At 41.4% G+C, this 144179-nt stretch overlaps 3 protein-coding genes and 1 pseudogene across 3 annotated transcripts; 2 read left to right on the top strand and 2 right to left on the bottom strand.

The window, feature by feature from the left end:
- Positions 1-13167: 13167 nt before the first annotated feature.
- On the bottom strand, positions 13168-26090 carry PDIA4 (protein disulfide isomerase family A member 4). Its single transcript, XM_058825637.1, has 10 exons — positions 25874-26090; positions 20377-20554; positions 18458-18663; positions 17690-17828; positions 17067-17272; positions 16202-16360; positions 15156-15307; positions 14619-14775; positions 14291-14524; positions 13168-13848 (listed from the first exon to the last, which is right to left on the bottom strand). Exons 1-10 carry the CDS (start codon positions 25974-25976, stop codon positions 13433-13435), a joined length of 1950 nt encoding a protein of 649 aa, XP_058681620.1. The 5' UTR covers positions 25977-26090; the 3' UTR covers positions 13168-13432.
- Positions 26091-35029: 8939 nt separating this feature from the next.
- LOC131555726 (serine/threonine-protein kinase PAK 3-like) lies at positions 35030-45737 on the top strand (annotated as a pseudogene).
- Positions 45738-55543: 9806 nt separating this feature from the next.
- On the top strand, positions 55544-78684 carry CRTAP (cartilage associated protein). Its single transcript, XM_058811812.1, has 7 exons — positions 55544-56022; positions 59400-59549; positions 60141-60312; positions 62768-62896; positions 63830-63975; positions 65960-66043; positions 78005-78684. Exons 1-7 carry the CDS (start codon positions 55576-55578, stop codon positions 78062-78064), a joined length of 1188 nt encoding a protein of 395 aa, XP_058667795.1. The 5' UTR covers positions 55544-55575; the 3' UTR covers positions 78065-78684.
- An 8151-nt stretch (positions 78685-86835) lies between these two features.
- On the bottom strand, positions 86836-125343 carry SUSD5 (sushi domain containing 5). Its single transcript, XM_058819303.1, has 5 exons — positions 125244-125343; positions 116936-117113; positions 104765-104883; positions 96355-96543; positions 86836-88106 (listed from the first exon to the last, which is right to left on the bottom strand). Exons 1-5 carry the CDS (start codon positions 125341-125343, stop codon positions 86836-86838), a joined length of 1857 nt encoding a protein of 618 aa, XP_058675286.1.
- Positions 125344-144179: the final 18836 nt, after the last annotated feature.

Raw genomic sequence — 144179 nt, 5'->3', positions numbered from 1 at the left:
GTACCTTTTTCTGGGCATCACAAGCCCGAAAAAGGACAGACGTTAACAAAGGATTAACCCTTAAAAAGAATAGCCCGTTGCATATTCACACACTTCATATACGATGTATAAATTCCATTCAAATACAGGATTCTGTCTGGTCATCATCAACTTCTTCCTTTGAATCCTAACAGCGCCTTCGAGGTAGGAAGATGTTTGTTTCTTCTGATAAGAGGGCAACAAATTCTTTTTCTCTGAAAGATTTAGGTGTCCTGTGGCTGTTATTTCACTGTGAGTCCTTTCTTTAAAAAAGGTATCCTACATAGCATAGTTTCTATTTTAACATTTTTTATAACCTAAAACTATATTTAACACACTACTTAAGAGAATTAATACTTTATAACACAACACATATAATATTCATTTTAATATTTGCAAAAAGCCAATCATAAAACACATGCATTTTTCACATGCAGGAAAGGCACCTCTATTGCTCACCACTGCATCCACACACATTTCTATTTTTCTATTATTTTACATTATATGATCCTATGTGCTCTGCTTTCATGAGTTTTCTTTCAGTTTTCCTACTTTGGAAACCCAATCCTGATTCTCTTTTTTAAACACTTCTTCCTGCCACTTGCTGCATTCTTCAGGCAAGCACAGTAATTTTTAAAGAAATCTTTTAGACAAACAAGACTCAGCAGACTTTCTAACTTGAAGTATTTGGGAGCCCAATAAGAATGTGTCAGCCAGCCCTGCTCATTACGTCTCCTGGTTGGCTTTGCAGTCATTAGGTCAGTAGATAAATTCCTACTAAATACAACTCCATCTCAAGACATTTTAGAACATTGTACCTAACATGAGGAAGTAAAAATGACACCAAGTGCTTTTGTATATATGTAATGACTTTTTTTTCTAGAAAATTCCTTGCCTTCGTATCACCTTGAACCTACAAAGTTTGTGTCTGGGTGCTAGGTTTCAAATAAAATTTTATAGGCTGGTTTCATTAATCATCCAGGGTATCAATTAATAGAATACTAGCTACCAGAACATTGTAAAGCCAATTCTAGTGAGCTTTTTATTACTGTGATATAAACTGCAGCAGCCAAGTCTCACATAAAAGAATGTGATCGAAAGGTCAGTGACAGTGATAGCAATCATCTGCTCTTAGTTTGATCACCCAAGAAGAGTTTTCATTAAGGATTTTTAACCACAGACTCATGGTTCTTTTTATGATCAGAGCAGGTTATTTATGGAGCCATTGTTTTTCTACATCTCAGGCTCACTGAGTTCAGCAGACCAAGAAAGAAAGAAAGGTTAAGGTAACTTAATTAAGACCAATGAAATTTCCACTGGGAAGACAAAATCCAGTTAACAGCAATCAGTCCCAGTGGTGCAAGTTAGAGAGCCCCTTCCCTCTGGAGGAGAGGATATATCCTGCCTCCTGCAGCACCAGAGAGTCTCACCACACTGCAGCAGAGCCCCTGCCCGATGGGACAGTCACTCACTGGGGGAAGCCCTTGTGTGGGGTGATGGGCTCCTCAGACCTACAGATGATGCTTTCCATGCATCCCTGTCCCCCCACACAGGTGTGGCACCTGCTGCACCTGGCACAGGACCTCTACCTTTCTGTGACAGAAACAGTGCTATGTTTCTGCCAAAAGTTTAGTTTACACCCATGCAGGAGGGAAGAGGATTGTCCCCAAGACAAGCTGCAAAAGGAAAACTCTTGCCTTCCCAGCTCCCACATCAGTCTTTAGGCACCAAACACCATTTTGGCCACATCTATGCCATAAACCTGCAAGAGGCGAAAGTGATAAATGAAATTACATAAAAATAATCTTTCTAGCAACATGACCAAGTTTCTTGTGAAATTTGCTCAATTTCTTTTAGTGGAGTTTTATAAAAGGCTAGCAGATTTCAACATTCTCTCATTAAAGCAAAACAAACATTTTGAAGAGAACACAGTTCAAAGTACAGTTAGAGAAAGTATCTCTTCTCTCTAGGCAGAGTTATACTTTCACTAGAAGTTTATTTTGTCGTTTAAACTGAATTCTGGAAGTGTTAACTTAGATGCTTAGTGTAAGAAACAATAATTGCAAATATGCAACATTGTTACCTCTGCTGAAAAAGCTGAGCTGTTTCTTTAGCAAGCGTTCCCTAGGGAGAGATGTTAGAAGGCTGAATATACAAATACCTATAGTCTGCAGAGATTAAATAAAGTCATTTTAATTAATTCCCAAGGGGGAGAGAGTCTTTCCAATCTCTAAATTGTATGGAAGCTCTGCAAGAAAAAAAAGAGACATGGTGTGTAATTTCAGACACTTCACAGGTTTCCTTCCACCCCAGAAAACACAAAATGTTTCCCAGTGATACAGGTTATCTTTCTTAGGACTGATACCCTGAGAAGGGGAAACCATGTCTCACTTGGCCTCAGAAGGAAGTGCTGCTAACAGTGTCACATGAAACAATTTTCTCTGTTGTCTTGAAAAACACAGATCTATAATTTAAGAAGTTGTTCTTCACCAATTTAAAATAACGTCAGGTTACACACCTAAAAGAGCTGTGCTTTCAGAATGTGCTGCAGTAAGTGTGCATCATTCCCTGTCACTATCCTAGCCCTGGGAATACTCCAAGGACTGGAGCTGCTGTAAATCAGAATGCATTAATTCTGTGCCTTAAGGAGCTTGCAGGGAAATGTCTCTTGCCTGCTGTTGGTACTGTCATCTGTCAGAGGGGGAGCTGGTTTTGCTGAGGCATGTGGGTGCTCTTTCCATGCCAATAGGAGCTAACAGTAATTGATGTTAATAAAGCAATACTCTCTTACACTTACTAAAGGCATGGACCTGATTATCAGCAAGGATAAAAATAAAACTAAATGGAAACTCATCATACGTGTTAGCTAAGATAGAACAGCTACAGTACATTAGAACATCCCCTTGAAAAAAAATCCCCAAGTTTCAGAGAAGCCAGACTATGGAAATAATAGATAATTTTGCAAACAATTATTTTTTCATGGAAATTTCTATAGCCACAATGAATGGCACCGTGGCCCCCAAATAAATTTCAATACTTCCTGCTGTTCTAGAATTCTCACCCTAAGCAGGAGGACTAGGCCACAAGTCTGATTGTATTTGTGTGTCTTTAATTGATTCCAAAACAGAAAGCTGGTCAGGTAAAAATCTGAGCCCATGACCTTCTAATGGAAAAGTAGAAAGAATAAAGAAGAAAAAGAAGAAAAAAATAAATTGATATCAACATGCAGGAACCTAACATCTCAGTGATTATCTGTGACCATATGTAATTGCCATCCATGCTCTGAAAATACAAGGCAAAGATCAGTCAGATAAGAGTTTTAAGTTTTGGAAGACTAATAATGCTGCTGTTAGTGTGTCCAAAAAAAAAAAAAGTTCAAAACCTTGCTACCAGCAATCCACCCAAACATTTAAACACCTATCCTTTGTTAATCCCCACCCTCAATCCACCCAAACATTTAAACACCTATCCTTTGTTAATCCCCACCCCATCACTACCTCTTCTCTTTACAGATGGGTATCTTCAGCATTTAAAAAATGAAAATTCAGGAGAAAATGCAGGGAATATCATATGATTCCGTGCAAAACACAGCAAGTCAAGCCCTTGGTGGATTTCTCTCTGCTTTTATATATTCTGTATTTCAGGTTTTAGTGCTACTGAGATAGTTCATATAGCTGATAATTCTTTATGTGACACAGACCCATTCTGCAAGATGTCTGTGTGACAGAGCAATGAATTTCCTTCTTGTTACAGCCAGTTTTACCTATCTCAGGTTTCATAATCACGTCATTATAGATCCAAGGGAGCCACCAGTTTTTTTCACAACCTATTTCACCACTCTCACTGGGCTCCTCCCCATGGGTCACACTGTAGCAATTTCAGTGGCAGTTTGCAAAAAAAAGGAAGGAAAGGCACAGAAGGAAAAAAGCACATGTTTCCATGCCTCTGGGAAGGGTTAAGGAGGAGACAAGATGGAAACAGCAGTGGGTGAGAGACAGATATCTCCTCCTGCACGTGTATTGGAAACTCAAGAACCAAATACTCCTGTCTTTTCTTGGTGAGCATTAAAATCCCACACAGCTTTGGGCATGTTACATTTCACTATACACTCACCAGAGCAGGACTATGGGAATATAACTCTGTGCTCTCCTGCTAATTATTTGACCAGAACAGATTTTCCCCAGCATGTATGTTGGCACAAAGGAAACTTTCAAGAGTTTGAAGAGAGACTGAACTGCAAAAAATTCCTTGAAGTCAGTTATGGAAACAGTTCCATTGAAGAATTACACCAACAGCCATGGAGACAAATGCTCACAGGCCTTGAGAGAAAACCCAGGAATTCCTCCAAGGACAGGAAAAACTAGCTTCATTCAGTAATGACAAGACTTTGGGGAAGGAAAAATGTAGCAATCAGAGAGATTAACTACCAGCTCCTTCTGCTTACTACCTAAGGAGAGAATGCCACTGTGCCTGGGTCAGGGTTCAGCTAGGCAGAAGAGACTAAGAATGCCATAATAAAAGCAGCTCTCTTGAGGAAGGAGAGAGAAGCACAAAAAGGAAAATACATCAGATGAATCAGTGCTTATTGATATCTGCATTCACTACATGCAGAAGCTGAAAAATAGGCTGAAGGGAAACTCTCAGACACGAAGTTCCTCTCCACAGCTGAGCTTGCTTCTGGCAGGTGGGGATGCTCTCATTTCCTAACTTATCCTAAACATGTGCTGCCACTGCTCCCCTTGGGCTGCCTCCAGTGCTCATCAAGCTTCTCAGCGAGCTGATACAAATTTTCAGCATTGACCCAAAGCACAAACACATTGAACCACTGAAGCTTCTCCACAGGCCATTCTTTGAAACAACTTGGTTGGAAACTGCAGAGCTCCTCTCCATCAGAGTGCCTAGGAGCTTTGCCCTTTCCCTTTCCTCTCCCTTTCCCTTTCCCTCCCCTTTTCCCTTAACTGTCGGACATGGATTAGTTTTGCCATTCCACCGCTTAATCTGAAGGAGGGAGATGCAAAGCAGCTCCCCAGAGGAAGCTCAGTTATCTCTGGAAAACACAGTAGAGAGATGCAAGGAAGAAAAGCCAGCTCTTAGGAGGCTCGGGGAGAATCTCTGCGGATCCGCGCCGTTCCCAGGGAAGGGCGGTGGGAGGCGGCGCCAGGAGCAGGGGCGGGACCCGTGATTTCCATAGAGCGCTCCCAGAATGCGGCGGGGTCTCCCGGCGGGCAGGAAAGGATTTTTTCCTGTCCCTAAAGGCGTGTCTTTGCAACCCTGGCTTTCACTGTGCTGTCGGGAATACAGACCCGAATGCCTGGGAAGTGGAAATCGAGGGACGCCGTGCCGGGAGTAGCCATAACTTAGAACCTGTGATTTCAAGGGAGGTATAAATATCTCTGCGGTAGAAAAACTGCTTCGGCTGGTCCGAAGGTAGTGGGGTATCTCAATTGATTGTTCACAGTCAGTTACAGATTGATCTCCTCGTTCTCTCTTTCCCCCCTTCCCACTACTGCACTTGACTAGTCTTTTGCACGCCGAGCAGACCCTCCCGCAGCATTTGAGCATCAGTGCCCCCAGCCTCTCAGCTCTAGCGTAAGGAAAAGCACAGCCCCCACCATAGCCAAAAACTCCCCCTGTTATAAAGTATTTATAACAGTGCCTGCTGTCGCAATATCCAATATCGCAATTTCCAGCCAAATTCTCGGTGGTTCTGCCTGCCACGCAATTGCCTGCAGCCTCCGAAGCACTGAACATAACCTGGCTAGTTTAGATTCACCTGGTGACATGCCAGGAGCACAGCAGGGTGCTCTGAGCAGAGCTGTCCCATAGAGATAGGACTGGCTACAAGCATTTATAAATTCATACCACTGAGCACAGTTAAAAGTGTTGCCAAGCATTTTTGAGAAGTGGTATAGGAACCTCATTTTCAAAACTACACCTGGTCAAACAGGTGCAGCAGAACAGAGGTGGAAGAAGGGACAGCCTAGTTGTCTCTGCTGGGTAGAGAGCTAAAGTATTGTCTGAAAAGATGCACATTCAGCATTTTCAGGAAGAGAGAGGTGTCTCCTTGGCCTTGGACAGAAGGTCTATCCACTGTTGTAAAAGCATGGAGGGTCACACCTGCTGCTTAAAGACAAATTCTTTGATGGAGCATGTCAAGGCACCTGCTTTCCAAAAGGGAGTTCTATGCTGACAATCACCACAGACTGCAAGCACAGTTCTGTGACCTCAAGAAATGTGTTTAGGTCTGAAAGAGGGGCAGCCTTCAGGACCTTTTCTGCTGGCTGGAGCTTCATTGGGCTTTACTCACCACCCTGTTTCTTTGGGATTTTGTCTGATTCTCTCCCTCCAGAGAGATTTTTACCCTGTAGGTGCATCCCAGATACCAAACTTCAGCTTTACATTCCAGTGCAGGTGCGAGTCACCTAATTTTCTGATACTGAATCTTTTACTGGAATTAATAAATCATGGCTTGTGATGAGGAAAACTTTGTTGCATCCATAATGTTGGATAGATCTTACTTATTCTGAAAGATTAACACTGGATTCATTTCAGTTGAAGGAAGAAAAATTGACCTAGGAAAAAGGAAATGTCATAGACAGCAGAGAACCACATAATAACCACTCCCTTCTTGTGGCAAACAAATGAGTACAGCAGGATACTTATGAATGCATTTGATAGATTCTCTGAAATCAAAGTTTGCTGTTAGACTCTGTTGAGTCTGAAAATGTTCATTATTTAATCACTATTAAAGTGCATGGTCTAAATTAGTTATTGATTTCAGCCAGTCACCATATGAAAGCAAGGAATGCTTCAAACCAAAAGAGCTTTGTGGCAATGTTATTTTTTCCCCTCCAAACAGTATCCCAAGATTGACAATTCTCACTAGAACTTTTTTGTACATTTCTACTTACTTTGTATCTGAGCTGATGCATGTCTCAGGCTAAATGTTTTCTCTTGCTTTTTAGCTCTCATACAGTTATTGATCTGTAGTACCTAGTGGCAAATACATGTAATTGGCTGTATTGCCTGGTACTGCCTGTGATTCATTTACATATGTGTAGTAATCTTCACACATTATCCTAATTTCCTCTTTCCTTTGCAAGCAGAATGTTTTCCATCAGTGACTTAGGTCTGGCCTTTCAAAGTGCAGTGCTCCATGCACAAGAGGATGACTTGCTCCTTATTTATCCACAGTTCCTCTTCAGGCTGAAGTGTTCAAGTACTGGATGTCTTGTGACACTGAAGTTTGACCATTCCTATTATTTTCAGCAAAACAAGCTGCATTGTTAGGAAAAGAACTTCAAACAAACACTGATTTTATCTTAACACTGAAACTGTTACCACAGCACTATCATCAAAGGAGGACTTTTTGATCCTTACCAGTTCTTTTAGACATTTTCCTGCATGAGCAAGCACTACCCTTACACCCACTGCTGTGTAGCTATGGCAAACAGCATGCTTCAAGGAGATCATTAACAATTATGGTGCACTTTGGAAGTGAAAGAATGAAAAAAACCAGACCCACTGTGACCTTTTTTTTTATTTAAAATGTGATTTTTCTATTGAAAGAATGGCTGGTTTGTCCAAATTGAACATTAAGGGTGATCTCTGAGAAAAACAAAGAGGCAGGCAGATTATAGTAAGGCCACTGACATTTCCATGGACTCATTAATACACCAGTAAACAGCTCTCAATTTGCATCTGCTGAAGTCAGGTGCTCTCCTTCAGGCTCAGGGAAAGGAGCTTAAACAAAGCTCAACCCTCTTGTCACTAGGCCCTCTGTGACAATCTGCTGGCTGGGAAAAGCTACAGCTCAGTTAAACTAGTGGGGTTTTACTGGCTATATGTTAGTAAGTTATCTTGAGAGTGAAAAAGACCAAAACCAACTCAAAATCACAGAAGAAGTGCCAACTCCCACATGAAAATACATCACTGAAGTCCACTGTCCAAAGGCATCAGCAAAAGTTACATATGAATTATTTCACATGGCAAACTGAATGCAAAACTGAATACAAACTTCCTTACTCGAAGCAGCAGTACCAATTTCTAGTGGCACATCCCATTTCCTGAAGGCATTCTGTGGTTCAGAAATGAGTGTTAGTGCAACAGGAGCACTCAGCAGAGCTGTGGAGCCTAGTTTGTGTTGCATATTTGTTTGGAACAAGCCCATAGGTTAAATGCAAGTTATTAGGCTGAATATGGAAAGCAAACAGCAGAGAACTTGTGGTCTGATGCGTAAACCAACAAGATTAGCTGAGTAAATGGCCCTGTCTAGCATCAATTTCTCTAACTTCAGGGAAAATTTATAAATTACCTTTTTCTTCTCCCCTGAGATCACCTTCTGCTGTGTTTATTTTTACTTTTTTATCATTCTGAGCAGCATTTTACCAGGCTGTATTGCAGAACAATTCTCTCCTAATGTAAGGCAAAAGATAGCAGATTTCAGGAAGGCCACTATAACTCAGACAAAGGTAAGTAGAAGGGCATTAATGCAGGCCAGGCTGTCAAGTGTCAGCTTTCACTATGAAGAAACAACTGGCTGTTCAAAACCCCAGCCTGTGGAAATCCTTCAGGGGATTGGGTTACTGATTGTGATAAGGGTTTTATTTGCATGGCTGGATTAATATAGCTTATCTCCCTCATGTTTCTGTTAACCAAGTCACACAGCTTGAGATGTGAACAGCATTTCTGAAACTGAAACTCCCACCTTTCTAATGTAAGGATTTGGAGCAGTTCACAGACCAGATCCCTTTCTCTCTGAATGCAAAAATGAAACTGGAGAGTGGTCATGTCCCTCCAGACCCAAGCAGCCTCATCTAGCCTCTACAAAGACATGATCATTTATTTTTCATGGTACATACAGAGCTTGTTCAGACAGATTACAGCACAATGGCTTCACATAAAACCAGTTGCTCCTGACACAGAAAATCCAGCACCAACATTAACATGACATCAGTCTGGTGCCTGAGAGCAGGCAGAGCTCTGTCTAAAGGAACTGGCTTCAAGTGCAGAGCAACCTCCAAGGGTGTTGAAAGAAAACAATTGATTTGTGAGTGTGATTCTGGGCAGATATGAAGACAGGTTGTGCATGGTAAGAGAACATTTCTTCTGCCCATGGCCACATGGCTTCACACAACCTACATGGGTGCAGGCAGGAAAAGAAGGGAAGCCCTTTGTAGTCAGCAACTGAGAGCTCTCCCCTGGCACATGCACTGCAGTGGCATGCAGTGATTCCTGTGACTCCTCAAGCTGTGCTGAAGTCTTAGAAATGCCTGGCCACTAATCCAAGATGCTACTGCACTGGATTTTGCTAGGGTTGCTCATAGATCCCCAGTCTGCATTGACAAAGGGAGTTCTGCAACTCAAGCAACAGCAAACCAAAGCCAAATTGCACAACAAACACAAGGGTTTATACCAGTTTGACTAAGCAGATTACACAGTTTGCAGTTTGCACAGGGCTTGACTTACTCACTACCCACATCAAGGGCTGAGCACACAGACTGCAACACCCAGCCCTCTGACAGTGTCCATTACCAACGCAGGCTGTCAGCAAAAGGCCTTTTGGAACACAGTTTGCACAGGCTTCTCTTGCCTACCAAAAAAGAAAGGACAGCAGTCTGACCACTACAGTAAATGCTACTTTCTGAGAAGCCTTTAGCCTGTATCATTTATTCATGTTCTACTTTCCAGAAGGCTGTTTTCTCAGCACACAGCCTCACACACAAGAGGGCAGAGAAAACTTTGTGGCACCAGCTCTGCAGTGCCTTTCTTGCTTGCCACCAGCCAGATCCTGGGCCATACCCAGGCACTACCATAATTAGCAGTTTGGACATACAAAATTGCTGAGAGTAGAAACCAGGTAACAGCCTTGATTGTAAACCCTCTGCTGTTAACAAATCTCTTCCAGTACGAAAAAAACTATCACTTAATGCAGTATCAAGATGCCAGGCCAGTATTTACTGTCACAGACACAGTACAGAAAAACTCATTCCTCAAGGAGCACCAACTGTGCTACAGTTGCTGCCTACCTTAGTTCTTAACCCTTCAGGGAAAGGAGCTGACCCTGAGGAAGTGCCAACTCTGCCTACTTTAAGATGTACTACAGTTTACAGAAATAAGTTTGTTTCCAAGAGGATGCATGTGTGGGAGATACACCAGGCCAGGCTCCATGGACTTTTAATATTTTACAAATCAATCCTGTGCTGAAGCATAAACTGCAGGATAAGAAGGGAACACCAAGGTTAATCAGCAGAACTTAGGTAACTTTAATAAAATAATTTATAATGTTTAGGAAAGCATCCTAATGCCTCAGGAAGGAAAAAGCAGGCTTACATAATGCCTTTAACAAATTCCAAAAGATGGCATGACTGGTTCTCCTTAGAATGCATCAATCACATTAATATCACTTTCTGTACAGAGATTACAAATCTCACAGTGTATCCATCCCAGTGAGTTTCACAGAGGGTTCATGTGATGTTGACAGTGCACACAGCAGAGGATAGGATACTTGAACTAAGGAAAGCAATTTACTTTCCACTGTGACTCTGCCCAAATCTTAGAGGTAGCAGTATCCTCATCTTGCTGGGGAGTTATAAATGCATTTATTATGACATGCAAATGCCAAGGTGAGTGGCACAGCTGAGGACTCACAGGAAATGTGGCCAGGTGACACCAGTGTAAGGATGGAACAAATCCTCATTCCCTCTACTGCTCATAACCTAAATCCATAACCTGCTTGGGGTAACACTGCCTGCTCTTGCAGCTTACTGTTGTCAAGAAACTGTAAGCAGTACTAATTACTGTATTCCTATTCAGCTCTGACTCAAGCACTACTGCTCCTGAACAAGAGTCAGGGTTTCAGCACCATACTGAAGGAACTGTTTGTGTACCAAGGAAAGAGAGAGGTGGCAGGAACACTGAGCCAGCACATCTGGGACACTCCCCTGGGCCTTGTGTCCTCTATTGCCAGAGGGGCTCCCTGGAGGCTGCAGAGGTTTCACCCCAGAGAGGGGTTGGCTCCTGTGGGAGGAAGCAGTTTAAAGGAACACTATAGCATTGGCAATGAAAATGTTAATAATTTTTCACCTGTCAGAAGAGAGGTGAGAAGTGCTCTTGCTCAACTTTAACCCTTACTGTCCCAAGGAGAATGGTGCCTCAGCCCTGACTGAAGTCCTTCACCACCAATAAGGAACTCTTCACCCTCCTTTCTACAAGTTCCATATTTATCCATATTCCCCTGTTAGACAGCAGCTGTTTTGAAACAAAACCCTTTAAGTCTGCAAACAACTAACAAGGAGCAATTTAGCTCCCCACAGCAGTGTGTGAGGTATTTGCTTAGGCATAGAACCTAAGCTATGTTTTAAGAACTGATTTTAAAAGCCTGTGCCTAGTTCTTTGAAGAACTGAATTAATAACACTGGCAGATAGGACTGAACTTGTTACTTGACTTGTATGTATATTTTCTAAAGCTGAAAAAAAAATCACCTCTGGTGTTCAGCTAAGTCTCATCTCACTCCTGTTGCCTGCACAACACACTTAGAATAGATTATAGCTTTTGAAAGCTCTGCAGAAGAGCTGCAAAGAGAAATGACAGTAGATGGGAAGATAATGCACTTTATCTGGTAAGAGTCTAAGCTTAACAGCCATCTGTCCACTTAAGGACAGTAGAAAGAAAAAGCCCTCTAATGCAAAAAGAGGAGATGGACAATGCCAGGGCCTGAGGTAAATGATGACACTGCTTTAACATTTACTTACATTTAGCATTTCCCAGCTTTTGCTGATAAAGAGTAGGAGCTGAATAGCATTCAGGCACACCCCAGCACTCCCAGGAGACTTGATACTGTCCCTCTCACCCATAATATGCTGGTGAGCTTTATTCACTATCTTTGGCTAAGCCATTAATTAAGGGAAAGCCTTCCTGCAGTCCCATACACCTCTGCAAGAATTATTTGATAGTTTTGCTTTGCTCTGTGGGTTGTTAACAGTGGGGGACAATCCCCCCTTAAGGCAGAAGGGAAGGACACCCCTTCAATAGGGATATAGGGATGCCAAGTGCAGTAGAATAGTGTAAGGACTACGTACCCCCTTGCAGTCCCTTTGGGTCCCCAGACTCTACCTGAACAGCCACGTCCTGGACATGGGTTTATCCTTGATACACAGAAGAATGCATCTCCCCAGAAGAAAAAAAAAAAAAAGATTGGGTAGGGGTTTCAGATTTACACACCCTCCAGAAATCTAAAAACGAATGCAACAAAGCAATTACTGAAGGAAGACTGGTCATATTTTGCAAGAGAAAAAACAGTGCTGCTAGGAGAAGAACTACCTGTAAAACAAAATGTGAATCAAAACTGCCTCAGGGACACTCAAGTTGCACACACTGTAGCATTCCAGCTCTGAGAAGGGTCAGACAGTGCTTCTAGAGAGCACAGGTCTGCAACCTCAACATGGCCCATAAATTTATGGACATATCTAAACTGGGCCATTCAAGATAAAAATCCACTTTTAAATGCATATACTCCCAAGGGCAGCACAGAGAGGATGTGATTATTCTTTGTACCTGCAATACCTGCTAGAGGAATAAAGGCTGTTAGAAGGTCTCAGTCTCCTTGCCCAAAGAAGAATCACTATCAAAATTTCCTCTCTGCAAAAGGAAAGGAGACAGTAACACATAGATCTGACACCAGAATCCCAGCATTTCCACCCACTAGATGCTCTTTTTCTGCCATACTCCAATTAGTCCAAAACATATTCAGGAAGACTGAGATGTGAATGGATCAATAAGGACTAGTAAAGAAATGTACTTAGAAAAACTTGCTATTTTAGCATCACCCTCTCTACAGAGAGGCACAAAGCTAAAACAGGTCTAGAGCATATTTAGTTAGCAAGTCCCTGTGTCTTATCTCTGTAGGACCAAATAATTCATCCACACTTTAGAAAACCTCCATTCTTATCCTCAGCTATGAATACAGTGATAGGGTCACATCAATAGGTACAAAGAAACATAATAGAAAACACTAGCTGAAAAGACAGCTCCCCCCAGTAACCATAACAACAAATAAGACAAATCTGTTTGTCTGAGGGATCTGCTTCTCTCTTTTTGGTAGTATCCTTTAACTTAAAAACAGCTGCATTGGAGTCAAAGAACAAAGCTTGAGATAGTCACAAAAAATAAACGATGTATTTTTCTCCAAAGATCAAAACCGTAACTAACATAAGACATTCATATTAGAGTATTAAGTTCAGCGTCCAGAAAAAAACTCATCTGCCATATAAAAAAAAAAAGATACTTAAATTGCTTTACTGCTCAAGAATCTCTTTGCTCAAAACTGCTTAATTCTTCTCTCACCAAGTTTTGTCAGTAACTTGATTTTTACTACATTGTACAAACAACTTTTCTTCTCCACCCTCATCTTATCTAAAGCTCTTCTTTTGTTCTGGAGAGTTTTGTTGCATGCTCCTCTATAAATTTGCTCAAATGCTCTAAATCTCTGTCCCCGCCTTCAAATTTAATTGGGTTGTTCTTTTTGTCCTTTGGAGCGAAGTAGATGGTGGGGAATCCCTCCACTTTGTAGTGGTCATTCGTCACGTCGTTGGCAGTAGCATCCATCTTGGCTATAATCAGATTTTTCTCATTCTTGTATTTTTTGCCTAACTCATTATACACTGGTTCTAGTTTCTTGCAGTGTCCACACCATGGGGCATAGAACTCTATGAGAACATCATTCTTTGGATCCATCACTATGGTATCAAAAGTTTTACCCACTACCACTTTCACAGGCCCTTTGTTATTTTTTGGCACTGGCTGGGACTTCACAATTGGCTTCAGTTTTCCTAGAAGGAAGCAAAACACACACAACACCATTAGAATGTGGTAAGAGCAGCCCTTACAATCTCCCCTAAGAAAGGGCAGAGGTACATCCTCATCCTCCCGCCAGGTAAAGATCACTGCACTGGCAAATGAACTTGCCTCAGCATGAAACACAGACTAGTTAACTAGTGACCTTTTGGTCCAATAACCTCATGAAATACAGGCAATAGGTTTTTTTGCAATTCCTCCTACAACCCTTCTCTTTTTATGGCTGTCCATCTACAAAGTAATAACTCATGATTTAATATAGTAATCCCAAATATGAATGATCAGCTCATACTTTAAAGCCACAGGAACATTTCAGGCTTGTAAAACAGACTCTGTTTACTGGAGCCAATGCCTCAGGAAACAACTCTTGGAAATGTAAACAAAATAGCTTAGAGAGCCCTATTTTAGAAACTGTACCTTTTTTGAATGCTACCACAAACTGCCTGAGTACATCAGAGTCAAACTCTTCTGGCTCCATGGCATACTTCTTGCCACCTTCATCCAGAATGGCAGCGTTGACATCCTCTCCACTCTCAAGCAGGCCCAAATCCTTGATTTCAGAAGAATAATCTTCCTCATCAGAAACAGCAAACACATATTCAGGGAAGTCTTTAGCCACTTCCAGGACTTTGCTTCTCCAGTACTGAGTAGCTGAAAAACCAGAATAGGACAGAATTGGTAATTTCTAGTTATTCAGTGCCTGCTTCCTCTCAAAGTGAAGGAAGGGTAATTGTAGCAAACCCACCAACACGGTAGTCGAAACTGAAGTCCACAGAGTAGTAGACAACCACCAGAGGACGCTTGGAGTATCTCTTGGCATCGTTGGAAGGCTTGCGATGACCAACCAGAGGCATAGCATGTTTTAGCACATGCTCTTTAATCTCAGATCCATCTGTAGAGTCCTGTAAAGAAAGAGTGACAAAAGTTCAAGCAAACAGATTTAAACAGCACTTCTGCTATACACTACTAAAAAATCAATATTGGTACACACATGAATGCTAAAGAGGGAAGGACGTGTTATAAAATCAAGGCTGCCACCACACTTTCTTCAAACCTTTGAGCACACTATTTGTATGGACAAATTATTATTTGAAATCATAACATCTGGACTAATTTCATAAAGTCCTCTTGAAAAAGAAATACAGCCTCAGTGGACAAACAGGGTGACTCAAATATCTAGTAGGAGTATTTCCAACAGGAAGATGCCAACAGATTGTAATTACAGAGAAAGAGAACCTTCAATCCCACACACAAACATTTTAGCTCTGGACCATCTACTCACTTTAAGATTCAGAACATGCATCTTGGACTCGTGCTTTGACTGAAATTTTTCTGGCTGCATGACAACCAGTTTTCCTGGAGAAACTTTCAATAGTTTTGCAATCTCATTGCTGAAGGTGTGATGGAACTTATAATCTTCTCTCAAGCCATTAGCTGAAAAATTAAGGTTAGGGTGAAGGAAAAGTTATTAGAAAGTGAACTTAGACTGTAACTGAGTTAACTGCAAGGAAAAGCTCTTCCTGTTCTCCAAGTGACACAGAACAACTCAGTCTTAGACAACACCTCTCATCAGGGATGAGAAGCATGTGAATATACACACAATTCCAGCAGCACTATTTGAATGCTGTTGAACAACCCATCCACTTGGTGAGTTATTGTACACACTCAAACACCTTGAACAGCTTCCAAAACATATGCAGCAAAGCAGTTTTTCTTTTGTCAATCTCTTACCTCTTGGCCTCTCCCCAGATAGGTCAGCTAGCCAAACTATTTGCTTTGGGGCAGCCTGGGAAACAGTTCTCTGTCTTGCCATGCTGAGGCAAACAAATGAGCTCCTAATCCAACTATGACAGCAGCCCCAGAATCAGACATAGACAGGTTGCCAGGAATGGTCTAACTAAACTGACTCAGAAGTGGATGAGGATCCTTTCCTCAGGCCTCTCATCCAAAATGAGTTTGGTGACAACTGACTCTGGGCTGCCAGATATGAAACTAGAGTAACAGACAGCAAACATACACAGGCTTTAAGCCAAGAAACTGTGGTTTGTTCCTCAGGAAAGAATTTTCCCTCCTCTCTAGTCTACATGTTTTTAGTGACACAATTACCAAGCAGAGGTATATTATGTGACCTGCTGACACCTTAGTTACAAAATCTGGTGTGAGCTTATTTTTTGAGTACAAGTGGATCACCCTTCCTCCTACTACTTCTCCTCTCCAACCCTCCCTACTATACTAGGAGCAGAAATAAATGATCTCTTCATGCCCAAAGCCCTAGGCAGAATCCCAACAAAACATATATTCCCATAAATATTTTAAAACATTCTTTACCTGCTTCCTGATAGAGCTGATAGGTTTTGTCATTCTCTCCACTAAAGACACCAATGATGATGACATCATCCCCATCCTTCAGAAATTCTTGCACCTGCTTGGTAGCCTGAATCTGTTTGGATGGAGGACCAGCCTGTTCAATCATGTAGTCGACAATACCTGTGAGAGAAACCCGCCCCCAAAAAGTTGCTTAGAACATTTACTGAACTGAAAGATCTGGGCATTCAATCTAAAACATCTAATTTCACACTTCCCATGAACACCTTTCCTCCTGTGCAGCCCTCCCACAATAACCTAAAGGCCAAATCAGCAACACTTCAGTCCACGTTTTTAAAGCTGCAGTTCTGAATATTCCCTTTCAGGCTGGTTTCAGAAAAGGTGACCAAGCACAAAATCCATGAATATCAGTTGATGTTGCAAGCAATGCTCCTTTCTGAAATTCCAGACCTTTCACTCTCTTGAACCTGTTATGAGCCAAAGTGCTACTTGAATAGTCTTAAGTCTTAATTAAAACTTAATATTGGGTATTTTTGCCAGCCCTCAAGGCGCATTCCAGTATAATTAAAACCTGCCCATTTACCCATACTGCCACTGCTTCACCAAATGTATTTAACTTAATTGATATTGAAAGGAGCTGATACAACCACCAAGTGTATTTAACTTACTTAACTTACTATCACCAAAAGATGTTAGGAAGGCTAAAGACAAATTTAAATATCCTGTGTAGGCATGAGAGCAGAATTTTTCAGTTTTCCCCAGCTACAGCTGCTATGACATTAGCAAGTCTGCAAGTCTGACAGATACATCAAAATATTTTTCAGAGCACAAGAAAATGCAGTTTTTCTTGTAAGTAAAGTTGCAGTACCGTATTTTTCCCGAGGACCACTGTAGTCGTAAGGCTTGCCCTTGCGGAAGATTTTGAGGGTTGGGTAGCCAGTGACATCAAACTTCTTTGCGAGCTCCGTTTCAGCCGTGGCGTCGACTTTAGCCAGGGGGATGGGAGGCGTGCGCTTGCTGAGCTCCTGGGCAGCCTTCTCGTACTCTGGAGCAAGCCTCTTGCAGTGGCCACACCTAGGGAGGCAGAGCAGAGGGCACCTCTTACCAGCCACTAAGCCTGCCAGGTACCTCCTACCCCTGGAGTGGAAGAGTTAAGTCTTCCAGAATGCAGAAATGGGATCATTGAATCTACAGAGGACACTTCAGCCGTGTCTCTGCAACCTGAGGCTGGCCTCTGTGCCTGGCCTCACACTACTATAGGTAGCTTCATTTTTAAGCTAAGGACCAATTCCTTTTGGTTTTCAGTATCTCAGTGTGTTCCCAAATCAGTAAATATTGCCCAGTGAAGATTGGGACACCACCCCTTGCTGATCCAGTCTAGTCTGCCAGTGACTAGCAATGTGATCCCAGGTGCAGGTTAGAACTGAGGTACACCAAGTGTGTTCAGGCCATCTGTGCTAGACAAATACAGGCAACTGCCTTCTTGCTTACCATGGAGCATAGAACTCCACTAGGATTATGTCAGCATCATTCACAACTTCGTCAAAATTATCCTGGGTCAATACCAGAGTAGCTTCAGGTGGAGGGGTCCAGTTGGGGTCAGAAACCTCCTTGACTTTGGCCACAATAGCTGAAATACAGTTCAATAACACAATTAGCAAGCATTTTACCATACCAATAGCATGCCAAATGCAAGAATTTGAAATCAGAGAGCAAGCATGATGCTGGATCAATGCTTACACATCAAGCTTACATGAGAACACTTTCTTAATCAAGTTCCTTTATGCCTTATTTCCTTGTTAGCATTACCGAGAAGGTCTTCTCTTCACCCCATAGAGTGTCTTATGCAGAGCACAGATCTGCACTTTGCAGCACTGAATTCCATCTCAAAACAGACAGAAAAGGAAGTTTTTCCCCCTCTGACTAGAGCTGGGCATATTAATTAAGCAAAATACAGCCAATATATACATATCAAATGTTTATTGGCTGATCCTTCAGCAAACATGAGACTGTCTCCTCTTCTAGTCAAGTCATATTTCTAGAAACCTTCTGTCAGTAACAGCACTACCCACTACCTGCAAAATTGTCCTCTATCATGCAGCCTGTTGAGAAAACAGGGAAAATGTCAGCATTCATAATATTACTTGTTTTAAGATAAATAACTTGAGATCAGGGTCCTTCAAAACAGCCACATATTAAGAAACAAGATCATAGGCTACTTTGTTTTCTTACAGGGAACTGCAAGGGACTGGTGCTTACCATCTTCTGTCCGAGACCCATCATAGTCAACAGCTTGGCCTTTTTTCAGGATTTTGATGGTTGGGTAGCCACTCACATCAAAACGACTTGACAGTGAAGTGGCTGCAGTAGCATCTATTTTGGCTACAGGAATAGGAGGGTCATGTTCCTTCAGAGTTTTGGCTATCTTCTCATACTCAGGAGCAAACTGCTTGCAGTGCCCACACCTGTCAGAGGAAGACACAAGCAGGTATGTAAGTGCAGGACAGACATGCAGAAGTACTCTGCTGCTCTGCAATTCCAGGATGCCTTCTGACAGAAGTCCACATCATCAGCACAGAAATGTTTGTCTTGCTACATGTTCAGATCATGGAGAGAGGAGAGCAACTGTAGCTAATGTACTGTATGTTCACATCAAAACCTTTATTTTTCTTAATTTTCATTCAACGTGGAATGTATCGCCATATGCTCTATAAAACCACTGTTAAAATATTCAACAACTTCCTTTACAACAAAGTTGTATTATGCTCACTCCTTCCTTCTTTCCTTCTTCCTCAGCTTCAGCCTCTCCCTAACCAAGGTTCATCTTCTCTCCCTCACACCCTAAATTGAAGTAAAGAGAAAATGAACCAGCAGTCAGGTTGGCCAAATGAAATCTCCCACCCACCATGGTAACACAGCATCTGTCCCCTCTCTGGCCACACCAGAACTCTCTGGGGAGAACAGAGGCTCCTGCTGCAAAAGCAGGGATGACCAAGGATACCAGCATAAATAATGCTAAATACAGCCTGACAAGCTAAAGGTGAAACCAGGAAAATGTAGGAAAACAGAAGGAAGTGTGTGGCAGACAGCCTGTGCTCCTTAGCATCTCAGCTGGAGGGAAGGGGAGTAGAAAAATAGGAGAGATGTTTAGTCATATATCCTTCTGCTCAGATAAACTGAACTTCATGTTTAGTTTTCATGTAGGCAAACTACAGCTGCAGAATTAGTGCCTACAGCCAAGAAGAATGGGATTCTCTGTGAAAAGAATGGCACAAGTTAAAATGCAACTCCACCTCAAGCAAGATCATATTTCCCCTCTATTCAAAGGCTGGAGAAGGACCAATGAGTAAGTCATTTTTGTATCACTGAGCCACAACGAAAGCTTCTGACTGCAACACTAACTCAGCAACTCTACTGAAAGTATCTTCTATCTTGTTTTCCCCCAGTAACCATCCTTAATGTTTTTGAACACAAGAATGCAAGAGAAGACACATCCTGGCCTAAATCCTTTGTCTTGGTTACATGCAGGTAAGTCCATTGTAGCTCCCTGGAGCAGACCAGTGGTGCTGCACACCCCGGGATGCCAGCAGAACTGCCATCATTAGGCAGATGCATGGGGCACTGCTTAAACTGATAATACAAACAAGCTGTGTCCCTAACCACTCCACACCCTTCTGGCAAGGACAGAAATGTGAATTTGGAAAGGAAAACCCTCAGGGAATTCCCCTGCTAGGGAAGCCTTCATTACTCCATCTAGGTGAGCAAGTACACACGTTCTCAGTGGTCCCGCACTGGCACAGGATGATAGCAGGCTGCAGGACCACACTGCATGACTTTTCTGTGCCTCACTGGAACCATTTCTGTTCCCTGACAGGCATAAACCAGGGATAGAATCAGGCTTGTGCTCCCCTTGGCCTGGGATCTCTCAGTATGACCCACATCTGTGGAACAGGAGCAGGCTGCTGGTTATTGCATGGTACAGGGGCAGGAAAAAAGGTTCTTCCCCACCACCAGAACCATCTCTTATTCTGGAGTACAGCAGAGCCCTGGGCATCTCCTGCAGGCAAGTTACTCCTTTGTCACCTTTAAAATGGCAAGCCAAGGTCACTTTTTAGGAGCTTGCCCTGGCAGAGCAGCCCTGTGATGCTGCACCCGTGGAGGTGTTGCTGTGAACCCACCATGGTGCGTAGAACTCCAGCAGCACGGTGTCCTTGTCTGCAGTGAAGGTGTCAAAGTTGGCATCATTCAGGACTAACACACCATTCTCCTCTTTAACTACAGAATCATCGTCATCTTCATCATCTTCTTCATCGTCATCATCATCACCTTCATCATCAGCTTCTTTTGTAACAGATTCTGGCAAGGTAAGAATATGACATACAGATTAGATTGTGTCAAGTTTAACATTAAAGTGAAGATGGATTTGGTATCTCCTGTGGTTAAAAGTACCCACATGAATTTGTTTCTGCTGCACACACAGTGACAGCTACCTCAGTTTGCAAAGAGCCTGGGCTCATATGTTTGACCATTTCAATTTTGTCCACACGACACCAGCTAACAATATTCATAGTTCAGTAAAGTATCAACAGGTATTTCACACCTCAGGGAGAATTAACAAAATGGACACAAGAAGAATTAAAGCACACAAATCTATGCAACAGCTGCCACCAAGGTTTGATAAACATCTTGTTGAAATGTGGGCAGTGGGACATGCTTTGCTGGGCAAGAAGGGCACACAGATGACACCTGAACTTCAAACAGAACCCCTTCATCATGCAACAGAGCAGTTGTCCTTTCAGTGTAGCCAACTTTAAGTTGGAAAACTTAGTGTCTTACACCAAAAAAGCAGGTGTTATCTGTTCCCAATGCTCCCCTTGTACCCCTGCTCAGGAGACTGTAACACCACAATAGCTATGTGCTGCCTGTGTGAAGGGCTAATAAACAGACACACTTGCTATAAAACCAAAATTTACCATTTCACTACTATCAAGGTGGTTTGGATGCAGCATTTCTAAATTGTGCTTTTTTCCTGACTGCTCCATCCATGTCTGCCACTCTTGTTTTCAGTTACAGAGATGTTCCAGGTCTGCTATTCATTGAGGAGCCCTTCCACTCACAGGAGCACCAATCACTCTGCTCTGGATCAGCACCAGGCTGCAGTGAGTGTAAAATCAAGGAACTAACTGCAGAAGTCCCACAGAAACTCATTCCTATGCACCTGGCACATGCCAGGTACTCCTCTAAAAAAAAAACCCAACAAAATGGAGTGAAAGCTTCTTCTTTCAAAGAACTTTTGGGGAGGCCTTTGAATTAAGACCAAAACCACTGGTCCAGAACAGTCCTTTAAAGAAGAAAGCAATTTGTTAAATTAGCAAAGCAAAATTAGCATGTGAAAGCTGAAGCCAGCACATTTCTACTGGTTCCTTCTTTGTTGTCTTGGAATTTGAGATGGTTTTTTCAATATCTGACCTTTCACATGTTCCTTTAAACTTTTTTTAAAAACACAAAACTGCTATCTTTCAAGGAAACCAGACCTTCCTGAAGGACTTTAAAAGAATTTCAGTTACAGAACAACTAATGAAAATATCTTGTCCCAAATGAAAACTGTAAAACAATGAAGTTAAGTCCCTTTCAACCAGTGGGAGTCCCAGGAGTTGGATAAAAAAAAAAGGGGGGAATTAGAGTTTCTTGTTTAAAATTATTTTCTATTTAAATGGCTTTTGACTAAGGTGAGAGGAGCTACTGCAGCAGTATTCTGAAAATATTCTGATTTCATCAGGGAGTAGAAAGTTAAGAATGATAAATACGTACTATCCAGATATGGAAAAGCTAACAAAACAAAACCCACTTTTGTCAGACCAACAGCAGACATTAGGAACAACCTCACCATGGATAAAATCATGCCATTAAGTTGCGATAGCTAGTTTTATTTTAAAAGAAAATATGCAAAAAACAAGCCTATATGCTCTCAGGAAACAGTACGGGCTCATAGAGAAAATATATTGATTTCATTTAGAGGAGAAATTTTGCGTAGCACAAAATTATTAAAGCTTCTGATGAAGGGAGAGATCACAGGAGATCATTTATCACACAACCCTAGTCAGCTGGATCAGGTTTCTTTAACAAGTGCTAGTGTTTCACCTGATCTCCAAGGCAGCTAAAAGCACTATTTGCAAGCAGACAATGCCTCCTGTGTTGCAGCTCTTGCTCACCCTTGAGTGAATGCACACCTCACATCCCTGCAGGACTGCCCTGGTGGAACAGCTGGATTTCAGGGGGCTTCTGCATGCAAAACCTGTGCCTTACAGGGGTGCCCAGGAGTTCTGAGGGCTCAGTTTCACCACAGGCTGCTCCTGGCTGGCCTGTGCCTGAATTCCCAGCCATTGCATTCCTGGCAAATTGCTTCAGATATGATTTTTCCTGACACAAAGGAATGCGAGCAGAACCAGCCGGCCAGTTCTGCTCCTGCACCCCGAACCACCCACCAGGTTGTGACCCCTGTTCCCGCCCACTCCCCACCCTCAAGAGAGACAAAGACCTCAGCAGCTACAGTGGCACCTGGTTTTTAGAAAGAGCAAGGTATTCCCTGCAAAAACATCCAGCACCGGTGGAACATGTAACCATCAGATCCACCATCCCTCACTGACATAATTTTCTATCTTTCCCTATAGGCTGTACCGCCTGCCAAGGTGAAACTTCCCTGACAGTGACACGTTGTCACGGGCACTGCACACACCCCCTTCCTCCTCCTCCCTAGAGATGGAGGCAGGACAATAGCCCTGGAACAGCAGGACTCCACCTTTTCCCAAGCGGCTTAAGGAAGGAGGGTATTAAAAGTAAGCTAACCACACTCAGATATCGGTCCTAAAGAGCGAAGAGTTACTTTCTGTAGCTTCCAGCTTCACCAGCACCCAGGGCTATCACAACCACCTCTGCCATCCCTTTAAAGTTGGGACTGAAAGACCTGTTTCAGGGACCCAACCACGACTTTTTTTTTTTCCTCCTATAAAGAGCAAGAAACTTTCCTCTGCATTAAAGATTTACAATTTTAAGAGAGCAGAATGAGTTTGTGACACCTGAAGTGGCAGAAGAAGATAATAAATACTTGCATAAGTCAGCTCATGAAAATAAAACAGCTGCCCCCAAACTGAAGCATCTTTGTTTCTTAAAGAGACTTGCAAAGCCAGTGGACAAACCAACAGCTGTGACAGCTGTGGCTAAAACCTGTCCTCTGGTAAAATATGGATAACCCCCTTATACTAAAAAAAACCCCAAACACACAAAACATTAAAAAAACCCCACCCAAAACAAAACAAAAAACTCCCCAAAACCCCCACAAAATCAATCCACAAATTTCAACACATTACTACACAAGTCAAAAAACATGATCAGGAAGGTACTTTTTTTAAGACTTGAAGTACACAGTGCTGGCTGCAGGCCTTCTTCAGGATGACAGCTACTCTGAAATTATTTCTTACAGTAACTTCACTGAACACCCAGCATTTATCAGAAATATAGCCTAGTAACATTTTCTTAAACAAAGCAGATCCTGTACAGAAAAGCTGCATCCAGACACCAATGACTTTGCTGGGATGCAGCCTGAAAGTTTCCTTTTGGGGAGCACACTGTTCCCTAATAGGATGAGCTCAGTTTTCAGAAACTCAGAACTCATCATGTGTTGCTAGGACTTTTGAAAGATTTTCAATTTAATTTAATATCAGCCCCATTCAATCTTTTCTGGCGGATCCTCTACATGATCTCTCCTTTCCCATCATCAGGATGCCAAGGGTGTAGGGGTCAGGATCCAGCCTAACCTCACTTCCAGCATATTTACACCCCTGTCCTGCTCAAACCTCACTTCCCCAATCATGCAGTGCAACAAGCTGGGTTTGCTCAGAACTTTTCATCTCCCCAACCACCAAGTGCATAAGATTACTTCCTTGTTGCAAAGTAAATTTATTCCACTTCACCCAAACCTGCATTCCAAGGGCAAAAATTGAAATTGCCAACTATGTGCGTTTTTAAGGCAAAGGCTTTGTCAGGGCTAGTTCAGGATCTATATACAAATTCAAGGAACACAATAGAACCTGGGAAGTGATTCAAAGCTGGGCAGTGGATTAGTGTTCAGCTCCACACAGCAAGAGACACTTCCATCCCTGTGTACCTTTGATGCCCAGAACTCCTATAATGAGAGGAGCAGCAAGCACGGGAAATGCTGATGAGAGCCAGGCCCACAAGAACTGAGCCGCTGCTGCCAGCCACAGGTAACACTGTAACATCACAGGTGCCACTTCACCCTTTGAAATAAAGCAGTCTGAGGCTTTGTCACATGTTACAAAGAAACCACAACCACGTTCTAGCTAAAAGCAGAGAAAGAGGCATAAAAATTGTATTCCAGTTTACAACAGAAAAAAAGAAAAGAGCTCCACGGGAAGATTCTGTATCTCTGTATCCTTACTGCAGATGCCATATTTAAAACAAATCTCAATTTCAAACAAATCTCTTTACCCTCATCCTACAGACCATACAGTTACACAAATAGGGTAACTGATCTAAATGCACTTCTGCAAGTTTTAGTGCCTGTTAGGCCAGCAAGAAGTTGCAAGACATGAGTTCAGAAGGTCACCCATAATCCGATCTCTCTAATACTTAAAATATAGCAGTGTTCATGCAGGAAACATGACCGATGCATAATTTACCAAAATCCACATGAAAGAAACTTAAAACCGAAAAAAGAAACACCTTCAAATGTCTGCCTCCTACTATACTCATTAAGCCTCAGCAGCTTTGTTTCAGCTAATTTTGGAAAGGAGGAGACACACGTCAGTGAAATCCAAAGATGGTAGGAAGAAACACCAAGAAGATGGTAACAATGGGCCTTCCTTCTGTGAGGGGGAAAAAAAAAAATCAGTTTGAAACACGAAGAATGCACAGAGTCCCTGAACAAAGGAGTAAGGAAAAGAGTGCTCCATCACAGAACCATAGAATTTTTAAATTCTGTTTTTGGACTTTAAGGTCCCATCCAGCCATAGAATGCTAAGGGTTGGACGGGACCTTAAAAATCTCATAGTCCCAACTCCCCGGCCAGGGAAGGGACACCTCCCTCTAGGGCACTGCTTGGTGGTCTTGAACACAGCCGGCACTGGGGTATCCACAGCCTCTCTGGCAACCTGTTCCAATGTCTCAGCACCCTCAGTGTAAAGCATTTCTTCCTCACATCGAGCCTGAATTTCCCCTCTTTCAATCTGCACCCATTGTCTTATTACCGCTACTACTTATTATTACTACTCCTTGTTTTATCACCACAGCTCCTGATGAAGAATCCCTCCCCGCATAATGAAATCTGTCCGACAGGAGTCGGAATAAAGCAATCGCCAATTCCCAGGAGGTTCAGAAGCCGGGGATCGCCAACATGGCTAATTGTTAGCTGGCTGTTACCTCCGTGCTGGGAGCGGCGAGGCAGAGCCGCCCCACGGCGCACGACACACCAGCAGCGCCGGGACGAGCGGCTCGCACGGACCTCAGGGCCCCACACAGCGGCCTGCGAGAGCGCCCCGGTCCCAGCGGCGCCCCGCCAGCCCGGGCTCCCCGCAGCGCCCAGCGCCGGGGCCGCGCCGCCGCCTCCCGCGGGGGAACCCGGCATGCGCTGCCGGCCCGGCCCCTGCCCGCGCTCACCTCCGTCGCCAAACTCCTCCTGTGCGGCCGCGCCCCGCGCCAGGAGGGCGATCTGAGCCAGCCCCAGCAGCAGCACCAGCACCCACAGCCCGCGCATCCTCATCCCGCCGCCACCGCCGCTCCGGGCCCGTCCGCTCCCGGCGCTGCGCTCCCGCCGCTCGCCCCGCCCCGCGGCACGCCGCGCCCGCTCATTGGCTGCCGCCTCAACACGTGCTTGGCGCGGTCGCCAATCAACAATCGTCACGAGGTCCGCCGGCGCGGGGTGCGCGGGTTTCGCGTGTTCCGCGGCGCCCCCGGGGACCCCCGGCGGCAGCGGCCGCGGCGCCGCGGCGGGACACAGGCGCCACCGGCCGGAGCGGTGGCGGGGAAGCGGCGGCGGCACCACGCGCGGAAGCGCCCGGCCGCTCTGAGGTGCCGGCCCGCCATTGGCCGCCGCCGAGCCGCCAACCGCAGCCCGCCACGCGTGGAGCGCGCGGCCGCTCCGGGGGCGGGAGGCGGGAGGGACGGGGCGGGAACGCCCCGAGCGCGTGCAGCCACATCGCCCTTCGGGATTGGCGGGCCGGCGCCGGGGGGCGGGGCCAGCGGCCAGCGGTAGCCTGTGAGGGCGCGCCGCGTGCGGCGGGGCGGGGCGGCCTGAGGGCGGCCTGAGGGCAGCGCTGGGGCCTCCTAAATTCCCTCAGCGGAAGACGGGAGCTCGGTGCGGTGCTGCCGCCGACGGGAAGGGTGGGATGGAGGCACCGCCTTTCGGTGCTTCCCCAGGGGCGATGTGGGGCAGTGATCCCACCGGTAGCGCCGTGATTGCACGGGAAGGGGTCGCCGCACAATGTCTGCCCGGGGTTGTCCGGATGGTGTATATGGTGAACGCCTAAGATGCAACAAGACGGCGCTAAAACCTGGGCTTTGGTGCCAAAATTGCCAGTCCGTCCCCATGTTTGGGCTAATTACATAGGCTCATGGGACAATTATTTTCATTTTTGCGAAACTTTTGCCTCTTGAATTGGTAGGTTATAAAGAGCTGCTAAGTTCAGTGTGCAGCGGTCACAGTGTAAACGAGTAGCAGTAGCTTATGATAAATGAGTATCTTCAAGGTTTTCAAGTGCAAGCTTTAAATATAAACTTCAGAATTTTAGAGGGTTAAGACACTGTATTGCTAAGAAAGGCTGCTGTTGCATCAGTTGCCATTTGGCGTTTGTAAGTGGTCTGTAGGTTGAAAAAAGAAAAACCACATTAAAAGGACTGCTGTGTTCTACATTCATAAGTTATAGCCTAAGTTATAGAAGTTACAAGTTGTATAAGTTATGCTATAACTTATAGCATAAGTTATAGAAGTCAGTGCCACACAAGTTATCATGAAAATACAGCAGCTGATACAGAAACAGTTTTTAAACTTACTTAGCACATCACTAGAATGGAATGGGACCTGATCTGAGCCAATTTAAAGCTGTCTGGATCCTGCCAAAACTAGGATCCTGATCCTGCCTGGTTTTGGTGTTGATATAAATATTAGTTTGATTAACATTTGTATTCAGTAATTTGAAGGTAGCACATAATCAGATTGTACACTCCATGTTCTCAGTGGAAAGAATTAAGAGTATGGAAGATTTTTATTTAGAGTTTTGTTCCCTGTTTAACACAACCCTTGATTTGAATATCATCTTGGTGTGTGAAATATTTACTGTCTTTGTCCTCTGAGTTTATGAGAGAGATAGTGGCTATAGTAATCCATTTTTTCTGATTTAAGTTGGAGGTTTTCCAACTGACAGTGACCTTTCAAGGCAGAGGAGTACTGTCAAGCCCAATGCTTCATGACAGACCATTGCAAAAATGGTTAAAGATGCTTGCAGAAAAAGTGAGCCTGTAAAATGGGGAAGTGATGTTATTATTGCTCTTGTCTGCTGGACTGCGGACTACTGAATTAAATGCTTTTTCTTTATGATGAATTTTATGGTTATTATGATTTCTGTTGCTCCAGGTTAACTAACTGAAAAATGGGATCAGTAAATTTGCTAGGCAGTCAAAGGTGCCAAATACCAACAATGAAAAGGAAGTGCAAATAGTACAAATACAGGGGAGGTGGGTTTGTTATTACTTATTCGAGCTGTGGGAGGAAAGCCTGGAATGCAGAACTCCTGTGATCCCTGTTCAGCCAAGGACAGCCTGACTGAGAAATTTGCTGAATTGTCAGTTCACTGTGTGGGTGGTTACAACACTGGGAGGATCTTGGGAACATCCCACTAGACAAACAGGGCCTTGGCAAAGGACTGTGGTCTGGTCTGTCTTCAAGCCAGTGGGGCTGTGCTTGTCTTCCTAGATTAGGGTTGCACAGGATGGCACAGCCAATACAGAGCTGTAAACGGCGCACCAGACATGTGATTCAGACGTGTGATTCATTCCAGACCAGCTGGGATTCATCCCAGACCAGCTGAGGTGCCAGGTCCATGCACTTTGGGCACTTGGAAGAGTGTGCCAGCTGTGCAGCTCTTCCAGGGGATTCCTTCCTGCTCTCTAAAGGGCTGGTTACCTTATGCAGCTGGAAATCCTCTGGGCTCAGCACTACTGGTAGGAGTGCTGCTGCCTTTTGCTGAGTGCTCATTCCTTATGTAAGTTAATGACAGGAACACTCTCCTCTTTGCCAGGAGGGTCTCTAGGCAGAAGAAAGGTGGAACATCTGCCCAGTATAGGGTAATCTCAGGGATAGAAGCGTAGAAAAGTGAATGGCACAGGTTTGTTGTCTGATTGTGAGAAATTTGCCATACAAATCCCTGGTCATGGGACACACTGGAGGGTCCAGAAAGCATGAGGCCTGACAGAGCAGCTATGGTGTAGTTTCTGGATAAAAAAAATAAATTCTACCTGGTGACATCTGCTGTGCTGCACAAAAATGCAGGTATTAGTGCACTCTGGTTGTTTGAAAGTGGATTGCATTTTGTGCATACTGTGTTTCATATCCTGATAAGGTGTTAGCATCACTGCTGGCAGACCTGCATCCCCAGGGACAAACAGACAATTGCAGTTCTTAAATATGCTTCTCCACAAGAACATTCAGTAAGTGTCTTTCCTGTTGGTTTAAGTTGCCAGTGGCTACCTTAAAGTCTTCACAGGTTGCACCTGTGTTCTCCAACATCATTAAGTGGTGGGCTGGGAAATCTCTCCTTGTATCACACTGTACTTTTCTCCTTTAAAAGGTAGCCTAGACACTAGTAATCCTGTACCTCATATTGCACATTCTGTGGGGCACAGCTTTTAGAATATGCCTTTTAGAAGAGGCATATTCAGCAGGAAATATCAAAAAAGAAAAAGCCAATGTTCTTCCACAAAAATCATGAAAATAGAAAGACACATCAGACTAAGTTATATAGGTCTAACTTCTGCTGTTAAAACATATTACAATCTCAAAAGTAAACGTGGACCCTACTTGGCCTTTCACAGGCTGTGAGTCAACACAGACAGGCAGCTGGGACAACCACAAACTCACAGCAAGAACATGAAGAGTAAATTTGAGCTAAAAATGTAAGATTTTAAATGGCTCAGTGTCACACAAGTGTTTTGAATTATTTTTCTGGTAGTTTTCTTGTCGACCTTCATTATCTTGTTTGCATAATAGCTGAACTTTCACATGATACTGAGTTGCCTTGCACATAATCTTCATGTAAATCACTTCAGTGAACCTCAAAACAATGCTTAAAATATCCATCCTGATTGCATTTCACCTCAGTGATTTGCATTTCACCTAAAAATAATTTAGAGCAAGAGAAACACTTGTAGAATTCATGATTTTTTGCTCAGTGGTTGATTCATCTATTATGATGCTTATTTTAAAATATCTTTCAATAATTTTCAGTCATCATTGTAGAAAGATTATAAAAAAATTGATGTGAAAAATGTTCCACTTCAATACTACTAAATTCTTGTAAGTTAATGAAATATGGTAAGTGACAGTAATATAAATTCCTGTATTGCCCAGGAAAATGGATTGATTTGCTGCAATGATTTTGATTGTCTTTCTGGATGACTTCTCTTTTCTTTTGCCTTTTCTCTTTTTTTCCCAGGGACCTGCTTCTTGGTTCTGTTACTCCTTGTTGTGTCACTACCAGCCTTGGTAAAAATTCTCTCTCCATCTTTTTTACAAGACCCCTTCATCTGTTAAAGGGCTGCAATAAGTGACCCTGCAGATTTCTCCAGGCTGAGAAATTCCCACTCTCTCAGCCTTTCTTCAAAAGAGAGGTGTTTTAGTCCTGTCATCATTCCTGCTGCCCTCCTCTAGAGTTGCTGCATGGTCCTTGTCTTTCTTGTGCCCCAAGAAAGGAGCAGGATTCCAGAGCTGGACACAGTGTTTCAGGTGAAACCACCACAGCAAAGTAAGGGAATCCCTCTGGATAACATCCTGTCCTTCTGGCATATCAGGCATAGTTGGACATTCCATGCAGGGAGGATTTGGGCAGCACTGTGGTAGTAAGGTAACCAGGGCCCAGGCAAAGGAATGTGATTATTTATTGTCAGTAAACTGAGATGCTGGCTGGCACAATGCTGGCCTGTGCCAAGCAGAGCACTTCCAAGGACTTCTGAACATTCTTCTGGAGCTGGCACATTCTTGGAAGTGGTTTGTGTGCAGCCAGGCTGCTTGGAGAATGAGAGAATTTATTAGCACAGCTGCAGGCACCTCCACATTGGTCGGCTTGGGTGCCTGGGAATATCCCAGACATGCCCTATTTACTGGTGTAGGTGTGGCACTTCAGTGATGTGTAAGTTGGTGCCAAGAATAGCAGAGAACATGTAGGAACACTTACCTCAGTACCACTGAGGTAAGTGGCCTAAATGCTGGCCCTTACTATATTTTTCTTAGAGTTCTACATTGTGAGAACCAATGGATAATGAGATTACTTCAGTTGTCTCTAAAGTTACATCCTAAATTTGGATGACCACCTATCCAATATAGCTCTGTAAGAGTAGTAATTTCTAAACTGTAGTTTATATCTACTTTTTCTTCAGATTGAATATATACCTCCAGAACACTTCCATGGAATTTATTGGTAAATATACATGGAATAAACTTCAGAACTTTCAGCAAAGTCACATTCTAGTGTTTTCTGTGTGCAAACCCAGTTTTACCAGTGTCAGCCCTCCAGGGTGCTGATAGCTTTCATGGAACAGGGTGGATGTAACAAAACCTTGACAGTGACTGCTGGACTACCTTACTTTTTCAAAACTCATTTTTCACTTTTTGTGTAGGTGACAGAATGTCCTGCCTCCTGTAGGGGACAATTAAACATGTTCAGTTCATTGCTGACTCCAGTGGCTGTCTCTGAGGCAAGTATTGAAGGATGCATCTTAAACAAGTGGCAGAGAAGAAGAGAAACTGTGTTTTTCTCAGCAAGGTGCTGGTGAGGGACGTGTGGAGGAGCAGTTGTGCTAATGGTGCTGTGCACCAGTCACTGGAAGCACTGGTTTCATTTTGGGGTTTTTTTGGGGGGTTAGTGGAAACCGATGGAAGTACAGATTTCTCAGCATTGTCAGCTTACACTTCAATGCCTGAGTGGATTTTTCTCTGGTCTTAATTTATCTTTACTCTGATCCTTTGGCCTGTGAAGAGATCCACTCACCCTACAGGAAAAAAAAAGGGTACAACATGGAATGAGCAATCCCCTTTAAATGAGGGTCCCATCTCCATCTAAGTGCGTTGTTGTCACAGACATATTTTATGAAAAATCCTTTTGTTAGGATCTTTTCTCCTGAGAAGCTGAGAGGCCTCAGGAACAAAATGTAAACAATAATTATCTGCTGCTGTGGAACGCTACAGATGGATCTTTGATTGGTCTCATGTGGTTGTTTTTAATTAGTAGCCAATCACAGTCCAGCTGTCTCAGACTCTGGTCAGTCACAAGATTTTGTTATCATTCTTTCTATTCCTTGCTAGCCTTCTGATAAAATATTTTCTTCTATTCTTTTAGTATACTTTTAGTATATAATTTTCTTTTAATATAATATATATAATAAAATAATAAATCAGCCTTCTGAAACATGGAGTCAAGATTCTTATCTCTTCCCTTCTCGGGGTTGCCTGCGAATTCCTACAAGCTGTCATATGCACAGTTGGTCACAAGATGTCAGTGTCAAAGAGCAAGCTGGAGTGAAGGGCCAGGGAAGCTGAGATCTCCCAGCTCCCCATTCTGGGAATACTGCAGGAAACATTTGCTGTGCTGGCCCTTGGCACTGGAAACTGTTGCTGTATTGTTGGGGCTCAAGGCCGTAGTGCAGGTGAGAAATCGTTCCAGCTCTTTGCAGGGTGGTTTTGGTTTGGTTGGTGCATAAGACCCAGCAGAAAGCTGAGAACTTTCTGTGGCAAGGTGAGAGCAGGAAGCAGATAGGATTAGGAGCGGAACAGATTCTGGCTGGAGGAGGAGGCTGTTTCCCTTTGCACATCTGTGTTCTGTGGTAGAGTACTCCACTAGTCAAAGGTAGGTATCTTGCATACAGCTTTCAGCTGACATGTGAAAGCACAGGCCTTCCAGGCTGTCACCTGGAAGAGTGTAAGATGGGCTCTCTGTAAAGAGCCCATTTTTTAATCCAGGATCATGATACAAGGGATTTAAGACTGATCTGGCTTGCTATGGTCTGTTCCAGATTGCATCAGTGGAAAAACTCCCTAACAGAAACTGCTGTGTCTAGCTGGCACAGCATGGCACAGCTTTTGCACCTCAGACTGCTGCATGGGAGTCAAGAGCAGGAGAGCTTGTGGGGTCATGGGAAGACCACTCTTATAAGGCTTTCATTAAAACCATTATTTTGGCCCATCCTCACTGAGATTTCCAAGAGCTTCAGGAAGCAGCTGTTTTCCAAAAAGAAAAACATGTCAGGAAAACTCATGGTTTCTACTGAAACATCATTTTCCACAACTGTAGTTAGGATGTGGTCTCCTTGAGATTCAGTTAGATGCTCAGTACTTCCTTCATGAAAAACCTTTCAAATGGGTTATGAAGGAAGAGTAGAAGTCCCAGTTCTCTCTCTTCCACCACTGACTAAAGCTGTGTAACAAAACATGCACTACTATAGATCAAAAATTCCTTCTGTTTATAGCAAATCAGAACTAGACTCTTTTTGAACTGTGAGATATATTTGTTTTCTAATTAGCATTGCATTTTTTCCAAGATGCTCTTGCATTTTTATGCTCTAAAGGCTCAACCTAGTGTATTTTTCTCCTATTTCTGTTCCCAAGCACAGGCTTGCATTTGCAGTTTGTTGTGCATTATGTTTAAAGCCATGTCATTCCTCTGTTGCCTCTAGCTTTTTTAGGAGTAAAAGCACCAAGAGATGCTACTTCTTGGACTTCTGCCTTCAAAACAAATCACAGCATAAGCTATCCTGAAATCTTAAATTCTTAAATAATTACACTGGCTAGCTTACATCCATTTTCCTCATATACGTACAGTTTGCCAAAATAAGAGTCACATTTTTTCCTTGAAAATTCCCTCCCTGCTATCCAGAGCTGCTGTTCCAGCCCATATGGGCATAGCCAAGCTCACTGCTTTGGGTACCAAGTGTCAAAGCTGTTGAGAAACTGCCAGTGTGAAAGCCTTGCCCAGGCTTCTACAATTTGTCCTGATCCAGATTCAACACCATGCAGCTTAAAGCTGCTGGAGGTACAAGAAGGTCTGAATCTTCCCCTGCAAGCCTGCAGGACTGTGCACTACATTGATGTGACTGTTTCTCAGTGGTTTCCACTTGTCCTTTTCAGAGCCTCTTACCAGAGCAGCACAGTAACAGAGACCCTCTGTAATTCAACAGACTTCAGCCACACTTTGGCTGTGTGTGAATACAGGTGGCAAAGCCATTTTTATGCTTATTTCCATAAGAAAGCATATTGCTCTCTCACCTCGTTCTGTGAGTGGCAGCTGCTACCAATTTGTGATCAGTATTCTCAGGTGGATTGTGGGTGAGTGTGTCTAAAATCAGTCACATGTAGGCTGGGAAGTGTCAGGCATTTACACTTCAAAAAGAAAGTGTCTTGCAGTACATCTTCTCCTTTCTTTTGGTCTTCCAGCTCCCTGAATGTTATTGAAAACAGTTCTTTCTTCAAAATCCTGCCTGCCTCCTGTTAGGGAGCCCCAGCCTCACCTCAGCTGGCATCTATGGGAGGAGCCCATTGTTCTGGTGGATGAGCCAGGAATGGAGGCAGAGTCAAACATCTGTGATAGTATTGGCATTGTATTACCTGCTGTTACATTGGCCTCATGATTGTAAGGCAGCTTTTAACTGGTAATTCATCAAAACTGAGTATTTCTCATGTGCCTGCTTAAAGTCTGAGATGGTCCAGCTTGGGAACAAATTTTATGTTATTCTTTGGCTGTTTGAGCAGGGCCTGTGCAGGAGGGGACAGTGTGGAAATCCCAGATTTTGAGCCTGCTGGTGGTGCCATGAGGAAATAAAAACCACACATAGGATCATACAGATAAAGATGCAAATACGGTGCCTGTGTGTAATTTGCCTTTGTTGAGGCATCAAATTGCCTTGCATTTCTTAAAATTTTGTGCCTGTTCAATCCTCCAATGCTGTGCTTCACTAATACTTTTACTTCTTCAATTTTAGGCATCCTCTTTTTTGCAAATTAATATTTAAGTAGAACTTTCCACACACGGAAACGGATGAAAATGGGGAGATAGGGTTGTTCTATAAGAAAGGCTAATATTTTTTATTTCCAGTCCCCCCAGCTCACGCTTATGGAAGGTCCTTCCTGATCAAACAACATAACTGGAGAGTGAGGCATTCTTAATCTAACTTGCTACTTCGTGCTGAAACTGAATTCCCTGCATGAAAAATCAAGAAAAAAATATGAGTAGAGACAACAACAAAGAATTGAACTATTACAGGGGTAAATCCCCATTCAAAGTGTTTGAAGTCCTCTTCGCAACACTTCTGGTTTTCACTGTAAAGGCACAAAAGGAGAGCGAAGCAGAGAGCGCTGAGGAACAGCACTGCTTGGGAAAGGAGGGGATTCTTTCCAGACACGAAGGAGCAGTGGGATATCCGGCTGCGGTTCGCTAAAGGCTCCAGCTGGACCCCGCTCCGGCCGGGGCGCGCCAGGGGCGGGCGCCGGGACCCCCGCGCTGTCCGCGGTGCTGGAGCTGCGGGCGGGGGAGGTGGACGGGGAGCATCCGGCGCATGGAGAGGTGTTTTGTCTTCTTCGTGCTGGCGAGTGGTGAGGAATTCCGCACGCTGGCTGATGCTGAGGTGGTGGCCGCGGTGGGTCTGTGCGGGCTGCTGGCAAAGCTTTGGTAGTCGGAGTGCCTCGTTGGTTGCCTGTAGCTGGGGTATCGGTTCAATGCAGAGAAGCCTGGACAAGGAGCCCAGGGCATAAGGCTGGCGTCACAGACATATTTTCTAAAAAATCCTTTTGCCAGGATTTTTTCTCCTGAGAAGCTTAGAGGCCTCAGAAACAAAATGTAAACAATAATTATCTGCTGCTGTGGAATGTGCAGGTGCAATCTCATGTGGATTGTTTCTACTTGATGACCAATCACAGGTCCTGCTGTGCTGGGACTCTGGTCAGTCACAAGATTTTATTATCATTCTGTTCCTTTCTTTGTTAGCCTTCTGATGTCTCCTTTCTCTTTCTTTAGTATAGTCTAATAGATCATTTTCTTTTAATATAATATATATCATAAAATAATAAATCAGCCTTCTGAAACAGGGAGTCAAGATTCTCGTCTCTTCCCTCATCCTGGGACCCCTGCGAATACCACCACAGTCCGGCTTTGACAATGTAAAGAGTTTGGACTGAAGTGTATCCAAGGCTGCAACCTGTGTCCTGGAAGCAAGTCCCAGTAATGGCTCTGTTGGGGGTCTCCCATATTGCAACTTTTTATTTCCTGCAGCAATGAAATGGTCCCATTCCTTGCTCACTCACCCTACCACACACGCCCCCACCTACCCTCCTCGCCCCCCTCCCCTCCCAAAAAAAAGAGAAAAAAAGAAGTAGCCTTTGCTTGTTTGAGAATAGTGTTTATTTAACAAAAAGAGTCAAGCTCTTTGTGCCCCGTTTCCAATCTGTTGCATGGTGTTACCTGGAGTCATTGCAGCAGAAACATTACTTGGAATCCACAAGGAACCTAATGAGGCTGTTAGCTGGGTTTTGTAAGATAAACAGGAATGAGCTGTGTGTGTGTTTTGCAAGGTGGAAAAGGTGTGAGAGCAGGAATGCTTTGTGTTTAAAAACCTCAGCTCTTCAGGCTACTTTTAATGTGTATCCTTAACCACGTGTAGTCACTGGAAAGCAGGAGCATACACAGTTCATGGCCATGTTTAAGATACTGATCCTTCCTGCTGGCCAAGGCACAGGGTGGATGCTGGGAGTAACCCCAGCCCCCCTGCTGCTGGGCTGAGCATTGATGTGCTCACCAGCCCAGTGAAGGTGTGAGGTACTGCCCACCTTCACTCAGAGTGGGTCAGTCCTTGATCTCACCAGGTGTCCATCTTCTGACGCACTGCATTTCTCAGAGGAATTTGGTTATTTTTTGATTGTCATTAGTCAGGAATATATACATGACTGTTTCTGACTCCACAGCTTCTTTCTTTGGGTTTTGTTGGGGCTTTTTCATTTGCTTATCTTGCTTTAGTTTGCTCCATTGGCAGGAAATTTTTCTGACTCAATCCAAGGGCCCAGCCAAGCCTCAGGTCAGATTCAACTAAACCTTAAAAGAAATGGCTATGAGCTCCAGTTCCACTCTTTGAGGGCTTAATCTCTTTTGATTATTGATGCCATTGCTTTGTTGATAATTAGGTCTAGCATCAAGCTGAGTCTCCACTTACATCTCTGGCTAGTGGGCTGCAGCAGGATTTGGAGTCTTAATGGCAGCTCTCAAACCAAAGTCAGGTATCACAGAATATGCAAACACCAGTCTATTTAATACCCCAGCTAACTGGACCTTTAATATCATCACAGCCTACTTTCTGGAACATTTTTAGCCTCTTTAGAATTTCATTAGCATCTGGTTTGGGGGCAGTGATGGAGGTATAATACAGAGCTTGATACACAACACAGAGTTCAGTGAACATTTGGTCTGACATGGTAGGGCCGTATTTTTGTTTTTAGTATTCCAAGTCAGGTTGTCAGCTGATTTAGAGCACCTGAGGCTGTTTTGAAAATATAAGAATTCAAGAGCCTAGTTTTGTTCATTGACAGGTTTTACAGAAGCATACAGGTGCCTGAAGTCTAAATTCATTGCTGCTCCTGTAAAATTTAATTTTGTTAGGAACTGAAACAACAAGAGCACATCTGCTTGTTACAGGTGCTTGTCTTTTCACAACTTCCATGTATGTTGGAGATTGGCAGATTGGGTTGGTATTTGGTGTCATTTGATGCAGTCTTTGATAAAAAACAGGCTTCTGAAAATATGCAAAGTCTTCTATGCACTGAAAAGTAAAGGGACTTTACTGGGGATCAAAGGATCCCCAGGTTGTTTACAGATGGCACACAGGGTTTGCTCTACATGGCACTGAACTGCAGTCACAGGAACTGTCCAATAATCTTTTTTTTGTGCTCTCTGGCAGTTCTGAGTGAATCTGTAGGGATTGTTTGGGAAAGCAGAATGTAAATGACAGAACTGACATATAATCAAGACCCAAGTGTTTGAAATGCTGTAGCTAAAAGTTGTTATTATTTCACATGTCAGTCTTCAAAAGCTAAGAAACCTGGAAGACCAGGTCCTCTTTCCTGTGAAAAACAAACAAATAAAGAAGACAACAAAAGCCTCCTCCCTCAAAAAAAAATCAAAACCAAAAAGCCCACAAACAAACAAAAAAAATTGCAAATCAATGACATTTAAAAACAAAATGTATGAAGTTTAACAAAGACAAGTGCCAGATTCTGTATCTGGCATGGCACAACCCTGGGTGTACGAACAAATTGGGGAATGAGAGGCTGGAAAGAAGTGCTGTGAAAAGGGACCTGGGGCTCCTGGTTGATGGCAAGTTGAATGTGAGGGCACAGCATCAACAGCTGGGCAAGGGAGGGGATTGTCCCACTCTGCTCTGCTCTGAGGCAGCCTCACCTCGAGTCCTGGGGGCAGTTTTAGGCACCACAATATTAAAAAATATTAAGCAATTAGAGAGCATTTACCATTGCATAAAGTAGGGGATGAGAGATATCACTAAGCATGTGCTGTCTGAGGTGCTCAAAGTCCTTTGCAAGTGATTCTTAAGGCAGTCTGGAAATGGTTCTTCACTACATAAAATAATTATTATAATAAGAACTACTATGCCAACTTTCTTTCCCGAATTCAGGGAGAGCCCAGAGCAGGAGTCCTTAGTGCACTATTTCCTGATCCTTGTTTTTACAAAACTGAGCTCACTTCCTATTCAAATAGACATTTTCCATTCACACTTCACAGCTGTAGAGAAAGACACATGACTTGAAATCACAGCCACCTTCAAAATAGTACAGTTATTCCAAAGAGCACAATAATTCATAATGGTACAATTCATCAAGAACATCCACTGTGGAACATCCACTCAAAGAGCTTCAACAGCACTGGGATTCTGGACCCTGCTCTTTTAGTCCGCTGAATTTTCAGGATAAAGGGCAAGTGACTCCACAGTTTTTATCCCTGTATACCACAGGTAGGTTTGAAAGAATCCTCCCTCTTTGGTCTTCAATGCCTGTAAAGTAGCAATCACCAAAGGGAGGATTCCATTTCTCTTCAGGGAAGCTGCTCCTGCTTCCTGCAGGGCCATTGCTTGCCATGGAAACACCCATGACCTTCCAGCCAGTCTGGGCATGAAGCAGATGGCCAAAACGTCTGCAAGTCATCTTACAAAGTAGCATGGGATCTTGGTAATGATCTGTGAGGCTGCAGCTTTTTACTATTCTAAACCCTCCTTCTTTGGGCTTGACATCTGCAGGGCATTCCAGGGGCAGTGGGCCAGGCTGCTACAGAGCTCCAACAGAACAAACGTGGAGCAGAATCCAGCAGTCTTAGATGCTCTCAAATGTTAAGATTCCAAAGAATGAGTTAGCAATCAGAAATGTAGGAGCTTTTAGTCAGGGAGTTCATCTTGCTGCAAAAAAGGGAGCTCAGGCTCCACTGTCAGTCAGAGCAAAGTTCAACATCAAAGTGGGCAAGAAGTAACCTGAAACCATTCCATCTTGTGGAATACTCCTGAAATGAATTCTGTTTCTCCTTCTGGCCCCTAAATGTCACTGAAATGGTGACTTTTCTTTGTTGCTTGTTTTCAGAACTAACGGAGATGGGCGAAGCATTCCTATTCTCAGTTGGAAGCATTAGTGACCAAAGGTTATGTGTACTTTTGTTCCTTCATGTCCTTGTTTCTTCTCAGTGTTCAGATTGGCAAACAGGGCATGCTTGTCTGGAGTGTTGTACTCTTGGGTCCTTTCAGAAATGGGTTTATTTCATTAGCTCTCCAGAAGATTGCAAACTAAGAATGGCTGCTACTGTGATGTCAGCAGAAAGTTGCTGCTGCTGCTGGCGCCATGCTGCTGCCAACAGAATGTTGCTGTGGTGCATGGAAAGCCTGAGTGCCCAGAGCACCCTTTGGATGCAAGAGGGTTCTCCTGATCCTCTTGGAGGAGATTCCCAGCTTATAGGCTGCCCCTTGGCCTGGGGGTCCTATATTTTCTCTTTTCAGTGCACAGTCTGCAAAACTGCTGCCCAGCATCACTAAAAATGTTCAAGCAAATCTTTGCTGCAGTTAGTAATTTTTTTCCACTGGCCTATTCTTTCTATTTTTGCCCAGACAAAATCTGGCTGGTGACTCACCTAGCAAGTAAGTAGAGTTTTTTTTCCTAGGTGCATCTGATCAGGCTTCTGTATCAGTGTGTTGTTCATGCTATCCCTTAGTAACTGAGTTGATTTTGAAATGAAAAGGCCATTAAGATACTAGGTCTTCAGTAAAGCTTGTGTCAACAGCTTCAGCCAAAAAGGGGGTGTCTGTCTCTCATGGGATGTGGGCAGCTTTTGTAATTGAAACTGCAGGGGTTCTTTTCCCTGCATTGGGTTGGCCTGTGGCAGTAGGATCTGTCATTTCCTCAGCTGCTGGTTCAACAAAGACATCTTCCAAACTTCTTCAGACTGGCAGAGCTTCTGAGAAGTCTGTCTAAAGACTCTGCAGTTATTCCAGAACTGAAGGAAAGCAACTTATTTTCTAAATTCTGTGTTTAAAAGATTTTATGGTCTGACTTTACAATGGCTGGAGAAACAGAACAGCCTAGTATATTGTGCTGTTTTCTTGCTTGCTATGTAAAAGAACCGTTGCTACTGGAGGGACATCCTGGAAGAAAAATGCTCTTTATTTGGGTTGACTCCTTCTGTGGGATTCCCCACAAAAGGCAGTTTTCTAACAACATCTGTTTTATGTTCCCTTGCCCATTACAGGTGAAATTGCACATGGACACAGAAAAGCCCATGCTTCAGTGAGTGGCAAAGCAACCTCTGATGTTCCAAGCATTTCAGAATCATGGAGCAAGCCACGGACTTTGCCTACTGCAACAGGAGCCAGCCTTGTAGCCTGAAATAAAGTTTTAGTGTATTTGCATCAGCAAAAAAGGGGTCCCTGGCTGTTTTGCAATTTTCTTTTGAAGAGCTATTGAGTAGATGAAAGTCTAGTTTTGCAGACAGGAGGTTGCTTGTTGTTTGTTTTTAGCCATGGTGGAATATATGGCTGACAACAATATGCAGTGCTGTCTAATTAGCTCCCTCTAATTTAGTTTTAGCAACTCAGAATCCCATTTCTATCCAAGTTCATGATTTCTCCTTAGTATAGCTGGATATATTGGTACATATTAATAAGATTGTAAATAATTTGTAACACCCTGTCACTCACACTGCTGTCTATCCATGGGGAACAACACCAGAATCAGAAGCTGCTTGGGCTCCCTCTGTTTCTAAAGAAGATGATGGTAAGGAAGAAGATAACCAAGCTCCACCTGTTTTTGAACCAGAACCTGAGTCCTGCATCAGTAGGGGCCAGCTTTGGCCAGCATTGTGTTTGGTGTAGTTCAGAGCTGTCTGTTTCTGATCGGGCAGCACTGGTCATTCATGGCTGAAAATTCTGAGGGCTGGAGTCCACAAAGTGCTTTCCCCACTCCCAGCCACTGACACCTGGAAAATCAGCTCTGAACGTTCAAGTTTAGTCATCATTTTCCTGGCTTCTGATAGGAACCATGAGTTTATCTTAGCATTGGATAAGAGGCAAGGTTGTGTCTTTAAATGCTACTGGTGTAGAAGCCAGCTACTTTGTATCTGTGCGGGCTCCCTGTTATCAGCAGAGCCAGCTGTCCAAAGGCACAGCTCACAGAAACTGTCCTGTGGAGGTTCCTGCCCCTCTCCATGGACCACCTAAGTAGCTAAATGAACAGCTTAGACTGCACCTGTATATTTTACATGACCAAAATTTGATGAGGAGACTCCTGTGTAGTCCTGCCATGTCAAGAGAAGGTTGGCCTCTGAAGGGCTGGAACACAGTTCCTCTAATGAGCACTTCCTAAAGCCTGAAATACTGATGAGAAGGATCTCTGCCAGCCACCTTTCTGACACAAACTGATTTCTTACCACAGATCCATGCATCCTCTGGAATAGTAGCTGACACTTTACCAGTATCCTCTGAAACAGGCATTCCCACACCTGAGAACTCCAGCACCAGCAGTTTGTACAGGAACACCTGCCAGGAGCAAAAGGGGATAGAGGAGGAGAGTCTAGGGACACTAAGTAGGTCTTCTGCTGTTCTGGTCTGAGAGAGCCATGCTAATGTCCATAGACAGCAAACACTTGCCTTGGTACCTGTTCTTTCCTTCTATCTGTCTTCTCTGAATGTTTCCCCCTTTTCCTGGTTTCCTGTCAAGGTAACTCTTCAAACGACTGTAGAAAACCAGCCATTGTGCAGGCCATCTGTGCTATGGAGTTGCCTGTCTTGTTGTTGTTGTGTTGTTGTTGTTGCCCAAATAACTACAGCTCACAGCCCCAGAGATTAATTTCTGACCTGTTGGATGGTGGTATCCCCATTTTGAAGTAATCTTTTATTTTGTTCCTTTCAGGGAGCATTGTGAGTGTGGGAGACACTGTGACAAAATATGTTGCTGGAAAAAGTTGCCAAAGGGTAAGTGCAGCCACATTCCTTTTCCAGAACCACAGGCCAGGTGTTTTGCTGATGTAAGATCAGGTGTGAAGTCAGACAAGATCCAAACATGTTCAGAAGGGGGTTTAGATCCTTCTGTCTCTCAGTACTGACCAGAATTTATAACTCTGATCAGAAGGTGTCATCAAAGAACTTCATTGCCTTCAGCAAGGAGCAGGACCTGGAAGATCTCCTGTCCTTCTAGTTCCTGGCACCTCTTTACCTACTTTCTTCAGAGAAATCTTTTTTTTTTTTTTTTTCTCAAAATAATAGGGCCCTAGATAGATTCAAATAAGAGATCTGAGAACAGAGCAATAAGAGTTCCTGAGGACTCAGCAAGGCAACATTGAAAAAGAATGAAAGATATTACTTTACAGTTTTTGTAGATGTACTCCATGCCCTACCCCAGGCCCCACATGGGTTTGGAACTAAAATAAATCCAGTGTGTGCATCTGAGATTTGTACTAGACATTCATGTTGCCCCTAAATTTTCTTTTGGACTCGTTGCATGGCAGAGGGCTGGTGGGCTGATGTGCTCTTGGCTGAAGGGTAGGTGATGCCAGGTGTTTTATAAACACTCCAGGCAGCAGAGACCTCCTGTTTGGGCTGGCTTTCATTTGTAGGAACTCAGTGGCCTCTCCTTTCCTTGCTGCTGTTTTGTTTCTGGGGTTTCAGAATGGTCTATACAGCGACTGCTACTGCCACAGGAGGAGGGGTAAATGTCAATAATCCCAGACTTTGCAGCTCTTGAGTGCCTTTCCCTCTGGTGTGAGCTGTGGCTGGAGCTTTGGGTTTCCAGGAGAAAAATCTTTCTCATAAAGGCTATTCCTACAAATCAGAGACTAGCATCATCTCGCCCAATCCATTTTGAACAGCTCTTTGGGGCTGCAGCTTAAGATTTCTGAAAGCTCTTATCTGTCTGACAACAAATACATCTGATTCTTCCTGGTAGCTTCTAATTCCCTTGGAGTACCATGCTTTGTAACTGTGCTTAGATAGAAGTCTACAAGGGGCTCAGGGCATATCCATAAAATGCCATGGAGTGGATCATTTCTTTTTAAAGCCAGGAAACAGCTGCAAATCTAAACTGTTCAAGAATGTTCTTTAGAGTTGCAAAATCAAAATTCAACAAGTTATGAAGTGGTAGGATTCTGGTTTTTGGAGGATAACCTTAATGATCCTTTTAGGATGGCATTTTATCCATAATGTCTGTCTGTGTTTGCTTTGTTTTGCCATAAAGAAGAGCAACAGTTGCATTTGAAAAAATGAGCTAACTCCATAGAATTCCTAAAGGATTCCCAGATATTTTGTGATATTTTCACAGGAACAAAACAACTGCTTTGTGCTTGCAAAACATGTGTGAATGGTAATAGTGGTGATTAACCAAGGCCATTGGAAAAGAATTTAGGCACAGGGTGTTGTTAGAGCTCTAGGGCTGATAGCCTAAGAGACCATTTTTACCAAGCTGACAAGGCAAAATGTCTATGGCCGTGTGTCCTAACCAGCACCTGAGCTGGCAGAGGCATGGGCTGTTGTCATGCCAGTGACTAAGCTCTGATGTGTAATCACACAGCAGCTGGGCATAGCTGGGCTCTGTTACTCCAGAAACGCTCACTCCAGGATCATTCTGACAGACTTCTCAGGTTAATGGTTTTCAATGTCATTTTAGGTGGCTGTGAAGCAAGTGAGTCTCCAAAAATAGCCCCTAAAGGAACTAATTGTCAATGAACTCCTAATTGCAAGGGACAATAAGCACCCTAATATTGTTACCTATTTAGACAGGTAAGTAGCTCTGGTATTATTCGTGAATGTTCACTTATGTTCTGCAAGAAAAAGGTTAAAAAAACTTCCTCAGATACTGCTGGAGAATTGAGCTTTTTACTTTTATCTATCTATTTGTATACAATATGTGGGAGGAGAGTGAATTTTGTTTGCACTAATCTTTTCTGTTATGCATCGTTGGAAGCCTCTTTTAAAAAACCTATCTGACTAAAACAATAGTCCTTAAGTTCACTGCCTCCATGTGGTTTTGTTGGTTTGGGGTTGGTTTGGGTTTTTCTTTTTTTAAGTTGAAGGTATTTTCTATGAAAAGAAAGGTATGAATGTATTTTTTATGAAAAGTGCTGATAACTCATCATAGAAATTATTTCCCTGTATTTTTCACTTTCTTGCCCTCTAAGACATCTCAGTTTTCATGGATGGGCCTTTCTTATTAGACTGCACAGATTCCAAGTAGTGTATAACTTAGGAGAAATACCTCTTCCTTTTATTCTGTGTTCATTTACAAGTGCCCTGGAAATAGGAATAAACTGTAGTAGTTTTCTTAACTGTTGTGTTTTTCATAAGGTAATTTAGCTATGCACATTCCTCTCCAAGCCATTGTTTCCTTCTTTCAGCTACTTTCCAGCCAAGTCTGGATAGTTATGGAATACATGGATGGAGGACCTTTAAGCAGTGTCATTAAAGAAGTCCATATGGCTGAAGGAGAGATGGCAACCATCTGCTGAGAGGTAAAGGATGCCACTGGTACTTCTGATTGTTTGGGCAGGCTGGTACTTCTCCACAGATGTTAAGAACGGGGGTGATTTCATATTCAAAGCTTTGTTACTGTGTAGCTTTGATGATATGGAGAAGCAGGAGTATCTTAGGTGGAAGACCTGCCAGCACAACTCTTGTGGTACTCTCTTTTTAAAATAAATAATTAATTTTCTCAACTTTGCCTTTTTGAGCATTTGCCTGGAGCCTGTCTGTATTACATTCCTTGCCTGTAAAAGCAAATATGCTGGTGTCAGAATTTTAAACTAACAGCAAACCCTTTTTTGTCACCTGGACAAAGAGAGCCCATGCCCCACAGCAGCAGTCATTCTGTCTGTGTTTGCAGGGGACAGTCTGTAACAACAATTGCCATTTCTCTTTCAAGAGGCAATATGTCTTCACCTAGAAAGATACTGCTCTACTTTAATTAATCTTTATCCTCCTGTTTGTTTTTTATCTGCCAGTGCCTGCAAGCACTAAGTTCCCTTTACTACAACCTCGTGATTCATAGAGATGTAAAAAGTGAAACATTGTTCTTGGAATGGATGGATCTGTCAAACAGGGTAGGTATTCTTGGTCAGGCACAGCATTTCCTGGGCTGTGGGATGTGGGGCTGCTTAAGACTGACCATCAGTTCTCCAAGGGCAGTGCCTATGGGAGTGCATGGACCACTGCTGCAAGCCCAGAGTGCTGCTGCCCTGTGCAGAGAGGGCTTGAGAGAAACAACGTGCCAGGAACGGCTTTGGTTTGGGTGTGACCCTTCCAGAGGGTGACACTTACAGTCTTAAACTTCAAGCGAATAAAAGCCACTGAGTGAAACATGGAAGTTTCTATAAGTGATTCCAAATGGCCTCAGTGACAGCCTTGAGGAATCAGAGTGTGGCCACTTTTCCAGCTAGATTCAACTCCACATTCTCAGACCCAGAGTGGGAAATTCTTTAACTTGGTTTTTAATTCAAGCTGGCTTTATCAACACTGGGTTTCCTCCTTAGTTGATTTTGGCCTCTGTGCTCAGATGCCTTCTGAGCAGAGCAAGTGGAGTTTAGTGTTAGGGAAAGCTCACTGCATGGCACCAGAGTATGTGCATAAGGACACATATGGGACCAAAGCAGATATTTGGTTCCTTGGTGTTGTGGTGATAGAAAAGCTACAAGGAGAACCACCTTACTCTAAGGAAATTCCTCTCAAGGTTGGGTGCAAATACTAGCAGATGCCACTGTCTCTCTAATCTGTCCCGTGCTCTGTCTCCCAAGAGACAAAATCCCATTCACATCAGCTTGGACTAGTTCAACCAAGGCCCATCCACAAAAAGCTGTCCTTGGAGCACATCAGCATGTGGTGTAGCTTTGGCTACATCAATGCAGCCAAACCTCATAAGAGGAGTGACATGCTCCCACTGAAAAATGTCCCATTTTGGCCTTCAGTGATTCTTCAAATTTCTCATGCACTCTTTGAATTCTTCTTGAGCTGTGTCTCAGAATGAGAAGAAATATTCGGTGGCAAGTTTCTCAAACTGGGGAGTTTGAATGAAAAGCATTTCAATTGTGTCTGCAGGCACAGAACTCTTTTCAGTCTTGCACCAGTGCCAATTACTTACCTGAGCCTTTCAGGAAGTGCCTCTGGTTCTAGGAATGCCTCAATTATTCATTACCAAATCCTTTTCTAAAAGCATGTTTTAGCCAAGAGATTAGCTTCATTAATGCATTCACTTGAGTATCAAAATTAGCAGAGAGTTACCACAGGGATATTACCTAGAGAGTTGCTATATTTCTTTTTTGATTAGACCATTAAAAGTTTTTCTTTCACCACAGAAGTGAAACAGATTGAGAATTTGAAGCCGGATGAAAGACAGAGCTGCAGGTATCTCCTGTCTGCCTGAGCAGCCATTTCCATCATAAAATATTTGTGGATATAACTGAATGTGTCTGTGTTGAACAGAGGTTCCAAATGTTTCTGTTCCTTTAAGCAAGGAATAAGTTGATGGATTTCCTTTTTGACATCTGGTTACCATTTTTATCGGGAAGAGAGCAAAAAGTTTGACTTTTTTTTAATGGAAGTTATGCTTTAAAGACCAGTGAGCACTGCAGAGATGAATTGTAAGTAACAATGCTTGGAAATAATGTGGTTAGACCAAATTAACTCTTTAAAATAGCCTGCAAAGCCCACAAAGTCAATCCTCAGGGCAGCAAAATGTGCTTTTGGCTGATAGCTCCTACTAACTTGGTCAGCCCATGAAATCAGCTGTCCAGGCAAGATCATTTGCATGTTGGAATAGCTGTGGCTGCTATTTTGTGGGTCTTTTTATTGGTGCAGAAAAATAATGTCTAACCCTCTTATGGGGAAGAAACTGCCACTGGAGGCCAGAGCTTGAAAAATGGGGTCTGTGTGAGCAGTTAGGGATATGAAGGAAAGAGATGGAATCTTGGTGTTTCTTTTTTCTCTAGGCTCTGGATCTCAGAGCTGAAAGGGATACCAAGGCTGGAGAATACTGAGCAGCTGTCTGCTGTGTTCCAGGACTTTCTGACCTGCTGCTTGCAGACTGATGAGGACACTCCATGGTCTGCTGAGCAGCTCCTGCAGGTACAACACGAGGCAGCTGCCCAATGTACCAAGGGAAACATTGGTTTTCCCATCAGATAAAATCAAAGGCATCAGATGAACTTCTCCTCATATTAATGCCCAGTCTGGGTGGTTTTCAAGAGAAAACTGAGTAGGATCATAGAATGGTTTGGGTTGGAAGAGACCTTTAAATATCATGTAGTCCAACTTCCCCACTATGAGTGGGGATATCTGGAAGTAGATTAGGTTGTCTGACCTGACCTTGAATGTTTCCAGGGATGGAGCACCTGGGACCTCTCTGGATAACCTCTTTCAGTGTTTCCCCATACTCCTCTTAAGTAGTTTCTTCCTCACACTTAATATGAATGGACCCTCTTTTGATTTGAAAGCATTTCCCCTTTTTCATAGGCCTCATCTTTCTTAGAACCCCCTTGAAGCCAGTAAGACCTCCCCAGGGCCTTCTCCAGGCTGAACATCCCTAAGTATTGGAGCCTTTCCTCACAGGAGAAGTGTTCCATCCTTTGATCATTTCTGTGGCCCCTGTTCTGTGTTTTGGTTGCATGTTCAGTATTCCCTGGAAGCAAAAGAACTGCAGTGGGATGATCCCAGCTGTGGAGGCCTGAAATGGTGCTGGTGGTGAAGGAACCCAATGAAGCCATCCCAGCCAAGCAGTCCAAGACTTGGCTGTGGGAAGGAAGGGGTTGTTGGGGGGCTCCCTTTGAGCATTAGGTCTCAGCTTGTCCCTCCTATCCCACTCTCAGAGGTTTCTGACACCAAAACAGGGACAACTGAGCGGGGCTTGTCACAGCCCTTTTTGCTGCCTGGCACAGTTGATGAGTAGATGAGAACTGCTGCAGGGTTGCTGCCAGGTTTTGTGACAGATTGGGAGCTGCAGAATGTGCCACTTGGCTGTGGTGCCAGCCAGCATAGGAAGTGCCAGGGGATGCAAAGGTGGATGCTGCTCTCCCTGCAAGTCAGAGCTGAGTCTATCAGTGCTTCAACACTTATCTCCCTGCTCGTGGTGCTGAAAACCTATGTGGTCTTCAGATGAGCACATGGGCCCAGATCCTACTGGGATAAATATTTCTTAGCTGTCCTCTAGTTTCTTGAAGGACAGCTTGTGCTCCTCACCTCTTTTGACAACTAAAATAGCCCATGCCTACAAGAAAGAGGATCCCTACATCAATATTTTGTGTTTCCCGAAAATGGAAAATTCCTGGACTGCAAGCAGCATTCCCAGAGTCTTGGCAGGGCAAATATTGCATCAAGATAGAGACAGCTTGATAAATGGATTAATAGAATTATGGGCCAAGTATTCCAGGTACTGGACATGTGTTAGCAAGGTGCTTGAAGATGGAGGTGCAGAGTGTTCCTTCAGATCTTTTTCTGCATCTTTCTGGTATCTCGAGGAATAGTTCTTGAGCCCATGAGAAAATGAGTTTGGAAAGTTGTGGTTAATTTGTTTTCTTTTCCTTTGGGCAGCATCCATTTTTACTCTCAGCCAAGCCTCTCTCCACTTTCTCATCCCTCTGATCACTGTGGCCAGGCAGATAAGGGAGGACAGGAGATGTGACAGTGATGGAACTGCTTTGTCCAGTGCCAGCAATGGGTGGCTCTCAGAATGAAAACTGTTTAAAACCTCAGTTCATTGGAAGATACCCTTCCTTCTCATCCTGTGATAAAGTTGTACATTCACTTTTTAATTGTCACTTGTTTCTTAAAGATGTAAAGTCCCATTTGAGGGGTGGGAGGGGTTGGTATGGCTTCAGATTGGAGAAGGGTCTCTTTCTTTCCTAAACTCAAGACTGCACTGCTTATGGAATACAGCCAACTGGATGGGTTTTTTTCCAGTCGTGGTCCTCCTAGATAAAGAAGACAGCACATTTGCATTTCCAACCAGACACAGATGAAGAGTGTGGCAGACAAAATGTCATGTGGAGATGCAGGCTTTTAGCTGCAGCTCTGGAGGGTTTCAGCTCTCAGCTATTGGGTTTGTACAACTAATATTAATGTCTTTGCCTGGATAAGAGTCTTACTCAGGTGAAAAAGCAGCAAGATCCATCAGTGCACTCTGAAAGGGCCCCCATCTGATGCAAAGCTGTCAATGGAAACATGAGAAAGCTGTCAACAGAAATGTGAGGTGGGAGTGGGCGCAGCCACGGCCAGCTCTGAGCCCCAGCAGAGCACAGAGCAGCCTCAGCACTGGCAGCCTGGAAGAAGGAGTTTGTAGCAGCAAGCAGCAGCAGAGCAGCTCTGAATGCTTGCCTCTTCCTGGGACCAGATCAGTTATCCTGTATCAGAACCAAACTGGCCATGGGCTGCTCCCAAGGGGAATCATAGCCATGCCATGGACTGTGCAGCCCGGTGGGATTGGACATCTTGGGTCTGTGCAGGTGTAGAGAAGAGCCAAAGAGAGGGGACTGGTGGTGTCACAGCTGAGGAGGCTGCTCTCAATTAATATTTGCAGCTAAATATTAATTAACTGTCCTGGATTGCCTGGAAAGCACAACGGGCCTGATTTGTCAGATGGCTGCTGAGGTGAGCCACTCTGGTGTCCTGAGCAGGGGATCCCCAGGGGAAGTTGAGAGAGCTGCCAGGAGCCTGCAGCTGGCACAACAGTGGCTGACAGGACTCGGGTGTTTCAGGAGCAAGGGGGGCCAAATGTCCATCCCCCAACCCCATAAGAAGCTCCTGGGGAGCTCCAGCATCCAGGGCAGGAAAACAGGCTGTGGCACATCAGATCACGCAGAAGTGTGTGCACTCTGAAGCTCTGCCAGCTCGACCAGGGAGCAGCAGCTGGGGAGAAAGCCAGAGCCTCTCCAAGCTCTGCACCCCCCAGGACTGATGAAGCTGAGCCCGGGAACTCCTCCCCCTAGTGCCAGAGCTGCACTCTGGGAGGAGATGAGTAATTATACACTATATACAGGTGTATATCTATACATTTATTTTTTTATCTGACCACCTAGAGCAGTATAAATTAGAGGGCTTTTCTTCCAAGCTCAGTGCTCACAGCCCATCCTTGTGGCCAAATCCAAACTCTTTCTCAACTGTTCAGCGTTTGGAAAGTTGGCATGGGCTGATCCATGTTTGTGCTGGATGTTGTAATTTCCTGAGCTGTTGGGAGTTTTCAAGCTTATTTTCTTCCTTTAGTTCATCCCCTTTCTGAACAGAAGGGACAATAATTAAAGACTCTTTGATTTCCAGAATTGGAAATTCCATTATTCTTGTAGCCTGAAGAGGAGCTGCCATCTTCCAGGGAAGGAAAACAGGGAGAGAGAGTTAAGAGGTGAAAGAATACCCCTCTTTTCTTTGCAGGATGTTTGAGACATATGAAAGCTGTTCCTCTTTCTGCTAGAAACTCGCTGCTTTTGACTTGAAACAGATTTAAACTTCCACCTGAGTGATGCTGAGGGCAGTAGGAAGATCACCCCTCACAGCCTAAAAGTCTTATTGAAACCTCAACCTTCAGAAGGAAACTCTGGCAAAGTCACAGTGGGCAACATTTCATAAAGGTCAAAATTACACTTCTGGGTTTAACAGCATTTATGGAGTTAAGAGAATTAAGAATGGAGGGGTTTTTTTTCTAACTTCCAGGGTGTTTGACAAACAAGAGGCAGGAACATGTACATGAGAAGCCATGGCCTGTCAGAGGAAGGGTCTCTCCCAGGGATTAAAGCTTAATTTGGGGGTTTACTGGGGGTAGAAAGAGTTTGATAGGGATACTCATGAGATTGCTTCTCTACTTAGTTTATTAGCAAGCGTTATTGATTAGTAAATAGAAGAGTTTAGGGGTTGCTATGTTTGGTCTTTTTACCTCTATTAAATAATGAAATTTAAAAATGTCACATTCAAAGCAGACAGAAATTCAGAAAAGTAGAACTGAACAATTGGATTAGAAATAAAGGAATTAAAATGCCTGGGTTGTTTTCTCACTTCCAGGATGACTGCCACAATGAGAGGAAGGAACATTTCTGTGAGAAGCCAGCACCTGCAGGACAAGGAAATGTCTTTTGCCAAGACTTAAAGAAGAATTTTGGGGCTAACAGAACTTAAAGATGGAACAGAAAAATGAATGAGCTTTACTATCTGTTTTTGTCATAAACTTATAGCCTCGTGCCACATTCCAGATGTCACCTGCCCTGTTTTTTAACATTTATTTTCTTTTTTCTACTTAATTTATGTAAGTGTGTTTTGAATAATGGATGTAAGAGGGTTTGGGTTGGTTATGTTTTATAATATGTTTTATTATATGTTTTATTATATGGTTTACTATGGTTTTTATTTATTAAGTTTCATAATGTGGTTTTTGTTAGTTAAACCCAAATTTGTTTGCTTCCTTCATGTTCCAAATGCAGCATTGATTTGGAAAAAACCCAGGCACTCATTTTCTTCCCTTTGGAATGAACCCAGCCTCTTGCTCAGCGGGTAGGGAGTATGAAGATGGATCTTTCTTCCTCCAGCCTGTGGGATTTTGTCATTTATTCCTAAGACTTGAAACTGCAAACCCTTGAAACATAAGCTTGAAACTGCAAACCCTTCAAGCCTGGGGACTGAGCCAGATTTAACTTGCTGTTGTATGGAAGCTCCTTTGCTTTCCAGTCCAAATGTAAACATTTCCTTCATTTTGCTATTTCAAATCCTTTTGCCGTGGGGTTCCCTGGGGGTGGATGCCCGGGTGTTGCCTTGTTTATTTTACCAGCCTGTGCTGCTCCCTGTACTCCCTGTGTGCTGCAGCCCCTGCTTCTGTGGCTCCCCTCGCTCCTGGGAGTCTGACTAGCAGCACAGGGCACTCAGGTTTCAGGCTCCAAAGGCAAGCAGCAGGTTTTACTCCAGTAAATCAGAACGAGTCAGCCCCAGATCCCACTGTATCATCCGTGGTCTCCTGCCTGTACTTGTTGGAAATGAGATAACTTTCCTAATTATTGGTTTTAATTAACTTATTGATTGATTGTTTTAAAAACTATAAGTAGTGTATTAGTCTTTAGCAGTGTAATTCTCCGTTTTAGCCAGCATGTACCTAAGATTTTTTCCTACTGACTGCTATTGTTAGAGTGTGATTATTCGATCCCCAAAAATTTTAAGCTATGATGAACTAACACTGATAAGCTTCAATGAAAAAAGCCCTTGGGAGTTAAAGGCTGGACATCTGGAATCCAGAATTTATAGCCTGCCAAGGACACGTAGAAGTAACCAGAAGATAAAGAAGAGACTAACAAAGGTGATTCAACATGTTCTGGAGACCACCTGTCAGGGAAAAAGATAATAAGAAAACTAAAATATGTAGATTAATTAGCATGAAAAGTGAGAAATCAATAACCAATAGAAGATAAAATAATAATTGATGCAAAAATTTGTGAAATTTAGAACCAATGAATATTAACTTCTTTGCTAAAGATGTATAAATAAGTGAAAAGTTTTGCAAGTCATGTGCATCTCGGTGGAGCACCCCAGCCTGGAATAAATTAATGCCTACTCCCTAAGAGTACAAAAACAGTGCCAGAGAGTTTCATTTATGCTGATGCTTTTGGCAATATACTGGCAAGTCTGTGGGAATCAGCTGGCAGCAAAACTCCAGAAGGTGTCAGTGAGTTTCAGAAGTGACTGTGGGAACAGGACTGCAGGCACTCAGTGGGAATGGTGGCAAAGTGAGCAACATCCACACACACACACAAACCAGACTAAGGGCTCTTCCTCCTCCTGGGGCTCCTCCCGTGCTGTGTAAGCTCCCAGCTGCATCTTTGTTACCCAGGAAGGTTTAAAATGGGACTCAGAGCCATGTGCCAGGAAAAACAGGAGAATCATCCCTATTCCCTGAAAAGACAAAATGCAGAGTCCAGGCTGGCAGAGCTGACACCAAAGGCTGGCAACAAACCAAGGTTCATAGCCTGGCTGGGGACACGTTGGTGCTCAGCCCTCCTGTGGAAAGGATTCAAACACCAGTGACCTTTGATGTTTTATTTTGGATTGGTTTTGGCTTTTGGTATTTGTCTTCCTACAGGAAAGAGGATCTGGGGTTCCAGATTTCTCAGTCATTCAAGCCTGAAGTATGAAATAACAACAACTACTTAGATACATTACATTACATTACATTACATTACAACACATTACTTAGATACAACATTTCCAGCACTTGCACCTGCAGGGCTCAGATTTTGGGCTCAGAAGGGCAGGCTCAGCTCAGTAATTCCTGACAGCCCCTGCTATAGGGGGAGCCACTGCAATGAAGAATTCTGGAGAAGTTCCCCAGCCTCCATCCTGTGGCTGCCTCTGCTGAGAAATGTAGACAAATAGTTTTCTTCATGGTTGATCATTAGGTCACACACCTACAAAAGCACTGATACTCAGCCTAAGAAAGCAAAGGGATAGAGAACGGTTCTTACTAGATCCAGAAAGCACAGGCTCAAATGTCATCTAAAGGAAAGGTAAATACTGGAACTCTCAGGGCCTTGAGTTTTTGGGATTTTTGGTTATTTTATGGGGTGTGGAGTTTTGTTTTATTTTTAATTACCTGTGACTTCTCAATTAAAAAATAAGAAAGAACAGTCAAAGATCTGGCCTTCACCATTTGTGTAGTTTGGAAGGCATGCTAGCATTTTAAATGGCTCTACACGAGTGTTTTCCAAGCTGGAGGGTTCTCCAGCCCCAAGATCACCACTGGTCACTGCATGAGTCCACCAAGAGCAGCAGAGAGAGAGCAGCCGGTCCAACTCTGATTGTGAAATCTGGGAGGTTGCTTATTGTCATAATGCAAATAATCTCTATGTGTCAGACTGAAAGAACAATTCTAAAGAATTGCTTGATTAGATTAGGAACTTTCAAATTCTTTGGATCTACAGCCACCGCTTTTCCCACTTACTAATGATTAATAATGTATGAATGTAGCTGGACATCAGAAAATGTCCCAAAGCACTGCACAGAACCAGTAGAGGATACACTGTTGGCATTCTATAGCTCTATAGCTAACATTTGAAGTATACTTTTCAGGCAAGTATCCAAAAAAAATGCAAAACCACTTCCCTTATAGATCTTCCACATTATTTTTCCTCAAACATCGAACAGAAACAAGAGGCAGAATTGGTGCTTACAATTCTGCAACACCTTCTAACACCATATCTAAAACTCCAGTTTCAAGGGAAATAATGTCCAGAATTGTAGGAGTATTCCAACAGTGCACTTATTGCTTGTCATCACAATATGAATGTATGAACCCATGTAACAGGTTTTGCAGAGAAACACACACCAAAAAAATTGAAGGGTACAAGAGATTGATTTAGAACATGGGAAAAATGTGTATTTTATGATTGGCTTTTGGCAAATATTAAAATGAATATTATATGTGTTATGTTAGAAAGTTAGGCTGTATTAATTTTCTTGAATAGTGTGTTAAATATAGTTTTAGGTTATAAAAAATGTTAAAATAGAAACTATACTATGTAGGATATTTTTTTAAAGAAAGGACTCGCAGCAAGATAGCAGGACATCTAAATCTTTCAGAGAAAGAGAATTTATTGCCCTCTTATCAGAAGAAACAACCTTCTTCCTGTCTTGCTCTGCCCTGAAGATGCCATTAGGATTCAGAGGAAGAAGTTGACATTTACCATACAGAATCCTGTATTCGAATGGAATTTATGCATCATGTATGAGATGTATGAATATGCAACAGGCTATTGTTTTTAAGGGTTAATCCTCTGTTAACGCGTGTCCTATTTCAGGCTCGTGCTGCCCAGAAAAAGGTACCCGGACGTCTGTAACTCTTTGTTTCTATTGTCTCATATCGTCCTAATCCAGATTGTCCAAAATTTTTATTACTCTAACTATATTGCTATTTCTTTAGCCATTTTATTACTATTAAACTTTTCAAATTTTAAAAACAAGTGATTGGCGTTTTCCACAAACACCATATCTAAAACCGCAGTTTCAAGGGAAATAATGCCCAGGGCTTTTTTGTTTGTTTGTTTGGTTTTTTGTTTGTTTGTCTGTTTTGGTTTTTTTTCCACGCGTTCATCACAATATGAGTGCGTGAACCTATGTCACAGGTTTTGTAGATAACCACTCACCAAAATAAAACTGGAGGGTACAAGTGATTGATTTAGAACATATATTTTCCAAACAAAACCCGTAAACTTTGGCCGGCAAAAAAAACCTAGGTCTCACAGACACTGGGGACAACACATTGAGGAAAAGTTTCCTTGCAGACACGACTGAGGCTGGAAGCGGCTCCGGCTCCAGCCGGGCAGCGGCACCGAGGGCGGCCGGAGCAGCCGGCGCTGCGCTCGCTCCTCCCCGCCGCGGCCGCGCTCCCGCCCCGGGGCCGCCTCCGCCTCCGCCCCGGCCCCGGTTCCGCCTCTGCCCGGCCCTCGCATTGCCCCGCCCGCTTTCCCTTCCCTCCTCCCGGCCCCGGGCCGCCTCTCTCGGCGGCGGCGGCGACGTGGTGCTGTGCTGTGTGGTGCTGTGGCGGCGTCGGCGGCGGTGTCGGAGGCGCAGCCATGTGGGTGTCGGCGCTGCTGGCGGCGCTGCTGGCGGCGGCGGGCGCGCAGTACGAGCGCTACAGCTTCCGCAGCTTCCCGCGGGACGAGCTGATGCCGCTGGAGTCGGCCTACCGCTACGGGCTGGACCAGTACAGCACCGAGAACTGGCCCGAGAGCGTCAGCTACCTGGAGGTCAGCATGCGGCTGTACCGCCTGCTCCGCGACAGCGAGGCCTTCTGCCACCGCAACTGCAGCGCGGCCGCGCCGCCGCCCGCGCCCCCCGCGCCCCGCAGCGCCGCCCTGCAGGAGCTGCGCCTCCTCTCCGGGGTGCTGCGGCGGGCGCAGTGCCTGCGGCGCTGCAAGCAGGGCCTGCCCGCCTTCCGACAGGCGCAGCCCGGCCGCGAACTGCTCGAGGAGTTCCAGCGCCGCGAGCCCTACAAGTACCTGCAGTTCGCCTACTTCAAGGTGAGCCCCCCTCCCGCTGCCTCTCCTTGATCCCTCCTCCTTTCTCCTCCCATCGCTCTGCTGTCCTGCCTCCGCTCCCCCCGCCTCTGTCGGAGGCTCTCCAAGTCTGGCCGTGTGCGGTGTCACCCTCCAGGCACGCCAAGCGCCTGTCAGTGTCGTGGTGTCGTGATGTGCCCAAATGCCTCGTGCACCCGATGCTAGAAAAGCCTCCTGTCATGCCCACCTCTCAGCTGGCCCTCGGAGCAGGTTACTCTGGGCCACAGCCTCATTCCCCATCACCTCCTCCTCCACACCAGCTCTCATCTGCCTCGCCTCCATTTCTTCCTTGCCCCCCTAGGCTGCCAACCCTACACTTTGTAATTCTCTCCTTGGCAAAACTTTCAGTTGTTTCTTCCCACTCTTGTAACCCACAGTGGGATTAGCCTGTGCCTTGTCTTTCCCCCTGCTTACCCACATACCATCCAGCTCCCTCTTCACTCGTTTTTTACCACTCATCCAGCACATCCCCTAGAAACAGCCCTTCCACTTCTTCCTAGAGGTCTGGCCACCGGATGCTGCCTCTGTGTCCAGTAGCCGTGTCATTCCTGCCCCTCTCTTTCCATCTTTCCATCTGCCTTACTTTCTAACCTTCTCTGGAACCTTTTTCAGACTCTTCATGTCACAGCTCTGCTATTGCAAGCGATCTTCACTGCTTCTTCTCCTTCAGCGTGCCCACCTTCTTCACTTGCTCGTTTCTGGTCCAGTTCTTTCAAGTGCAGCAGCCTGGCCCAGCCTGTGACTTGCCCGTAGCCTCACGCCTGGAAAACTCCAGTTTCATTACAGCTGCAAGAAGGAACGAAGCAAAAATTGGCTGCTGAAGTGGGACACTATAATACCTTGAAATGGTATTTACCTTTTGCTCTTGGGTCAGCCAAGACTGGGGACACACTTCTCACTTAACAGATTTCATCCTGTTGTTCTAGTTTCTTATCTTTCTTCTGTCCAGGATCTTATTGATTATTTTCTCCCTTCTCATCTTCACCTTCTGTTCTTGGTATCAAGGTCCATCCCTCCTGCCATCCCCTCAGATACTGCAGTTATTTGCATTTGAGATTAACAGGGCCTCTCTGTGGGGAGGAAACAAGCTGAGCTCTTTGGTTAGATTGTTTTCCCTTTTAGGGATTCACTCACAACATATCCCAGTATACATTACATAGGCTTGTATGCTTGTGAATTATTTTGAGGTTGCCTCTTGAAAACACACATCTTCTAAACTGCTGCTGTGCCCCGTTTTTAGGAGTGCTGTTTCCTCAGCCGTTTTTCCAAACACTCGCAGGGAAATGTGTTCTCATGAAACCAGAACAGCACCCACACGCACAACATCTCACTGAGATCTAATGCCTTCCCTAAGACCGTACCAAAGAACTTGATACATTTTAGCCTCTGGAGAGGGCAGGAATTCCTCGAATTCTCAAAGCCATATATGGATACCAAAATGACATCACCGCAAATGTTTCCTCTTCTTATCTTAATTTAACTATTAATTCCCCCCTTGTGGCACGTACAAAGTTTGCACTGTACACATAACACCAACTATAATCTCTTATCATTTTGAATACAGTCAAGTAACTGCCAGGTAGGAGTGTGAGAGGGAAATTGGAGGAATCCCTCCCCCTCCCTTTTAACTCTTTTTCAATCACATCTGCATTAAGTTTCAGTAGTAGTTTGGTGGTTTTGCCTTTAGTGTCTGTTGTTTATATTGTGTTTCATACTGGATTTGTAGTTCGGCTCTGAGCCCTTATCTTTCTCGGGGAGTTCTAAATGTGCCTTCTAGAGCTACAAACTGCTCCATCCAAAGGGCTTTTTTCCTGGCTGGTGGTTTCTATGAAAGGGATGTCCTTTCTGCCACCCCTCCACCCCCCCCAACAGCATTTAAAGTAGAGGAAGAAGTGGGAGGGAAATGCTTTATGTAATTTTTTAGAGTAACCATGTGTGTATTCAGGTGGGCTCACAGAGAAATCTGCCACGTTGTAAGATTCTGGGAGTAGCTGCTCCTGCACTGCTGCTTGCTCCTCTGGAGGGAGCTTTCTCAGAGCCACTGAGTTCTCTTAGTGTGTGTTTCTACAAAACCTTTTTTTATTTTTTTTTTTCCTAAGAGGTGAAAATTAAAACCAAGAGTGAATCATGGACCTAAATAAAAATGAGACATGTCAGCCTACCAAAAAAGCAGGGTTACAGCTAGAGCACAGAAGAAACCAGGCATTTGACGAAAGTGCAGCTGAGATTTCCCTTTGCATTTAGCACGGTCGGGGCGGACTGGAAACACGCAGTTTTGGGACAGCCAGGAAGGGCAGCTGGCAGAGCTCCAGTGCTGGGACATTCCTAGCAGCACAGCAGCAGTGGCTGGGTTCAAGTTTTGCTCCTGTGCAACTCAGGAACTCAGGTTCCTTTCCAAAATGAAAGGGCACCTTTCATGGGTGTGAGCAGAAGAGTGCATGTGCCACACTGTGACTCTTGCTCATGGTTTCACACGTGTGCTGCCAGAAGCTGTTTCACATGTGAGGTAGAGCTCTGTATTGCCTGTACATCAATACACTGAACAGCCTAGAAAAGGGGTTTTAACAGTTCACAAATACCCCAAACTTTTGCTTTCTCACTCTTCCTAAATATGTGCATATATACTACAAAATTTATGAAAATATGCATGTGTGTATATATATATATATATAAAATTTTAGGTATAATAAATGGCATGCACACAGAAGTACATACATCTTTGGTACATGCAGTTGTAAATGAGAAATGCACGTCACAAAGTATATCTAACAGGGATTAAAGTTAATTTAAAAATGGGCTCAGAAAGTTGCTTTAGGACTCAGTTCTTGACCAAGTCTCTGCACTTTGTAATGCCACCAGGAAGATATATTATTTTAATAATGTCTTCTGTGCTGCTAGGCAAATAAATGACATAAACACATAAAAACAGTGAAGATTCCTGACTACTATCCGTAGGTTAGCATCAGTACTTGCTGTGAGATTAAACACCCCCAGGAGCCCTGGTATTTTGCCTTGTCAGCTCTATGAACAGGGGAGGGGCAAAAACCTAATCTTTTTGATTTACAACAATCATCTATGCTGTCTGCAAAAATGATAGACTTCTAAGTTAAATTGTTTACACTCTGCTAGGAGTAAAACTGAGAGGAGTTATGTCAGTTTTACTGTACAATTGTATATGCTGAGACTGTGCTCTCAGTAGAAGTAAATTTATGAGTGTAGAGAATGCCAGAAAAATCATTGAGAAAACTGTGAACTGTTGAACTGTTTTGTTTTGTTTTGTTTTGTTTTCTCCAAGTAATCTTTTTTTTTTTTTAACACCTTCTTTCCCTATCCCTGTTTAGGCTAATAATCTTCCAAAAGCTATTGCAGCAGCTCACACATTTCTTCTGAAGCATCCAGATGATGAAATGATGCAAAGAAATATGGCCTACTATAAGAGCATACCTGATGCTGAGGAGCATATTAAAGACTTGGAGATAAAGCCTTATGAGGTATGCTTTTTATTCAGTAGAGTCTGCTCTTTTGGAACTGTTCTGTTACTCCTCTTATTGGGTGAAATTCAGGGGTCTCATTTGCTTATGTGTTCGCAGTTTTTAGTCTGTTTTTGTCATCTCAGTCGTCTTTGTTCTGCCTCCCTGGTGCATTCAGTAATTCTCACCTCTGCTGCACTTCATTGTTCCATAAATGAGTCACAGCAAATCAGAGAGTGGCACACCTGAAAGCTGCTACATGCAGATTGCTGCTGGGGCCAAGCAGTTGCCTGGTTATCCAAATTCATGAGTGCTGTAGTGGCACAGCTGAAAATAGCTCAGACATTTGGCTTTAAGATTCCATTGAAAATCTCTGTCACAGCCTCACACTGTTGCTTCTCTCCAGCGGGCTTTTCTTTTGATTGGAAATGGAGTGACATACTCTGCTCTCTGGGAAATACCTGTTAAAATCCATTAGTCTCCTGTGTTTGTTCTCACATCATCTGGAGAGCAGCTCATCCAGAAATGTGGAGACATCATTTGCTGTGTTTGAGTTTACACAACACTTCTCACGGGTCACTTACTGCCGATTCATGGCTGCCAATTTTGCAGAATCTCTTTGTCCGGGCGGTGAGAGCGTACAACGGTGACAACTGGCGCACGTCCATCTCGGACATGGAACTGGCTCTTCCCGAGTTCTTCAAAGCCTACGACGACTGCATAGCAGCCTGCGAAGGCTCCCGAGAGATCACAGACTTTAAAGACTTCTATCTTTCCATTGCAGGTCAGTGCTTACCTTGAAACATGAAGGAAAGGTGTCCCCAAAGTGCATTTCAATTTATTCACAGGATTGGTTACCCAAGTCCTGTTCCTCAGTTTAGGCCAATAGGAGTTTGTAAGATTCACTGAAAACTGTTTGAATTCTGGTTTACTTTATGCTCTCATCAGTAACATAAATGAAGTCTATCAGGAAATTGGAACAGAGATCTTAGATTAGCGTGGAAGTTCTGTGCCAGAGTAACATAGAAGTGTAAATAACAACTGCTCCATCTGGGTAGCAGTGGTCATCCAGCCAGGTCTCTTGACCATCATTTCAGTATCACTTTGAGACTCAGTGGTTAGTTAGCCTGCCTTTGCAATCAGCTTTGTGTTTTGTGTAGGTCTGGTGATCTGCATCTCCTTTCTCCTAAGTATGATAAGGTTTTGTTGGCTATTTGTAATTCTTCCTGCATTAGAGTTTTACTAGTAGGTAACATCTGTATTTTGTGTGTATAGTGCAAAAAAAAAATAAAAATCCATTGCTTTGAAAAGGGACATCAACTTTTTTGATTGTTGTCATAATAGCACATGCACATCTCCTGTGCTCTTTGGCAGAGAAAGAAACAAGTAATTTCTCCAGTGCTCTGACATCTCAGTGTTGTTGGAAATACTTTTGTGGAGAACGCCTGCATGTTTTCTCAATAAACTTAGAAATTCTCTTGCACTTTTTGTGTTTCAAGTTGCCCTAAGGAAAATGATTCCAACTTTTTTTCCTAAAGCCGTAATATGTCTTGGTGAGGGGAAGGTTTTGTGAAGTATGTTTATACATGAGCAGCTTCAGTTTATCATGGTGTGCAGCTGGTATCCACCAGAGCAGCTGACATGGAATAGCTATTGCAGGCTGTTTCTCAAGCCTTGACTTGCTCTTGGGCAAAACATGCAGAGGTCTAGGATAACAAATACAGAGTGAAGCACAAATTGCAGGAGGTAAAGCAGGAAACACAGACTTTGTTCCCCAGTGGGTCAGAGCTCTGACATCAGGACAGTCCTCAAGCCACTGTGAAGAGCAGTGTGTTTGCTTACCTGTGATTGACACTTACTATCACCCTCCCTCTTCCTCCTTGGAAGGGAAGGACAATTCCCAGCAGCAGTGATGGGAAGGAAAGGCAGGAATTACTGCATGATGTCACCATGGCAATGTTCTTGCATTTCAAGTATTTCGCTCTTGAGATAGGAACACCCAAATTTATTTGCACAGCCTGGGCTGAATCGTGCTTGTGTTCCAGGGAGAGATATTCTGCCTCCAAGGGTCTGCAGGAAGCAGATGTAGCAGTAAGTGTCCAACAGAAGTGTTTGGGTCTTGCCCTAGGCATGTATTTATCACTGAGCAGAGAGTTGTGTTAGGAAGCCAGCTGTCCTCATTGCATGGGATCACTGAGGGACTCACACCTCTGGTTTTAACTGCTGGCTGGAATTGAGCACTGCTGTGTCTGGAGATTCCACTGCTCTTGTAAAAGATGGGTCTGGGAATTTCATTTGGCCAGTTATTTTTAGTTAGTTTCAGCAGTTATATTTAGTTAACCTCGGTGTTCTTCATGTTTGTAATTGTCAGGGATGAAAAGCATTCTTTTGTCTTGGTCAGAAATTTGCTGCACAAGCTTAGCTAACTTGCTTTCACCTGCCAAATGTGGCTTAGAGGGAAACTAAGTCTTTAAAATATTTATTTTCGGTGCTTTTGATGAATGTGATATATTTGGAAAATGCTTGAAATTTTTTGCTGGAAAGTTTTCTTGAAATGTATTTTCTTGAAGATAAAATCACCTATAGTCCTATATTATATATAGCAACAGTCCTGCATTATGTATAGCAATTTTTAGACAGGGTAAGCTTGTGAACTTACATGTTCCTGGCTTAAAGTTTTTCTTTGGTGAGCAGCATATTCTCCTCTTTCTTCTGTCTTAAAACATCCAAACTCTGGGCCTGTAGGGCAGCCATCTCTGGAAGTTTATTTTGCAATCACCTGCTGTATCTCTCTGTGACACAGTTGTACTCAGCACCACGGGGACCTTATTTGTGCAATAATGTAATGAAATTGCCAAGGTTTGCAAAATTTAGAAAAGGAGAGAAAGCACTGTGAAGTTTACAGCTAGGACATAATGCAGTACTGTGTAATACTCTGTAAATCCCACCAACCACATGCTGCCTGTAGGTGTCAGTGAAACCTCAGTGCTCAGCTCTCTGGAATTCCAGCTCTGATGATGCCTTAAAAGTCAGGCACACAGATTTTTACAGAAGGGCCTAGTACCACCACTTGATTCACACTTCAGATGGAGTTGGTGATTCCATCCAGCAAGAGCCAGATGCACAGGACCCAGGAGAGCATTAAAAGGCCAGATATTTTAATGGGTGACTAATGGGAGTGATTATAACAATTTGCTGTGTGCTATCCATATCCTCTGTTGCTGTTTTCTTCCTTCCAGACCATTATATTGAAGTCCTTGCATGCAAAGTGCAGTGTGAGAGCAATCTGACACCCATTATAGGAGGCTTTGTCGTTGAAAAATTTGTGGCCACCATGTACCATTACTTGCAGTTTGCATATTACAAATGTAAGTAGTAATTTTTTGTGCTTAAACAACACTGATGTTGGATGATGGGGGACAGATTCCATTTGTAATATTTTCCCTCTAATTTTATGCTTCAGAATGTAAGTAGTACCCTCCAGAATCTGCATTTTAAAATGTTCTGGGACAGAAAATCCAAGTTTCCTGGTGTCTTTTGCTCCCTGTTATCGCTGTAGTTAACAGACATGGGACAGAATTTCTTCCACAGACAAACCTACAGAGTATTTCATACCATTTGCTTTTCCCTAGTGGATTCTTATCATCCTCTTAGAATGATGCTAAATGGATTTTGAAGAAAGAGGGGACCACTTAAAAGAAATTGTAGTGTTCATTGCTCAGTGATGACATGTTTGATAGGTAAATTAACCAGTGAAAGTTGTGGTTTCTTGAGGAGCTGCTTGCACTGTAAAGAACACATGTAGCCCTTACAGCTGTTTCTGCAGGCTCCAATATCAAAGGGAAGGCACATCAGCCATGTAGCATCAAGCCATTAATGACTCTTGCTTGTGTTGTTTGACTACACACTTAACACCCTCACCCTTCCCTCTTTATCAATCCTAGTACAGAGAAGTAGGGAGGGGTTTAATATATGTATTTTTTGTTTCTTAAATAAATGCCCCAGTGTGTTTTGCCAAGCTGTGGGTTGATACTGGAATACCTGGGAGGAACATTTGGTTAGGATTTTCATAGAAAACCATCAGAGGTTGGTGATGAGTTGATTTTTGAATCATGGCCTTATGTGTTTTAGAGCAAAAATAGCACATAGTTTCTGGGGAGCAATTTTTTTTCCCTCTATGTAGCTGGTGAGGAGGTAGAGTATGGGCTGTGTTTCCATTTGAGTTTTTCAGAGCTTAGATAATAACAGGAATTTGTTCATTTACCTTACCTGGATTTTTTTGGTGTGTGTTTCTCAATTAGTGAATGACATGAAGAATGCAGCTTCTTGTGCTGCCAGTTATCTTCTGTTTGATGAAAAAGATGAAGTAATGAAACAGAACATGGTCTATTACCAGTACCACAAAGACAAGTGGGGACTTAAAGAGGAGGATTTTCAGCCCAGATCGGTAGGTGGATTACCTAAAATGCCTTCTAGACACATTCAAATATTTCTCTGAAATTCAGCGGGAAAACGTGAGATATCTTCTGGTTCTGGAGTTTAACATGTCCTGTTTTATTAAAATCATATAGAAAGTTGTACACAGAGGTGCAGTGTGTCATGTAAACAGTGAATGCCATTGCAACTCTTCCCTTTCTGTTGAAACATGCTATGATAGCATATAATATGTGATGAGAAGTAAACCCATGCTGGTACTTCTCTGACACTTAGGCATATTTATGTCTTTGTGTACCTCTACAAATAAAGCAGCTGGCCCCTGAAGTCTCTGATGATGAAATCTCTGAGTGACATTCAGGCTTTTGTGAATCATTATTTGCCAACACATGGTTGCCCACTCGCTTGTTATTTCAGGTTCTGTGGGCACTGGAATGTGTCTGAATATGGTAACTCCGGCTAAACTGGCTTTCCACTTACTCCATTTAGAACACAGTTGGGTGGATGAGGATGGAAAGAGGCTCAGGACTGCATTTTATCTAATTATCTAAATTAAAATGCTTGCTGCAAAGAAGACACCAGTCTGTCCAGCAATAGTTGTCATCTGACTTTGGAAGACTATTTAAAAAATGGGTTTCTATGCTGTTCTTAAATTTCCATGTCCAAGGAAATTTTACAGCTTGGACTGTGACATCAAATTGGACTTTCTAATGTTTCTTGTTATCAGGGTTTAAGTCATGCAGCTAAATTGTGGCACTCACTGACTGCTTAGGCATCAATCATATGGGCTGTACAACTAGTTAGTCATTAGCAATACATGTTCCACAAATTAAATTTAGTGCCTTCTAGTCATGCCTCTTAGAGCACACACTTTATTGGCACAGTGGGAACCCAGGCCTGTCCTGTGGGGCCAACTGAGACAAAAGGCAACAAAAATGCATTTGGTCCTTTCAGGCAGCAACAGCAGCAAGTCTGAGCTCACAGGGGAAGGGGACTGCTCCTTTGTCACTGCTTTTGGGAACAGAATGGTGCTTTGTAACCATATTGGAGACAATGTTTGGTGGTGGTGGGAGTGAGGGGTAGCAACAGTATGAAACTGCAAACCGCAGACACGTTTGGTATAGGAGTGCAGAGAGGGCAGAACAAGGGCCCTACACATGCACTCTGAATGTTTCATTGATGACTTCTGGAGCTGGGCACTACAGATAATTTGATTTTAAAATACAAAATATTAAATGCACACAGCTGTATTTTCTTGTACTTTGATCTGTGTAGCTGTAAACAGAAGTTGCTTGCTGTCCTAATCACTTGCCTCGAAAACCATAATGCCTCTGGTACATTTTCTAAAAGTGGTAATGGGGTGACAGCAACATTTGGCTCTGGCACTGACCTTTAGATGTTCTTGTGAAAGAGGCAGTCTCCTGTTTTCTTCCCCAAGAGAAGTTAAATGGAATAATCGAAGTAGATGGCAGCTGGTACTCACAAATGTGAGACTGTGAGACTGAGCTACCCTGTGCAGTGGGGAAGTGAGGAGGGACAGGTGAGTGACCTTGCAGAGTTTCCCTAGCCCGGGCTCAGGCTGGTGATTCATTATCATGCAAAACAGCTCTGTGTGTCTCTTTCCCAGAACTGCCTGCTGCCACAGCCAGCACAGGGAGACAGAGCCTTTCTCCTGTCCAAAGCCCACTGGAATGCAGGCACAGGCTGCTGCTCAGCCCTGGCAGCCTCATGCCTTATTCTCAGTCCTGCCAGTGCTTTGAAACATGAGAAGGAGGAGAGTGCTTTGTTCTTGCAGTGAGGAAGCCTGTGCTTAGGAAGATCCACAGAAGAGTTTGGAATGGGCTGTTTGCTGTTCTGCTGTTTCCTTTCTCATCACTGCCTGGATCTGCCTTTGCTAGGTGTGGGTGTGACCTCCCTGGGATGGTTTCAGGAGGCATGGGATGGCACTGGCCTGTCTTGTTACCCTAAAGTAACAGAAATTTGGGGTTTTTTGATAGGAGGCAGTTCGGTACCACAACATTACCACGCTCCAGCTGGAATTGTATGAATTCGCGAAGGAACATCTGATGGATGATGATGAGGTGAGTTTGCCAGAAATGAAATCAGGGTGAAAAAAGCAGCAATCACGTTTAAAGTGAAGATGATACATAGCTGTAATTCCAGGGTTTCACTAATATGGAAAAATCTTCTTGTAACCACGACCAATTTATAATGAATTTTTGTTTGGTAAGTGGAATATAAGAACAAACCCAAAGAACATCATGTACCATTAAAATAAACATGGACAGAATTAACACAAAGGTAAATGTATAATGCACTGAGCCCACAGAAAAGAAAGGAAACCCAGTTTTCGAATTGTAACACCAGGGGGCAGAGAAATGGTGCATATATCTTTAAACCAAATGTTTTTCTGGGTTTGGTCTTTTAGGGGGGCTGGGAGGGGGTGTGGATTTTTTTTTTTCTGAAATGTTATTTAAATTAGATTTAAAGGTCCTTACAATTTTGTCCAGAATAACCACCTAAATTGTAGTTTTTGTCCAAAGGAAGTCTTGTTATCTGTTATTTTTTTCTACTCAGTGGCATTTTGGTCACCCAGTAATGCTTTTTAGATGGTTGGAATTCATGGTCAAATAACATATAATGACTACTATTTACACTGGAAAATATGTAAGAAGGGATTTTTTTTACTGTGGTGCAAGAAAAATAGTTTAATTGTTGAAAGGGCATTTCCTTCCGCAACTGAAATTAAAGTATAATTCATGGGAGGTTTTGGATTGCCTTTTGCTTTGTTTTTGGGTCCTTTCACTTAGAGGTTTAGAAAAATCTTCAAATGATGGAATGTTGCTGGCATTGACAAAGACAGAGCTGTGCTCAGCTGTGACATGAGGCAAGGGTATCTGTAATGAGCACTGCCGAGGTCTTTTCTAGTTAGAAAGATGATTAGAAGATGGTTTATGTTAAAAAATGAAAACACCTTTTCAATTTTTGTTATCCAACACATAGGGAGTGAGAATCTTTTACAGCAGAGAAGTAATGTCTGTGCTGCCTTCAGTATTCTTGTGATCTGAAAACAACTCTATGTAAAATTCCTTTGCAAGGTTACCAGACTTCAGGAAGACTTTCCATTGGGATAAAACCCCCTGAAAGTTTAATAAGCTTGCTTTAAGGTTAAGCTTAAAGAGGACTAGTGTGTATGGATTTTCATCAAGGTGTGAAATACTTGAGCGCTTTTTATATATCCTTGTTGGTTTGTGCTTTGTCCATGATGTTTTCTTATGTTAGGCATCAACTTAATTTGTACTTTTTTCCTTCTTTCCTATCTGCTACTTCAAAACACAGGGATGAGTAATTAAGTGGGGGGGTGAAGAAGCCCTTTTTGAGGGTTTCCCCCATATGTTGTTAGGAGAAGGGGTTATGGAACAATCGTCAGTCTCCAGCACTGTGTGTAGAATAAACAAGCATTCAGCTGCCAGCATTCGTTCCTGCAGCCCCTTTCACCAGGGCAATTACAAATGACCTTGCAATATGCAGGAGGGTGGTGCAGTGTAAACCTCAGTTAAACTTTTGGGCTGACAAGGAAGTCACATTGCACTGGATTATATGTTTGGGTTAAACAACCAAATTACTGGGCCTGCTTATGCTGCAGATACCCCTACCTCACACTCTCTTTGTTTAGGAAAGTTACCACTCTTCTTCTCCTCAGGGGAAAAGCTGAAGGGCTTTTGTGCCCTCCCTTGCTAGGGCCCAAAAACCTGGGGCGATGGAGGCTGTCCATGCCTCTGGCTTGGCTCTGGCTTCTGGTAGTGAACTCATAAATCCCTGGCTACCAGAACTTGTCTTTGGCTGCAGGAGACTTCCAGGGAGTGCAGACAGAGCAGGAATAACACAAAGGTGAAACCACTACCTTGCAGTTTCTGCTCTATGGGCAGGACCTGGTAGTATAAGTGGAATTTTTTATTTTGTTTAATATTTCTCCTGGCACGGATAGAAAAGTTTGTTCCATAGGAATGTTGAAAACTGATGAAAACCCCAGATAAGGCATTACAGTAAAAACTTTATTTAAAATTGTTAAGGATGGAGGCAAGCTCTCTTCTAAGTGCACTCTATTTATTTAAACCATGTGCTCCTTGGGCCATAGGCCATATTTTCTGTGAGTTTCTGTGGTCCATGTTTGCTGTTTGTGAAGTTTCTTGTGGGCTGGTAAGATAGCCTGCAAGATAATCTGCAGGGAAAAAATAATTCTTTTTCCCTTGATGGAAGCAAAAGGATTGATGTGGCAAGAGGATCACTTCCTGTGTGAGTGCCATTATTTTCAAGTGGAGAATCTCATTTTATCCAGACTTCTCAGTGCTCCTGTAGCCCAGATCATGCATGTGTCTTTCTAAATACCCCTTAGCAAAGAGAGGGAAAACATTTGGCTTCTTCAGGAATACATAGCAGTAATTGCAGAGGATGGAACAGGCAGTAATGATTTTTGCATATGTTACTTCAAGAAATACTGTCCTGCTTGTGTTACTCTATTAATTTTTTTCCACAAGGAAATGAAAAACTCTTAATTCAAACATTTAACACAGTGGAGGTGACAGAATATTAGCGCCAGCTAGCTGCAAATTACTTTTAAGAAAAAGTAATTATTCTTAAATATCCTTGCAGTTTTTCACAGGGAAGTTAAAAGAACATTACAGTGTTGTCATCTTGGTTGGCCATGGATTGACAAGCTTCTTAATTTCTGTTCAGATGTGTAATGCATCAAGGCTATCATGGATACAGCTCCTGGTACTGCACATATTGAAGTGGCAAACTGAGATGCTGTTAAGAGCCAGACACTGAGCTAGTGTAGATGTAACTCCAGCGCCACACTAATTGTATGAGACATGTTTTTGGCCCATAAAATCAATGTTCTTATGGAATTTTTTGGGGGGGGCATAGCTACTTAGCTGTTCTAAATTACATAAGAACCACAAATATTTGGTGGGGATGAGCTGACAATGTGATTTTTCTTTCAGCACTTAATCAGTAGGTGAAAAGCTGTTGGCAGTTTTTACCCACTTTTTTGGACATCTTTCTTTTTATTTGTGTATAGTGTGTGTTCCATTTGTGTAGTGGCTGAAATTAAAACTCTCTGTGTTTCATCCATGTAATGCAAAGAAGAGGAAATACTGAACCAATGTGACTGGTGGAAAGAGGACATAAGGAATAGCATCAAAACACAAGGGCCTCAGTGGAGTACTGATAGCAAATAGTAATCTGAATTCAGCCTATTTTTCTGTTTGGGAATTGCTAACAACATAATTTGAGCTTTATTAACTCACTCCTTGCTTATGTTCAAATGATTTACATGAGTGTGCTTGTACCAGCAAGTTTTAAGTGCTGTAAACCCTGCCTTGCCTGGTACCTCAGCCCAGCACAGCTCCAGCAGCACTGCTGCCCTGAGAGGAGCTGGGGGCAGCTGTTTCTGAGAGAGATGCCTGCTAATGGGCAGTGTTATGGTCCCTGTTCAACACACACTTTTTTTAAAGAAGAAAGAAGATGAGGTTGTTTCTTTTTTTGCCATCATCATTGTCTAGTGGAGATTCTCCCCATATGGCTGGGTCTTCCTGCTTTCTCCTCTTGCTTCTGCACTGCTGGATGTGTTTCTTGGTCAAAGGCGTTCCTCCTGCCATTTAAGCCACTTTGCATGGGGAGCTGCCAGCATGGTTGGGCTCAAATGGATGGCCCCAAGCTGCAGGTACTGGCATTAGGAGGAACTTCTGCTGCCCAGATTCTCTTACACTTCTGCATGCAACATAAAGCAGGCAGAAGAGCATAAGCAGAGCTCAGAAACAGGACCTCTGGAAGGCTTCTGCTTTCAGTGCAATTGGAGCAATGTTGAAGTCCCTCTGAAATTGGGTTGACTCATGTTTTATAGGCTTTATAAGTAACTTAAAAGGAAATCACATTTACTGGTTTACTGTAAAATACTACTGCAATAACTGCAGAGTACTGTAGTCTCCCATAATATATGGGAAAAAACAGTTAAAGGTTCAGAATATATAGTTGAAGTGAAATGGAAAAATATTTGAGAAAGTTGTTAATATTCATGTAAAAAACAACTAAGCTCTCTTAATATTGGAAAAACCAAAAAGCCCTATAAGCATGTGGCAGTTGGTCACACTGTGGACTAAGTATCTGAAAAAGAAATAAGTTAAGGGTCAAATAATTTTTCTGCACAAAGAATTGAGGGATTTTCTTATTTTTTTCCCCAGCTAGAATGTGAGGAATGTCCAGCCTGGACTGTGCAGCTCATGGAAGTTCTGGCAGGGCTTTGAGGTGCTTACAGTTAACTCTCAGATTTTAACTGAAGGTTAGATCAAGGAACTCACTCTTGGTTGAAGGCTGAATAAACCTTTCAGGCTGAGCCACTCATTGACACATGCCTTACTGTTACCCTGAAATAATGTTTTCCCTCTCCAAAACGTTGCTGGCCAGTGGCCTTTGTGGTCTGTATGTGCAAGCTCTGTGAGGTCCATGGAGCAAATGTCCTCCACAGTCATCCATACCAACCCTTTGTCTTCAGTCTTGCAAGGTGTTTATTTGTTCTTGAACAAAATCTGCTGGTTTTCAGAACCTAATCATTGTGACTACTCCCATTGCTTACCAGGGCAGTTACAGGACAATAATTAATTACAGGGCTGCTAGATGCTCACCTAGAGGCCACCCTTCTCACTATCACAACCTGATCACCTACACCCAGTACATGGATGAATCAAATCTGTTCTTCTCACTGTTGAACAAGTTTCCAATCATTGAGGTCTTTGAACTCTAGCACAATTTGATTTTTGCTCTGAACGACAACGAGGGACATTTTGTGAGATAAATATTTTCTATTTAGGTCATAGATTATAAGGGAACAAAGATCCAGCCAATTCTTCATCCTCTGTGTGTTTTCTCTTAAGGCTGTTTGTTGGATGAGGTAGAATAAAAGCTGTTTCCTATTCATTCACTGGTAATCACACATAAAAGCAGAGTAATAATTTTCTGTGGATCTTAATTCATTCTAGAGCACTGTCTTTTGTTGTCTTCTCTGTTGCTTCCCTGAAGAATGGGATATCCCACTGCAGTACATATGGAATCCCTAGAGGAGAGGCCATCAGCAGATCTGTGTTGGAAAATGTGGGTTATTACAAGAAAGTTAATTATGTCCCATAACTCTTCCTGTCCATACTGAGAAATGGCAGAACAGATTATAGGTGGAGGCGAGGACCCATGAAGGATTAATGTTGGCATTTGCAGCAGGCAGTCATTGCAAGCAGTGGCAAAGGGTCTGGGTCTGTCAGTGGGCAGTGCAACTGCTGCTTGCTGCTGTTTTTAAATGATGCTGTTGAAAGAAAAGTTGGTGCTGGACCATCAGCCAGTGTGCCATAGCAGAGCCAGGTACTCGTAGCTCTTCCTCTTTGCTGTTTTATTTTGGTAGTTGGCTAGGAGTCTCCAAATCACAGCTGTTTCTCCAAAAAAGCTGTGTTTTGTGAGTGTGAATGTGACATTTAATGTTGCATAAGGAAGGGCCTGGCCCAATGTATATCATGGTCTTGGACACTCAGTACACTGAGGTACTAAGTGAGGAGTTTTGCATTCTTCTCCTTTTTAGGTCTTTTTTTTTTTCCAGTGCTCTAGCTTCTTGTAAGATGGTGCCCCAATCTCACTAGCCTGGCTTAGCTTATTCAGAATTGACCAAAAACTCTGTTATGAATTATTTTTTTATTAAAATCCACTTACATATCCTCAGTAAAACCTTGAATCAATTACTGTGGCACACAACTTGTTCTTTCTGTCTGTGCCTCTGTTCCATTGTTAATCTATGCCAAGGGTGCTCACTTTACCTATCTAACAGATAATTAGAGGTTCCAGTTGGACAGATCAGCTTCTCTGATTCCTCCTGCCACTCACACCAGTCTGGGAACATCCCCCTCTTTCTGCTCGATATCACACCTCTCATATTTCAGGCTGTACCTGTTCCATCTTTTCCCATACAACCTTGGTCTATCAGTCCCACTTTCCACTAACTGGGAGAGGGAAGAGGTTGGAAGCACAGGGAGGGAGGTTGTGGGGTGCCACAGAGCTGCTCAGCCCGTACCTGGCCAACCTGGAAGACACAATTGTGCACTGAGGGCTGGGCAGGGAGGAAATGCTTCCCTGCAGCTGGCCAAGCAGCCCAGGTGTGTGTGCTTCCCACTTGTGTACTGGTGTGCTTCCCACTTGTGGGCTGCCTGACTGTCACCCCTCTAGTGGCATGGCAGCAAACCCTTCTTGTCCCAAGCCAGCCAGACTTCACCTCCTGATGTCCTACCTAGCAGCCAGAGATCTGCATTGCCCTTTTGAAGCGATACGCGGAATAAATAAACCCCATGTGAAAAACGCCAATCACTTGTTTTTAAATTTTTTTAAAAGTTTAGTAGTAATAAAATGGTAAAAAAAAAATAGTAACACAATTAGAGTAATAACAGTTTGGACAAATTGAATTAGGACAATATGAGACAATAGAGACAAAGAGTTACGGATCTCTGGGTACCTCTTTCTGGGCAGCATGAGCCCAAAAAAGGATCTCTGTTAACAAAGGATTAACCCTTAAGAACAATAGCCCGTTACATATTCATGCACTTCATACACAATGCATAAATTCCATTCAAATACAGGATTCTGTCTGGTCATTGTCAACTTCTTCCTTCTAATTCTAACAGCGCCTTCAGGGCGGGAAGAAGTTCATTTCTTCTGATAAGAAGACAATAAATTCTTTTCCCTGAAAGATTTAGGTGTCCTGAGACTGCTATCTGGTGCGAGTGCCTCATTCCTTTCTTTAAAAAAAAAAATCCCACTAACATAGTTCTTATTTTAACTACAAAAGTTACCTTCTAATTACAAGACTACATCTATTATTAAAATGTTAATACAGCACTACTAATCAATACATCAAAATACATATGGTAAATATCTGCATAGAGCCATATAGTATACACTTTTCACACTCCACAAGCAGATATAGTTATGAAGTGGGTATGTATGTCAGTGCCCGGCACAAGCGAGATAGCTCTCTGAAAACTTGTGCCCCGAGCCTCACATCTTTATTCACAAAGGTGTTCCATATGCAATACATTGCACAACTTTCCATGCATATCCAACCCCTGGCCCCGCCTGTCCTCATCCACGCCCTTGTGGGCATGCATTGTTTGCTGTGGTGGTCGCGCAGGGGTCTCTGGTGGTCTCTGAGGCTGGAGGTTATGGGCTTCCTCATGACTGAACTTTTGAACTTTTCTCCTTTGTGCATGCGCTTTTGGTGCCTTGGTGCTTATCTGAGTAGTCTATCAGCCTTGATTGTTATAAATGATCAAATTGGTAGCCAAATTTATAAAAAAATTTAACAAAGATTTATTAGATCGATAACAAAAAAATAGAATTTCGAAAGACCACCACAGCCAAGACAGCGTCAGCCCCGGGTGCAGGCGCTGGGTGAACTGAGATCCAACTGACAAAGTGGCAGGGTTTCCCCAGTGGTTCACCCTGAATGCTTCAAGCAGTTAGCTTATATACAGTTTATTCTGCCTGAGGCAGGGATGACCGAATGTTCCTTTGTGTCTCTTCACATGTAGAACTGGATCCATACACGTGCAGAAATAGACAAAGGTAGGTCCAGGGGTCCAGACGGATGTCTGAGCACCTTGGCAGAGCCTGTATTGGTATGTAGCAGAGTGATGCTGGTTTTTGAGTACAGTAGATGTAATCTTCCCAGGTGCAGGTCCTGTGAGTGATTTAGACATTCCACAGAAACTATCAATCATGGCCAGGAAGGTTTCTTTCCTACGTTAACAAATAGATATTGATATTGATATCTTGATATTATCTTAACGTTGTCCGTGAATTAATTCAGTAAACATGAGACTCTGCTCCCAGCCTGGGTGATCACAGACATACCTTAGATTCTACAATATTTTTATACACATATATAGCATGAATTATCTCTACCATATACTACATTGATTATCCTGGAGACAGAGGAGTCCCTTAATCTGGGCTCTTTGCATCCCTTGGTCTTCTCTGGTATTGTTCTTTATGCAAGAAGCTTCAGAAATTTGCATTTTCCTATGCCCTTTGCACCATAGCAGAAGTTTCTTAAGTAAAAAGGTTAAAATTCAACATATAGTTCTACAGGCTAAACTTTAAATGCTTAATTCATATTGTTAATTCAAGTGAACTCCAAAAATCTCTGTTTCGCTTTGGGCGGTGGGTTGCTCACCACCACTGACATCAGCCCTGGGCTGGAGCCGTGTGTTTGTCTTCCTGCCTTGGAGCTGCTGGCCCTTGTGCCCTCGGGTGGCTGGCAGTGGAAAGAATTATGGGTTTGCACCCGATTTAGCATGGGAAATGGGATGTTCTTCCTGTAAAGGTAGGGAGGAACCAAAGAGCACAGCAGGTGACAGGAGGGACTCGGCCTCACTGAGGGAGTAAATCGTGTCAAAGACTCATTTCAGACCCCAGGTCTGCAGGCACAGATCAGCAGGAAGTTACTGGATATCAGCAGGCAGAAGGCTGCTTTCCCTGGAATGAGCATCTGTGGAATATGTGCTGAGCTCAGCTAGAGGTGTCTGTGCAGTGTGAAGTGAGTGCTAATGGAACAAGGACAGTGCTGGCCCGGGCACAGCTGCCAGCGTGACAATGTGATCTCCTCCTCTGGGGCAGAGTTACCACCTCTTCATTGGGCTGCCAACCTCTCCAGTGACAACTTGCAAATGTTTCACATTTTGATTGTGACGGCACAGGCAAAAATGTTTTAACTGGGGTTTTGTTTGTCTTTAATCTGGAGGTTTTGCCTTTTCCAAAATGACCAACACCCAGGCAATTACTCAATTGTATTGCAGCATATTTTATGTATATTGTTTCAGCAACTGTTTTTATATTTTTGCCATATTTCAACCTCTCTTATTCCTCAGTACATCTAATTAGACCACAATAGCTTCTGCAATGTTTTCCTTTAGAGCTCAGTTTCGGACACTAGAGATTTCAGACTTCAGGTTTGTTTAGGGCTTTTTTTTTCCTAATATTGTTGCATTTAAATATCCTTTTTCATCTCTTACATGTTTCTGGATTTGAAAACATACCAGAAATCAAAAACTTGAATTTTGTCTGTATGTTGTGTGTCTTCTGAAAAATTCTGTCTTAGTGATGAGTGTGACAATAATGTGTTGGATACTTAAATCTTTTGAACAAATTGCCATCCTTCAGGATTTGCTAAAATCACTTCATAGTTTCAAAACCTCAGTGGTCTTTTGAGCTAGAACTGTGAAGCAGGGAACAAGAACAGCAATTATTTCAGCCAGCTTTCCTCCTGCTTTTATTGTTGTTTGCTTAGTTTCATTATTTCTCTCCTGACTAGTCATACTTCCTAAGCCTGTGATGTTAATACTTTTTAATCACAATATTCATAATACCATTATTGTATTCAAAATAGACATAATTTCTCTATTTCCTCTTATTGTTTTTCATTGACAGAGTTTTAATGCCCTTTTTTCACCAGAATAGAAAACAGTAAAATTTTGAGTCTCAGAATGTGTCTAGAAGATGCTGTCTTTCTAAGGAATGCCTGTTTAGACAAAAATGTGCTAAAAATGTAATTGGGATTGTAAACATCAATTGAGCAGACTCAGATGCCCAGTACAGTTCACAGACGTGGAATGGGTGGTGAAGTAAAGAAGGAAAGTGAGCATCCAAACAAGGATGACTTGCTTTTAACATAACTGGTAGATGTTCTCATTAATTTAAATATGAGAGTGAGTATGAGCTGATCCAGTTTTCTAGCAGAAAATGACAATTTGTTTTGGAAAAAACTTAAATGACATCTTAAGACTTTTTTAGACCATCGATTTCTGTCAAGAAAGAAAGGACAGAAAGGTTTAAAGAAATCAAAGTTTATCAGAACATTGTAATTACTAGACTAAAATGTTGGAAATGTAGCATTGAGCATCTGCATCTCTCTACTTTAAGTCATATCAAAAAGTGAGGATGGGCCCAGGTATTCCCACGGGGTCTCTCCTCTCAGGCAGTGTTTCTGAACTGTGTGTGGAAGGCAGACCAGAAAATACTTATGTTTCTGAGGGTGCCAGCAGATGGGCTGCTACAGGCAGTTTTGAGGAGTTTGAGATGCTGCTGTGGAAACCCAGAGCACCAGGAATATTTCTCTGTCTGCTCTGGGGAGCCCTGACCCCAGGGAGCACTGACTTTGACCCTCATTCACGGAGAAAGTTTCCTAGATTTCAAGATAGACTAGAATCCACAAAGTATGAAATAGATTATAGAGAGTAGTGTGGGTGTATCACTTGGTGAGAATTTAGGTTTTGGGATTTTTAGTGTGTTGTGGATGGAAGCAAGGTGGAGGGCACAGGGTGTCGTCCTGGGTTTCTGCTTCATGCTTCTTCTTCCTTCTTCTTCATGGATTTGGGTGGCATTTTGTAATTGGGCAGAGAAGTCCTCATTGTAGCTCTTTGGGATCAGATATTGGGTTAAAAGGGAAAATAATCTAGGTGTCAGTTCTTAATTAGATAGTTTAGTCTTAAAAGAGTTTGTAACAAGAGATTGTTGGCCATTTTGTGCCTTCTAATGAAAAGCTGCTGAACTCAGAGTAGTGAGACTGTTTTACTGATAAGAAATAATAAACACCTGATCCAAACATGAATTACTGTCTCAAGTGCCTTCAATCCTGACCCAGATATGCTGCTGCACAGTTGCTGTTGACCACCTGCATTCCACCACTGAGGGTGTTACCTTGTGCTGAAAGCGATCACAGAAGGTTTTAGCTCAGCTGCTGTAGTTTGTTGACAGGACAGTAAGTTCCAGCCAGTGGAGCTGTATCATCCCAGAGTACTCAGGCTGGAATGTGTCGCCTTGATATTTTCTGAAAAACCCCTTTGCCAGGATTTCTTCTGCTGGGAAGTTGAGAAGCCTTGGAGAAAAATGCAAATAATAATTATCTGATTCGCTTCTCCTGGGTTTGGCTGCTTTGGAACGTGGTCTGGACATTGTTTACCAACAGGTGCATGTTTGATTGGTTTCATGTGAATTGTTTTTAATTAATGACCAACCATGGTCCAGCTCCTCAGACTCTGAGGAGTCACGAGTTCTTATTATTCATTCTTGTTAATCCTTCTGTCTGTATCCTTCTTTTTCTTTAGTATAGTTTTAGTATAGCATTCTTTAATATAATATAATAGCATAAAATAATAAATCAGCCTTCTGAGAACATGGAGTCAGATTCCTCATCTCTCACTTGTCCTGGGGACCTCACAAACGCCACAGGAATGCAGGAAGACATTTAACTAAGGTATAGGATCTAGAACTACATTAGGAGTAGTTTAAATAAAGTTAGATTGCTATATTGTGTTGGTACCCTGTGTAAGCTGTTAGCTTCAGCTTGTAAATTTTCTGGTCTGAATCTAAATCCAGTCTATTTGTTTCCAGTATGGAAAACATTCTAGTATCTCTGGTTCTTCACATTTTTGCTGCATTGAAGCATGGCTTGTGAAGATCCGTGGTTGAAAATGGAGAAGGTGTGTGTTGAAGGGTGTGACAGGGAATGTAAAAGGTTAGAGCAGGCATACAAAGTCAAAGTTATGGTTCTACAAAATGCTTTGGCTTCGAATTTTGAAGCTTTCTAAAATGTTTTAATGTTTTATGGGATTCTAACAACTTCCTAATTTAACAGGTGCTTTAAACATTTATTCCTCTCTAAGTGTGAAGATTTCATTGTCTATTTAAGTACCTGTAAAAGTATGAGAGGATTTACTGTGAAGTGTATATAACTTGTTCTCCTTTTAAGGTCTGTGTCACTGCAAGTCTTGGGCTACACTGGTATGGACCATTTACCTGTATTTTATGGGTTTGTTGTACTAGTGTCTGCATGGAGGGTGTTAAAAATATTTGCACAACTGTTATTGCAGTTTATTTTTTTATTAAAATAGCAGAAATTTCCCACCAGGTTTTGGGGTTAATTTCTTTCTGTTAAATTTAATAATTTCTAGGGTGAAGTTGTGGAATTCCTTGATGAGCTGTTAGAAGTGGAGGAAAAGAAGGAATCCTGATGAGTGAAACCACCAGGAAGTATTTTACCGAAGTGAAGACTCACCATTGCTCCTTACCATTGTTTTCGATCGCCTGTAGTTCCAGTTAGATATACCTCAAAGGTGCTTCTTTGAGCTGCACCTTTTGTCCCAAGATCCACTCCTGAAAGGTCACTTCATGCTGCACTGACTCTTCTGTGAGCATGCCTTTTCACCCTGCAGAACTGGTGCACATGAGTTTCCCCTTGAGCTTTCTTTCCCTTGCACAAACAGAAAACATTTCTGTTTTCTGGGATAACACTAAGGTTCATCATTTCAGTGCTGTTCGTACAGCTAAATTCTCAAGAACTTCTGTCAGATTATGAACTATGGAAGACATAACAGTTCCTCTTTATGAGCTATGAATTGTATTATTTATATATGTCTTTTTATGTGATGGTGAATAAAGTGATAATGAGTCCCAGTGCACCTGAACAACATTAAGGTGCATTTGAATAGCTGAAATGAGGTGTTTAACAAAGCACAACTAATGATCTTGTAAACATTGCTTAAAGAATTCTGAGAGCAGTGTTGATCTTTCTTGAAAGCTAAATTAAATTCCACTATGTGAAACTGAGAATAAAAATATTTTTTTCTTCCTACCAGTTTTTTACTCTTTCTGTCAAAACAGTCCCTGTTGAGGTGTGGCCAGTCTTGTATGAAATACTGATGATTGATTAATTTAGTATTGTCTTCTGTAAAAAAATAGCTGTGTGGTTTTTTCAGCCTGGTGGGACTATCTGCATAGTTTTCATCCAAAGGTAAGTACAGGTGGAAACTGAGGTGATTTTCAGTAGAATAATGAAGAATATTTACAGGTGAATTCCTGTCCTTTTTGTTAACTGTACAGCAGAATCCAATACAGAAATATTGGTACAGACCAAAAAAGGTGTGATGGAGAAGGGTAATGAATTAGTGCCTAAGTCTACTGAGGACCAAAAATCCCTTTGAACTGAGAGAAGGATACAGGATTTCATCCTGTGCTTTCCTCTTTTGTTTTCAAGGATCAAGCCCTCCAAGTGGTTTCATCCTGCTTGCATCAAGGGGAGATGAGCATTCATTCACCTCCTATGGTGGAACTGTGATTCAGCTGAATGGAAGTGAATTACAAACCCTTAAACTGCTTTGAGTTTTTAAAAAGGCAAAACATGATCTACATTAGCTTTACAAATAGTTGCTCCTGTAGTTTATATAAGCTGTAATAGTCTACACCATTGAGTGTCTATAGGGAATAAGAAGGAGAATCCCTAGGATGATGTTTCATTGTCCTTCAGCATATGACAGCAATGAAACATTTGAATTTGAGTGTGAAAGGTGTTTGGAAGATCAGACTGACTTTTTAAACTGCTTTAATATAAATCACAACTCATCCACTGAAGTTGATGGGCAGACTGTTTTAATCTCAAAATGAAAATCCATCCAGAGCCTTTTAACTTGAGGAGATTTGCCCAGCTCAGCTTGTGGTGAGGAGACCAGAATCTGGCTTGCTGTGTGCCTTGAACTGACAGAGGGTTGGATGTATCTCATTTCCTCATGGTTTTGTTCTACACAATATTAGCACTCCGCTCGTTGCAACTTTATCTAAGAATTGAAATTTGCTTTTAAAAGTTCTTTACAAGCAGTTGATTGTAAACCATCACTTTACCCCATGAAATACATGTCTTATCCTACTGGGGTAGCTTCTACAATTTATTCTTAGTTTTCTCTTGTTAGAGGTGTATGTATGCTCAAAGGAGAGGTTCCTACTCTGGAGTCCCCTTCTGTCCTTCTGCCTTCCAGACTGATGGACAACTCCAGATTTCGTTCTCAGGAGCTCAGCCAGTGATGAGGGGAGTCCTCATTGCAGTCTCCAACTTCCCTGTGAGGGGAAGAGGAGGGGACAGGCCCTGGTTTCTGTGGTGACCAGTGACAGGACACGAGGCAATGGCCTGAAGATGTGTCAGAGAAGATTAAGGTTGGATATTAGAAAAAGATTCTTCACCCAGAGGGTGTTTGGGCACTGGAACAGGCTGCCCAGGGAAGCAGTCACAGCACCAGCCTGACAGAGCTCAAGAAGAGTTTGGACAATGCTCTCAGGCCCATGGTGTGACTCTTGGGGTATCCTGTGCAGGGCCAGGAGTTGAACCCCATGATCCTTGTGAGTCCCTTGCAGCTTATAATATTGATCCTGTGATTCTGTGACAGCTAATATCTTCATCTTTGATACTCTTGCATTCAAATCCAGAAATCCCACCATTAAAGGATGAGGAGCTGGTTGGAGATGGATGTATCCATCTACATTTGTCTTACAGCATTTTTAGTTCACTTTTTTGCTATCACCACTTACCAAACCGACTTCAGAGCTCTGCCAGGCTCTGGCTGTTGCCTGGCTGTTTGTTTCTGTGGTGCCCTGTGGTGTCCCAGCTCCTGTGTGCCGTGTCTGTAGGCACTGCAGTGCAACACCTCAAAGGCTCCAAGAGTTATGGTTTTAATTCAGGCTCCTGAGCCCAAGGTCTCCCATGGCTGTACATCCTGTGTGGAAATTGCTCGTGTATAAAGCTCCTAATCAGGTGTTGCTTGTTGGTGGAGCAAGTAGCAGTAGGTGCAAGATGAGAGAAAATAAGTTCCAGGACCTCATTGTTTTGCGCCCAGAATTATTTCTCTCCAGTTAAAGAGCTCCATTCCCCTTTCTAGCACTAATTGTCTGAGATTTCCGTTATGTTTTTTAAAGAGCAAAGGATGTGGTAAAATACTGCCATTTTTTCACTCCACCAGTAAAAAGTAAGCACCAGAGTTACCTGTTTTGTGATTCATTTGACTTCAACAGATTACAGTGAGAATACATTTTGTTCCTATGAACCCTGATTTTTCCTCTTCACTGAACAGTTTTTCAATGGTTATTGCAAGTCTCTCAGGTATTATCAATTTTCTGGCAAGCTTGTGATTTGGTCTTCAAGGCTTCCTTAGCTAATCCTTTCTCAGGTTCACTCATTTCCTCACCTCTTGATCTTGTAGTTAAACTCCCTTCCCATTGTGGTTTCTCAGGTGGGGATTTCATGATTTACTAAGATCTCCATTAGCCAATGATTTCTTTTTCTTAAGCCTGCCTAAAATAACTCTGTTGTCCTTTACAATTTGATTTAAATTGAGGAGGCAACTGATACTCTTGCAGCCTTGTGAGACGGCACCATGATCCCTTTTCCATTTTGTTCAAGTGTCTGTGGATTTTTTTTCTGGCTTTCTTAATTTCCACTTTGTATAGTCCCAAGCCAGTTCCATCTTAATAAGTACAAGTAGTTCTCAAACCCTTGTTCTTTTCTAATGAGAAATAGCTCCTCTTCCAGTTCTTCAGTATTTATTGTGGCTTTTTTCAGCATTCTCAGGTTCTTTTAACTGATTTTTCTTTTCCTGCTGCTATTGTTCAATGCCAACATTTACATGTGACTGTAATAACTTAGTGTCTATTCTTCCACTTCTCTGATCCTGCCAACTCTTCTTGGGAGGCAGTGGGAATATTCCTGCCTCCCTTCTGCCACCCCAAATTCCTGCAGTTGTGAGTTGTCTGCCTCAGATGCTAGCAACTTCTGCCTAACCAGATGGGATATTTAGATTTGTCTCCACTTTTGGCAAGGCTTACAGTGTGATGCTGATGTTCATGGGAACATCATCTTGCTGAACACACTGTGTTCATGTGACAGGTTTGAGTGCAGCCCTGGTACTGTCTCTGTCCACCTTGGTGGTAGTATTGCCTCTTGCAGAGCTGCACTTTTTAATAATCACTGTCATTTATAGTAACAAAGCTGGCTATCCTGGTAGCTGCTGTTGGCCTCTGATGCTCTGTCAGTGCTCACAATCAGGTCTGCAATAACTCCATTTGCATGTTCCATCACCACTTGGAGGTGAATGGTGTGTGAAGCCCATCTCCTGGCAGATTCCTGGCACAGGGGTCTGCATGCATGGGACTCCTGAGCTTGTGTTCTTGTTGAATGGAAATTGTGTTCTTGTTGCATGATCCGGAACTGCTTGGAAGCTGAAGATTAAACTGAGTCAGAAATGGTGTTGCACTGAGGTGGATATTTGTTTAGGTGAAAAACACAACCACTGGCTTTCTGGACAGTAAGCACTAAAGCTTGGGTAAGGGAAGACATGCACAGGATGAAAATCAGTGCATTTCACAGACTCTGCCTAGAATATAATCCTTTTCAAATTAATGCCTACTCTTGCTGAAAGCAATTCTTTTTATTGCTGGCTCCTTGCGAATTCATCCTCACAAATGGCAGCATCCATTAAAAAAAGGAAGAAGGATGGTAGTGATTTTTCTCCTCAAAACTTAATTTTGCTCCAATAAAAGAGCATTTCAGGCTCAATATTTCTGTGCCTCGATGATTCCTATTGCCAACAAAATCAACTATGAAAAACAAGTACTTTTAGAATGATCAGTTCTGGCAAATTCAAAGGGAATACAAATGTCCTGCTGGGCCCTTTCATTTGCCATAGCAATCCTGCAAGCAGACCTTCATTACTTCTGTTGACAAGGCAAGAGCCAAAAGCAAATTCAAATTGCTCCATTTTCCAGAGCTTTACTGCTTTGGAATGCTAGAATATAAACCCAAAAGTCAGTCAGTTGCTGTTCTTAATTCACCCATCCAACCAACGAGGTGTCATTTCTCCATGCTTTCCAGACAAACTCTCCCCCTGAAAATCTGATAGCATGCCCTGCTTTACAAAGTTCTTTCTCAGTTAGCATCAATACCCACCATTTATCTTCACATCCCTTACAGTGAATTATTGGTCTGTATTGATAATGGAGGCACACTTAGAAAATCTTTCCATTTCAAGAGAGTCTTCATGAAAAATGGTTTAAATAGCATGCAAATTTTACAGCCCTGAAAACGGAGTTGTGATTAGACAAAGATTTGTTGGATTATAAAAGTACAAGTGTTTATTATGGCTGGTACTGAGAATAAACAGTTGCCTGCATATGCCAGCTACTATGGAAATATGTTTTTAAGTTCTAATGTGAGCTGTAAACCAAAGCTACTTCAGTTAAAAAAATTCAATACTTAAACTGTGGGGAGGAGTAGTCAGTGCCAGAGAAAACATTCCCATTTAATAATGTTTGAACATAGAGCTGTGATGCAGTTTGTAGCAAGGCAGTGAGAAAAACCCACAACTAATCCTTCATTGCAGCTGTCTGAACTTTTGGTCGTCTGCCATGCTTTAAACAGCGACTTCTTTTTCCTGGTGACTCAAGACTTGAATGACCTAGTGTGGAGGGTTTAAGCTCTATACAAAAAAGGAGTTAAGTAAGAAATAGCCAAGGTAAGTTGGGGTTGCACACCCCAGCAAATCAGGGGTTTGTATCTTAAGTCCTCTTCAGTGCCTAGGAAAAAATATTAAAATAAATAGATACATTTTTATTTATTTATTTTTGGCAAGGAAATATTCAGTGGTTTAGATATCCATCTCTCCTCCTTCTCCTCTTCTCTCTACTTAAAGTACTGATGTTATATGGAAATGAAATTCTGTAGAGAGTTTGAATTTTGAAGTTTATAAATGCTAACCTTTCCTGTAGAAAAACTTTCCAAGTTTTCTTTGATTATTTTTAACTTTTTCTTCCCATTGATATATCTCATAGGTAGGTCTTTTCAGCACCCTGAAGCAACAAATGTGCTTTTTTTTCCTGATTAATTCTTTTGCAAAGTAATGGAACTTGCTTACTTTCAAGTGGAAATATGGGAGTCAGAGAAGTAATTTTATATGACTGTTAACTTTAAAGGAAAATAAAAAAGGGGCTTTCTACCTTTGCCCCATTCTCACTATCACTTATCTGAAAAAGGATTAAACACTCAAGTATTATCCTGAGCTGGTGGAAACCCTGTAGTTTGACAAGTCCTATGATAGTGTAATAATTTCTTATTAAGGCTAATTTTTAAATGGTCATTCAAAGCTACATATTGTGATCTTTCACAGATATGTACTATGTTTTGTCTTTGTATTATAAATTATTGGGTATTTAAAAAAGGTAAATCATTGAACAAAATAATGAATCTATGCTGGGTCCAATGCCCATGGCAACAGATCTCCAGCATAACAGCTTTTGATGTACAGTAAGCAATAAGCAGTACAGCACAATGACCACATATTGCTAAAGCACTTCTGGTATTCCCCCCATTTTTTTCCTCTCATAATTTCAACATGCAGCTGTCAGTTTCAGCTTTGATTTCTAATTAATTAATCTCCTACTCTTACCTTATTATGTTAAGATTTTATATTCATTGTATAATGTATATTGTTTGCCATTCCCATTATCTGTGATTAGCCAAGTTTCACAAACAGAAGGAAGTCCAAGTCGAATGTGTAATTGAAGAGCTGTTTATCCCCATCTCTTTATTAGTTTTCCCAAACTCCCTGGTATAGTGAATACTGTGAATACCAACAGATGATGCTGCAAAGGAGGGTAGATGTTCTAAAGCAGAACTGGGCTGGCAGTCTAAGCTAAACACATTTTAGCTAATATTTTTAATATCAAAGTATCTTCTACAAGAATTGTGAAAGTAACAGGACTATCTTTTTTCCATAAATTTGTGGGCAAACTGGATGACTTGAACAAAAACACACGCACACACTTCCTTTCCTGGTGTTTTTGTAACTTGAGTTTTATTTAAATACCTCCAAAGCATTATGTTAATGTACACTTTCTTCTGGTTCATGAATAACAAGTGTTTCTAAATCTCCAATAAGATCCTTGTACAATTTGTGTTTGCAATGATATTTTGAGTCTCATTTTTTACACATTCAGTTCCTGGGACAAACAGAATTGACTTTTCATTTAGAATGATGCTACATGGAACTGTAACACGTACTTGTACCTTTCAGTTAAGCAATATTTTTAATGGATGTTCCTGTGTTTGTTTTTCAGCATATTTCCATGGGATTACAGGTTATATGTTTTAGTTGAGTTAACAGTCTCCATAAAGTTGCTTCGTGTGAAATCCATTGTTGACTTTTTTCTTTTATAACTGCTTTAAAAAAATAGTTTACAACAGAAATTTTGAGTCATTTCATGGTGTAGAATGCATTAAAAGCATAAAGTCATGCATATGTCAGAGACATATTTACAAATCTGTACAGTTTCTGTCATTTTTATTTACTGTGGCTCTTGCCAGGCAACAAGATTCAACTCTTACCCCTCTGAGGTCAGACTCTCCAAGATAACCCATAGCCATTGTCCAAAAATGCTTTGTTTTGCTTACCAGCCCTGAGATTGATGGCTGCATGTAAGATGGGCCCAATTCTGCACTCCATTTCATAAAGCCTACCTTCCATGGAGTTAGAGGTGATTACCACTGCAACTCAAGCCAGAGCATGGAATGAACTCCACCCAGGCACATTTTCTTACTCTTAGGCTAAGGCTGAATGGCAGATGAATTTATTTATGACCTGCAGATTATTCACAGTTGCCGGATTTCCTCTTGTTCATTCAGAATGTAAGGAAGACCTCATACTAAACTCACACGAACTAAGCTGAGGGATTCTACAAAACGTGTTCCCCTCTCTTCCTGTTCATTTTCAGAACTGTTTGAGATGGAATGTGCTGTTGGAAAAGCCTCAGTGCTTTTGTACCAACACCCAGTCTAAAAGCTGAATGCATTTTATCAACCAGATGCAATTTATTTTTTTCCCAAGTCTGCTTTATTTTTCAAACCACAATAAGAAGTATGGCAAAGGGGGTGCCCATCTCCCAGAGCCAATGTCCACGCCTCCAGCCAATGCAAGAGCAGAATGGTGAAAAATCAGTCCTTCCACAAGTATTACACATGGCTTCAGTTGCCAGAGGTACTACTGGCTGTGAATTAAAGTTCAGTATCTTGGTCAGTCAACATTGTGTTCAGAAAGCAGCCGATTTTATAGAGGGTTCCCCTGGAAAGTGCTTTATCAGTGTTTGGCTCTGTGATGAGAGGCTACTCATCATAACACCTGCATTCCAAGGTGCTCTGACTCCTCTCCTGCTCATGCTCAAGGAAGAATGGCACTTACAGTATTCTCTGAATTCCACGGAAACATCATCATTTCTACAGGAAGATTAGTTATAAGAATGGCATTTCTTCACTAAGGCTAAAAGAACACCTTCCAGAAAAGTAGCATAATGATGCAACATTTGTGGCTTGTTAAATTTACAACATTGAAGAAAATGACCTTAGTAATCATTGCAATACTATCCATTAAAGTCTGGCAGCAAATAGTTTTTCTTTTTAAGACACATCAGGTAATAATTTGTTATGGTGGTTTATCCTGACCAGCTTGGGCAGGTTCTAAAAAAGGAACAAACACCAAGTGTGTGGTTGCTCCAAAAAATCCTTTTTCCATTCTTCTTTCCTTCTTTTCCTCTTCCACTGAGAACAGACCAGAGGCCTGACCAGCCCTACCATTACATTATACCCAGGTAACACAGAAATTAATCAATTAATTTATTATTAATAGGAGCAAAATGTAAAAGCGGAACAAATTGAAGGTGTGCTACTGAGCACACTGTGTCCTGCTGGTGTCCCCAAAAGACCCTTGTGATAAAAATGTACAGATTCTTTAGCTCTGAAAAGTCAAACATGCTAGACTGCAATTTCAAAAGGATGAAATCTTTTCTGTCTCCTATGTTCTTCTAGCATTCTTTTTTCTTCTGCTTTCTGCACTGCTGGATTTTAGCATCCATGAGTCAAGTGATTCTTCTAGCCTCAGTATGTTTTTCCTTCTGATCTCTGCCAAAAGGCCCCTGGTTAGACCTTCTGCATTTCAATGTGCTGGTGGTGGTAGTGGTGGTAACAGTGATGTCTGGGCTGACACCTTCCATTTAGTTTATAAACAGAATTTTTCTGCTGCCTTTTTTTGAAAAACCACACTGCCAGAACAGCTGCAACCAGTAACAAGCAGAGAAGAATCACTATTACTGCTATGATAGCACCTTTAGTGGACTTGGGACAACCCTCTCCCTCACATGGCTCAGAAGTGGGGCCAGGCTTTTCTCCAAGGCCCTGGGTGAGATTTTCTTGCTCAGCTAAGTCCTGGGTCGCTGTGTCAGTAATGATGTCTGGAGCTGGTGCAGTGGTTGCTACTTGTTCTGGGTAGGTGGTCGTGTCTCTTGGTTCTGTGTATGGGGTGTGATCAGAGGGGCTGACGGTCACAGAGGTCTCTGACATGGATGTTGTTAAGCTGCTGATGTCAAACAGCATCGTTGTAGTGGGCTCCTGAGTCACAGTTTCCAGAGATGTTGCCAGATGTTCCCACACAGCATTATCATAACCCCTGCTGACACTGAAGCTCTCCAGACCACTCACTGATGTAGGTGGCACTGCTGTCTCTTCAGCCCCTTCATCACCTGCCGCTGTTGTTGCTGCCACAATCTCTGTTAGACCTTCCTCTGGACCTGGGCTGCCATTTCCTGATTTTCTTACTTCCACGTGATTTGGCTGGTCCGTCGTGAGGATGATGTCATCTTCTGTTCCCATGGAACCATCGACTTTATCACCCTCTTCATCATCCTCCACCACCTCTTGTGTTACTGGGTATCCATCCAACCACGACTCGTCAGTGATGGCAACCGCACCCATTGCTGTCTTTGTATCATTGATTGTGAGAATGGGTCCAATGGGGAAATCCTCACTGTCATAAAACATTTTGGCACCAGGTTCATCATAGACTGTCTTCACACCAATGTGGTTATCACCTTCAGAAAACTGTGCTTTAGTGGAATCATCTGTCTCTTTCTCTGGTTCGGGCTCACTGAAAGTTTCTGATGGAAACCAAAACAAGTTTTTTTGGCTGAGGAGTGACACAGGGGACTCAGTTGGTGCCCTGCTTCCCTTTTCAGCAATGTCTGTGTGCTGAGTAACCCAATTGGTACTCCCAGTTCTTCCTTCCTCACTGAAGGAAAGCTGTATTTGCTCCTGCTCAATTTCCTCTTTGCCATTGCCATGGTCATTCTCAGCAACAGGTATTGATCTGTCATCGGGAAAGTTATCTTCATAGTCAATGTGTGCCTCGGTTTCATCTAGAAAAATTAAAAACAAAAACTCATAAACCAACATTTCATTCTCTGTCAAAGCACTGAGCTCATTTATTACAGGAATCCAAGAAGAGAGGTGCAATGCAAAGTGTCTTCTAGGCAGTTTTTCGTTCTGTGTAATTGTTTATTTGAAAAGAGCATGGTCCTTGAGCTGATACTCAATTTCAAGGGTTTTGTTTAAAAAAATCACAATAGATGTCAATGCTAACTTTCCAGATTTAAAAATTAATGTAAATAACTCATTGTCTGCAGTTAGAGGACTTCCTTTGCTTGTTGTTTTCTCAAACTTTTTCTTTCCCTAGTATGATTCTTTGCAAAATTTGAGAAAAAAATTCATCTTATTCAAGCAAGAAATGTGTGTGGAGAGAAAGACATACCAATTATTAACTGGTAATAAAAAAAAATGCCCCAGACAAAACTAGAAGTTTCACAGCAACTTCATCCCTTTTAAGCTAGATGATTTTAAAGAATTATGTTCAGTACCTTATGCTCAAGATATCAAGGCATGTTCTTATCAGTATCCTGCATTTCTTCAAGCACCTTGGTGTTACGGTGGTGCAATGCCTGGAGCCAGAACAGGATTTTTTATTTCTTAAGAGCTCTTCAGAGCTGACTGAGGCAGACTCCACCACCAAGGCTGACACTGAGTTCTGCTTGTTTTCATCTGAAGAAAGCAAGATGCACCCTGCAAGGCTGGAAATCTCTGTCTCAAACACTTAAAACCTAACACCTAGTTAACATGATAATCCTGTCTGTCAGTAATCAACTCTCAGGCTTCCAATTTTAGGGAATTAAATGTTGCCACTGAGAAAAGAGAAAAAAAATGAACACAGAACAAAACTGATAAAAAAAATGAGTGCAGCAGAGGAGTAGATTCACTATAAAGCTTGAGTTTGATTTAGAAATACTCAGCAAACCTACCACTGATAGCAAGATAGACTTGACTCAAAGCACAAAGCTAAATGTTTGAATTTGAATGGAATAGTGCATTGTACTTAATATTTCTTCCACTATTCTAAAGCCTTAGCTCAATGCAAAATTTTCCAAACGAGACAGGGTGGTTGATTTTCAGTTCACACAAATTTTACTCCATTGAAAGTTGATGTAATTTCTGAGATTTATGCTGGCATTAAAAGTCATAAAAAATAGTGCTTTGGGATATGGAAAATAAACTGAATCATGGTGAGAATTTTTCTTTTTAAGAGGGTGTTTAGTCTTTTATGAAGACAGAGAAGCAATAGACCTGGCATGGCATGGGAAACAAGACATTAATGGGAGAACCTGTTTTACAGATCACTGCCTTTGTAAACCCTTATCTTCTTTTGCCTTTTACAGTCAACGGATTTTGAATTACATTTTCATCTGGGGCCCACCTCAATTTCTGCCTGAGTCACATTCTCCTTGGAGACTGCTTCCCAGACTTCTGGCAGAGCCATATTTGGTCTGCTCTTCAGAAAGATTAGAAATGATGTCAAACCAGTCTGACCAAAACCACTTAGCAGTGATACAGCTCACACCAGCTCGCTTTTTTGCCAGAACAGCTTAAGCCAGGTGCCAAAACAGAATGAGCATTAGCAAAAGGTATTTTCTTTGGAATAGCATCTGGGTCTACCAGAAACCAAGGCAGTTATGCTAAGGAAACCCAAATGTGTGTCCCAAAAAGCCTGCAGAGAGTTAATGCCTCTGTGAAAGCTATCAGGCTGGAGGGCTGGATGTTCTTAGCAGGTCCTCTCATCTCACAGCAAGTGCCAACAACAGACCCCTCTCCCTCCTGGTCCCAGTGTTCTCATCTGCCTGTGTAATCCTCCAGATCATCCCCATCCTCTCCAAAGCAGGAAAAAACTTCTGTCTCGTTCAAGGATGATTTAACAGACAGGGGAATAAAACTCTTAGAGTGGAAATCTTCCTGGTAGGGCTCTCACTTTTCTAATTAATCCTGAAATCTTTTCCAATAGTATTTCAGACTTGCAAATGTATGGAAGATAACTCTGAATACCAGGGCACTTTAGCAACATATTCATGAAGCTCTGCATGGCCCTATCCATCACAATGCAGCATATCTACTGACTGCCAAACATTAGTCTCACTTTGTCCCTTCTCTTACTTTCACTTTAGAGTTTTTCTACCTGGCTGGCACTCTCTTTGCATGAAAATGGTGCCTCAAACTATTACATCCTCTAATAATCCAGACTCCCACTAGAAGCTGATATCTGGGATGCCTGCTTCACTAAAGTTCAGTGTGTTTGAGGAGAGCCTATAGGTGTTTGTGGCATGTCCATGAACTGGAACATCACAATGTGAGAAGTCACCGTTTACCAACCATTATGGTCGTTGTTTTATTTTTGTAATTGAATCATCACAAGTCTGTCCTCACCTCTGTGTCTCTTGTAACCTCTCTTTTTGCCACTCATTAACTTTCCACACTACAGTAATCCAGCTGAGGTTCAAACAGTAATTTTTATGTTGTGGTGAGCAGGCACACACATCTGCACACACAAATTGCATCCACATGCTTGTGTTGTTTCCTCCAGACCTATTTTTTAGTTAGCAGTGTGAAGGGGCAGCTATTATTCATCTCATTGACCAGTATGTGTGAGTGGATCATTGATGAATGCCTAACAACTGTTGTAACAGGCTTTTTAGAGATTTTGAAGCTGTTTTCCTTCAGTGTTTCTCCTGCCTTGTGGTTTCAGCCCTCTAGGAGAAGGTCCTATGGAGGCACATCAGGAAAAAGCATGTGCTTCTAAGAAAGTGCAAATACTCAGTCTATCAGAGCATATTAAAGGTTTGTTGAGCCATCAATGGAGTCTCCATCAAACATGCTGCCTTTGGGCATGATCCTGCCTGTAGAGGAATGAATTGGTGTTTTCTTAATGCAGAGCTGGGGGAAGAAAAAGCCCATTGTAATCTAAAGAGATCCCGAGATTGGAGCTCATTATGCGCTGCTCGTCACCACATAAGGGAGTCTTGTTCCCTCTCACAATCAGATTGTGGCCCAAGTTGTAAAGCTGCTCTAACATATTTTCATATTCAATCTCCCCTATTTGTAGAGTTTATAGCAGAGACTATCAACATAACTAATGTTAGCTTATGGGATGCCAAAATGAAAGCAGCTATTGAGCTCTCTGACCATCAAAGGAAACACAGACGCCCTTACTCTGGAGTTTGATTTATATGATCCTGGATTGACTTACACAGTAATAATACTCTATTCTTTCTGGGCCTCAGACCTTCAAATGGGACTTGGACTCAATATTTAGTGACTCTGTGTTACCATGACAATATTTTAAGTCCACCATGAGCTTGATTTTCTTGGAATAGATTGCACAGCTTCTGCACTTCTTTTTGCTCACCTCCTCAGCACTTTCCCAGACTTTCCAGTTCTCTAAATTTTAGTGTTGGTACTGAAGGGCAACAACTAAAAAAGATCCAGCCCCACCTCTTATCCAAGAAGTTGTAACTGTTATTTTTATATATTTTTTAAACTGCTAGCAATTGATTTTAAAGTGATTGCATCTTTCTTTCCACCTAGGCAGGTCTGGTTTTATGAAGAGCCAGCCTTGAAATTAATTTGTTCAAGATCAAAATCTTTCTATATTTGGTCGTTGTTGCACCTTGACCGTATCATCTTCTGGCAGACTCAAGGATCAGTGAGTTTTAATTCACTGTCTGAGAGATTACTGAGTCTGAAATGAGAACTTTACAGCAAGAGATGCTGAAATGACATACCACCAAAGACGTGAAGCTCAGTTAAAAGGTAAAATCCTTTTAATTATTAATTGATCCTGCTTGAGAAGCATCCAGTTCTGTAGAGCTCTCATCTCCTTCAGTTTTTGATCCTAATGTGAAAACAGTAACCAAATACAGAGACAGGCAAAAACAAAGAGCCTGGTCTTCCACACTCTGGGATCAGCTGATTTTTTTTCTTCTAGATAGTATATTGGTATCCAAGCTCTATTTTGAGTGTTGCTATTTTGGGCAACCATAAAACGCACTGCGTATTTTATGGGTGTATTTTTGGAGTACAGGAAATTGAAACCTGATTCTATATAGACCATCATTATAAATATTTGTACTCTATAAAACATCTTTAGTCTAAGAATCTCAAAGTAGCTACAGCAAACATTAACAAGACAGCATCTGTCTTTAAGGATGGGAAGGAAAGGAGCATGTAGACTGATTTGCCTAAGATAAGTCATATTTGTGAGCTACAACATCTCAAAGAATTATCCATTTATTTTGGATCAGGCACACAAATTTCTCTGTAGTTGACCACAGTATGCTAGACAGAGATTGTGCCTTTTGTCTTTTGCAATAGCTATAAGAAAGAGGATAACTTTTATTCCAGCAGAAAGCCTGCTAATATAAATAAATAACCCATCAATTTTTTTCAACTTATTCCATTTGGCAGAATCCATTCATGCCAGATCAATACTTTACATTAATCTAATACAACCCCTCAGTGACAGGCCTGAAAAGGGAACCAAAGTTTGTCATAACAATTGTTTTGACAGGCCACAGACATATTTGTTGCTGATTATATTTGTCTGTCACAACTCTTCCTCTGCACTCATAGAATGAACAAAAAAAACCCCATTCTCAAATAAGATCAAAAGCCAGAGACATTTTGTTTGATTCCCCACATTAAAAATAAAAAACCAAAAGTAAATGGCGCTAGCTAGTCGTGCTTACAGACCACATGAATGTGAGCCAATATAATTCTTGAAAACTCTGGAAGTAATGAGAGTTGTTGAGCCAGGCAACAAGCCTGGAAGCTGCAGATTAAGTGGTCAAAGTCAGCCAAGTCCTCCTTACACTGAATCTGAAGGATAGTCCTCAGCCTGGAAAAGTTGGACTACCTTGGAACACACTAGCTGTGTATCCAAGGGATGTCACTGGAGAGATTCCTTAGATGTGTAGAAGATATGGACTCTCCTGCCACAAGCATATAGCTGGGAAAACCCAAATAATCCAGGGAAAAGGACAGATACATGACATTCTTCTGAGCCAGTTTCAGGGCAGAGATGGAGCATGATTTCCCAGCCATCTCATCTGCCCTCCCTTTGAGGGAGCAAACCCTAGAGAATGCAGCCTAATGCAGTCCAGCCCTGACCCCTGCCACTCAAGTGTTGGTATCAATGCTTCTGATATTGAGCTCATGGTTTATTTTGGGAAAAAAAAAAAAAAAGAAAAAACAAATGTCATTTAGCAATTGTCAGTTTAATCTCTGTGCTTGCAGAACAGCCACAGCATGGCACATGTGCATCTGCTTTCAGACCTTACTACAGCGTTCTTCAGAATATATTTTGTGAAGCAAATGCATTCTCTCTACAGAAATTAAAAAAATAATAAATGGCAAAATCCATGTGTTTCCCTGTTCTTTCCTTAAGGTTGCTTCGTTGGGCTAAATATCCCTGAGCTTTCAGCAAGAACACAGTGCCTTTTCATCACAAGGAATTATGGGAAACAGAGTCACTTTTTGTCTTAAAAAGCATCTTAATTAAAAAATGCTGTCTATTACCTGGTGTGCACAATGTACTTTACAGCCATTTGTAATATACTGCTTTCCTAATTTCCATCATACTTCACTGTATCTAGAATTCACTTAAATTTCCATCATGCTTTACTGCATCTGAAATCCACTTAATATAAGTCCAAAATTATTTTGTTCAATTATGCCCATAGCCAGGGTTTGCCATGTATTTTGCAGTATGTGCCTATTTGATTATCTGCATATTTTTTAAATTTTAATTTGCAAATCTGCTGACTGTATGGCTGTACATTTATATCCTAGGTGCACTTATATCCCAGGTGCCAGAATGGACTGTATCTCTTCTTGCAGGATCAAAACAGAGAGGAAAGATGATCACAAAGAGACTTCAAAGAACATTTAACTGCTATATTTAGCCACTGCTATGATGATAGTTCTGTGACTCCATATTTGCTCTGCATGAACAACTGGGAATGTAAAGCCAGTCTGATGCTTTTCCACAAGCAAGAAAAGCATGCAATTATTGCTGTTTATTCTGATATTCTGCCTGGACAGCTGGGTATTATAATGGGGCAGTTACCAAGTAGAATGATGTTACTCAAGGTGTAACATCCACAAATCCCAGCAAGCTTTAGGAAATTGGATATATGTTGTCATTCTTCCACAGATGAGGTGGAGTAAGCAGCATAGGGCAGTACAGTGACTTGTCCCTAGCCTCAGAGACACTGCAAGATTTAGGAACTGGCCTTCTATCTCTCAGTGCTCTGACCAGAGCTTTTTCCTGTGGCCTCCTTTTGTTGGAGTAAGAGCATCGGGACCATTTTACGCTTCCCAGTTGCTCACCCAGCACAGATGCAGAGCAAGGGCACTGTATCATCTTACCAGGCTCTAAACATAGCACTTAAACATTCACTGGAATGGCTGCATGAACATCTTTCCATTGATGTCAGCCAGCCAGGACAGAAGTGGTCCAGTCTGCCAACAGGAATATAAATTCTCCATTAAGTCCCATCATTAACCCTCACGGTAGGGAAGGTGCTCTATTGCCTCAAAGCACTTAAAAATCCATCTGTGAGCTGACTTCTGGAGTACTTAATAATTGTTCTCTCTCCTATGACCCAAAACTATCAGTCAACTCTAAATCAGGTTCCTTTAAATTAAATTATCTTTTTTTGTTGTTGTTCTTTTTCACTGGATTCTTACTTTTTAAAAAATAATGAAACCTAGTATCACACATTTTAATCATCCTGTAAAGTCTTCTTTCTTAAAGAATTATGATCAGGAGGATTAAATACATAATTATTACTTGAACAATTATTGTATTTTCTGTCCCATGTCCTTAAAGCATTTCAAAAACATTAATCAGAGGAAGCCCCCCAGCATGAAGTCTACATTTAAATAATTTTAAAAATCATAATCTACAATATCACATCTGCTCCCAAGTTTCAGTGTTGATGTTTGTGATTTTACAGCCATGCTTTCCTATTTTTTAAAAAAATATTTTCCTCTCCCCATCAGCTGTGTGAAAGGCTCGGGAAAAACAGGAGAAATAGATTGTTTATCCAGAGAAAACAGTGAAACACAGACAACTTAAATGGCCTGATTCTTTCCCTTCCTTATTTTGCTGTAATACAGCTTTTTGTCTGTGTGTGATGAAGATAGCATTTCCACTAACCTCAGTAAAGGAAAAAGAATTATCAATTTGGTGCAGATTATAGGGGATTCAGACACACTGGGTAAGTTGAAGATGTTCCTGCTTATTGTAGGGGGGTTGGATCAGATGACTTTGAAGGTTCTTTCCAACCCAAACTGTTTATGATCAGATACAAATATTTATTTATTTTCTTTTTCCCTCCACGTTCTTCCTCTATGTCCTGCATTGTTTTGCACAATCATCTGAACTGCTGTTTGTAAAACAGTTTTGGAAGCTGAAACAGTTGAGAAAAATGCTGGGGCTTTCATTCTTTGTTTTTTTGTGTATCTATACTTGTTGGATGGGTTTGAGAATCTAGTTCCCTAGTGCACAGACATGACCTATTTCTATAAAGAACAAGTTTGACCTTTTCTCATGATTATCCACTGCCTGGTGGTATATTCATGAGTAAAAATAACTCATTGCAAGCCTCCAGACATTAAGGAATATATAGGTTCTGGAATGGATATACTAACTCCAGCCCATATAGATAGCTCAGCTACCCAACAGCTGCTCATTCCTTTGCTTAAAATTTATCTGTTTTGCCAGAAACCTTACTTAATAGATGTGATAGCCTTCTCAAAAAAGTACTAAAATTTTGTGATGACCATTCTTAAATATTGGGAAAAATGGTGGGTTTATGCATTGAACAAGGTAACATGAGAAAGCAGAATTCAGATTACATGTATGTCTGAACTCATGGTACTGTTTACCCTATGTTTGAACAAGGGGAAAGTTAAAAGACTGCTGTAGAATTTAACTAACACATAAAGGTTGCTTTTATTGAGGGTTTAAATTAAGGAAATGCCATTTTACAATTTGCTTGGGGGTTTTGTGGTTTGGTCTTTTTTTTTTGAAAAATCTTTTCTTGAGTCAAATCATTTGGTAAGAAAACCCACTTTCACTCTTTTTAATGGAGTAAATATTTGGGCAACTACTCTTGCGTTTGCAGACAAAAATCCTGGAGGCATGGTGCAAGATAGAAAGCGTTTTCCTGTTTATTGGGGCAGATTAAAGAAGCCATCATGCAGTTTTTTGGCTGGGCTGACCTTTGACGCAGGCCTGGACCTGGCCGTACCACTCTCCGCAGCTGTTGCAGAGCAGCGTGAACGCCGACTCCTTGTTGCCCATGGCATAGCCCTGGGCACAGACGTACAGCAGCTCATCCCCCATGTCAAAGCCAGTGTGGCCGTGCAGGATGGTGTGGGGGAAGGATGGTGGGTCCCCACAGGGCTTGTCTGGAAGGAAAAAAGAGATGACATTGTAAAGACTTCACAGTAGTTCTTCAGTGCCGTGCTAAGAGCAGTGCTAAGAGTTTTCCTGAGGATGAACTTATACAAGTCCACAGAAGTTGTACATCTCATCTGTTTCATGCTCTTGTGTTCTTTCACAATTATTTCCAGCTGTAATTGATTGGGCTATAATTGTGATGCCACTGCTGTGATGGTCTACTACCGTGCCACTACCGTCTGACGGTCACGCATTTAGAAGGGCCTTGTTTCAAACAAGGCAGGATGCCAGATCACAGCTGTCTTCCATGCCTGATTCTACAAAAGCTAACAAGAGCTTGGGCAGGTTGGAACTGGAATGCAACAATTTGGACACAGTCATTTTTCTTAACCACAGAAATGCTGGTGGGATTGTTTAAGACTGGCACCTTGATCTCTTCTACGCTGTAGGAAACCAGCAGAGGCTGAGCAAAGGCTCAGTCCACACTCACAGAAAGAAGAGGTCCAGCTGAACACCATTCAGTTTTCAGACTATCTCTAATCGTCCAATCTTTCTCAAATCAGGGGTCTTCCCAGATATTCAAATCTATCTTTTCAGGGTAGAGACACCCTAAAATAAATAGTGACTTGGGCTCATCAGATTAAGAACACCCAGGGGTAACATAACTCTGCTGTCTATGAGAATCTGAAGAGCTAAATTTATAGCAGGGTATAAAACTCAAAAAGATGTTTGATAGTATTTTTGCTGACAGCATTAAAAACCAGGAAGAAAAATTACTATGAGCGAGATCAAAACTGGTTTTTGTTGCATTAAAGAAGTGTGGAGAGGAGGCAGGCTGACAGCTGACAGCTGCCACCACCAGTGTAAATGGAATTTTAATTCTCTTTTTTAGGTTTGAATGATGTTGGCCATTGTTAACAAGGTAGATCAAGATTTTCTAGAGAAATTTTGAGCATTGTGGATTCTCTTTCCTCAAAGACCTTCTTCCCTGTCAAGAGTTCTTCACAAGGGGTTTGCAGTGTCCCTTTTTCCTCCATAATTTTTACAGCCCTTTTTGGAACAGGTGCCTCTTGGTTACGGAAAAACAAAACAAACAAACAAAAATATAATGCAAGAACATGGATTTTACCAAGAAACCCAAGGGCAAAGACAGCAGTGTTGGTACAAATTATCACTTCTATGTTCTTTCTCAAATCTGGGAATTTTTTCCAGTGGCTCTAGAATCCTATTGACTGTGTTAGAAAAAAGCAGCTGTTTCTCTTTACTTTGTCTAGAAGATCCAAAACCTTCTTTTATCCAGATACAGAACAACCAAAATGAAAAGGCTGTGAGTTCTGGTAATTATATCGGATAAGGGAAACATGGGGCTAGGTCTATGTTTTAGTATTGATCTCTCCTGTTGAAATGGTTTGCTTTGGTACAAAAACTTGATTGTTTACCTGGTAAAGCAAAGATGATGTTCCTTGAAAAGACTTTTGTTTGGAAGCTGAAAAGACTCCAAGACTATGTTCCTAGACATGCAGAAGAAGAAACATCTTCAAAGAGCACCCTTGCTATTTTGCTAGAGTCTACTTTTAGGGCATCATCCCCACAAGATCTTGCAAGCAAGACAAGTGTTTCATTGATTGACACAAGTTTTTCAATGGGCAATAGGCTTGACAGAAAAGCCTTTTCAATCTCCCCTCTGCAAATCTCAGGCTTTCCTGCTTTTGCCCAGGGACATTTTGCAAAACACTTGTGAGTCTCAGGCTGCAGCTTTTCCCATCACCTACCCACTTCTGACTCAGGCATAGGTAAATACATGCTTATTTAGAAATATGATGTATTTATTTTTGCCAGTCATTTACCTTGTAGTGAAATGAAAATCCTATGAAAAACATCCACACTCTGTGAAAGTTCCTTTGGATCAGGCTTTTGGAAATTGTCTGTGAGACCTGACTAACCACTTCTCAACTGGGTATGCTGAAAAATATCTGCCACTAATATAAGGGACATGCTACTGAAGTCAAACTTTGAAGCTTGTTCTCTGTACTGTACACACACAGAGGCATATATATATATATATACACTGTCTAACACCTTCAGAAGTTAGTGGGAGTTATGCACACACACACTGACAGAAAAAACAAGCTTTTGAGTCTACACAAAGCTCAGTTTATATAGAATCTTATGGAAGTTTGACATCCGAGGAAGTGAGGAGCAGTTAGCAGCTAATGCTTTTCCTGTGAACTGGCCGGGTGAACGGAGATTGATGTGGATGAAAGGTATAAAAAATTATTTTATTGCCTCATAGGAAGGCTACAGAGCCTTGCATTTCGTGTACTTTATTTATGTAGCTACTTCCATCCCTACAAATGGGAGCTGTATATCTGTTCTGAGGGAAGTATTGATCCCAAGGCTATATGGAACAATTATACATCAGAGAGTATTCTTATCTACAAAGCATTGCTTCTTAATCCTGTTGCCAGAGGAAGCAGAAAAGCAACACATTAGTTAACTATGGCAAACACATTCAAAAAGCACATTATAACCTTCCAGGAAAGAGGAAAGCCAAAGGGATCTTTACAGTAAAATTTGACAACAGACTCAGTAACAGAATTATGAACCCCTGAAAGAGAGATCTGGCTGATGCATGAACAGAAAGAAAAACAGAGATTTTAAAGATGTTCATGAACTGACACTGTGTGGGGAACTCTTGACTCTCTCACATGAGACGTTCTAAGGTCATGCCTTTGCTGCAGAACATACTGAGTGACAGCATGGACAAGCATATATGAAAGCTGATACAAAGACAAACTCAAGTTCCTACATCCATTTTGCTGCTGTCCTCTCCTGCATAAAATGTGCAGGAATTTTCCAGGTTACAGCATCTTATGGCTCCTCGTCCTGCTGCAGTCTCAGTTGCTATGACAATTCCTGCTCAGCCTTTTGCCAAACCTGTTCTTTCTGGCACACATACAGAAGTGACACTGGCACAGCAATTCATCACACCGAGCCACTTCTGGGGACAGGCTTCATGTTTTTGTGTGCAGCCTTTGTACCAGGGGCTGGAAGAGCATGGGACTTATTTGGAACAACAGTGTATGCTCAGTGCTGGCACTGAGGCCATTTTCTTGCTGGAGGAGAGGAGGCAGATCTGGGCCACGGAGCGTGACAGAGGGCGTGTTGGCAGCAGCCTGTCATGCAGAGGAACAGTAGTGCTCTTTGTTAAGGTGACCACGGGGGCTGCCTGCAGAGCTGCTGTTGGGTAGATGAGGGCTGGCTCCTCCATCCATCTGGAGCACCGATTTTTCCCTCATCTATCCTCCCACAAACCTGCATATTTTCTTGCTACTGGCTGAAAGATTAGCCCAACTCACGGTTCCCAGTAAAAAAAGCTGGATCTGCTTGATACTCAAGGGCCATCCAGCAGAACATCAAGAAGGTCCCATGCTCTGCCTGTTTATGTCCATCATACCTTAAACCTGAACACTTGGAATTGGTTTCTCAACATTGTGAGCCTTCCAGAATTTTCTACATGTTGACACTGAGGTCAAACATATAACATTCCTCCATATGTTGATAACTGACCTCCAGTAAGAGAGGGTGGATTGAGCTTCAGAGCAAGACAGCACAGCACAGATATAAGGGAATTAGTTAAAGTTCACAGGACATCCTCACATCAGCAGTAATTTAGCACAGATTTTGTCCTGGAGTGAAAGTCACCGTTACAGTCAAGAGAGAGCTCAATATACACGTGCAGAAATCAGAACAGAGTCAACATCTGGTAAATGGATGGGAATAAGTGGCACAGCAAAGATATATATGGGTGTTGAGCACAGATATGTTAGGGCTAGTGACAGCTGTGGTTACAGACCTCTTAGAGACTCAGTAACTATTTTTTACATCAGACTAAAGAGATCTCTTGTTAATTGAGTTAGCACATGCAGTAATGATTGGCTTTTAGGAAAAATATCTCCTCAGAATAGTAACTTTAAACCCAGAACACCTGTGGAAAGGATTTTGTGACAGGTGATTTCTGGCAAAGAGTTGGCACGTGTCATTTTAAGAACACAGCAATTCTCCTCCCCAGTCCAGATTACACCAGAAGCATCTCCTTTATCTGAACTATAAGCATCCCACTAGTCTGCAAAGATTTTTTTTTTGAGATGTCTTGATAAAATACTGTCTACAGAAAGGATAGCCTAAGATCAATGCAAAAAAATGAACATGAAGAAGATGCAGACTGCAGCTTCCACACCACCTGGCAGAACCAGGAATTTACTGAAATCTGATTATCTAGAATTGCTGCTTTAACTGTGCACCACACTCTGAAAACTGACATGAGACATCCACTTTGACGTAAAACATCTCCCATTACAACCATCCAATTCAGTGGAGCTTTTCCAGAGAGGCCACTGGAATTTTTAGGATGGCATCTTGTCATTAAGAAATTAGAAAATGCAACTCCTAACAGTCAGACCTGTGAATGAGATGGGTGAGGGTGTTTATTTTGCTTCTTGATTGCAGAGACCGTAAAGTATATGGAATTTTTCTGTTTGGATAGAAGCACTGAGTATGAAGAGTCAAAACCCAATTATAGCCAATGTAAATGTTGCTTGTAAGCTACCAATGCTAGGATGCCAATGCCTCTTAGATCAGACAGGACTTGTGGGACATTATTAGTTTAAGTCACATCACCAGAGAAGTGGGAATTAACTGTCAGCTATATGCAAAGCCATGAAAAATAAAGCTGTAGCACTAAAAAAATTATATCTACAACAAAGCATGACAAATACAAATAAATCATTCAAATATTACACAAAGCAAACTTCAGTTTGATTGCTCTTGTAAAGTACAGTTTGCTGTAAAGAATACACTGATTTCTTTTTTTCTTACTGCTGAAAAAGGCTAACTAAAATATGTACACAAGCCATCAAGCTTTGATGGATATTTGGAGCCAGCAGTCATACTTTAAAAACTTTGATTTGCATTTATGCTGTACTCTACTACAAGTTGCTGCCTGTTTAGTTTTCTTGTGGTGGCAGCAAATCAAAGCCTTATGGAACAGATCTTATTTGTTGCCTGGAAGTAACAGTGGGTCACTGGAAGAAAGAACCACTAAAACCTGGGGTTTATTAACAAAGAGATCTTTCCTTTGCTGCAGGAAAAAAATAAGAAAGAAAACCAAAAGGATTATATATATTCATATGGAATTGAATGGTATGTGTTATTACAAAAAAAAAAAAAAGGCAGGAAAAACCCCAGTTTTCTGATTTTCTTGCTTTATCTACTTTATACTTTAAGGTATTTTCTTATGAACTCTAATAGAGATACACACTCTGGGTGCCAGATTTAACTTAGGTGTGATACTGCATTTTCAAAATTGGCTAAACCTAATATATTTTTAGATATTTTTTGGCACTCAGGGCCTAAAAGGGAAACGTTCTCAGCAGATCCTGAGCTGGTACAGAGTTGTCTTGCTGACTCTAATGGCTGCATAAAACATGTGTTTATGAGAAGACACATTTCTCTGTACTGTGCAAACTGCTGCTATACTCAGAGCATTCAAAAAACATTACAGCTACATCTTTCCTTGTCAAACAGAGCCCTTAGAATCAATTCCCCGTAAAAGATGACTCTTAGTCTCAACAATTGCTGTGATTCCTCTGTGTGTACAGATCAAAATCCATTTCAGAAACAAACCAAAAAACTGTCTCTCTCTTCAGGACTTCTATTTGTAGAAGCCTGATGCTGTAAGCACACCCAGAGCTCTTGCAGCATCTGACTGCTGCCCTGGTGTAGTGGTATGCTGAGATGTGTGCTTAAGGAATTTGACTCCACTCGTTTGCATGGGAAAGGTTAATTGAGTGAAGATCAGTTATAAATCAAGGGATAAGAAGTCAATTTGGTTTGTACTAGAACTTTCATGGTGTTTTGAGATGCATTCTGCACAGTCTTAAGAACTGAAGGTGGAGTTGCAGGGAGTTATCAATGTCAGTTCAGTTTCTGAAGTAGAGGTTGATGTGACTGTTCCCTCTGTTTTCAACCTATCAGTCTGTCTGAGCCTTTGGTTCTTCTCAGGCAAGTCTGACAAAGAAGGAAATAATAATAATGAGCTGTCTGCTCATTATTAGATGGGTGGATGTAAAAGAAATGAAAGGGCTTGAAGAAATTAATATAGATCTCAGTGTAAGAAACATGGGATTTATAACTTCCAGCAGGGCAAAACAACTTGCCTTTTGCACTTAACTATAATGTACTACTATATTATAATTGCAAATGTATAGATAAAAAGGGATGTCCACTTTTCTAAGACCAAAAAAAAAAAAAATATTCATGAGGTTTCAAGTAAGAAACAACGTATTAATCCAAACTTAGATGTGTAGTTATTAGCCACATGTACACAAGATCAGAACAGATATGCTGTGTGTGAGGTTGTGGTGCAAAGTTTACTCTTGCTGCTTCTTACTGGATATTTGCTAAAACTGGAAGTGGCATCCCTGAGGATGTTCTTTCATCAGCCAACAGCTCTGTCCTGCCTTGTGTGTCACTCTTGTAATGCTAAGGCTGTTTCCATTCCAGACTTTGCTCTTTTCATATCAGCTACAAACCAGGCTCTGCCACACAACTTCACTTAAGTCTTTCTGTTCAAACATGGGCTTTGCATCCCAATTTTTTTATATATTTAAGGAAGATGCAACCTTAGAGTCATCCAGAAATGTTTCTGTGTGTAAAGGCTGCTTGAGTGCAGTGGGATGATCATCCCTTTCTGTCATCAGAAAATTCCCTGTCTTCTACAAAACAAATTCTTCACAACTTGTACACTCTTTGCAAATGATCTGAATTCCCCCAAAGTTTAAAGCATGCAGTTTCTGAGTCCCATGTAGTGCTCTTTTCCAGCATAGCCTTGTCTGGTTATGTTCTTGTCTGCCCCTTTACCGTGAGCAGTAGCCAAACCCAAAAGGTAAACACAGCTCCTTTTCCAAGATCCAACATTCCAAGTTGAGCAGGTGGAGGCACACAGGGGAGCACAAGGGCACAATGGAACAATAGTGGCCAGAGCAATGATTTCAGCATCCCACAGCTGTCCCAACCCACTACAAGGTTTTTCTCAAGGGGGGGGGATGATGACAAAAGAGGCTTGAAGGAAGACAATGAGAGAGTTTTGCAGATGTTTACAGGGAGCTGGTCCTATGTGTGAGGAGCACCATGGAGAAAGCACAAAGGTGCTTGTGTGACCACATTAGCAACTGGGTGACAGGGTTGGCATCGCTCACAGCAGCACGGAGCCTGGGTTACTTGAGAGGATGGTCAAACTCTGCTAAAGTCATTCCTTCTAAAAAGAACAATTTGGTGTACATCAAATATGCATCACCTCTGCCACATTTCACTTCAACCGTATTTTCATCCCCACTCCTGCCACTGACAGTTTATCAGAATGACCCCCTGTGCTGGGAACTTACTGTTTCTCAGTAAATGCCATCAGCTTACCCTTGCTTTTCTTGGAAATCAGATGCAAAAACTCACTGTGGGCATCAACAATCTCTTTTGGGGGTTCCCAAATTTCTTTATGTAATCTTTATGTAATCCCAAATTTCTTTATGTACCTATTAGTAACAATTTACTTTTGGCCTCCAGAATTCATCTTCGTTTGTAGGTTCTGGAACTTAAATATTTAAAAATTTAAGCATCAACATAAATTGGAATGTTTTTGGTTTTCAGAATCATCTGGGATATATCAGTGTGCCTAGCAGCCTTGTCTACACTTGTTAAAAAAACACCAAAACCAAACCAAATTTAAAGTAAAATGAGGTTTAAATGAAGTTATTTGAATACAAATGTTGTATACTGATAGATATACAACAGGGTGGTGTGTTGCAGCTGGAAACCTGTGTTACAGTCAGCTACAGTGCTGAGTAAGCGACATGCTTCAGCCATCTCCATTAGATTGGTGCCAGATATATTCCTTTCCATAAAGTATGTTCTGTGAGCACCAAAATGGGTTCTGCCAGATCAGTAGTGCTGTTTGAACTCACTAAACTGCAGCAAAGACAAAAGACAATACAATTTATTAGCTGCAACCAATGTCTTTGCAGCAGTTGGCTCTTGTAGTGAGCGATTACTACAAAGATTAATCCCTTAACATTCCCCCTTTCTCTCTCAGCAGCAGAAAAATTGAAGGCAAAACTTTAAATGTTGCAAGACAGTGATGACTCTGTGTTATTTCAGAAGTATAGCAGTGCTGACCTTCATCCTTTACACAAAAAGCATCATATTGGTCATTCACAAAGGGATCGGTTTCAATTCTAACATCAATGGCTTTCACGCTCTGCTGTTTGCTGCCCGTCTTTCTGCATATAATTGTCCTAAAATAAAGAAGAAGAAGAAAACAATAATCAGAAATCTTCTGGAGTTGTACATGCAGGTGAAATTTGGAGATTTTTTTATCAGAGTAGTCAGGCTTTAGCCTTAGCTGTTTCAGCATTGGCACGTAAAGCAGTAGTGTGGGAAGATCTATGAAAAAAAGCCAAGGGAGAAATAGAAGTAATTAGAAAAATGTTTGCTGTAGATCAGTTCAAGGCATAGGGAGCAATAAAGGATGTTTATCTTATTATGTTCTGTAATACTTCTAAATATCAGACCTATACCCAGAGTAATTGAGTCAATATTTTGCTCTCACAGTTCAGCAATATATATTCCCAGCAATGGCACCTGGATAGAAATTAATGGGAAACTCAAGATTTGATCTGAAATTTTATAAATTATTAGCATTTACATTAAAGAACCATTAAGGTTGTATATTTAACTGCTCAAAAGCTAACACAGTCAAACTTAGAAAATTCAGCTTGGGTCCATGGAAGAAAAACAGCTTTTCTTTTTTTTTTTTTTAATAACAATTTCACACTTTTGAGTAAACTCCAATTCTTCTGGTTTGGTACTCAGCTGTACCTAATCTGTTGCCCCCGATAGCCTTGAAGAAAGGTATTAGGTCTGTATTGGGTTTTACAACCCTGTAGATGCTGATGATGAAGAGTTTGCTAATTATCTCTTCTCTCAGCTGTGCTGTCTGCTTAAAACTAGCAAATGGAAGAGAGTTTGTTGTAGAAAACATTGGTTTTACTGTTAGATTGAAGGTTACAAAGGCTGGGAAAGTAATTTCTGGGCAAATTTTTGCAGCTGGATATTAATGGTGTGGGTTTATATTTTTGTGGACAGCAAGCTTGTAGAAGTGTTGCACAGTCAGCTATTCTAGTGAAAGGAAGATAAAAACACTTTCCACAGAACGAATCCTTCCAGTGGAGGAAATTTATAATTTTGTATTTTGCAATGGTTGAACTAATGGGCTATCAGTCCTCCAATAAATCTGAGGAATAAAATAAGATAAAATAAAATCCAATAATACAAAAGACTCCAAAATAAAGAAAATAAAATGCCCATTAATTGAGAGTGAAAAAGATCCAGTGGAAACCCAGTATTTGATCATGCCCTTAAATGTTATCTAGAGATTTACAGAAATAGGCTGAATTATGGTTGTACAGACTATTTTCATTTGGGCATGTGTTAGCTTTTGAGTAGTTAAATATGTAACTTTACTGTTCTTTTAATACAAACAAACAAAGTCAACATGAAACGAGCCGTATGATGGTGGTCACGCATATGCACCAGAATGGTTCCTGCCACACTTCTCCTCTGGAAAACAACATGATGTCATTCCCTGCTGAAAGCCCCTTTACTTGATTTAAAACCAAATTTGTTTCCTTTGTATAGAAAGTTACACTTGATTTTTTGAGGGGGAAAAAATAATCCCTTCAAAAAAGTCCCTTTTTAAGGACAAGATTGTCCCCACAAGTTTTAAATCCAGTTCTCTCATAATTTAATGGATTTAAAGTCTGAGACCTCTAAGTCAGTAATTAAGCACTTAGACAAAAGCAACTTGACCTGCTAAAGTAAGTTCAGATGAGTGGGAGGATCAGGACATGAATTAGAAATTTTCTATATGTATATAATATTCACATATTGTTCCACTGGGTCTTACAAGGTCTAAGAGAACGAGACACTTATGCTTCCCTTCAAAAATTAATTCATCAACCTTGATCTTTCCAATAATTACTCAGTTGCTTAGATATCTGGATCAGTTATGTCTTCCAACACTAACTAAACAAATAATTATATGACTGCAAAAACAATGTGCTTTTTATCTGTAATTTTGTACTTTAGGCTTCAAGCTTTCTCTTTATCTCAAAAAAAAAAAAAAAAAAGAAAAGAAACCAACAAAAGAAAACAAATTAACAAATTTGTTTTGAAGACTGTTACCAACACACAATTCTGGTCTCTGAAAATCAGTCCAGACTCATTTCTACGTTCTATCAAAGACTAAAATTCCTGAGAATTGGAAGACATTTTTTAAAGTCTCGCCTTGAATTTTCTGATTTCTAATTCCAATTTCTATGTTTATCTATTTTGCTTCTGCCCAAAACATTGTAATTTCTTTATCAGTTCTTCATCAGTTATCTGTGGGTGACACATCCTTGGTACAATGAGATCATTGCCAAAAACAGGATACCTTCATGAGTAATATCACATATTTAAAGTGTTAGTTTTCTCACCTTTTGTTTTGAAATATTGTACAATAAATTGCAAGTTTGTAGCTGATAGATTTTAGCAATTAGCTAATTCATTTTAAGAACCTATCTCAGGTGTTATCCAGTGTGACCAAACTTACAAAGGTGTACCTCGCATGTAGTTTCAACATTATACTAAAAGACAGGCTTTAAATTAAGATCTTTTATGTGTATTTACATGGATCTGCTATTTCGGACTTTAATTTGGATTTCTGTAATATTGAAATTTATGTGATTAAAGCTGTAAACATCCTAAAGCAATTCTTCTGAAATGAAAGAAATCTTACCAGACACACTGCTGGGTCAATGATTGGACTTGATTATCTCAGATGTCTTTTCATACTTTAATGATTCTGTGATTCTATAAAACTGAAGGAAGAAAAGATCTATTTAATCTCTTTCATTCCTTCTTCTCTGACAGTGGTTTCCCACCTGAAGCTCAGTCCTGCAAGCTCTAAACACCCTCAGTAAGGTGTTACTGCTGCTGATGGCTACAGCTTCAAGAGTGCTCAGCATTTCTCAGTAGCGAGTTGATCAGACCTGCAATGCCCATGCCATAAAAATAGTCTCTTTGCAGTCAGTGGGATTTCAGGTATGACTAAAAATACACATTAACAGTCTCTTTTCTGAGTTCTTGAGGGTTGCCCTAAATCCTAAAATGCTAGCTTTTAATCTATAATTAGAGCTTAAATACACAGGTGCACTTTTGTCACAGTTCTAAAAGGTAGAGTGTGATGCTTTTAAATGTTACAATTTTCATGACTGAAAAATGGCTACCAATTCAGAATTCATCGTATCTTGAAATTTCTTCAGCAGCAGCACAGCTGTGCTGAAATAAGAGACAAAAAAAATTGTGCAGCTGTTCTACTCTTTCCAGCACCCTGCTGAGAGGTGTTGCTGCCTGGTTTGTTTCTTGACTGTTTTGAATTATTGCCCTGGGGCATGCATCATGGCTGAGAGAATGTCACAAACTTTGTACTTTTTAAGGGATACATCCACCTACACAGCCATTCAGAAGAATGCAGTCATGTACATTCAATTCTATTTATGGATAATTTCATGCATTAATTGAACTTAAGCTCATTTCTCAGTATATAATGTCATCTGATGCTCAGAGCAGTGTAGTGCTTGATTTTGTGCCTTTTAGTTAAGAAACAGATTTGATTTCATTTTCCTTCTGTGGAGATTTCTGATGAAGGCAGGCATGCTCAGAAGAAACATACTGAGTTTGGACAGCATATCACCCAATTGTCTGTGATCCACATCTGCCTGGAACATCTGTGCATCCCTGAAAATTACTCTTACATGGCCATGAACTCACAAGCTCAGCATAAAAACCAATCAGAAACACTCTGACCATAGACCATGAAAGTACCACATGTTATCCAGCAAGATAAAGATGTGGTTGGTGGGGTTGACTGCAGCCCCTGCTCTCTGATGAAAAATTGGAAGGTGCCTAAAGGTGTCTCCATTGTTTCTTAGACAAAATACTGGGAATCTTCTTAGTCTACTTCTACCCAGCTTGGAAGGACAAACTGCTTCACGATGCCTCTTCTCCTCCAAGAGAGAAAGCAGGAGATCAGGAATTCTGCACTCTGTTGAACCTCAGCTTAACTCCTGTTGTTCAATACAATTCATCCACCTAAGAACAATTAACGCTCCTTCTTCTGTGCCCACCTTGGAAAATGATCAGAGCTTGGCCAAGCTGATCATTGTTTTCCTGTGCCATGACTCAGATATTGCAGATATCATGTGCACACAGAGAGAAATTCTAATATGTGGCACAGTAAAGTATGAACCAGACTTCTTAGAATCCTTCTGCTTACTCTTGTGCTGCTTAAATTTTTTTCTAATGTATTATGTAATGAATGAGTAACTGCTATATTTTGCTCCACTCTCAAAGATGGAAATAGCAGAAAAGCTGACATGAATAGTACTTATTTTACAATATGCCATAATATAATACATATTAATAAACATATGATAATTATAAGCCTGAACTGCTGTAATTATAGTTAATGTCATACATTGTATGTATGTATGTATGTATGTACATATAAGAAAGGATTTTTTAATAAAGACATAGTATTTTTATATAAACGATAACCCTTTTTATATAGTAGTATCCACTGATAATTTTGCTTTCTAAGAAAATCACAAGGCAATTTTGTAATACTCAAAAATGTTTCGGTGAGTCCAAGTTAAAACATATGGATTTGACAGCTGAGTTTATATGATAAAGTGTGATCCATCAGAAAACAGTAGGTGTGACAATTTTTGTAGTTGCTACTTTATCCACCAGTTGATTTTAGGTTTTGTAGTCTTAGTCAATACATTCACTGAACTGAAATTCAGTGAACTGAGTCAGAATGGTCTTATGACATTGATTCATAGTAGTATGAGCTTGCAATATATTAGCTCAGAAGAACATCAGGAACAATGTGTTTGTTGAGGCACTCTGAAAGTCTGGTTGATAACACACTGTAAGAAACCTTCCCCTAATGAGAAAGTTTAAAATTTCATTACTTTTCTTGGTAAAGATAAATCTCTAACATGCTGTGCTTTTTTTTTTTTTTTTTTAATGGGTCAGTTTTACTGTTTGTGTTTCAGTAACTAGGTAAGAGAAAAAAAACCAACAGTAGTCTGGGAGCCAAACTAGGGGGTTTTTATTCTTAGTCTTTCCCCTCTGTATTTTGGGAAACTGCAAATTACAAAGCTGGCTCTGATGAGAAATAAAATATAAATGACATGTTCATGATTACCAAAGGGAAGAAAATTTCCCTGAAAAGTCATGAAGGGGAGTGCAGGTGGGCTTTGGAAAGTCCATTGCCTGGGAACTATAGAGGCTAATTTTGGCTGGATGTGTCCCAAAGAAAGCAGCTGCTAAGTGTGACATGAAGACATTCCAACAGCAATACTGCCACTGGAAATGTCAAAAGGAGGTCTTACCAAGGCAGAACCAATATCCTTTAGATTCTTAAAAATATACACCAAAATGCAGCCTTTTGTGCTTAAAATTGTACGTATGACTACTGAAATAGTAAGGCCTCTGTTCATTAAATAAATATGGCCCATTCATGCAGGCTTTCATACTGTAGCCTAGTATGAAAGATTTTATATGGCCATTTTACTCTAACATCACTAGGCACATATAATTTGAGCATTCTGAGTGTGTGCAAAGGGGTACATGTTGCTTCCTGGCCTGGACCAGTTGTGTGCTCAATGACATGTCAAGCATCACTAGAAAGGTGGTTTTACCCAATTTCACTTTACAGGCTCCAGTTTAATCCATGGCTTTTATAACAGAGGTTACTGATTAGTTACCAAAGGGTTTAAAAAATTACAAAATATTTTTTGAATGCTGTTAATTTACAAAGCAGCTCCATTCTCAGAGGAAAGGCTTTCAGATAAAACAAAGCATTACAGTGATTCTAGAAAAACAAAAGGCAAAGTACATTAACTTCTTTTGAAAAGTAGAAAATCAACCTCATTAGAACTGTTTGACAAGTTACAATCCTGGTATTAGAGCCTCTTGTGCATCTGGAAAGAATAAGTATATCCCACTTCTGTCTTCATTTGTTCAGTTAAACAAATTATCACCTTTAAACCCCTTTTGATAAAAGAAGTGCCTCTTTTGTCTAATCCTAGTCTGAGCCCAAACCTCCTGAGTTTGGATGCAAAGAATTGCATTACACTATGGCAGGTGGTGTCTCACTGCTGCCTCATTCAAGCTCTTCAGTACTGCCCTCCTCTGGAATTGCTGCTGGATGTCTTTTAGGATGATCACATTCATTTTTCTCACAAATTTTACGTGAGTTATTTCACTTTTTGACAAGCCCGCTGCTGTCCTGTGTTCTGTGACTGCACCCAGCACTTTCTCCTGCTGTGCCTTTCCAGCTGGTTTAAGGCAGAAATTCCTATTAGCCTTCATAAAATACTGTTGCATTGCACCTCATTTCTATTACTCCATCTCTAAAGTCAGGCTTGTCTTCCTGTTCAATATTCTGCTTTTCCTTGGTCTTATGAAAGATTTCTAACCTTCTGGCATCAATTAATTTCACTAGCAAACTCATGCCTTATGTGCCAAAGCTTGCTAAAGTTTTGCTAAATCCCTTGAGTTCGTTACAAAACACCTTCCAGTAAAAATACAATCTAAAAGTGCGAGTCATATCTCACTTAGCAAAAGGCAACTCTAGGACTGTGATGCTACAGTCCAGCAGATGGTGGTTTGGGTGCTTGTCCTAGAAAATACAAAAAACATATATATTTTCTTTTGTGCAGTGCTTTTCCTCAAAAAAGTACATTTTCTAAAAAGTTATTCAGTGATTAGGCTGTCTCTTTCACAAGAAACATAGCTGTCATACTTTGTCCATGCTGCTGTCCCAAGTTGTGCTAAGAAAAGATTTGCTTCTCTCCTCCCAAATCTAATGGAAAGTGGCTCATGGTTACATTGCTCAGTGATATCATCCCTTGGACTAAGCTGGCCATGCCCTTTTCCTAAATTCAAGTTTCCTGACTGAGCTTTATGTAGAAATCCCTATTCCTGAAACACAATTACTTTGTTTTTACCTTGCATGAGAAGATTGACAAGAAGCAGCTTGACAAGAAGACAAAGTAATGACATGAGCTGTGAGCTGTGGGACTGGAGTTTGTGACATGAAGACATTCTGTAGCCCAAGACCTCCTCAGACAATTTCATGATCAACTTCAGCATTTTGATTTGGACCATGCCCTGTCAGTTATGTCTGGATTTTTCTCCTGAAGGGAATTACTTGACCTGCCTCAAAGACATGCGTGGGAGCAAATTCATGTGCATTATCACCAGTCAGCAGAGCACAGCCTTGAAATAAAACCAAGAGCTTGCCAAGGTGATGCATCACCAGAACTGCTTCTCTGCAAAGAGCTAGAGGGCCTGTTTTAGTGTGCATACCTGGATGAATTTCAAGGGACCCACAAGCCCAGTGCTTTACAAATACAGATGAGAGAACTGGCAAGGGTTAGCAACTGACCCTTTATTTAATTCCTTGGATAGTGCTTTTTTTCTTTCCCAGGAAATGTGCTTTTATTACCATACTGTCAGGTACTGGGCAAGTCCCACACAGTAGGCAGAAAAAGAAGTAGGTAGTCTTGTGAAATGCCATATTTGACTCTTATTTACATTTCCCACTGGTGTCATCTGCAGTGAGGGCCCTGTTGAGTTTGACACTGTAGAAGCATTCAAAAGCAGGCAGCGCAAAACCCAAAGAGCTAACAAAAGGAAGGAAAAATAGAGACCAAGTAATTTTCCTGGTAACAAACACCTGGTCTGTGGGCAGTCAAGAAAAGAAACCCTGTCTTCTGACTCTCACAGCAGAGCTTATTCTAGCTTACTCTGCTTGCTCACTCCAGACTTATACCCTCTGGAATAAATGCTCCAGGGACTGGGTAGGAACCAGCCCAGGGATTTCACACAAAGGAGCAGGTTGACAGCCCTGCGGGAAGTCTGTCATGGAAGAAAAATTCTGTGTAGAGCTTCAAAGCTGTTATAGAAGAGAAACATGGCTCCATCTCTTTGCAGGCAAATATGGAACAGGATAGGGAATAGGACAGCTTCAGCTTTTCCATCCTACAAAAGCACTGGAAATGAGTAAATTTGCTGTGGGAATATTAATACAAGGTGTTGAGGACGTTTAACAATTTCTAAAATAAATGGCTGTTTGCACAGGGTAGATATTAATACCAATTGTGTTATGTTCACTTCCTAAATTTCAAAAATCCCAGAAAAGAAGTCAAGACCCTACAGGACATGCTGCCCAGTGTTGGAAGACTCAGCACAAAGTTTTCCAGCATGACATCTGAATTCAAAAGATAGCAGTAAGAGCCTTTCAGAGAACTGTGCCACCTTTTTTTCATTTATATTCTGGCAGATCACTTGATGGTTTTACTGACTCACTTGTCTGACATGCAAGTAAGTCATAAGAGTGTCATTTTTAGTATAAATAGCTATTAGGGCTCATCTGACAAATGAGACTTGCCTAACGACGTTTCATTTCCTGAAATGCAACAATGTGTAATGTTTTATAAGTTACACATGTCAGGACTGACTTGTAAAGGGCTTACTTCTGGCTTGCTGGGAGAAGTTATCCTGCCTACTTGTCAGTGGCTCTTCTCAAAAAGTTCCCAAGCCCCTGGATTGCCAGGGACATGTCTGTGTGAAGAGCTCTGAACCCTCAATTGGGTTGGCCTGAACAACTGCAAGGGAAAGACAAGAACATGCCCTTATTCCTGTGAAAGAAGTTCTGTTTCAGGCTGCTCAAACCACAAAACCACCCAGTTTATTGTGTCTTTGGATTTACTGGCAGAGATCTATTTGTTTAAGCAATTTCCATTCTGCATCACTTGAAATGATTCATATTCATCAGGACCTGCTGCTTGGGCTAGCCTAGTTTGCAGGGACTGAAGTGGGCATGTTTAAATATGGATGATCTGCATTTACATGAGAGTCATCAGAAATTTGACAGTCACCCAAACTGGACTGGCTCTTAAGCCCAAATGCTCCTCTTTGCCCACAGGAGAGCTATAGCCCAGGGAGCAAGCAGTATAAAATGCTCACACTGACTCAGTTATGTGCCTCTGCCATAACAGGAGAAACTCCCACTGGTTTCCAGGCTATGATTTGGCTGTAAAAATAATAATAAGGACAAAATAATCAACAGTGATGGATATATTTACCAGGAGTGGGATTGTAATTACTCACTAAAACCATAAATAGCCATCAGAAGTGAACAAATCACAGACTTGTGCAAAACCTGGAGAATGGATCTAGCAGTGAAAAAGTCCTTACATGTCTGCTAGAGCTCCTGTTCAGTTTTAAATCTAAGTGGTGAAAGGAAGGCTGAAGCATGTCAGAAAATCTGCAACACTGTAATGGCTTCAATCACATCATTTGTTTGTGTTTACTTCTACTGCCAATGTCTAATCCATTTTTCCTCAGGGCAAAGATTGGGATACCTTCCAGGCACCAAATAAATAAACCAAACCTCATTCTTCTTGAAATCAGGAACTTTTATCATGTTCCCTCCTATTTGTCTCCTTTCTGATGTACACAGTCCAAGAGAATACAGGAGAGTTTTCAGCTGAAGCTCTGTGATCTGCATTGGATGCCTGTCAGCTGCTGGGAGGATTCCAGGGTTTTAGATCCAGCTCATAAATTCCTGAAAATTTCTGGACCTGCCATATGTGGGGAGGTCACCTATTATTCAAAGATGTGGAGCTTCATCAAGATAAATACACAAGGTGTGCCCAGCAAAGAGTCCTTTCTTTTGGAAATAATTTTCCATACTTTTCTAACTTGTGGGCATGCTGTGAAGCCTGCTTCTCCCTCTCTCTATATCAACTGATGTGTAGAGTTTTTTCTGTGTACCAGCTATCCTTTATCTATGCTGTCATGTTTCCAGTTATCAAGTAAATGCCCAAAATATTGAATCGGTACATTTTAAAAAATAAATAACTAATTTAGTAAAATAATTGGAGTCCCTTGTTAATGGATTTTCTATTACTTTAGTCATTCTTGAGCTCTTTTTTGAGACAGTTTTAGCAGCTTTCCCAAGACACTGTAACAATACATATAATACTCCAAAGGAGGCTATTACACTGACCTACGTGAATATATCTTTTTCATATTTTTCATGCCATTCCATGAACACTCTAGCAATTTCTTTGTTTGCTGAACATTTGTTTGTTTGTTTGTCTGTTTTTTACTACAGCTGCAGTCAGACAGAGGTTTTCTTTGTGCTCTCCATAGCAATGCCCTCATATCATTCCTGACCTGGCAGAGGTAAATCAGACCCTGTAAAGATATTTTCAAGTAGATTGGATGTTCCTCCTGCATGAATTATCATTGAACTCCTTTCGGCATCATTTCACCCTTTCATCTAAATTTCTCTGTAAATATCTGTATTGGAGCTGAACTTGTTCAACTTAAACAGCTTTGTACCATTTGCACTCTTTGAGCTCAATAGCTCAGTTCCTTCTCCAGAGCTGCATTAACTTACAGTTAAAACAGATTCGCCTTTTCAGGCAGTACACAATTCCTATTTTTCCCCAGAGCCAAAAATACCCAGTTCAACGAACCAAGTAACATACATTCTGGTGCTTGCCCAGCCATGGGTAAAATAGCCCCAGAGTATAAAATTCCAGCTCTGAAGAGCTTTTCTCTCTGGTGAAGCTTTCCAGTGAAGGTCAGACCTGGTGACTGCACAACAATGGTGTGCTGATGTTCCCCCACAAGGTTCTTTCTGATAAATAGTTTAGAAACTTTCATGCTAAGGACAGGTTTATTGGGGGAATGGAGTACAGCAAGTTAGAATGGATGAAAAGTCTTCATTTCCTTCCCATGTTTACGATGTGTTTTTATCACTGTGTTTTTATCACAATTTTGATATTGAAAATATTCAGTCCACAGCTGATCTATTAATAGTCACAGCTCCAGTGCCTGTAACAATTAAATGAGGATCTCACTGGACTAACTAATGGTATTGCTTAGATAAAAAAGCCATGATTTCTTCTCCCACCCATCCTTACTTCCAGAATACAGAGGTTGTATAAAAGACCCTGTACAACAACTTTGCCATGGACTTCTTACAGTTATATGGTTTTCCTGGCTTGTCAGCCTGCAAGACATCCCAGCAACTGTCTTGGGAAAAAAGATTTTTGGGGTTTAGATCCCTGTCTTTTATCCTGTGACATTTCTGGATTTTCTTTGTACATAAAAATAAATTTTCAAACAATTTTTTCACCTGGAAAAAAATATAATCAGTGAAAATGGTTGCTTTTCCTTGAGATAGCTTAAATGTAATATTTCATTAATAGTAGTAATTTTCTGTCCTTTGGAAATTTTATTGCTAAAAATACAGAAACACCAATGCTTGCTTTAAAAACTGACAACTGTCACAAAATCTAATAATACTGTCACAAAATCTAATAATATGCTAAAGTTTGGAAACCTTTTTCCATAAAACAAAGCTTAATCCTCATTGAACATTAAAAATAGACTTGATATACAGTTTTTGGGCAATTCCTGTATGGCCCCAGCTTCAGTGACATCAGACATTCCCTCAGCACTAGGGAAGATATTCCCTCCATTTACATTCCTGCTTTAAATTAGGATCTACAGAGGCAACAGTGCTTCATGCAAGGAAAAGCTCAGCCTAGTGCCACGTTGAGTCGCCTGAACTACCTCAAGCACATTGAGGGACAATGTCAGTTCCCTGGTGGGCTTTCCCAACAAACTCTGTAGCACATGTGGGTAATCATCTCTAAGTGCCTCTGTGCCCTTTTGGACATGCCTATTGTCTGCTCAGCCATGCCTCAATATCTTAGACAGACACGTGGTTCCCATGAGAAGTTTTGTTTGCTGAGCTTCTGAAGGACTGGAGAATAGCAGAGTCAGTGGGAGCACTGACACCAACTCCAGCACTGTGTCCTCAGCAAGGACATGTGTCCTGCAAGGCTCTTTAGGGCTCAGCACCCCACTACAGGCCAGGGGGACAGGAGCCACAGTGATGTAATACAGCAGGAAAGAAGAGAAGGAAATTGCATCAAATCTGTGAAATAGTAATGTGAGACTGATGAATACTTGCGCACCTGCAATATTAGCTGTAAAAAACTAATTCTTGGGGGAGAGTGGCCAATTTAGCTGCATGTCATGGTGATTGAATTGTGGCCAGTGTTTTTCCGCAAATCTTAGTCAAGGTGGAAAACTTGCTTGACAAGCATCATTCATAGCTCCCAGAAGGTGTTATGCTGTTGTCCTTACCCAGCAGAGCCGCTGGCGAGCCATCCTGTGGTGCAGCCAGCAAAAGAACAGTCCAGAACAGCCCTTTTCAGCTCTTCTGCAGTTGCTAGGCGAGCACTCAGGTCAACACAGGCTTTCTCAGCTTCAGCTAAATCCAGACCCTGAGAGTTGTTCTTGGACTCAAGTGCAAACACTTTCCCTGCAACACCAAGAAAGGACATGTCATCCATCATGGAATTGTACTCAATACATATTCAACAGAAATATTGCAAATTATCACCAAATAAAGCCTTCCTGCTTTTACTAAGGTTCTTTTAATGGCCCACCTTTTTTTTTTTTTTTTTTTTTGGAAAGCCTAATTTAATGAGGACTGTAAATATCCTCCTTGTGTTAGCTTTTCTTTTAATTTTGTCCACCGCAGTAAAAGCAAGAATGGCACTAGTCATTCCTGACTCAGAGGGGAAGCTTGCCTTGCCTCTGTAGGTCTGTGCTTCAGATCTGGAGAGATAAAGCATGATACTCTCTCATATGCACATATAAAGTTAAAATCACAAAGAACAGCTCCTGTAGGCTACTAATGCTGGAATCCATTACTAAACATTTTACAGTTACTGAACAGCTACATCCATAAAGTAAGCACATGCCTGAAAGCCAGTTTTGCAGCCCTGCCTTTCACATCAGAAATAGATTTACACTTACTGTCTAAAATCAAAATTATGTCATTCCATGACATCTGGTGTCTAAATGCAGACTGCTTCATTATCATGTCTTTTTGGAAAGAGAGATAGAGTTTTTATTAATGGAAGGCTTTTTATTTTTGTTGAATGAGCATGAGAACATATTTAGCATAACATTTTTTTGTGTTATTTTTATTTTCAGTTCAGTTTATTTTACTTTAATTTATCTAATACCAGGAAAGCTGAAAGGGTGCAAGTTAGAGGTTTTGGCAACTGGGAACAGGTCAGTTGGGGTTTTGGCAATGAAGTTTGAGAAGTTACTGGGTTATGGAATGAACATATTAGCTGGGTGCTCCAGTAAAAGAAATAAACAATGAGACATTTTGCAGCTGACATTTAATTTGACATAACTATCTTTTTTTCTGTCACATCTGAGGGATGTGATAACATCCCCCAGAATTCCTCCTAGATTTCAAAGGTACAGACTGAGATTGCTTGCAGTTGCAGGAAGAAATTTTTTAAGCACCACTCATTCAGTAAATGCCTGGAAACTCTTATTTATGTCTTATTTCCAAAGGGGATTCGTGGTAGTGGTTACAGGAATGCATAACTTCCAGCACATACCCAGTGTTTGCTATGTAGCCAGCTTCACACTCACAGGAGATATTGACCAGTATTGGGAATTCTTCAGACTGATTCAGCCTGGTTCTGTACCAGGTGCCACTCTCACCGCATACTCTTTCAACAAATTGGTAAAACTGATTCTAATCCTAAATACAGGGAATTTATACAAGGTAGATCTGCCCCCAACAGCTTTCTGTTCTCACCTGTGCACAACTACACCCACTAGAAGAATCACAGTCCTTACATCAAAAAATGTAGTTTCCCTCAAGCAAGCATGTAATTTGTATTTACATTAGCTAACAAGGGTAGACATGTCCTAATGAGGACTCCTACCTCAGTGGGAATTCTACATGTGCCCAGCAGGAAGTCATCCTGACTTGGGAAAACGGCAATTCAAATAAGCAGGACAAGCAGCTATGAGAAGGAGCAGAAATTCAGAGTACCCAGAGCGATTTTGCTGAGGCAGTTAACAGTAGCTGACCAAGGAATACAGCCAGAAACACTGGTCAGTGTGATAACCACTAGGTTACATTGTCTTTGGATTCTCCACTGTAATCAGAACCATTAAGTGTAATTAGAACGGGGGGGTTTTACACAAAGTAGTGAAAGCAGCAAGCCTCTACATCCCTGAGTACACAAACATCAGGATTCTTTACAATAAGTCCCAAATAATGCACATGACACTAATGTGGTTCCTTTTTCCAAAGCCTCGACAGACACAGTGAAATGTGCATGGCCTAGGGAGAAAGACAATATAAACAGAGCGGTGATGGCTTTGAACAGCCATTCTTAAGTGGCAAAACAACTTTTGCTCCTAAAGGAAAACAGGGATTAAGTGTAATGATTTACAGGTTCTGTCCCAGCTAAAAATGTGTCCACATTCTACATTTAGACTATCAGGATTGAGGTGCACTGTCAAAGACATATAGGGCAAATTTGCATAACATCTAAATTAAATCGTGAATGTTATTTTGACATGGCATAACCCTTATTTTCTAGCTATTAGTATTTCACTTAAAAGCCTTAAAGAAAGGAAAATCATCAAGCTTTGAGTTCCATCTAGATACAATTAGTTAATGATTTAGTTGTTTTACCAGTGAGCAAAAGTTACATTTTTAAAGGAGTTTAGCCTATCCAAGACAGGGGCTGAGACAGCTTCCCTTGACTGCTGTTATGCTGTTTCCTAGTACTTAAGATACACTAACTTTTTTACTAGAAACTGTGGAGATGCTGCCAACACAGAGTGTTGTCCTTTGAAAAGGTATCTGGGATGATCAAATTATACAAACAAGTGAATTATAAGGTGAGCTAGGAAAGACTTACTGGTTAGGAAGTTACAGTGAATTACTTTATAGGAAATTCTGGTTAGACAGAATTTGGTTACAAGTGGGTAAAGAAGGCCAATCTGTTTACCAGACCAACCTGTGATTTTTCTTCAAACTTTTAGAAGCTCTCTGGCTATCTGCCCAGTTTTCAAGATGTGCCCTTTGTTTTGTCTAATTTCTTACTTAGAAAATATAATAGCAAGAAAAATTCACTTATCAAATGGTTGACCAATGGAATAGCTGAGTCCTCAACATCTTGAGATGTGTCCCATTACTGAGGGGCATTGACAGAGAAAAAATACAGGAAACAGGCTAGCATGGTAATAGGAAAACCACAAAACCACATGAAAACAGGAAATCCCCTTAAACAAAAAAGACTGCAACACTGAATTCTGCACCTTACAGTGCCATGGCTAACATACTCTAGATATGGATGTATTAAATTTTTCTCACTTTTAATCTCAAAAGTGGTATGATTTTCAGTCTAAGGGAATCTAAGGGTCCTGGGTAATTATTTGTGACATTTTTATCGGTCCTACTAGTAATGAAATGTTTCCTAAAAAAGTATTGTCTCTTATACTTGATGACATAGCCGTAATTTTTTTTTTTTATATTGGGGTGGTTGAAATCAGTCTTATCTCTGAGAGAGTATCAAGATATGTGTTGTCATTCTGTTTTAAATGTGAGACTGCTTTTGTATTTCCATAAGACACAGGCTGGAGGATCATGTGTACATGAAGAATGTAGTATGCCTTTGGTTGTGGCACCTTTGAGCAGCCACCATGTCTCAGCTCCCTCTCAACTCTGTCACTTCATTTCTGCCCTGTAACATTCGTTTCCCATAACACTTTCACCTCCACAGGGGGGTGGAAATTTGTTACCAAAATGACACACTTTTCTGAAGCTTTTCTAAACAAGGCAACTCCCTTTGATTTCAAGATCAAGCTAAAAATCCATGCAAAGTAGTATTTCTCAGGATGTGTACTGAGCATGTTGAGTTTAGCAGGTTCAGAATGAAAAAGATTCTTGTCACAGTGAGATTCTTTTAGATTCCCATTTGAAACAAGTGATAAAGCTTTTCACTTCAATGATGAGGCATAAATAATAAGACATCATTCTTCCAACCTCTATTTGTCAGCGGGATTCACAGTTCTCATGAAAAATTCATGCTTGAAACAAAAGAGATTTCCTCTTTAATAACTAGCCTATACTAGATTGCTATCTTCTGCCATTATCTGATCACTATTATAACAGAATATTGATTATATTTTGATTTATTGATAAAGTTTTAGTTACTTTTAATATAGTTTTTACTTAAGAGTATCCCACTGTATTCTGATTGAAAACATACCCACAGAGACATAGATCTCAGGGCTTCTAGGAATCATTTTTATCACCTTGTTCAATTCTTGCCTTACTAGACTGTAGATTTCCCCTTGCAATTCCACCATCAAGTCCAAAAATTCATGGCTGAACTAGAGCTTGTCTTTCTGACATGCATCCAGTCATGATTCAATGCCTCCAAGTAAGGGAGAATTTACAGCACACTTTATAGTAAACTGTTCCCATGGTTCATTACTCTTACTCCACCTTATTTCCAGCTCCAAATTTTGCCAAACTCAGCTTTTAACAACTGATCCTCATAATGCTTTCAAGACTTAAGAGACATCTACCATCAGATATGTGGAAGAGCAAAAAAGGAATTCTTCAAAAATAAAACCAGTCCAAAAGCTGTTTCTTTATATTTTACAGAAGATCAGTGGGTTTAACAGAATTCTATTGGCTATCAAGAAAAGAGTTTGGCTGATTTATTCTTTTACAGAAACAAGAAGTTCTTTTAGAGAACAAGAAGGTCTTCTGAGGTGCACAGGCACAGCTCAAAGCCCACCGAAATGAGTTCAAATTTCCCCATGTCTTCAGCAGGATTTGCATCATGCTTGAAGAAGGAACAGAAAACTGCATAGTCAAATATACCTTAAAGTAAGAACATCCCTCAAAAATAATATAAAATGAAAGCACTTTAAAAGGTATGCCCACTGTGCTGACCTCATGACATGACACTTCCTGTTTCAAATAATAAAACCTAATCAGTTTCAACAAAACAAATTTGGTGAAAGATGTGCAAAAGTGGAGTCCAATACATTTTTAATTGAATGTTAAAAATTTCAAATTGAAATGAAGGAGAGCAGAGGAAGGAAAGGTCACTTCTGTACTTCAAGAGAAATTTAATTTTCATTTCTATGGATATGTGAAACAATGTATCTTGATTGTAAGTGTAAAGGTGGAAGATCCAGTAACTCTACAATTACAGACAGAGATTTGGCTAATTCCTAATTCTACTTAGTGTTCACAAATGTGTAGTTTATTTCTGTGAGAAACCACAGTGAATGATGTCTTATTCAATTAAAAAAAATATTGCATCATCAGAAAAATAGCAAAATCAAGATGTCATCTTTGAGTTTTCCATCAGTTAAACCCAGCTTGTGCCTAAATTTTGATTTTACTGGACAATTTAGGACCAAATAGTTGGAATTGTTCATGCATGAATATGTGTTATTTTGTAAGCAGGAGAATGAAATGTGTAGACACCTGCTACAGAAATGTGAGCATCAAGAGAGAGAAGAAGAAAAAAACCATATATTTTTTACTTTACTTTAAAAAAAAAGGATGCAAAACAAGCCAAATTAAATACTTTAGTAGAGGGGCTTTCCTACTTTGGATGTCATCACTTTCTAGTTAGAGGCATGTGTCTCAGATCCTATTTGTGCGCAGCTCCACAGACTCTGGATCCTTTCACCTGCAACCTCTGCGGGCACTATGCATGGGCACTGCTGACTACTGGCTTGACCAATAGGACTCCATGTGATCCAAGTTCAGCCAACAGAGCAGCTCCAATTTGGCACAATTAGTGAAACTTTGAAATTAGCACATTTTTCATTTCAGGAGTGTCTCGGTGCAGTGGATGAATTGCCATCACCCTCTCCTGACGTGCTCTGTCTCAGAGCAAGTACTCTGCAGAAAAATATGGTTCATATATGTGGATATTTTAGGAGCCTTGAAAAAACAGAAGAGGGAGGCAAAAAAAGTGGAGGCAACTCCTGTGCAGGATTCAGGAAGTCACATCCTCGTTCTCCAGTGCAAATGGAAAACAATTTAAACCCCCTGAATTTGCAGTGATTCGATTAAGAACTGCCACAATAACACATATTATTCTCCAGTAACTGCACTGGCAGTGGCATACCATGGTACCTCAGAGTATGAACAAGCCCTTGGGGAGTCTTCTGTCCATCTGGCCTGGACCTGAACAGCTTTGAGCAAGATCATTTCAACTGGGGAAAAAAGCTGCAAAGCGAAACGGAGCTATATTTTATTTCTGCATTTGCCTGGCTATTTCTGCAGCCTATTTGGGCTACAGCAATATGTGCCACAGTAAATAATGGTCAAGAGAGATCAATTAAGCTCTGAAGTTTTACACCTTCACCAGACCACGACAGCCATCAGTTTTACTGCCTACTCCCTGTCATGATTTTTGTGTGAGATAATAAAGTGAAAGTCTTCCTTAGGGAAATACATTGCAACCAGTTGCAGAGGTTTGACTGTAACAGGGGCCAGTCTGAATTTCACAGGTTTTTTACAAGACATATTCGAAATCCCTTTAGTAGTTTGCAACACAGTCAGATATCTTCAGTTAAAAATGACAAATACACAAACACGTATGTTTCACTCAGAATGGTCCATTGGCACTTAAGTGACATTAACATGTATTAGAAACTAGCACCATTATATTTTCATGCACACCTTAAAAATGAGGAGGTGGTTTCTGACTGGATCAGACCAGAATCTGCTATAAAAGAAAGGATTAATCCTAATTCATGCTCTCAGATTTTCTTAAATACATAGCGGTGAATTTTAAAGCTGACATACAGTGTTTTCTTCTGTTTTAACCCAGATGGCTTATAGGACAGTGTTACAGTTGTGTGCTCAATTATTAATATAAGGAGAATTCACTGAGGATCAAGTTAATAGCAGACTTACACACCTTTCACAATGCTACCTAGAATTTAAATAAAATTGCAAACCACATTATTGTAATAATGCTTGACAATTGTAAAGTATTTCAGATATTCTTCCTTTCATACTATGAATGTTTTACCACATGTGAAGTAAATTTGACAAACTGTTGAATGACAATTAAAATCTGTCATGACCTCTGCCTTAAAATGATCTTCAACTTTTTTCCCTGTCTCTTTTAGAAGATGCTTTTTTAGGAATCAAAAAGTTAGTTTTGTTAGTTTTATGGAAATAATAAAAATTGGAATGTGCCCCTGAAAAAGCAAGAGGATCTTCAGGTGAAGAGGGGAAATTGTTATTCCTGCCCTGTGCCCTCAAGTTCTGTGAAGATTCCTTTTTCATGGATAGACTTTTCCCCTCTCTTCTCATTCCAAAGGCATTTTGCTGAGGAAGGAGTACATCCTAAAAACAGAATCACAGTTTTGCCTACTGCAACATAGTGCAATTGTCTGATGCATTTCTTTTCCTTTATGCTGAATGAAAGGTAACTCTCCTTAAACTTTACAAGAAAGGGTTCTGTTGTATAAATGGAATACATTTATACATTCTACTTGAAGCTGTAGAAATATACAGGCAAGATTAATTTTTTTCCCTTTCCTTTGCCATACTTTGTCACCAACTGAAAGAAATTTAAGTTAAACAGGAAAAAAACTGTGAGAACAAACAAAAAGAGATTTTTATTGCCCTACAATGTTTAAGTTCTGTTGTCTGGAATAATTCAGCAAACATCAATGGTAAAGGATTAGGGTATTGGAATTAAAAAATCCTGAGATTGGGCATAAATCTATTGCAGCTGTGAAAGTGGAAAAAAGTGGAAAATTCAGCATTGCTGTCCCAGGAAAACATACAGTTGTTTCAAAAGTAATGATGACCAAGTCAGACAAGCTGGTCATCATTATCACGAGCTGAATCATTAAAAGGGCGTTAGGCTACTGGAAACTTGCAAGGGATGCAGCTTTTCAGGATCACCATCAGCAAGTAAAAAGTCCCATTTCAGAGTAACTGGTAGCTGGTGCTTCAGCCAAATCCATGTCCTGATCACATCCCTCAGCAGGGAAGTGCAGATGAAGCTCATGTGCAGAAAGGTGGGCAGTCATTTTCAGTGTGTGTGGCACTGAACAGAAGAGGTTATTAAAGTCTTTCACTTCTCAGGTACCTGCCCATATAAAATGACACATCTGAAGTGGGGAGATGGGAAAGATCTTTGGAGAAAAGGTACTTTGAATTATAAGGAGAGGTCTCCTAAAATATACTGAGCCTTCTTAGTTGTGTTCTGGCTTTGTTTCTTTATTCTTATTTCCTCTGGAAAAGTTCACTATCCTGTCATTCTGTTGTAATAAAATAATCTTAGCCTTCTGGGATCTTATTTCCTTTCTCTGCTTAACCCCAGGATATTTGTAAAGTCTCAAAAAGCTCTGAATCAGAAGTTTCCTAATACAAACTGGGGCGTGTATTTAAGCCTCTTATTTAAAAAAAAAAAAAAAAAAAAAAAAAAAAAAAAAAAAAAAAAAAAAAAGTGTAAAGTTGGTTGGAGGTTTTTTTTTTTTTTTTTTCTTTTTGCAATAGCACATTTCAACATACAGCCCTCATTCCAGCCATAGCAACCCAGCCCAAACTGAATGGGAGACTCACCATCAGCCTGAACAGAGATGATCTGAAGTAAGAAGAAGAAGAAGACAGATCCCACGCCCTGGAGAAAGGTGAGAGGGAATCTCTGAGAGCCCGGAGCCATTGCCCTGCTTCCAGAGCCCCCAGCTGCAGGAGGTTGGCTGCCGAGCCTTTTTCTCTCTCCTCCTCTGCACTTTCGTAGCCGGGTCTGCCGTGATGATTTCAAGGAGCGCTTTCCCTCGGCAGGATCCTGCGTCTTGGGTTTGCACTGAAGGCGGGAGGGGTGGAAAAAGAAGGAGGGAGGGAGAGAGGAATCCTTGGCTTGGCTGGTGTGAAGGGGAGGGGAAGGTGGGGGGAGATGTCCAGCCAGCTGGGCTTGGGGAGAGGCTTTACCCAGCCCGGTCTGCAGGGCAGCGCACACAGAGAGCCGGTGTGAAAAGTCACATTATCCTGCCCGTAAATACCTAATGGATCACCGTGGAGGAAAGGCAAAAGCCAGCAGGGAGAAAGAAGGGGGGAAAGGACAAGCAACAGCAGCAGCAATCCCTGAGTGAGAGGAGAAGGGCAGCTCCATAGCTGGTGCTGGTTCCCGGTGAGATTGTGGCTCAGGGATAGGTGCAGGCGAGGGGAGGATTTTCGTCTCCTCAACACAAAATCAGCCAGCAGTGCCTTGCTGAGGTCAGGGGCTGCTGCAGTGAGAGTGATGGTGCTCAGGTGAGGGCTGAGGACAAGTGACAAAGGCACGGGACCCTGGTGACCAAGCCTCCCTGAAGAGCAGCACTGGGATGGATTAATCCTGCTGTTCCAGATTCCAGCTTTGGGGCGGCCATGACGAACTGCAGGTTGAAGCTGGGGTCCATCAGCTGGTCTCTGTCAGCACTCCTGCTCCAGATAAATGGGCTTGGTCAGGTTTGAGCACTCTGAAAGCAGCTGTTGAAGGGAGTTTCCAGTTCCCACTAGCACTTACAGAACTGACATCTGTCCCTCATTCGCATTCGTCTTATATTTGTCCCAACACAAGTCAAAAGAAACCCCCACAATGAGAGGAAACATACTAGTGGTGATGCCAGGATTTATTTAGCTAAATATATAAACGGAATAGTTTTGTGTTGCTGTTGGAACTCAGCAGGGCTCAGAAATGTTGTTTTCATATTCCCATCCCATTTTGCTTTTATTTCAGCTTCTTAAAATTTTTTCCCTTAGAAATTTGAAGCTGGGCAGAAATGTTCAGTCTGGCAAGAAACTATGAGCTACCAGAAGCAGAAATAAGGAGCTGACCCTTCTCACTGCCAGAAGTCCTGGTGTCCTCCAAGGCAAGGTGTAGTCAGCTACAGCCATGGTCTGAGAATGATGAACTTGTGCAGTGTTGGTTTTGGTCTCACAAAAATGACTCAAGCTCAGGAACTCCTGTATAAGTAATTCAAGGAAGTAAGTAACACCATAGCAGTAGAAGTATTTAAAACAACTTCATTTGATGAATTTGGGAAGATGATGCTCTGATCCTGTTGACTTCAAAAGAACTGTAGCCTTCTTCCTCTCTTGTATACCCATAACTGGCATATGAATCTACAGGCTGAAAACTTGCAGATAGGTTTTAGGTAGCTTTGAATTTTCTGTTTAGCCAGAGAATAGGAAGGGCAGCAGGGTTGGTTGTTTTGCGTTGCCTTGCCAGCCTAACTCGTAAGGATTGCCCCCAAAATTAGAAGGATAGGAAGTTTCTTTCTCACTTCAACCTTAACCTAGGATGGTTGGCATAACACAACTACAAAAGTGCATTTTATGTCAACAGAAACTCCATGCTCTGTGTAACAGGAATGAACATACAACATAACAGAAAAGGAAACAGAAAATTGTAACATGCATTGAATTTATGTTTCTTTTACTAGCAACATAGCTAATGGCATAAAATGCAGTTTTAACCCTCTGATGCACCAATTGTTCTGTCCCTATTTTAAAAAGTGGTGGACACTTTCACTGAGACAGCAAAGAGATTCCATGGAACTGAGTAAGTAATTACAGCAAGACTCACAGACATTAACAGAGACCTACCATGACCACAGCAATAGCTCCAGGTTTCCCTGACACTTGTCAGAGAGATGATGACTTTGTTGGCCCTTTGTTGTCCTCATGAGTTTGGCCAAAGCAGGTGGAGGAAAGGGCAGTATCTTCTGGATTTCCATCTAAAATTCCTAAGGTCTGTTGGGTTAGTTTTGCTATAATTGGCTCATTTCCTGTGTTGATATAAGCAAAGGCATGTTGCCACTCTGGCTTCTGTCTTGGAAAATCTCATCTTGTATTCTTGAGTAGAACATCTTATTGATTTTAAAGAATTACCACAATACCACAAGATGTGTTCCTTTTTGAAGGCATGAACAGTTTGTAGAATGACCTGGCTTCTTCCTGCCTTCCCATCTCAACTGTAAAGGAAGTCTCTAAGTGTGGAAAGGTAAGGATATTTACCAGTTATGAATTCCTGGAAGGTAAGTATTTCACTGCCAAAGAGTTGTCCTTCCAGTCTTAGATTCCAGCAAAAATTCCTGGTCTTAGTGTATTTTGGAATATTTTTATAGAGCTCAGCAGAGTAGGTTTTATACTTAGAAGATATGCATGGTTTTGCATTGAAATCAACATTAATAGAGGAAAAAAAAAATAATTCTGCTGTTAGAAGCAAATCCTTCTTGGAACCAAAATCTCAAAATGACATCTGGAAGTTAAGATGCTTAGAAACAGATATAACTTTTTGCTCAGAACCTCTGGCATTCATGGCACTGTAGCAACACATCAGTCAGACTATTCAGTGTATGAAATACAATGTATTATGAGAGATCACAAAAGATTAATTGAGTCTGCAGCTTTACACCACTGGTAGATCATGCCTGCCTTGGGAGCAGTGAAGGTGCCAAAGGGGATATTTTATAAAACAGAGTTTCATTGTGTGCAAACTTTTATGCAGTGAGTAAGACACAGGAAGGCACTGGGTTATAAAGCATGTACATGCACGTATGAATGCACACACACAAGACACTTGTGTGCTGTGAAGCACACAATAAAGGTTTGGACATCTACAGCCTGAACAGCATCCGTGCACATTTACATCTGGAATATGTCATTCAAGTTAGAGCGGATTGTTAAGACTAAATAAAGCACCTAAAATAAATGAAAGTTAATAAAGACACGTTTGCAAACAGCAACACAATTTTATTTACCTTACATATTATTGTATTTGGTCTCTTCATATCTACTATTAGGAATATTTACTTTCTGACAGTGAAAATTTATACACTGTAAACATTGCTCCAATTCTGCAGATTCTAACACATGATCTTGAGCCTCTTCAAGATAAGAACTAGGGTCCTAAAGTCTTGAGCAAGTAGACACTCCAAAACAATTGCTATCTCAAGCCAAGTTGGGTAGATGCTTGGAGATTTGTTGAAGCGCTGCAGCTGGCCAAGAAACTAGTCTTTGAAGAAAGAATGCGGCAAAGTCATAGGAATGATCACTTTTCATATCAGAATAAATAGAAATAAAGTTTCTGTTCAGAAAAAGATACCTCTCTTTTCCATCACTAAAGTATGACATTCTGTTTAACTTGATTCTCTGCATAATGCAATAGCTTCAATAGATGTTGACAGTCTGCACAATTTAGCTTGAAGAACTGAATTTAAATGGGATATAGGCTTCAGACTTACCAAGCATCCTAAATTTTCACTGCTTTCTTTTTAAGAAAGAGATCCAGAAAGAGAGCAAGGTGGTGAGTAAATTACTCTAACCAGCATGATTACTAGAATTTATGATACATTCTGGAAGTTCTGAAGTCCTGTCTTGAGCTGAAGTTGAGAGGAGCTAAATGCACCAATGACTGAGGCATACAATTTTCTCAGTGCCCTACACTCAGCTGCAGCATCTACACAGAATTATAGCACTAGAGGATAACTCTATAACTATTTGCAGTGATACCATGCCCCAGGTATGAGTTCCCATTTCCCAGCTTTCTGATACCAGTTGATCCATGTATAAATGCAACCAAATAACTGGTTTCCTATTCCTATGGGCCAGACATGTTGACAATGGTTCTCTGTAGATATTGGGGGACTGTGGAAACCAAGAGGATTTGGGCTCTGCAGTTTAGTAGCACATCAACCCATAAGCCTGCACAGCCTCTCCAGACTCTCTCTCTTCACATATAAACGGAGATAACCAACTTTACACACCGTTCTGATATGCTTATAGTGAATCAACACAAGTTCTTTATAGATACTTCCATAGTATCACATCATTGTAATGGGGGAAGTCTATGTCTTGTGCCTTCTGCTAGAAAAAGGACATAAAGAATCATGACTTGTCTTCCCAAGGACCACGTAAAGGGATCTGAAATACCTAACAGATTATGTAGCATTTACATACAAGCACTGCAATGACATCTCCTAAAGGATATGGAGTCTGTGTGACTGAAAGGCAGGCAGGGAGCCTTGGTAGTACTGTACACCTATTGTTTCCATGGATAGTACACCTACTGTATACTGGGATCCAAACTTCTTATTCTGCAGCTGGATCCAAGCTTCTAACCCCCAAAAGCTAACTGGAAATGTGAGAGAAAAAAGTGAGAGAGAAAGATTTCTTTGTTTATAAAATGTGAATTATTAGGCAATGGCAACACAGACAAACATTTTTCGGTGTCTGGCAGTCTGCAACAGTCTACTAGCTGCAGAGAACTTTTTATTTTGTTTATACAGAGTGTTTGCACCTAATTAAATGAAAAAGTAGAAATGTGCAGAACTACCTGAAAGTAATTCAGGGAGCTGACAAAAAAGGAGAAAATTTTTTAAAAAAGGAAAAGACATATTGCCCTCACTTTGTGGGTGGTGGGTTGAACACAGGGATCTGTGTCATGGAGCTGCTGACCCTAAGAAAGAGTGTGATTCTTACACTTACATCATGCTGTGTGGGGTCAGGTCTTATCATGTGACAGGCCATGACCCTCATATAAATCATTGCCATGTAAACTGTAAAAATCACACTTCATTTCTTGAAGACTGAGCAGTCTCAATAAAAGAATGAAGATATCTGGTCATAAAATAGCAGCTGCAATATTAGTGATATACAAAATTAATTCAATTCTTTTTTCTGACAAACAGACGTAAACCAAAGTTTTGGCTGCTCTTGGTTGGTGTTATTTGGCTGGGGGAATGTGGTAACTTTTACTTTCTTCTTTTTTTGAGGCCTTGCATCATTTTAAAGGATGGAAGTTATGTAGCAGTGTAGAAAATGATGTAGTTTTACCCAAATGGTTTATCTTTGTTCTCTGTGGACATCTAGGTGGATAAGTAAAAGTCCAGGTGGATAACAATCTATCACTTTGCCTAGATTTCTATGTTGAGCCTGCAGAGAAAACACTCCCATTTCACTATTTCATCCAGTTTCTCACACTCTCCAAACTTCACCAGCCATGACCTGCAGTTAGATGAGAGAGAGCAATTAAATTCAAGGCTGCTTCCATCTACCCAGTCTATAGCTGATGAATGCCCCACACTGTGGATATATGGCATGGCATGGCATGGCATGAGCAAATATGGAATGTGGCTCATCTTCTCTCTGTCCCAGGGCAGCAACCAGATAAGAGACAGTCCCTTCCTGAGCTCTCACTGATGCTGTGAGTCTCTTCCAGAGCAGGCTGCCCTCACTAGCCCCTGTACCTGCCTCAGCAGGTGCTGTGCTGCATCCCCTGCACACACAGGGCCAACAGAGACCAACACATGAGAGCTGACCTTCAGTATTTATCACAAAACCTCACACTGTCTCCATCCACTCCCACTTTAACTGCCTCCAACTACCTGTGAGCATTGCATGGAGACCCAGGAATACTTCAGAGCCAGTGGCAGGAGGACTTTGGTCCCAGCAAAGCTGCCACCTCCCTGGCACACAGCTCATAGCATGGAGTTTCCTTCCCCTTGCAGAATTGTGCTCCAGCACCTCTGCTTTGGTTTTCAAAGAGACATGTCCAGTTCTTCCATTTGCAAACAGATCCCTGCAAATATGGAAGAAGGAGGAGTCCCTCAGAGCTGAAAATGCTCCCAACCAGCTGTAGGGAATACACAAGGCCATGGTTATAGCGTTTGTCATGCTTCCAGCATAGCAATTAATTTGTCATTTATTTTACCAGTCACCTCATATTTCAACTTTTGTGTCTCAGCTTCTTTCTCCAGCTATTTCCTAGGAGTTCATTTATCTGCAGTCTAAGGAATGTTCCCTGGACCTTAAGGCACCCTAGTCTCTCGTCAGGTGTTAGCTCTGCCCTCTAGTGCTGTGCCTGCCGCAGGGTGGTGTGTCACAGAGCCATGGCTGGTGTTCAGAGCTGACTGGTCAAACACTAAACCACCAAAAACTTACAAGCTGACTAAATTGACTTGACATTTTTTGTGCCTCCTGGGAGTGGGTCACCAGCCTATTTCTAATCATTTAAACAGCAAACCTCTTAAACACAGCCTGCCTAAAGCCCAGCATTTTACAGCACCGACCGGTTAAACTAAAATCTATTTATTGCATGTTTAAGTGGCCCAACCTGTGGCTCTGATCCACCCCACAGGTTCTTGGCTGCTGGGGGTGTGACCAAGTGCTCTGTTGAGCAAAGGCAACTGAGAAAGTTCTTCACCTCAGTGCCTGGAATTAAAGGTCCCAGTGAAAGGAACAGCTGAACCAAAGGGACTACAGGGCTCTGCTGAAGCAGAAGGTTTTTATGGCAGACTGTCACAGCCACCAGCCATGGTACAGTCAGGAAATATAAGTGAGTTTTGGCCTGGATGCTTTGCAGTTTGCAAACCTTATGCAAGAACTTGTGACAGTGCTTTGCACTAAGCCAGTAGTATTTTTAAGCAGAGTTTTATGCAGACTCTAAAGTGCTGTGTTTTCCTAATTCCACTTGGGGAAAATGACATTGATGAAATGTGACGTAACAGTTAGGATAAAGCTGTCATGTTTCCTAACTCTGCAGAACTGAGAACAGCGAGTTGAAAGCAAGGCTGTTGATATCAATATTTGAAATGCCTTCCCTCCTTGCACAAGCCACGCATGTCATTATTAAGGTCACTGTAATTTTTGGTAAGACAATAAAGAATGGGAAAATGGGAAATGCTGAAGAAGCTTTGAGTCTTTCTTGTCATAGCTGCTCATTTGTACTTGGGAAGAAAATAACCTTCCACAGTCCCCATCTTCCCTTTTCCACACAGCATGCTTTCAGGTCAGACTTGTTTCACACCTCTCTGTGATCTTTCCAAAATGTGCAGGTACCTGAGAAATAGAGAACCGAGCATTTGGGAGCATAAGGCTTCTGAGTGGTATGTAAAGATCATTGGAAGAATTAGTATAACAGAGAGTAGATTAGAAAAGCTCATGTAGAAGCAGAGGTTTCTATGCCACTGTGGGAGTTTGGAGAATTGAAGCATGGAGAAGAGCATAGAAGGCAAATTATCAAGCTCTTTTGCTTGTAGGCTAGGGAAGCCTAATTTCTGTTTTCTCAATTCCCCCAACCCCATCTTTTCAGAACATTTGTTTATCAGGTTCCTCTCAATCTTTTCTCCTGCATCTTTTTTGCATCTTTCCTCCAACATTTCAGCTTCTGAGTCTTATGGTGACACTCAGCTCTTCTGGTGTGATGTGCAGCATGGGGGTATGTCAAATACCCAAGCAACTTATATCAGCAGATCTATCTGCCATCAGCTTTACAATAGTTAGGGTTCACTTTGGGGGCATCACCTTGCATCTCCTCCCTTTCAAAGCACCCTTCAGTTTGTGTCAGGAAAATGGATACACAACATTCAAACCACATTCACACTACCCACCACATACCATCCAAAACACCTGAAGTTCACTACACTTCCATCCTTGCACTAAGTCCAGTCATCAGGAGCTGACTAACAATTGAACAACTGTTAAGGCAAACCCCACAACCCCCTAATGGTGGTGGGTTTGGGCAATACCATAATTTGTGTACCAAAATATGGTCCTAAAAGTCTATGAGTTACTGTCAGCCCCTGGAAGTAGTCAGCTCTTGCAAATGGGTTTTAGTTGAATAATGTAAGGAACTGTAATTGGTGTGCCCACAAATGCCTGGCTACTAACATTGCAACCATTGATTTTTATTACCCACTACAAAAATAGTAGTGGATTATTATTAGCTAAAAAAACCCATGAAAATATAAATATGTTGTTACATTAAATTTAAATGGACATCAAAACATGCTCTTTTAGCAGTGGAAGTAGCCAGGATATTTTTGATGTTAAAATATTTATTTAGAGAGAAAAAAAGACCTATTATCCCTCATTTGGTTAAAAAAAAGGAATAGAAAACAACACTGTGTGTCCTCAAATAATTCATCATTTAAACTCCATAAGTAGAAGGAAATTCGAAATAACTCTGTATTCCTAGGCCAGTTCAAGGGTTGAATATTCCTTTTGAGAAGATGAGTAATTTTTTTTAACATATTAATCATATATTTCATTGGCAAACAAAACTGAGCTCTGCCCTGAAGTTTGGAACATCTGCAGTTTGTAATTGTACAAAGAAGCTGGGAGAAGGGAACCAAAACAGAAGCTTTTTGTGTGTACGTGCATGCATGCACGCACACCCACACGTGTGGGTGGGTGTGCTCCTGTGGGTGTAGGAGAAGGAGGGAGGGAGGGAGGGAGGGAGAGAGAGAAAAAAGGAGAAATATTTTCCTTGGTTCTTTATTTGTGCAGCTCAGCACCTGGCAATAGGTGACTTCCAGGCATGGATCTAATGGTGCAGACTTCATCAAATGCTGATAATGCCTAAATTACATATGTGGCTAAGGCTTCCCACTTGGAGAACTTTTCTATTTTTCCTGTGTGCCTCATGAGCATGTGATATGTTTTGTTAAATGTATGAAAAAGATGCTCTAAAGGATCAAATTAAGTTAGATTTAAAGTTCAATATTTGCAAAAGAAAAAATGTCTATGGAATAAGAAGGTTAAATAGCAAGCTAATTAATAAATAAATTTTTAAACAAACTTCATTTTGATAAACAAACCAGTATTTAATTATACAATAAATAGGATCTAATTTCAGTAGCTGAGGTATTGCTGACCAAGTTACTTTACTAAATGTCAATTTTAAATCAGCAATAAATTATTGCACACATAATGCCTGAAATAAGTCCTGTGTCGATGTTGTTTGGTCTTTAGTCAGAGCATATTTATCAATCCATCTTTTCTTTTTATTTGCGTCACCTTTTTTAGTCTCTTTCAGTCTAATTGTTGCCTTTGCAGAGCACAACCAGTACTTAGTACTAAGCCAAGCAGTCTTAAGGGAGGAGACTTGAGAGAGAGCTTTGCATGTGAATGCCAAGTGCAAATATTCTGTGCCTTTGGGTGGAATAGAGGGAAGTTAATGAAAACTCAAGTTTTTTCTTTGTTTCAACCTTTTACTGGTCAGAGTTGTATCACAATAGCCATCTTGGCTTCTCATCTAAGTCACAGAATCAGTGCTTCTCTGGTTATGTATTCATCACTCAGTGAGAACACCTCCTTCCAGGTAGATTGTATACAAGGAACCTTATTCTAATTTTGCCTTTGCATTTGAAATCTGGGAGGGGGGGGAAAGTTCTGACATTTACCAAGATTAAATATGGCTCACCAACTACAACAAAGCTAAATCCAACCTCCCTAACTAGATACCATGTTAATTACTCTTCATTCCATAAAGATACAGGACACATGGAGTGGCTAAGCAGGTACTGAATGCGACACACCTATTTCACAAGTTCTAAGAGTAGATGGTTGCAAAGAGAACATGTTATGGCTCATGTTACAGAAATCTTGCAAGCTCACTGACATATTTAAAAGAAGATGGGAGGCAGTTCAATGGACATTAAGTAGGACATCTCCAATTTTTGGGCCAGAGAGAGAAACACAAAAGTGTTAGAGCAACGGTAAGACAATTCAACATCACATGCAAGGGGTAAGAATGCTACAGGAGACACAGTAGCAAAAACATACAGAAAAGTAAAAGGGGGAGCTTATTCTAAAATAGAGAAAAAGCTTTTCATCTGAAGAAATATCCAGACTTCTGTGTTTTGCTGAATTGTTCCTTCAAATCTTCTGCAAGTCATGTATCACATATACTCACGCTATCAAAAAATCAGACTGTGATAGCCCTCACCAGAGTTGCCTGCTAAAGAAAGCAAATTTTGCAGATTCAATTTCAGACCTAAGAATTCTAAGACTGTCCCTCCAACCCAACTCTCTAAAGATCTCTGAATTTCACGTTAACTTGGCCCTGTAGAAGACACATAAATGCAGACCTACACAAGCGTGCAGCATTTAGAAGTTTGAAAATACCTGGTCTCCAAAGGTCCACCTGCTGCTGCCCTTTTGCTTTGGCAGCACTAATTCCTAGTTAAATATTGGCACAACTTGAAATAATTAATTACAGATATATAGCTATTTATAGCCCTAATAGATTCCAGAGCTCCAAAGCTGCTGTTATACTTAAGGACAGGTATAGGCAGAATTATCTTTTCTCTTTGTCAGCTCTGCTTTCTCCTGCTAAATCTTTCCCATGGTGAATATTTCCATCTTCCTGCTTCAGCTTGGTTTCCACCCTTGCCCTGCTTTCTCTTTTTTGTTTCCTTAAGTTGCTGCCTCTCCTTCCCTAGCTCTCTGTTCTCATGTTTTTATTCATACTAACTTGTCTGCTTTCTTCTTCTTCTGTCCTACCCTAGACTACAGCAAGCAAAGCAAAACATGAGGTGAACAAGATGAATGGTTTTGCCTGCAGTTAGTTTATTGCACATCTTATGCTATTTGGTACATGAAACCTTAGCATAGGGCAAGGGCTGGACTTGACAAATAGTAATTTTTATTTGGAAAAGAGAAAGCAGCTTTCTAGCACACATGGTTTCTGAGAAAACATTATCTGAGCCTACCCTGAAGGCTAAGAAACCAAAGGCAAATAAAAGGGACCTCAAAATGATTATTTTTAAGCCAGAAGGCAAATAAAAAGTAACTCCAAATTGATTATTTTTAAGCCACCCTCATCACGTATGATTTTGGAACACTTAGAGCTGGCAAGAGTGCAGCACAGATCAAGCAGAGGATTTGCCAAAAATTGGTCTGAGCTTTCTCCATACATTTGCTTCCTCTTCTATTCTTACCTTAAATCTTAGTGCAGGATGTTTTAGGACTGACTGTTAAAATCTGTTGTTTTCAAAACAGCAGCGTGTACCCTGAAAATCTGTGAAAACAAGAAGTGGTGATTGAAATAAGGAATAGAGGAATTTTGTGACTGTCGTGCTTTCTCCTTTCTCAATTCCCAAGTGTGGATGGGCTCTGAGTCTGGCTCTGAAAACAAAATACTCTTCTGCCTCATTTCTGTGACTGGTTCCCCAGGCCACCTGTCATCTTGTGATCACAAAGACCAAATAATGACAAAAAAGAAAGCCAGTGTGACAACACTGGCAAGTGGTGAGCATGATTTGTGCTCTAGATCAAAAAGGGAACATGCTAAGCCACAGCATCACCTATCTTCACTTTGGGTGTGAGGGGTATTGCTTAGCTTTGTTTTTAACAGCCTCAAAGATGTCTCAGTAAGAGCTTAGCTTACGTAAAAATCTTCTCCAAACTTGACAAGATCTTTGTGATGCGTGTTTAACTCTCATCAAACTTTGCATTTTTTATTTTGTTTTATTATGAGAGGGAGCAGAAAAATTACAAGCCTGTGATGATGTTCCCAGTTCTCAGTCGTTTTCCTTCTGTTTGTGTAGACAAGGTGTCTGGCACCCTGGTCATACTGAAAATACCCCATGACATGTGCCTCTCTGTGCAGCTGCTATCTTATTTTTCAGTCCCTTCCAGGCATGAATTTATCTCTTCCACTCTGAGCTGATCTAAAGCTCAGAAATCAGAAACTGTGGAATCCATAAAGGAAATAGCACGCAAAGAAGAAAAACAGCTATTTACAAATGATAGCGACTGGGGTTTTTCCAAGAAATTCTTGTTTTGTGTATTCCTCTGCCCACAGTGTTTCGGTTTCTGCGGTGGCCAGTGTGATGGATCTGGGTTGGAATGACGTGCAGCACCGTCAGGGCAGAAGCAAATGCAGAAATCTTGGCAGTGCTGGGCTGGCTGCCTGCTGGGGTCGAGCATATGGAGGCTAATGGGCGAGCTAGGGCTCACTGCTGAGAGCGAGCCATGGAAGGGGATCAGCAATTCCTGTCCAAGCAGGAGCGAGCAGGGGGGGTTTGTGGGTGCACTGCAGGGCTGTGTGCCTGCCATGACTGCATACATGGTGTGAGGAAGGCAGATGTCTCCAAGCAATGCTAGTAATAGCAATGCTATCACAGATTCAGGTTCACCTTTCCTGAAGTGCACCAAGCTGTTTCTGCATGTTAATGTCACCCTGTTCCTCTTCTGTGTGCAGGCACACCTGTCTCCTTCCTAAACATTCTTGCCATTTCTATATTTCCATGTTACTGAGTGAATGGGAATAAAACTGGCTCTAAACTTACCCTGTTCCTTTCCTGAGCTGCACAGGAAGATAAGGTGCTTAAAATCTGCAGAAATATCTAAGGCTGAATGGTGCATTTAAAAGCTGGCAGAAAGTGGCCTTTGAAGCAGCACGTTTTTGAGAGTCAAAGGGTCTCAGAGATAGAGCCAAGCTGTTAAAAAAATTCCTGACTGTAACACTCATTTGTCCAGTTCATAAATCTGCCTCCCTATTCTTCAAAGTGCCAGAAGTTATCTAGCCAGACATCCAGCTTTTATAAGACAGTCTAACAAGCTGTCTGGCTCAATTAGTTGAACTCTGATTGTGCTCCAGATTTTCAGTCAGCAGACCACTTTGTAAGGAAATATATCTACTTGCAGACCCAGTTCCCTTCCAGTGCTGGTAGCTCAACCTACAATGTTAAAGTTCTTAAATGTTTTTTTCAATGAACCACACAAAAATAAAGCTCAGCAGTCCATCCATACACCACAATTTCAGCTCCTCAGTTCCTCAGCCCCTTTTTTTCTTGGCCTACTTCACTGTAAATGGTGGAAGAAATATTTTCTATGGTCTGGTTGTGCAGAACATATTGTGAAAAAAATAAAAAGCTACATGCTTGGTTATGACTGAGAAATTCTGAGTACAAAAGTACTATTTGGGCTTTCTTCAGCCTGAGCTCACTGTTCTTGGATAATCCTGTAACAGACTGTTCCATACAACTGCAGATGTAAATGGTCCCACAAAAGCTGGGCTCTATTACCAGGTTAGGCCGTATAGCCAAGTTATATCTAATTTCTGTTTCCATTACAACTTCTAGTACACAGCTGATATGGCTCAGTTAAACAGAAGCAGTCCTTATAAAAGTACAGCTAGGACTTTTGATCAATGAAGAGTAAAACAACTACTAGAATTACAGACTTGATGTGATGCCTCTTTCTAAAAAATGACACACTTAAGAAAGTAACTTTTTTTACTAGCCACGCAATTAACCTAATCTTTCAGGTTTTACCTTTGTCAGTCAGCATATATACTGAGAGATTCACTTTCTCTCCAGGCAGACAAGGGGCAGAGATGCTTTTACCTTCCTGTGTTTCTACTGTTCACCACTGATGATTTCGGGAACCTTCCCACCAGCAGTCTCAAGAACTCATCTCTCTGGTGATCTCTCACTAGTGATGTAGGCATAAGTAAGGCAGCCACAGACACAAAACTTTAGGGTACAAAATCCAACTAGAAATCCAAAAAGCTGGAGTTTCATAATGAATTGTTTCCCATCATATCATGCACAGTTTCCTTTTTTTTTTTTAATGTAGGCCATGCAAAACTTATTCAAATACGTCCTATTCTCTGACTGAAGGTTGACAGTGACAAAATTCTCAGTCATGCAAAGCACAAAGAAAAAAGGTAAATACACAGTAGGAATGCAGTGTTATTAGAGCACTTATGTGTTCAAGATTTTCTACATTTTAGCAAGCAAATTCAGCAAAACAATGTGGATTAATTTTTGTCTGTGTTTAGTTTTTGGATTTTGAACAACCTTTAGCAATACAAAGTGAATCCAAATAAGATTCAACTTCTGTATAGTACGTCATACCATACAGTACTTTAAAGTACTGTATAGTACTTTAAAGTATAAGACAACAAAGTATAATTGTTGTCTTATACTTTAAAGGCTTAAAGTATAAGACAACAATTTATCATCCTGTATGAAGAAAATATCAGAGAAGAAAAACTAAACTGGTTGCATGGACTTCAACACATTCTGGATCAGACCTTATTTTCATGAACTTCACAAGTTAATATTCTATTTATATGAGAGATAATCAGCAGGATTACATGGAAAGATGCTGGCACTGTAACACACACAGTAAAACAATTCTCAAAATACTAGTCATTATTTTCAATTATGTTTTTTATTTGATTGTTAGAAGCCAATCTTGTTGATCCAGCAATACACACTTGGCTTTGCAGCCACTGTTGCTGCTTAGTAATGTCTTGGGAAATCCTATGCCTTTGAAACTCCATGCAAATCATCTAAAAGGAGCCAACATTAACACTCAGGCTGAATTAGAAAATAGAAAAATACACGAAGAAAGTTGTTTAAGGACAAAGTTGTCTCCAGCTAAAATTAAGCACTGATTCACAGTGACATTATGAAAACACTGAACTGTACATTAAAATTCCTAAACATCGCTGCTATTCACAACAGGCCAATGCAAACATTTGTTACTTCTCTGTCTGAGAGGGAATTTGTAAGTTAGGAAAATGATGTCAGTACAAAAGAATTCAAAACTAATTTTATCTGATTGGCAAGTGAGTTAAGGTACTGAGATACTAAATAAATATTTGACAGCACCATTCCATAGTATAATTTATTTCACATATGCAGAAAATTAAAAATAAAGCTTTCCTAAACTGCAAGCAATTTCCAGGCACACCACTAAGCAGGCTGGTGGTGATTGCTGCCTTTGTGTCATGGCACAGCAACTTCCTTCCCTTGCAAAGGTCACCAGAGTTTTGAGCAAATAATCAAAACCACAAGGCAGAGAATGGTAGAGTAGCTCCAGTTTTGTTACACTTGTGACAGGGAATTTAATTTTACACCACTGAGCATTTCTGCTTATGAGGATGAGGAAACAATGCTGAATGCCTGGCCTTGTACTTGTGTCAGCAGGGCTATCGCTACGGATAAGGAGTTCAGAGTTTTGCCTGGCAATTGGCATTGCTGGGAAAATTCATTCCAGTATGATAGGCCTGTTGTTGAGATCCTATTTAAATTTTTCATGTGTCTCAGTAAGGGAGTGAGTGTTACTCATGGCCAGTTCTCATGGGCACACAGTGGCACAGGGGAGACACAAGAGGTGTGCAAGAACAATTAGATGGGATGTACAAACAGACCCAGGACTCAGAAGTACTTTCAGAGAGTATACCAAGATACAGTGTGTGCCATTTCTTGTTGTGTGGTGAAATGGAAGTTGCAGAGGTGCTACATGTTTTGGTCTCCGCAGTTTTGGCAAGGTTGGTCTGTTCAGTGGTTCCTCCCAAAGTAGATTTTCTATGAAAAGTTTGGTGATCTGAGATACAAGCAAAGGAGAAAGAGTCTCACGTCATTACAAGGGCATAGAGCTGCCTTTGTAGTACTGTAATTATGGAGAGAGATATTCAGCCTGGTTTAGACCTTGCTGAAACACTAGGGTCAAAGTTAGAACTGAAATTCCCTGAAATTGAGAGGCTTTTATGCAAGATTTTTATTAAATCTCCTCTAGAGACAATAAATAGCTGCAAAGTTCAGCTTGTTTATATCCCAGAGGACTTACCAAGGGCAAGGTTTATAACTCATTATGGGGAAATATAGGTAACACTCCAAAAATGCAAGCCTTAGCTATATATAATATATGGCTTGTAATATCATACACTTTCAAAATTGCTATACACCTTATGACAATGTTTTGGACACTAAAAGTAAAACAAAAAGTATTCAATTCTAATTTCGCTTATAAAACAATCATCATAAAATCTGTGCTTTTTTGCCCTTTACAGAAAAAGAAGAGTTGTAGACATCTATTGTCAAAAAACCAGAAGAAGTGAAAGGCAAATAAAAACTCCATTTATATAGTAAGATTAAATTCAGAATGACAATTTTCTCTTTTTTTTTAATAGTACATTTTATGGCTTGTACTTCATTTTCTCCCTTAACTTAGAGAAGCTAGGAATATCTACTGATTATCCTACAAATCATGAAACCTTAACTAACTGTGTCTTTAACATGCTTGAACTATTAGAAGGAGAGTAAATACAGACAGCATTGAAGGTTGTACATTAATCTTCACTCTTTATATAACAATTTATATCATACATGAATATACACAATCTCCTCTTCTTGACATACTTTCTGTCATGTACACAGGGTCCTTTTTCTAGAGAGTGCCAATACAGAAACATGCATTTGTTGTGAAGTTTTTCCTAATACAATGCTGGGTCTGTATGGCACTTTGGCATTATTCTGGATGAAAAGCATTACATGCACATAAGCTGTGCCATTTTAAAAAACAATTTGGAGATTAGAAAGTGTAAAAGGGAGAAAGAAATTGGTGGTTCTGAAAGAAAATAGAGGTGTTAGAAAGTCAACTTTTTATCTTCCTAGACTTGCAGCGCAATATAATCACCGGTCTGAAGTAGCTGTTCACTTTGTTTATCATTGTAAAATAAACTCTCTTTGTATGCGTGTGGGTTCTGCACTTTGGAACTGACTACAAATCTTGGCTATGGAAACACCAGCAACAAACCATTTTCTAACAATGAGCAGGAGGAGTCAGAAGATTGACTCATAAGTCAGCACCTACTCAGTTACCTACTACTGATTTCCAAACTTCAGAGGTCTCAATATCTTTTGTAATTTTTCCTGTTTTAAAACCTTCAGCCTAAATGTCCACACACAGCTGCTGCATGTGCAATCTTATGGGCAAGTACAGCTGTCCCCAGACTGGACACAGATCAGATACAACTGTTTGGTTTGAAAAAGTTGAAAGAGCTATTTGAATGACAGGTTTAGGTAATTTGATGTATAATTTGTAGCAGATGTTTGGACTGTCTGTATTACTTCTAACTACAGGGAAAATAATAGCAGATAAATTTAATAGCATCTCTGAGAATATGAATGCATGGTGTGAAGTTGTGGCATAGCAAATGAGAGTAGTTTCAGTAACATTTTAATTAAACATCTACTGTGAATGCCAAATCATGTGCTCTTAAATTGGTGAAATTCAAGGAAAACATATTACAGCTACATCTACCTGTGACCACACCTTTTGAGCTGAAGTATGGTATGTTCTGGTATCTGACTAGGCTAAGTGCTACGTAAGAGCTGACTTATTCTTTGGTTAATATAAAATTGTCAGAAAACACCTTGTTTTTGGCAGGAAATAACTTTATTAAAGGATATTGTCACCACAATACTTCACTGTTTTCCATTAAATATTACTGAGGAGAAATACATTTTTGGTAGGTGAAAAATTTTACCATGGGATCTAAAGGCAATTGGACTGCTCCTCTTTCTCTGATATTTAAGTACATTGACTTCCAGCTTTTCTTCATTGTTCACTCTTGTCATGACCCCAGTGCAGTGCTGGGTAGTCCATCAAAATGTACTAGTTTCTCTTCTGGCCTTTTTCTGAGCACAGGCTTCACTTCCTGCTGATCCACATGGTGCCTGGAGAATTGGTTCCTTTTGCAATGAGGTTGGTTTACCCCCTCTGTGTTGTAAATGTCACTCTAAACAGTGCAAACAAAAACACATACGTTGGTTTGGCTTACCCGTGTCTTTCAGATCCTCTGTGTAATGCTCCAGTACATTTTACCACAGAGCCTTTGCAATAGGCACATTCCACCCACCCAAAGCCTAGTTCTCTACAAATATGCTTATACAAATGCCTTACCCCTCAGTATCAATTCCTAGTTCATTTCTGCAGCTTGGCCATTCTTGCTGCCAAGTGTTATTTTCATCTGGAAAGGGTAAAAGGACAAGTGAAGACAAACAAATATGTCTGCAAAATTAAAAAAATTGATAAGGCAAGTGGAACTGGTGTTTTTTTGTTAGTGATCTCAGATTTGCAACAAGGGTATGAAATTAAGATTCTCAGGCTTCTGATCAGCTGAGGAAAATCAAATAATAGGAGCAAAGGAAAATAAAAAAATAAGAGCAAATAATAGGAGCAAATTTTTCTTTTGCTAAGAAAAATTAAGAGAGTCAGTGCCTCACTCCTGCCTCACTGAACAAGGAACCTGTCTGTCTCCATTCATTACAAAGGGAACACAGACACTGTGTTTGTAGAGCCAGCACATGCAAGTCATGTACTTCTATGATGTCCATTACACAAAGGTTGAAGCACATCTGGCAGTATCTGCAGCCCTAGACCATCCTCACCTTTTCTGAGAAGAAGCACCTTTTGATTCATCCATCTGCAGGACAGCTGGAACCTTCAGGCTCCAGGACCGTGCCAACAAAACAAAAGAGGTAGAAAGCCAAAACAAAGTAGCATCCCCTCCTCTGGTCACAGGTCTCTTTTCCTGGGAGGCAGCAAGGCAAAGCATCAGCCAGCAACGAAAGCCAACAGCATCATGGGCTATGTTAACAGGAACACATTGAGTAGCTTCAGAGAAGTTATTATCTCCCTCTGCTCAGCACTTATTAGACCAGATCTGGAGTACTGCATAAAGTTTTCAATCCCCAGTACAAGATAAATTGGAGTAAGCTCAGCGAAAAGCCACCAAAATGGTTAGAGAGAGTTGGAGTGTTTGTCCTGTGAGAAAAGGCCAAAGGACCACAGCTTGTTAAGTCTAGAGGATGGAAGAATTTGGACCTAATAGAAGACTGCAAATATCTCTCGGGGAGGCTGTTGAGAAGATAGACACAGGCTCTTCACACAGTGGTACAGGATGGAAGCACAAGAGACAAGAATTAC

This window comes from Ammospiza caudacuta, chromosome 1 (assembly GCF_027887145.1).
Source record: "Ammospiza caudacuta isolate bAmmCau1 chromosome 1, bAmmCau1.pri, whole genome shotgun sequence".
In the NCBI taxonomy this organism is placed as follows: Eukaryota; Metazoa; Chordata; class Aves; order Passeriformes; family Passerellidae; genus Ammospiza; species Ammospiza caudacuta.
Note: the sequence above shows the minus strand (reverse complement) of the source record. Positions and strands in the feature narration are given on the sequence as shown.

Bases quoted from the DNA above. Each gene is read 5' to 3' on its own strand.
- SUSD5 (XM_058819303.1), bottom strand. From the start codon at position 125,343: ATGGCTCCGGGCTCTCAGAGATTCCCTCTCACCTTTCTCCAGGGCGTG. The intron at 104,884-116,935 runs GTAAGGACAACA...TCTTTATTTTAG, and splicing joins CTCGCCAGCGGCTCTGCTGG to GACAATTATATGCAGAAAGA. The intron at 88,107-96,354 runs GTCAGCCCAGCC...TAATTTTTCTAG, and splicing joins GGTCCAGGCCTGCGTCAAAG to ATGAAACCGAGGCACACATT.
- PDIA4 (XM_058825637.1), bottom strand. From the start codon at position 25,976: ATGAGGATGCGCGGGCTGTGGGTGCTGGTGCTGCTGCTGGGGCTGGCT. The intron at 17,829-18,457 runs GTAAGCACCAGT...ACTGTATTTCAG, and splicing joins TGGGTCTCGGACAGAAGATG to CTATTGTGGCCAAAGTCAAG. The intron at 14,525-14,618 runs GTGGGTTTGCTA...CTGGTTTTTCAG, and splicing joins CAGTTTCGACTACCGTGTTG to CTACTCAGTACTGGAGAAGC.
- CRTAP (XM_058811812.1), top strand. From the start codon at position 55,576: ATGTGGGTGTCGGCGCTGCTGGCGGCGCTGCTGGCGGCGGCGGGCGCG. The intron at 56,023-59,399 runs GTGAGCCCCCCT...ATCCCTGTTTAG, and splicing joins TGCAGTTCGCCTACTTCAAG to GCTAATAATCTTCCAAAAGC. The intron at 62,897-63,829 runs GTAAGTAGTAAT...TTTCTCAATTAG, and splicing joins GCAGTTTGCATATTACAAAT to TGAATGACATGAAGAATGCA.